Raw genomic sequence first — 144,179 nt, forward strand, 5'->3', positions numbered from 1 at the left:
TTTTATCTACCTCAGAAGTGTTTTTAAGACTATGGAATGTACACAGATTGTAGAATGTTTGTGCAGTTCTGCTTTTTATGTAATACTTCCCATTAGGCTGAATCTAATTGCACTGTGGGTCTATTTTAATATAAATCAGTAATCTAAAAAAATTCATTTTTTTTAGTTTAGCAACCAATTTAGTCCCATCCTAGAAAAGGATACATATAACACATATCCCAGAATGTATGCCGTTGATTTATATAACAGGATTTATCAATTAGCTTTCCTATTTAATGCTTTAAAATAATATAATAATTTGAAAATTGCATAAAGCTAGAAAACAGTCATTGTAGCATCCTATAGCTAATCCAAATTTACAAAATAGTGAATACAAGTTTTTAAAAATATATATACCATGCTACTATACTTGAAGTCTGTACAGCCGTTTTAAAAATAATTACATTAAAGGTTATGAAGCATGCATACTAACAAAATGGAAAAATAACACCTTTGGTACACATTAGCAAAATTATTTTAGCTTATAGGGCCAAAATATTCCTTTATGTTCACATCAACAATTTTATTGGACCAAGAAGCTGACAAGTATGTTCAACAGTGATGATGGACAGATTTTTGAAATAAAATTAATCATAGCAGCTTTTAAAGAAGCATCTCTTTTCCAAAACATCTTAATGTTCAATGTAATGAGAACTTTCTTCCTTTTCTAGTCTTAGAGTGTTTCTTATGGCAAAGTCCATTTTTTCTTGAAATTCTTTATATGTCTTGGTAATTGGAAGAGCTAAACAGTTATTACATTTGTTTCCAACAGGAATATCTATATGAATGCACTCAATTGAAGGAGTGGGCTTAAATCCTGCAGGTGGAATGGAATTGCAACCAGTTGCAAAAACAAGAATGTCTTCCATTGTTGTCGCAGATTTACCATCTGAAAAGTTTACCGACAAGAGAAAAAAAAAGAAAAATAAATTCAGTATATATCACCATCGTACGCTCTTCCCCAACTCAACTGGGAATGTTGAAAGGCAGAGACTACCGCATTTATCTTGGGCAAACTAATTCACTAAGTCAAGTGTAGTAATAGGAAAACAGCACATTCAATAAATGTTTATTTGAATCTCAAAGTAGGACTCACAAAATCACCTAATTGAACTACCCATTTTATATTTGAATGCCTTCTCTAATACAAAATTATCATAGAGTCCAAGAGTTTCAGTGGATAATGAAACTCCATTTTTTTGGAATATGATGCTAAAAACAATTTTAAACTACTTCTAGAGCATCACTATTTGATAAACCAGTTCAGCAACTTTCAAGCTTTTACATCTCATGAAACACATAAACTAATTCATTATTAAAAGTTTGCAGCACACCAAAAATATATACTTTTGCCAATCTGACAAAAAAAAAAAGAGGTATAATTTTGATTCATTCACACCAGACAGCTATTGTTGTCTTGGCTGTTACCATTTTTTATTTGACAATCTAAGGGAAAAGAGGTCAGCGCCCCTGACTACTAAACAGTCAGGTATTGCATGTTTTAAGAACTCTTGGGCATACCACTGGTTGAAAAGTGCTGAATTCAACAAATGCAGAGAAAAACTAAATGGCGTAAAACAAAACAAACAAAAAAAAAACCCCTTAGCTAAAAGAAGATTCAACTAAAAGTTAATTTTTCCCACTCTATCAAAGAAAAGGTTTTCACATGACTAATGCTCAATGATAAATATCACTCACTATCATAGCCCTATCCAATGGATGAAGAATAATTCAATTTAAGTATGACAAAGATGACATAGACAATTAGCTTTTAGACTATTCTATGCAGTAGCAATCATTCATATATTTAAAATTCCTAGGAAGAATGCCTTTTACCTCATCAAATTTTATACAGGGAAACTTTACTCCGTAACCTTTCCTCAGCACTTTCAACTCAGTCATGTAAACTTGTTTTTAAACGTTTTGTAAATATGGAGTTAGCTGATGAAAGTTCTTATTATCAAAAAGAAAAAGTTAAAAGAAACAAACTAGTATCCTGAAACAAACATTCTAAAACAGTTAGATAAAATTTAAATATCCACATACCCTCAACAGCCTGTAAGTAACTGTTCCAAAACCCCAAAGACTGTGCATCCGATAATGTGTGTACAGTAAAAAGATCACTAAGGACTTTTGCTGAAAGATTCTCAGGTTTATGACAAAAGATGCTATAAAATGCTTCTGGATAAGTCTGAATTTTCTCCAAAACACCAAGAGTTTTCAGACCCTGCATAAAACTTAAGGGAAGAAAAGTAATGAGCAAACATTTATTTATACATGTGTTTGGTGTTACAATAAGGAATTAACATTTCTAGCTAATTTACTACCACACATACAGACACGTGAGGACAAAGATTAGTTATGTATATACTATATGTACTATGATACTTTCAAATCAATAACAAGCAAATATTTTAATATAAAATGAAACTTTTATATGTCTACATTATCTGGCTGAACAGTTTTAAACTTAAGCTAACAATATTTAAGAGAAAAGAAGTAGACATCTTTTTCCTCGTGAAGTATTTTACACGTCAAAGCTATTTAGTACAAAAATGCAGCTGCCTAGAGATTGCAGATTACTAACTGTAGCTACATAAAAATTTAAAACTTATGTATTGCTAAAAAGAAATTAACAAAGGAAACAAAGTGGGAAAATATTTATAATATGCATGACAAAACTAATTTCTAAATATACAAAAAAATACAAATCATTTTTCTAAAAGAACAATCCAATAGGAAATGAGCAAAATGCACAATTAACACAATACAAGTAACAAATGACTTTTAAAAAATGTACATTCTCACTGGTAGGAAAAGCATGAAAGTGGTAGCAGACTGACTAGGCTCTATCTGTGGCTTCAGACTCCCTATCACAGGTACCCTGCCACACTAATTCATCTCCCTTTCTATTGGCTTCCTCAAGAGTACGTAAATGTGCTTGTCTTTCCCATCTTTGAATAAGGAAAAAAATTCAGTCAATTCCATCTGTTTTCCTTCCTTATAACCTACTTGAATGACATCTCTATATATTCACTGTCTCCATTTCTTAATTCCCATCCACTTTTGTCTACATCTCAGGAAAAAAACTGCCCTATGTTTATGAATGATCTTCCTCTCTGGCACCAGTCTCCTGGTTTTCTTCTTTTTCTCTGACCAGACCTTTTCAGTTCCTTACAAAAAGCTTTCTTCTTTACTTTGCCTTAAATGTTGTTGTTTGTCCCTCATGGATTTGTAACAAGGCCAATTTCTCTCAAGGCTGCATTTAGCAGGTATAGGCTCATCACTATAAAATCTATTCTCTCCAGTCCAGAAATATATCCAACAGAGTACTGGGTACCACATATTCCAACCACTTCATTATTACATCCAAAAGATAGCTATTCCTTACTACCAAAATCTGTCATGTAAGGGACAGTAGATGCCTCTGTTTCATCTATCAAATTAGTATAGCTAAATCGGAGTCAATCTTAACTGCTCTTTCTTCCACTCCTAATCACCAAGTCCTATGAATTCCCTTTTCTGAAATTCCTTTTATCTGCCCATTTCTCACTACTACCCTATTACAAAGCACTTACAGAGGAACTGTTATACCAGGTATATAAATCTCCAAGTTCATCTTCCATCCTATAGCCACAGGTATGTACCAGAAATAAACCCAATACTGTCATTCATCCTGAGGTGCCCCCCCAAAGATATTTCCACATCCTAGTCCCCGGAACCTGTGAATGTGACATTATTTGGAAAAAACGGTTTAAACAGATATAATTGAGGATCTTGAGATCTCCCTGTCTGGATTTTATGTTCTGGCCCTAAATCCAACAAGTATCTTTAATAAGAGAAACATAGACACGAAAGGCCATGTGATATAGATTCAAAGAACTGGAGGTATGCAGTCACAAGCCCGCAGAAGCTAGGAGTGGCAAAGAATAGAATGTCTTCCTAAATTCCCAGAGAGAGTGTAGCCCTGCGAGCATCTGGATTTGGACTTCAAGTCTCCACAGCTCTGGGAGAATAAATTTGTTGTTTTAAACCACTCAGTTTGCGATAATTTTTTACAGCAGCCACAGGAAACTGATATATACCTGTCCATGAAACGAAGTCCAAACTCCTTACCATGGCTTCCGAGGCTCTCCACAGTCCCACCCTTATGTTTCTTTCTTGTTTTTAACATTCACCTTCCATTTATTTACCTTTGAAGCAAATTTCACCCAAACTTAAGTTCACCCTTAAAATTTTTTTAAATTAGGAAATATTTCAAGCTTACATAAAAATCCAAGGAATAATAGAAAACCAAAAACTGTTACTAGAATTTAAAAGATATTAACATTTTGTTTGCTCGGATTATTTTTATGAAAAATATTCTATTCACTCAACTAAATCCTGTCCCCTTATCACTTTCCCTTCTCTCCCTCTACAAAGGAAACTATTTGAAATTGTTATTTGACTACTATCATAAACTTTTTACTATAGTCTGCATTTCATTTTCATTTTACTATATATGTATCCCCAAATAGCAGTGCTCTGATTGTTTTTGAAACATCTATAAATGGTACATTGTATTAATTTTCCTGCAACTTGCTTTTTGGAGAGTAATTTTCACTTGCAACTATTATTATATTAGGAAGCTATTTTGATAAACTTTATTTTGGGCAATTTTTTTACTTGGTTTCAGAGAGAGAGGAAGAGTAAGAGGGAGGGAGAGAAGAAACATCAATTTGCTGTTCCACTTATTTATGCATTCATTGGTCGGCTGCTTCATGGAATGTGCCCTAACTGGAAATCGAACTTGCAACCTTAAAGTAACAGGAGGACCCTCTAATCAATTGAGCTACTTGGCCAGGGTCAACTGCACTACTTTAAAAAAATGGTTTTTGTGTGGCTCAGTGGATTGAGTATTGGCCTGCGAACCAAAGGGTCGCTGGTTCAATTCCCAGTCAGGGCACATGCCTTGGGTTGCAGGACAGGTCCCCAGTACGGGGTGTGTGAGATACAACCACACATTGATCCTTCTCTCCCTCTCTTTCTCCCTCCCTTCCCCTCTCTCTAAAAATAAATAAAATCTTTAAAAATAAAAAAAGTTTATTTCTTCCTGCCAACTTTTGTATTTATTTTTTAAAATTCCAATTTACCTTCTATTTTAAGTTGCATGAAATCTTTTTTAAAAAGTTACCTCTTAAAGATTTTAATAGGCATATTTAGAAAGTGAATCAATGAACAGCAGTTGCCCCTTATCCATGGGAGATATTTCCCAAGACCCCTAGTAGATGCCTGAAACCGTGGATAGTAATGAACCCTAATATAGTATACTTCCTCCTGTACACACATAACCTTTCTCCTTAGTAATCAACTTCAATTCTGCTGGAAATGTGGCAGCAGTGTCTTCAAGGGAAGACATAGCCTCTCCAGTAATCTCTATATTTTTCAGTCCAAACCTGTTCCTGAATCTGTGTAATCAACCCTTACTTTCAGTAAACAGTGCAGTGTCACTTGTTACAGGGACCCCTTGCTGAAGTCTTCATATAAGCTCAATGTGTCTGGTGCAACGTATTGCCATCATTCAGAATAAATTTTCTGTTCATGTCTTCCACCCACAATTGAATTCCTTTTCCATCTTAACTAAGTACTTTTTACACACTGTGGCTATAACTTTTGCCATTTGAAGTGTGACAGCGAAACTAGCATAAATTTCTTTTCCCTTCACAATTTCACAGAAGATTCGTTCTTACTATAGATGTTAGCAACCTCAGCTGATTTTTTAAAATTCCTTACTAAGGTTGAGAATGCTCAATTTTTCACATAAAGGAAGCCCTTTATGGCTTCTCTTTGCATATCCGAATTGCCACTATCATCATTCTTGCATTTGGGGCCATTATTAAGTGTATCCAAATGGCCTGACTATAAGACTCTTAAGTAGTATAATTTCCTTATGAATAGAATTACCACTTATATTATGACTAATACACAGAATAACCCAATATAGTATAAATTTTGATGTGGTTATTTTAAAATTTAAAGTGCATCTCTTAATGAGATAGCTGTACACAATGTTTATTTCCCCAAATAGTTCATGTATCTACAGATGGATTTTTCTGATTGCTAATTCAGAGAATTCATCATTTATTTCTTCTTTTTTATTTTGTTTTCATAGATATGACTAATCTAGATTTCAGAGAGGGCCTCCCTATCTCTATATCTGGTGTTTAAATTACAACTGAACGATAAATAGGATTTTGGCAGGTCAACATGAAATGGGCAAGAGAAAAGCTGAAGAATAATCTCTCCTGTGTAAAAGATAAAAAATCATATAGCAAAAAATAACCTTTTAAGTATACATCTGAGCTCATAAGAAAAGTCATATGAATGTCAGAAATAACAAGGAAACCAAAATTTTGCCAAATTCCCTAGCTGTCATATGAAATCAGAACCCTCAATTTGCACAAACTTGGCTTTGGCATCCTGAATGGATTCCCGTCTGGAGCAAAGAAATTAACAAAGTAATTGGTTTTAGGATTCAAAGCTCTTGTAAGTAGAGTGCCAGGCAAAAGCAAATACATAGCAGCTGTGTTGAGAAATCTCTACAGCCTGGGTCTAATGGGAATGCTAAAGACACATTGCTAAAGAAGAGGGTTTCCCAATAGAAGACAAAACATGAAAACATCCATTTACATTCAAGCAAGTATTGGGGATAGCACTAAAAAAACCCAAACGGAATGAGATAAAGTATTAGTACAGTGATTTTACTAAAGCGAAAACAAGCAACTGAAAAAAAAAAGAATCAACTAACACTTCTGTGTTGAGAAATGATTACAGACTTCATTTCTGTATAATGGAATAGACACATGTCTATTCTTTCTGCTAAGTACAGTAAAAACCCTGGACATTATATATAAAACAAACAGAAGAAGACTGAAAGGTGGGGAGATGATGGCAGACCAGCTAGCTGGGTATCTCAGAACCCAAGAACACCACAGCAGAACAAAGGAAATCTAGACATTCTTATATGAAGTAAAACTAAGAGAATTTGTCGCCAGCAGACCTAAAATAATGCCTACAGGAATTTTTTGAAACAGAAAGCAAACTATTAAAGGTATACTTTAGAATATTAGGAACAAAGAAATAAATAAAACTGAAAGCATGTTTCCTTCCCCTCTGTTTTCTAAATTATGTTTGATAGTTAAGTCAAAATTATAACATTTTATAATGTGTTTCACAATGCATGTGGAAGAAATATTTAGGAAATTACATTATAAACAGGAAATGGCAAAGAGACTTAAGAGGTGAAGCCTATAAAATGTTGACACCAGTAGACTTATCTTTTTTAAAACACCATACAAAGATATACACTATAGATAAAAATGGAATTCAAAAATTTAACCCACAGGAAGACAAGAAAGTAAAAACCAAAATGCTTGTGGAAATGAAAACTATTAAAGGAGCTATATAACAGTGTTATTTTAAATTGAGGTATTAAGAATATATTGGGAATTACATCCTTTGAAACTGTTTGAGCTTATGATGTCATATTTAATTTGTAAGAGTGCTAGGGAACATCCCAAATGTACCTCTATAGGAAGCTGGTTGAAAACAAAACAAAACAATGATACACCCAAACAACAGAGTTCTGCAGAGCTCTAACACAGAATGAGGATTATGTCTGTTCACTACCATGGAGTGATCTCCAGAATATACTGGCAATTAAAACATGAGCAGAAAAAAAAGGGGTGGATGGCATCTTATCTAATAAGATAAATGAGTACACATATACTCATATATTTATTTGTTATTACTGAAAAAAACAAATAATGAAAGGATACACAATAAAAGCCACTACAATGATTACTTCATAAATGCATGGAAGGTAGATGTGATAAAGATGAAAGCTATACTTCTTTGAATACAATTTGTATCATAGAGCTGAGTTCTTTCAATACACTTTCATTATAGATCTGACTTTGGAACCACCCAAGTATTTTATATAACTTTTTTAAAAAATTAAATTTTAATTGAAACCACTAAAAATAAAAAATAAGTGAAAGAAGTATATCCAGCTAGTAGTATAACAACACAGAAAAGAACTATTACAAGTGACTTTAGAACACAGTAATTTGACAGTAACAGCCTAGAACAAAACAAAAAAGAATAATTTTAACCTATTTTCAATGATCAACAGATAATAATTACCCAGCAGACTATGGCACTGAATATATATTGTAGTTATTACCAGATATTGTAGTAGTAATACCAGATAATAATAATCACCGGTTGGTAATAATTATTACCAACCGGTAATAATGCTGGTAATAATGTTGGTATTGTTATTCTAGGACTATTATTTATAAAATGTGGAATAAGTCAAGTGAGTAATTATTTCATATTCTAATTCTTCGGTGCCTTTGGGAACTGGGATTCTCAACATGGGACAAAGAAAATGTTACACATCTTGTAGTAGTGAATTTGAAGTATCAGTATAAACTCATGAGGTATTTTATCTTTAAAAACAAAACAAAAACACCTGCATTTGCTATTTTTTTGCTATCCACTGAAAAGGCCTAGAAACAATGACCAACCTGGCAAAAATGATCATCCTTAGCATCAAAACTATAGTTTTAATATATCATTTCCCATTCAAAGAAACAAAGGTCCTTTAGGTCAGAATGACAAAATGAGACTGAAACACACTATTGTACAACACAACAAGGTGGCTATCAAAGACCATTAAGGGTCAACAACAAAAAAACCCAAACCAAAAACCTCAAAGAAACAGAAAAAGGCTTACAATGGACAAAAATGAGACAATTTTAACTCGAGTAAAGATAGTAACTCTAACAGTCTCAACACAAGTATATTTAAATCTATGGATTAATGATACTGAAATAAGAAAATACCTGATCAGTTTTGAGATAACATGATGTCTGATAATAGCTTCAGAATAATACTGGAATCAATGACAAGCGTATGGCAGATGAACAAGACTGGCCACAGGATGGTTGGTAATTGTTAAGATAATGGTTGATGATTACATAGTATACCATTCTGCCTACTTTCATATATGTTTTATTTTTTTATTATTTAAAAAAAGTATGAGGACATTTATAAGTTTTGAAGCTTCTTTAAAGTATTATTGGAACAGAAAGTTTGAGGACCAGTGTTCTAAGCTAAAGAGCAAGAATCACATTGACCTTGTTAATCTAAGAACACTCAGTACCTATTACCTAGCAGACTATGGTGCTCAATATATATTGTAGTTATTAAATGAGTAGAGATGAAATAATTGGCTTATGTGGTAAGAATTTTAAAATATTTTTTACTTAGAAAAATAATTATAAATTGAGACAATGATTACTTTTCCTACATAAGCATCATACATTTATGTAAGTTTAAAATGGTCAGAACAGCAATCATCCTTAACAGGTGAATTTTAAAGCATTATTTTAAAATAACATTTAAATTTTTTAATCAAATATATATCACATTATAAGACAGTTAACATGTAATTTAAGAGAATCTTTCACATATAAATAACTTACCTTTCAAAAGGTGCTTGGACTCTCTTAATTACATGGTAAGCAAGTATGTCTTTTACCAGTAAGTATTTATCACTTAATGAAGTTATAAGTCTTAGACATCCAATAAACTCTAGGTAGTTATAGCACTCATTCATAACTGAGTTTAAGTCAGCTATATTTGTTGCAGTATTTATCTGTAATGGAGAAGAAAATATACCCAGTTTCCCCTTTCCCTTGTGAATGGTATTTACATTTCAAATGACACATTATTTTATACTCAATTCTTGAGCACACTGAAGTTGAGTGAAAGTATACCAATTAATTATTTTTTAAAGTAAATATCTGACAATTTATTTCAATAAGCATGGTATATTTCTGCCTTCAAGAAACTTTGAATACAATGCCACTTTAATACAGGCAATCACTTATATAAAAGGCAATAATTGATATTAAACAGTTATATAGCACTAGAAAGGCAAGAGAGATGTCCTAAGATTTCACAAAAGAGAAAGAATTACCAGCTGACTTAGATGAATACAATCAAAAGAGTATTTCAGTGAATAGCATAAACAAATACTTGGCCATTTATGTGCCAGACACTTTCATATAGGTTAGCTCTTGAACAAAGTTACAGAGGGAAGATAAAAGTAGGAGGCAGTCAATATTCTATCGAATGGAAAATTTCCTTACTATTTCTTCTCTCCAAATTACTCTTCTCCCAAGATTTACATGATTCACTCATTCATTTCAGATCTCTGTGGAAGTCTCCAAAGGTTTTCCTGACTACCTGGTTCAAAATAGTACCTTCACACTCTGTGGGTATATATTGCCTCATCCTTTCAAACCCACCATCCCGAGTTTTAGCTGGGCACACAGTCAAACTTTCCTTGCAGCCAGATGCGGCTCTATGTGACTAAGGGTGTCCAATGGGATGCAAGTGAAAAACGTGTCAAACATCACTGTACTCCCACTTTCTCCCTTAAGAGCAAGCCCCAGTCATGTAGATGCAGACACCATCCTAAGTGATTACTTAAGTGAGAGGATAGAATCCAATTCCCTGGATAACTAGGTGTATCATAACTATACCTCTGAAATAGGAGCCATTTCTGTAAAAACCAGGTAGCATTTTATGTTTTATGGGGCATATAACATTTGCCACAACTACTCAACTCTGCCACTGCAGTGTGAAACCAGTCATAGACATATAACAAATGGGTGTGTTGTGTTTCAATACAACTTTATTTACAAAAAGAGGCAACAGGTCTGACTTGACTTATAGCCATAGTTTGCCGACACCTACCCCTAAAGATATGGACAACAGATTTTAGAGAAAAATAAATACCCGTCATTGTTTTTGAGACATTGATTTTCTTTTGGATCTCTTTGTTTTAGCAGTTTAGCCTAAGCTCTTATTATACCCCAGCATTACCTAACTCCTTTTTCACAGTCTATTTCATTTTTATAACATATTTTACTACATAATAGTACAGTTGACCCTCAAACCGCACAGGTTTGAGCTGTAAGGGTTCAGTTATGTGCAGATTTTTTTTCCAGTACCATTGTCTCTCTGCATCCATGGGTTTGCATTAGTAAATGTGGTGGGCTGACTGCATGCATTGTCCTATGCCATTTTATATAAGATTTTGGTATCTGCAGAGGCAGGGAGGGAGGGAGTTCTAGAACCAATCCCCAGTGGATACCGAGGGACAATTACAATTAAATTTTGGGGGAATCGAAAATTATGGGGATTTTTGACTGTGTGGTGTCAGGTGCCCTTAACCCCCGTGTTTTTTAAGGTCAACTATGTATACATATTTGTTTATCTGTTGTCTTCCCTCTAAAAGGTAAAATTTCAAGGAGCCAGGGACTTTGGTTCACTACTCTATATTCACTGATAAAACAGTTCTGGGAACGTATTACTTGTTGACTAAATAAACAAACATTAAATAAGAACAGAAATTAAGAAATCCATAGGAAAGAGGAAGTGAGGATAAGGTCAGGCTTAACAAAATTAAGCCTAACTTCATTGCCCAAGTCACATAGCTTATAGTTTCTAATTATTTCAATCTAAAATCTGACTTGTAAGCATTTGTTTTTAAACATTAAACTATACTGCTTTATTAATTGAGACAATGAATGGATAGAGTAGGCTTAAGTAGGAAGGAGATTAAGGGAAAAAAAGTTGAATGGCTTTCATTACCTCAATTAGCTTCCAAATCAGTAACATGTAACCAATTATACTTATACAGCATTATGATAACTAAATTGAGTTTGTACATGTAACATGTGCAGTACAGGGTTCAAAAAGTATTAACATTTTTAGTTGGGAACAGTGAGTCTCCCCACTTGTTTCCATATTGAAAAAAAATTCATCCTGGTCTTTCTCTCAATGTAGCACCTATATTTCCCTGTAGGAGGAAGTAGAAGTTTTCTGACTGGTAAACTAATTTCTGTATCTCTTCAGATCCATTGCCTGCCTGCACGAAAGCAGACTTTCATTTACTCTACAGCATGGAACAAGGACCCTGCCTTCCATCGTCTCTGACAGGAGATAAATCCACCTCGTTCTGAGAAATGTCAGCAAGCCATTCTGACTACAGATTGAAGCCACATTACCCAATTGTTTTTATCAACATTAAGCCAAGCATTTTAATCCCTAATTGTCTTTACCTTTACATCTATCTTTTAACTGGTTGTGAACTCTGCTGGTAAATAAATATTGACAGCCCTTAACTACTCCAGAGTATCATAATTGTATTGTAGATGCATTACTTATATTCAAATATACTTAGAATGTAGTCTACATTTTATTTATTTTTAAGATTTTATTTATCTATCTTAGAGAGAGGAAGGGAGGAAGAAAGTGAGGGAGAGAAATATCAATGTGAGAGAGAAACATTGATCAGGTGCCTCTTGTACACAGCCCCCATTGGGACCGAACCCGCAAGCTAGGCATGTGCTACCTTTCGCTTTTCAGGATGACACCCAACCAACCAAGCCACACCATTCAGGGCAAATGTAGACTGCATTTTAATAAACATGCATAACTCTTACCCTAATTATAATCTGTGCCACATCAAAGTCCGAAACATCATCGAAAATTGGTAAGGTATTTTCTGGTCCATAAACAAGGCAGTTAAACAAAGTTTTAGAAAGGAAACCAGGTGAAGGACCACCATGAACCAAAGAAATGGCAAGCATTTTGCCAGCTTCATAGTAAAGATTCTCTTTCAGAGCTGTAGATAAATATACATTAAATACACTTCTTTAATTATTATAAAATAACCATCATATATAATGAATACACATATAATAAAAATTTTTAAAAATCTAAGCATTAGATAAATGAAAAGTAATTCACAGAAGCTATTAACATGTATAAAATATAAAGTAACAACCTATACTAGCAAAAATATACAGAAACTCTTTTAAAAAATCACCTAATTCCTACCACTATAATAACCAGTGTATACTTATGCATATTTGTATCCTAATATATACATGAGTAATTTGACTTCTGCTTTTTCTACTTACTTTACTGTAAAATTTTAATATTATTCAAAATTACTGAAATTTACAGTTAAGGAGTACATTAAGACTAAGTTATAAATGTGCAGCAATATAAACCATCCCTTTAATTATTGGTACCCTCACTGAGTACCATTATACAATCAACACCTATTTACATATTCTTGTTTATATATCTTTGATTAATTGATTAGGATAAATTAGGATACAGTATTAGTGGTTCAAAGGGTACGAATATTTTTAAAGTTGTTGCTATACAGTGCTAAATTATGTTCCAAAATGACACAAATTTAATCCCAACACTATATGCTATCTTACCATATCATAGCTTTCAATATTTTTCAATTGTCATTTAAAATGTTTTAGCTACTTTGATTAAGTCAAAAGGATATCAGGTACATTTTCCTTTATTGTTTCTAAAAATTGTTCAAAGCAACTTTTTAGTAATCAATATTAACAATACTTAAAATAATTATAAAATCTCCTCAACAATAACTTTATAAGCTATGTATCAGTAGTCACATTTTACAGTAGAAGAAACTAAGATCCAGAGAGGCTATGTAATTAATCTAAGGATATAAAGCTACTTAAGTGATGTGTATAAAGTGAATTCAGATTTTGTGCCTTAAATTCATGTACTCTCCACTGTACCACAACTGCCTTGACTTAACATTATTGATTACTTAAGGTTTTTTCTTTTTTTAAAGGGAGTTTAGAATTGAACTGTGTGTACTGTATGTATATAGTACAAATGGTCCTTGGTGGTTTCTCAATTATTTCAATGATGCTTCAGGCAACAGTGAAGAAGTTCTAGTGAACATATAGGAAGAAATTCAAATGGAATGAAATAAGTCTTCCCACTTTCAAATTTCCTATTCCAGCAAAAATGGTATAAAAGCTCCTAAAAAAGAGTGTTAGAATTAACAAGTGTTTTGAGATGCCTGTTTTAATCACATTAATTTCTCACTAGATATAAAGACAGAAAAGTATCATATACATAATAAATTGCATAAGGATAATTCTTGAAAGCAAAAGTACATTTAAAAATGTTACATGTGGCCCTGGCTGGTGCGGCTCAGTGGATTAGGTGCCAGCCTGCGAACCAAAGAGCCACCGGTTCAATACCCAGTCAGGGCACATGCCTGGGTTGTGGGCCAGGTTCCCAGTAGGGCCATGTAAGAGGCAACCACAAATTGATGTTCCTCTCGCTCTCTTTCTCCCTCCTTTCCCCTCTCTCTGAAAATAAATAAAATCTTTAAAAAAAATCTGTTACATGTGGATCAGAAAATTATGTTATAAAAATGCTAGGTTGTGAAGAAACATGCCAGCTATAAATTCCAAATATCTAAACAGAAGGGCTCAGATAATCATCCATCCCATTTGGCCACTCTATTCAAATAAAAGTAGAATAAATAGAAAATACATTTTTAAGAAGTTACAGTTAATTATGCAATCACCTCAGATAGGATATTGCTATAAAGAAATTAAGAACATTATAAAAACAATGTTTTACTCCAAAATTTGCTTTTAAAAATATCACTCTCCCCACCCCCCCTTTTCTGTGATTCCATCAGTATTTTATTAACCAAGGAAATTATACATTCCAACCAGCTATCAATTCATGTACTATCAATTCTAACCAGCTCTTTCTTTACACAAGTGTAATCAGTTAAGTTCAATAATAAATAATTACCTTGAGGATTTAGGGACAAGTTCTTTGACAAGGACCCTTCAAACAATGGTGAGTTCTCAAGATGGTGCATTAAAAGACTTAGAAATTCTTGCTTTGATCCAGAATGCTCTATTCCAAAATTATCATTTTCATTAACATATACTATTTCAATTGTGTATAAAGGATTAAACTTTTGATTTCTGAATCCATTTAAGGTACTATTCCAGATGTCGGCTTTGTTGACATAGAATCTTTTAGTTTTTTTAATAATTTGAAACCCTAACTCTGTAATTATTGTTGAAATGTCTCTTCTAAATTTGTTGCCTTGCCTGTAAAACATGAGTTTAAACACAGAGGTAAGGTCTCTAAAATACTTTATGTGATAGTTATACAGCCAATTAAAAAAAAAAAAGATAAAAAGGAAATTCTTTTCCAACTCCCATCCAAAAGCAGACAATGGCTGCCACTGGAACCCAAAACAGTTATTTGATAACCTTAGTTCAGAATTCTTGATTCTGTCTCCCTAATCTTCTACCAAATTAAAATCATCTACTGTCATAAATGGTTTGAAAATGTTGATAGATGATTATTTCAAATTTGATCAGTTTAGTAGAGTCAGAGGCTCAAACTGTCACCTTTATAGCCAATGGCTACAAAATACACTTAAGTGTATCTTAACTAGATACTTTAATAATAGAGCAAATGTAGACTCTTTACTATATGAGATAACTATAGTTTTAAGGAATTACATTTTAATCATAAAATTAACAGAACTAATATTATAAACAGAATTCACAACCTTTTAAGTAGTACTTTTTACTCTACACAGGTAATTCTCAAAGTGTGGTCCCAGACCAGCAGCAGCATCTGCAAAGTTGTTAGAAATGCAAATTCTTAAGCCCCACAGTGGATAAATGGAATCAGAACCTCTGAGCACAAGGTCCCACAACCCGCCTTAATAAGGTTTTCAGGTGACTATACAGACTAATTCACTTGTTCCCTACCTCAGTTGCTCCATCTGTAACTGGAATTAATGTACTTAAACTGATCCTGTTTGGGGCAATTTCATGGATTATCTTTCTATATAAAGTATAAATTTTTTCCATCCTAAGATATTATAATGCCCCAATGTGGGCCAGGATTTATTTTTTCTTTCTTCTAATTCCAGTTTGGTCCCAGGAGGAGGTTAGTGTAGCTTCCACCTAACTGGCCGCCACCTTGGATCCTCCTGTTTTTCTTTCTTCACACAACCCCCTTTTCATTAACCCAGGTTGAGCAAAACCAAAATCTTTTGGTATAATCCTTCAGAAACACACCTTTTTGTAGAAACTTGATTCCTTGCTCCTGCCAGGAATGGGAATACTAACATTATTCTAGAACATGATGGAATACTAGAGCAGGGGCAAGGAATCAAACTTCCCTGCTATAGTATCTTTAGAAAACTAAACATTAAAATTATTTAAAACTAATGTAAACATCTTTTTTGACACTAATATATAAAATATTTATAACAAAATTTCAGTTAATACAGTGGTACCTTAAAACAGCAATTCTTCACTTTTTGAATAATATTCCACTTTTGTCTGCAAATCTAGTTATCAAATATTTTCACAGAAATTCTCTTCTCCTGCCTTGGCCAGTGTGGCTCAGTTGGTTGGAGCATTATCACATAAACCAGGGGTGTCAAACTCATTTTCACTGGGGGCTACATCAGCCTCGCGGTTGCCTTTAAATGGCTGAAATAATTTTAGGACTGTATAAATGTAACTACTCCTTAACTGTTAAGGAGTTGAAATTACATTCTGCCCTTTGAAGGCAATCGCAAGGCTGACGTGGTCCCCAGTGAAAATGAGTTTGACACCCCTGCCATAAACCAAAAGGTCGCAGGTTTGGTTCCAGTCAGGGCACATGCCTAGGTTGTGGGTTCAGTCCTGGTCAGGGTTTGTATGAGGCAACCAATCTATGTTTCTCTCCCTGTCTTTCTCCTTCTTTTCTCCTCTCTCTAGAATCAAAGACCATGTCCTTGGGTCAGGATAAAAAAAAAAAAGTTCTCATGTCCTTCTAAGTTTTAACTTGATACTATTTTTAACAAGAAAGTATTTCTTCATACTTAGCTACTATTGTTACTTTTGTATATTTTTCTCCTTTTGGCTAGAACAAGGCTCTATAAACTTTTTTATAAGCCACATATATTTACAATCCTAATTTTAGCTGAACCGACACCCGACGCAGTATAAAGATGTAACTGTAGTCCTATTTATATGGCTAAAAATGATTCTGGAAGTTATTCATTTTGCTGTCTTATGAAGATAGGCATTCATACAATAATACTTGTAAGTATGCCTTAGACTTCCTACACAGGTGACATTAGACCTGACATTGATAGTAAATATATGAAATAAACAAATGATAACAAAATAAAAAAATTAACCCTCTATATTAAATGATTCCTTCCTTTTTAACAAAGAAACACAATACCGTGTTATTTTAATTTCCTGTATTACTCTGTAACCAAATGACAGTTTGAGCACATTTTCCAGATCCATTTTTCTAAACTATCTTGAAAATCTCTATAATGAAAATATATTTTACATCATGACTCAATATAGAATAAAATCCTAATATCACTTCATATATATGCTTTCTATTTATAATGGAATATGATACTTTATATTCCTGTTTCATTTTCTTTTTTAAATGCTTCTTGCATGATTTCACAATCAAATGTTGGGTCCTGCTGTTTGAAAAACACTCCTCCACAGACTACTGTGAAGACCAGCTAATATTCTAAGTGTATACAGACACTTCCTATTTAATTTTCTCAGAATAGAGTTTTATATTTTTCTCCAATTCAAAATACACACCTCAGCAGATCTTTATGCTGGGCTCCAGGTGACTGTCTGGGTAATTTAGGTGATGATTCTTCCAACAAACAATCATTTATTCCAACATTGTTAGTGTTGGGTAATGTGTGTTTTTTGGCTTTTTGGAAACCCCCTGCAGATTTAAAACCCAATGTGAGCATAACAGAAATATAAGTAGAAACTTTTTGATAATATACATTTGAATAAGAACATCTTTATTCAAAATTACAAAATAATTACCTGAATTGTAGAGAATACCTCTACATTCCAAACATTCCCAATTTTGTTCCCATGATCGTAGTGAGGAACAGGCCAAATGTGTTCCACTGGAACCACAACACTGACAGCGCTTTATTTCCCATTTGCTGAAGAGATACAGAGAAGCAGATGTTGATGTTTTGGTGATAACTTAGTCATATTCCAACCACCCACAGTGCCACAGGCCTCACTGTCTGCCTCACATATACAACCAACCCAAAGGAAGTCAAGTACATTATCTGCTTTGATATATTGCATTATTTTTCCTCAAAGCATTTTTTCTACTTTATTATTTATGTTTAAATCTCCTTCTCTAAATGTTCTCTTAAATATAAATATGTACATCAACAAGCACATACAAAAAGAATATATATGTCAGAAAGAATATGATTAAAGAAAAAAATTTTCTTTTATATTTGGAGAGGACTATGCTCATAAGGGAAATTGCTATGCCAGTGTATCTGATATGGAAGAAGCATTCAGCCAAGTATATTACTTTAGCTAAAATATTATCTTTCCCATCCCAGATGAGGCACTGTTTCCTATAAAAAGCTTGCTCAGACATCTCAGGTACTGTACAGCTCAACAGGACCCAGACTCACTACCCGGCCCATTTTTGTATTCTCTCTCAGCTGCACCCCCCACTATGTTGTGTGATGTGTGCCGGTCCATATTCACATTTTCTGTGGGGGTGGGGGTTGTTGGGCCTTATCTTTGTTTGGTTATAATTACACTCTCTCTACATACAATGGATGCATTCCCTGAATGTGCAGGTGATGAGAGAGGTAACTGGATGCTCTCCCTCTGGTATGTGTGGGCCAAACTCCCTTTGTGTGAATATGGGTACGTAGGCGTGTGTCCTATGTGTCCCAGTGACCCCTTCCCCAAACAGTTCTGCCAAATAAGGGTGAAAAGAAAGAAAGATGACAGCTAACACAAGTGCCTACTATACACCCAGCCCAGTTCTCACTCTTCACACGAAAAGTTTAATCCTCAAATTTTAGAAGGTAGGGAAACCACTGTTATCGCCTTAAAGAAGAAGAAACCAAGGCATAAAGGAGGAAATAACTTGTTCAATCAAGTTTATCCTGCTAGTAAGTCTCAGAGTGAGGCTTCCAACTCAGTTTGCCTGCTGCCAACCCATGCTGCTAACCATTAAACCAAGCTGCCTTCCAGCCACTAGGATGAGGGGGAGAGATTACAAAGAAAGCATTTAGATAGTAGCTATCTGTGTCCCAGGAGAAGAGGCAGGGATAGTAATCTCAAGTAGCTGCCAGAAAAAAACAGAGTTGGTACCTGTTGATGGGCCAGTGGTTTATAAAAAGTGTGTATATGTATATATAATTTATTATTATATATTATATATACATACATATTTATATCTATAAATAAAATCAGTTAAATAAAACAGCCTACAAAGAATTTAGAAAATATCAATATTAATAAATGCATTGCTTCTTAGAACTCTAAAGTGCTTTTATTGTTGGAGTTTTCTCATCTGTGCCTCAGCACAACCCTTGGGAGGGGTATTGTTATTGAACATTCAGAGCCACCATATTAAATTATGTAAATGCACCTTACTCAGTATCTTCAAAGACATCCCTGCCCTTACGGAACTTTTAGTCTAACAAAGACAAATTTAAATAATGCAATTATATTGTAACAAGCATAGTGAAGAGAAAACCCAGCCCAGAATGGGAAATTAGAAGTGCTACCAGCTGCTTAAGGGAAACTTCCAAAGCTACCAAGACCTCAGCTGAGTCTTCGCAGGTAAGTAGTAGCCCACCCAGCCCAATCACTTTCCATGAGGAACAAGGCTGCTAATACCCGGCTCTGTACTTTAAGTTTCACCTTGCCATGTTCAAATACTGTTGTATAAGAGAAAAAAAACTTAATGAAATTTCCTACATAAATTTCTACAAAACTGGCTTTGTCACTTTTTATTCTGCCTCTTAAAAAATAAAGAGACTCTGGATTTCTAGTATCCAACACAGTATAGCACACACAGAAGGCACAAAATCATTGCTGATTAAGATTAGAGCCAATATCTACAGACATTACATTACAAAGGAGTAATCAATAAATTTCAAATGCAAAACCCTTTTTATAATGATCAAAAAGAAATACTGCTAGATTAATCTAGTTAAATTAACCTCTAGAACAGGGCCATCCAATACAAGTACAACGCAAATCATATGTCATTTAAATCTTTCTAGTAACCATATTTAAAAGGGAAAAGAAACAGGTGAAGTGAATCTGTTTCCAAAATATTATCATTTTGCTCAACACATAATCAATATAAAATTATTAAGGTATTTTCAGTTCTTTTTTCTTACTGTTATAGGCTCCCCAAAATTCATATGTTGGAGTCCTAACATCCAGTACCTCACAATACCACTGTATTTGGAGATAGGGCCTTTAAAGAGATAATTAAGACAAAATGAGGTCATATGGGTAGACACTAATCCAATATGACTAGACAGAGAAAGAGGCAAAATCATTGAAGATGTAGCTAAAAGAGAGTCATGTACAAGCAAAGGACAGGTTTCAGAAGAAATCAAATCTGTGGATGCCTTTATCTTGGTCTTCTAGCCTCTAGGATTGTGAGAAAACAAATTTCTATTATTTAAGCCACCGAGTTCATGGCATTTTGTTATGGCAGCCCTAGCAAACAAAGACATACACTAAGTCTTCAGTATTCAATAAAACCACATGTGCCTAGTGGCTCTATATAGGACCAGTGCAGCACTAGAAAATAGAGCCTCATGAAAATGTACCAAGGAAATAAGTTGCAATTATGCATGCAATAATTTTTCTGTAAACAGATGTAAATATACATTTCATCAATATACCTCATCTCGTTAAAACGTCAAACATCCTAAAAGCAAACACATTTTACTAACTATAACTCTGCTTACTAAGCTGAAGGTTTCAATAAGAACACTTAATAATTAAGCACAAGTGAACTTGCCGATATACCTATTAGGCACATTATAGTCTCTCCCTTCCTTGCAACGACATCTTCGTACATCACAATGCTCATAGTGCTGCAGCAGCTCTTGATAAGCATTTTCCTCTAACTCCCAAGATGCATCTCTGTAAGTGAAGCAATATATAAAATATACTTTGACCTAAAGCGTTACATAAAAGGATTATTAATGAACCTAAAAATAAAAACTTTTTGCATACTTAGGAATGAGGATAAAACTTGTTTTTTTTAGAATTAATCATTCTCTTCAAGATATAAATCCATTAGTGTCATTTTATCCTACACTTACTCTCTCAGTGAATTTTCAAATGCTAAATGAAAAATTAAGCAGAAATTTTCCTAAACTTACATTTTTAACATTTCACTGCCATTGTTTAAAGTTCAAGTTTACTAACATTATTTCTGGATTCCATCATCATCTTTAAGTATTAAGAAAATTCTTCTCATACCTTTTATTTATTTATTTTTTATTGTTGACACTATTACAGAAGTCCCCTATTTTCCTCCCTTCTGCCTATCTCCACCCATCCCCCCCCCTCCCCTGGCCCTCACCACATCATTGTCTGTGTCCATGGGCTACGCACATGTGTTCTCTGACTAATCGCTTCACCTTCTTGTATTCAGCCCCCGCCCCACCGCTCTGAGATCTGTCAGTCTATTCTCATAAATTTTAAATCATATCTTAATTCTCTTAACTAATACATACCATTTTGAAGCCTACTATACTTGTGTATAAATCAATTAATACTATATACAAATAAGGTGTTTATTTTAAGATACTATAAATCAACTAACGAGCCATTTAAGTCACAGTCCCTGCTCTTAAGAACTAGAAATCTGGGGAGAAGGAGGCAGTGTCAAGGGTGGCTTTACATTTCCCCATTTGAAATGTCTGCTTGTCTATCATCACATAAGCAGACATAAATGATTATTTCCACTCATTAAATCCTACATTTAAAATACCTTTTGTCAAAGGGCTATGTTACTTACTTTTCAGGAATATGAATTCCCATTTTCAACATCTCTTTCTGAAACACATCACTATTATTGCATATTGTGCACCTGAAGAAAAACACTCCTGCGTTTATTGCTTGAACCTGTAGTAAAAAATAGAAAACCTATCATGAACTTTATAGCTAACAAAACGTGCTATTTTTCACTTAATACATTATGAAATTTTGTGTGTTAATGGTTCTCAAACATTGAGAAACTAAGTTATCCCACTGCTAAAATTTGGAGATCTTTTTTCCCAATGGTCAAAACAATTAAGCTAATAAATTGACTGTTCTTAGCTTTACTATATATTCACCCATATATTCTTCTCAAACCTTTGGTTGTCTAATATCATTTCTGTTCCCAAATACTATGTTGCCCACCTCTATGAATAAAATAGTAAAAATCTTGAGTTACTTCATCTAGAAAAGATGTTTAAGTGTTACATAAAAAGCACCCTTGATTCTTTTTCTAACTCAATCTGTTAAATTTTCTTCCTAAGAGCGGAGAAGGATAAAACCCATTCCCACTCTTTAGCAAATCCCAGGACAGAAACAGCAGGCAGAGGGCATGTGGGAGGAAAGAGAAAACTATGAACCTACCAGAAAGTGTAGCCAATATTTAGTAAAATAAAAAAAAATAGCAGCACACATTCATTTAACAAATATTTAACCCCTCTATGTAGGTGCCAAACACTATGCTATGTACCAAAAATAGAAATATAAAATGTCTTGGATTTTACTTCAAGAAAAAGTTTTTTTAAGTATATACTTGGGAAAGGAAGAAGTATGTCAGTCTATGTAAGAGTGTGATAAAAATGTCACAGGGATGATGAAGTCAAAGATAATTTTGGAAGAAGATACAGGGGTCTGTCAGGAAAACGGGACAGAAGATGTTACAAAACCGGAAAACCACATGTATCAAGTCTTAGTGGTGGTAGGAAGCACATGTGATTAGAAAACTAGTTAACAATATACTTAGGAATTACATGCTGGCCATAGTGAACAAAGGAATGAGGCTAAACAAGTAAATCAAAGCCAGCAGTGTGAAGAAATGATAGGAAATAGGGCATGCAAGAGAAATCTAGTTAAAGAAATAAAAAAAGTGCCTGAAGTTAAACCACATAAAAGGCAGAGAACAGCAACAAAATAGGACGCCCAAAAATATATATTAGGAAGACCTGACAGACTTGGGAATGCTTTGTGCTTGGTGAAGAAAGAAGTGAACAAAGATGAATTCAGGTTCAAACAAGTAGCAAGTATCACACCCACACCCACACACACCATGTGGTAGGAAAGTAACAAGTTACTGAAATCTTTGAACCTAAAGGGTCTGCAAGCAATGGTAATAGATACCAAGGTCTTAGTAAATACAGATATAATTCAAGAAAGTGTCTAGTATGGAGGAAAAGAATATCATACAAGATACTGAAGGTATCACCAAGACCAGAGCAACGATGGAGAAATCCAAACAGAACAAGAATAGTGACAATTCTAAATATACCCAGAGTGAAAAGTTTCCATCATTTTTTTTATATTAACCTATAGTCTCTCCTCAAAAACTCCCAATGTATCATTTGTAGTGGTAAAAACAATGAAGTTTGCTTAACCCCATATAAACTGTACCCTCTGGATCCTTTTACAAACACTTCTTTGTAAGAATTGATAGAATTTCCAATGTTGACCCAACAAAACAGGCTCCATCCTGCCACTTTTCACTGAATAGTCCTAAATATAAATGTTAAGGCACATAAAAATAACTAAAAGTAATCAATTCAACTTTACTACTTTGACTACTGTTAGTACTTTGAAGAGTACTGAAATACATTATGTTATGGATTTACAATATATCCTAACTTTAAACAAAACTTTTATGGATAATCTATAATCGGTAGTAATGTTTTATTTTAGTAAACAATAATAAAAGACAAGCATTAAAAACAGTATTAAACTTAAGTAAATGCTTTATTTGGCATTCTATTAACTGTAACTGTCTGTCCGTTGGTACTTTCATACATGTATACTACATTTGATGTTATTAATAACTAATATCTTTTTAACTTTCAAGTATCTTCTGAATAAAATAATATTAAATTGTTTAATGTCAGGTTTTATGTTACTTCATTTATTTGAAAACTTGTCATCGGGTTTGACGTACAAGAAAAAATGCCTGTAACATTTAAATAGCTTAGCTTACAGTTAAATGATTGTTTCACTTATCTTCATTTTCTAAGCTTAAATATGTAAATAACTTGGGAATTAAAACCTGCTTTTTTATTCATTGTGAAATACAAACAAAATCCTCAGGTAAGCATAAATTAAAAAGTAGTATCTAAAGAATTAAAATATTGTACACTTCTAAAGGATGAATTTTATATGTAAAATATGCTTCAATAAAGCTGTTTTTCCAAGTTACAAGTAGTATTAGCTAAAATACACGTTAATTCTTTCCAATTTTAAATTCAAATCAGCAAGCAACAAATTTGTATCAGAAAACATTTACAAAACATCTTACCTGCAAACAGTCTCTATGAAACCAAGCATTCTTACAACAAGGACTTCGTAATATGTTATAAGTTGGAATGGGCTCAATAAATTCCAAACAAATGGTGCATGGTACAGAGTCTCTATAATTATTAGGTGTAATTATTTGAACAGGTCTATGGTTCCAACAAAATGACCTAAAAATGTAAATTATTTAAAAGCAACATCTAATAAATTACAAAGCACAACTAGGCTAGCATTATAATTCACATTTATAACAGAAAAATTACTCATATCTCTCTAATAACTAACGTACATTAGACTGGAACCTTAGTACTATCAATCAGTTTCACAACCTACGGCCATGGTGAAGTGAACTTTCCAAACATAAGCCTTTCGTGGTAAGACTTACCTCCCAGAATTTCAGTAACTAACATTATGTTAAGGATCCCATGTAATATTGTTAGCAAAAGAACATACAAATCATTTTATTTAATACTATAAAATTAAAGAAACTTAAAAATTAAATATTTAATCATTTAACAAGTAAAATGCAAATAACTTATTCCTAACCCACTAAATTTATTTCCATTGGTATTGTCAAAACTGCAGTTTTTGTACATAGTAAAAATCCATTAACTTGGTCAAGAACACAAAGACTAAAAGAAATATAACACTCATGATACCCAATATCAAAATCCATACAATTCTGATATTTAAAGCTGGATTCAGGAAGCAGTATTTTCAGGAGCATTCCAGGGCATGATATTCATTTTTTGGACTCCACCAGATTTCTACACCTTCAATTTACTCAAAGAGAAATAAATATGGCTCTGTGAAAGAAAACTGTACAATTGAATCTGAAGAATAATATAAAAATCTAGAATTACATAAGGTGAAAATTTTCATTGTCTCCGAATACACATTGATAGTTCCATATTATATTCCAGAGCTGAAAGCTGAAGGTATAAATAATCCCATTTCAGACAAGGCAATTCTCAAGACTCTGAAGATATAAATGACTCCATATATATTCCCTCTCTATGTATTTATACACTACATATATATACATATATATATATATATATAAAGTATATATATTCAGTGCAGCTTTGAAAACAAATTTTAACAAAAAAATTTTACTACTGGAATACCCATATCCCTTATGCACTTTTCTTTAAACATCATCTCTCATATTCAACAGTTAACTTACGCAAAATTGCCAGTGAATTGAAAAATACATTCTCTCTGAAGACCACATGGGAAATGGTAACTTCGTTTACATCGAGGTGCAACACATCCAATTGAAGCACCATTTTTCTTGCAAACACAGCATTTCTAGAAGAAAATAAGAAAATAGGGGTCATAACAGAACATTTGAGCATGATAATATGACTTAGATATAAATGAATATTCCTTTTGTGGAGTCTGAAAATTATTTTCATCATACAACAGCTGTGATGATGGTGTATTAAATAAATTTCCTGAGAAAACTGTTCTACCCAGAAACAACCTGAAGACACTAAAGATTTACTCCTACAACAATTTCTGATATAGGGAACGTTTATAATCTAACATGTGAATGAGAAAGAGAAGCTTCTTTTCCTTTCTACTTGCAAAAACAAACAAAAGGGTTTATAAAAATAACGGCTATACATGAAAGTCTCATTCAAATCTCAATAGAAAATACATAATTAGGAAGTATTCCCCAAGGAGAACAGTAAAAGCATACTAAAAAACCAATCTGTAGAAAAATTGGCTAGGATTACTTTATCCTAACCAAATTAAAAAGTGTTAGATACTTACAGTAAATTAAACAGTGAGTCCCCAAAAGACATGTTCAAGTCTTAATTCCCAGGTACCAGGATGAACGTGACCTTATTTGGAAATAGGGTGTTTGTAAATGTGATCTCGAGATTATCCTGGACTTAAGAGTGGTTCCTAATCAAATGACTGGTGTCTTTGGAAGTGAAAGGAGAGGGAGATTTAAGACAGAGATGCACAGAAGAGAAGGCCATGTGAAGATGGAAGTAGAGACTGAAGTTATGCTGCCACAAACTGAGAAATGCAAAGGCTGCCAGCTGCCACCAAAAGCTTGGAGAGAAGCATGGAATAGATTTTCCCTCAAAGCTTCCAAGAGGAATCAATTCCTCTGACAGTTTGATTTGGAACTTCTGGTCTCCAGAATTGTGAGAATAAATGTCTATTTTAAGCAATCTGGTTTGTGGTAATTTATTATGACAGCTCTAGGAAAAAACCATAATACCACACTGCCACTAACTGAAAATACAAAAGTAGTATACAAACAAAGATTATTAGCTGAATCAATCATTACTAAAATACAGAGCAGTACCTAAAACATCTTGGAATCCTTAAGATGGCCATTACAATGGTCACTGATGAAGAGCTTTTACAGTGTTAATGCTAATCCCTCAAGCACCACCAAGTCATAGGAGAATACTTAGCCAACCTGATGCTCTCCCAGTAAAATGATATACAGAATTCTAGTTTAAGGTCACAAATGGAGATACCTCTTCAGGATCAAGATATTTTCAAAGGTTCACATTACAGTATACTCAAGAGAGAATTCACATGTTTTAAGAAAACAGGTATTTCCAAACTGTAAGGGGACTTTTAGAGGCCATCTTTCACAAGTTCACTATCACCAGGAGGTTGAGGAACTTTGAAACTAACACTCATATGTGGCCATTAGATAAATGCCACTGATAAACTTTCTCAAGGTTTTTCCTTGGGCTCTAGAGCCTCTATTTTACCATCAAGTCCCTGAATCCTCAACATATTAAAAAATAATTGCCTCCATTTCTTTGCCTCAACTAAAATAGGGAACAAACAGAACATTATTTTAACTACCTGTTGCAGATCGCAGGCCCCTACTCTATCTTCACATTTAACCTTCTCATTCTCTTTCATTATTTCTACTCAGATCATGTGGAAACCTACAGTCCTTTCCTTGCACATAATCTAGTAGCTATCACACAGAAGACTCACAGATTATGATTAAATGAATGAGGAGTTAATTAAAAGTTTAGAATACTTACCTTGGAGAACAGGAGAAGGCAATGACCACGAGCACACAATATCACAGAAGGGCCAGAAGAGGTGTGGAGATCATAAATTATTGGTCTACAAAGTTGTGTAATTTTTACCTCAAATAATCATTCCAAACCAGAAACTGAGGTGTAAGAATGAAAAGTGAATGGCTGGATTGACAGCTTGGAAGAACAGCAGGGTGGAAGTCTGTTCATAATTCTGATGGAGAGTGAGTGAAATGGCCTTAGCTGGGGGGCTCAGTTGTTTAGAGTGCCATGCTCATATGCCAAGTTGTGGGTTCAACCCTTGGTCAGGGCACATAAAGAATCAACCAATAAATGCATAATTAAGTGGAACAACAAATTGATCTCTCTCTCCCCCAAATAAATAAATAAAATTTTAAATAAGAGTGGGTAAGATGATGGGTTAGTTGGACTAAGATAAGGAAGTGAAATCAACATTGTCACATATATTACCCAGGGGCAGTTTAACTCCATGTTATTTGTAAGAATACAAATGTTCTAAAATTCACCATATTTGACAGAAGTAAACACTGGAACATAAAATCAAAGTCTTACTAATTTCTAGTGGAGAAACTGATGAAGAAGACTTTCCTAGTATTGATAATATTTATGGTATTTAGTGTAATGAGTAAAATAATTTACTTACCAGTTTGGAAGCTCTATTCACTTCTTTCCTTATGTCTTCTATTAGAAAACCATAAACTCCTTCTTCTTCTTCACCTCTCTGCCAAATTCCACTTGACATCAACTACGAATATATTCTCAGTTAGAAAATAAGCTCTAAAAAAGTAGTTTGGAATAAATATATATCTAATATTTTAATAAACATAAGCATAACTCAAATTTTAAGTACCTCTTAACTTTAATAGTTATTTTTCATGATCAAAGTAAGAAGCTACTCACATTTTTTTTATTTGAAAGACATTGTATATTAATAGTTCATATAACCAAATTGGTTTCTCAAGTATTTCAGAAAATAACAGAAAAAGGAAGGAAGGAAGGAAAATAACAACAACAACAACAACAAGCCCTGCAATTAAGCTTTAGGGGAAAAAGGCAGCAAATACTGAAAGGTGTAAATTTAGGAACAGCAACAGTGTGGAGACAGTAGAGATTATCGGTGATATTTCAGGCTAATTTATAAATCTAACTGGATTCTGGATCATAAAAGGCACATTTACAGGGAAACCTATTGACTTGTAATTAACATAAATGTTCACATTTTTAAAAATCTGATTTTTAACTTTAGCTTAAATATATTAAAAGAGCATGAAACAAGAAAAAGCATGGGACTGTGAATAAGAAACCCTGGCTTGCAAACCAGGCTCTGTGTCCAACTCTCTGGATCCCTAGGCAAGTAATTTAATGTCTGACCTTAAACAGAAAAATAAAAACACTGGCTGGGCTAGATTACATTGTCTCTTCAGTCTCTTTCAGCTCTAACATTTGTTGCTATTTGTAACATTACTTTCCCGTTCACAATGAACTAGAATGTTGCCCAGGGTGGGTATCTTTTTGAATATATTAAATAATTCAAAAATATATTAATTAAAAATACTTCAAGTATGTGATTAAAGAGGCTTACTTCAATCAGTATAATATATGCTAACGAAAACTAAGTGATATACATTACTTAAAAATTAGCTATGAAAAAAACCACCCTAGCAAATAAAGTAGCTCTCCTACTACATAAAAAGTAAAATAGCCCCAGCTGGTGTGGCTCAGTTCTTTGGTCATTGTCTCCAGAACTGAAACGTTACCAGTTTGTTGCCTAGTGGGTTGCAGGTTCGGTCCCCTGGGGTGTGGACAGAAGGCAACCAATTGATATTTCTCTCTCACGGTTGATGTTTCTCACCCTATCTTTCTCCCTCTGCTCCTCTCTCTCTAAAATCAAAAATAAAATAATTTTTAATAAAACAAATAAACTCTTAGAAAAATGAAAAAAGTTTTCTTGTATGATGCAAAATATAATAACCCCAACTTACAAATTAATTTGGAATGCCAACTTCATGTTCCCTGAAGTCTTGGTACAAAGAAATTAGGTTCTTAGGCCATCTACAAGTCTATTTAACTGACACACAAAACTGTAGTCTTAGAGAGCCACCACGGAATACGTTGGATGTTTTCCCAAGGAAGCATCTAAAGAGTTTTAGCATGGACACTCTGTTGGGCATAAAAATATGTCCACAAATTTGTTGATACTCCTTCCTTTAAGATTTGGGACCTGATCCCCTTCCCCTTAAGTGTGGGCTAGACTTAATGACTTCGCTTCTAACAAACAGCATAAAGCAAAAGTGACAGTGGTATGTGACTATAAAGACTAGGTCATATAATTCCATCTTGGTATATCCATCTATCCCTCTCTTTTTCATCACTTGCTCTGGGAGATGCCAGAGTCCATGCTATGGACAACCCTACAGAGGCCCCCAGAAAATAAGAACTTAAGACACAAATTCAGTGAGGGGAGAAGTTGGTAGAGGGAAGGGGAAACAAAATAAAAACTAATTTTCAGTATGAAATCACTTTTTTTTTCTTTTGAGTTAACCATCATAAATTAACCTATTTCCCTTCCTACAAATATGTACTACCTTTAGTCAGAACCCTTCTCTCCAGAGTCTCTGTGAAATAAAATGCTTTTCTTCTACTCCCTCAACCTACAAATCTTTTATGAGATTTATCACTAGCAACAATGAAAACACAAAAAGTGGTAAAAAGAATAACTTCCTTAGAGGCCGAACCATTTTTTTCAGTTAGGCCCTAAAGGGTTAGACAAAAATAAATAGGTAATGATGACAGGTCTTTATATGTGCCAAGTAATTTCAGAATCGTAGAATCTGATAAATGAAAATCTTATTTTTACATATAGGCAAAATGAGATCTAGAGAAGTTAAATGATTATCAGATAACAGTCATCAACATCTAATTCTCTTCTTTAAAAGAATATCAAATTTCTGAGATTTAATTATAAATTATACTCACCAAACAATAGTAATGCACAGAGAGATTCCATTTCTCATTAGTTTTCTTTTCTCCATACTTATTAGGACAGTCATCATTTTTTCGACAGAAAACACAAGCTAACAGTGAAAAAGTAAATAGAAAAATATTTTTTAAATTTTCAAAAAAACATCTATGGAATTAGTGCTTTCCTCAAATGATGTGTTCAATTCTTTCTGTGTGAGCAGATCACATTATATTGTTATCAGTAACTTAAAATTTCCCATGCCTACTCCTAAAACAATAATGTGACTCCACATTTTACTCGTTAATTTATAACGATGAATGTAATGATGAGTGCATAGTTAAAATGGCAACTTGCAGGGTAACATCACTGAAAACAATGGATTAGGAGGTTTAAAATTCCATTAAAGCAACAATTAAACTGACAAAAACCATCAGAATCAATTTTTCAGAAACTTTGAAATCTAATTTGAAAATTTACAACAATCAGGAGGCTGCTTAACAAAGAAACAAGTTGCTAATATGTTGATGAGAGCTTCGAGGCATTTTAACTTACCCACCTATCACTCCCACCCCCAATCTCCAACTGGGCAATGGTCTTAGGTATGATGGCTCATGTTCCTGGTGTGGACTGTCTAAGAGGAAGTAACATGGACTTCGTTCTCAAAGAAATGTGACTGTTTTGACCTGTGTGGTGGTTGAGGTATGCTCTCAGTTGCTTGCCCTTGTTTTGCCTGCCTCAGAACTTCCTCAGGGCTGGAGTCTGACCATCTGTCAAACGCATTTAAGACAAATATACTAGCTGCAGCAGCTTTAAGAAAAGGCTAACAGAGGGCAAGCAGGTGACAGAGTAAAAGCAGACTCGTGGTTCCCAGGGGCTGAGGACAGGGGAAATGAGAAATGACTACCTAACGGGTACAGAATTTCCTTTGATGATGATGAAAATATTTTGGAACTGGTAGTTGTACAACATTGTGAATATGCTAAATGTCACCCAATTATACACTTCAAAATAGATAAAATGGTGAATTTTATATTATGTGCATTTTACCACAATAATTTTAGAAAGAAGTTTGAGAAGTTCAGCTCTAAACCAGAGCGATTTTAACATGAGGCAGTCTGCTCATTAATGCTCTCCTGTGCATTGATTCTGGCTCTTGAGGAAGTCTGGACAGAAATTGGGGGTCCCAGACAGGCCTTACTGAACCTTCTGTATGACTAGTTTATGCCTTACTGGACTTCATCACTATCCAAGCCACATGCAGAAGAGCTTTATACATACAAAGTTTGCTGATGGAAGTATACAAATCATGCTTCACAGTCATGAACTACTATCATACTCAATAACATGCAGGAACTTCATAAACATAATGATGAGCAAGATTTAAGGTCAGATATTACTCTTGGGGAGGAGCAACAATAACAAGGACAACTTCTGGGTGCTGTTTCTATTGTACTTGTTGTTCTGGACGGTAGTTACGCAGGGTGATAATAACTATTACCCTGAGGAGTTTGTAATTTATTTGGGGAGTAAAGAGGAGCCAATGAAGACTTCTGACTTGGCAGTGATGTGATCAAAGATGTGTTCAGAGAACATAATTCTGGAAATAAAAAGCCTAAGCAGTGTGTTAAAGAAAGGAGAAAGCCCACAGGAATCTAGAGCAACTGAAACAAAACAGACCCACAAATGGCCAAAAAGGAAAGGAAGACAGTGTAATTATAAGATGGTGCTGCTGCCAAGCCTTATTATCAACGTGTCTTGGTGTAACAGTCTTTTCCAAATTTCCAAGTACCTCACTGAAATTGTCTCAAAATAAAGCAAAATTGTTCTGTGACACTATTAGAAATAAGAGTGAGCCAAATCTAGCTATGTCCATGGGATGTCCTGTAATCTTTCATATGTATGATTTTGGATAAAATATGAGCTGAAGTTAATAATTTCATCATCATATTACATTTCTCAAATTTTTTTTACTGTAATGAGGTATCACACACCTATCTGCAATGATGGATAGAAAAAATATTGAGGGTTTCATATTCTCAGCAAGCTACATATAGGTCACCAGACTACAAGCAATTCAGAGAAACTCCCAAATCCAACATCTGTATTTCCACCATCACATATATTGAAACCATCGTGATGATGCTGTCATTCTCCTTTGTCAGACCGGCACAAGACGGCACACTCTAAATAAAGCAATAAGCCTCCAACATTCCTGTTCATATCCCTTTAAAACAATGTATCTCTTTTATAGTCACCGGTGAATCTGATAATTGCTTTCAGGAGGAACTCGTGATGAGAGCTGCAGGTTCTTCAGGTCGCCCATGTCAGGAACACAGACTGGCACTGCATACAGATGAGTACAGCATCCAGAGAGCCTCCCAGCTGCATATTTCCCCAAGGCTGAAAGGATCCATACCAGCTTAAAATCCTGCCTCTATCTCTTACTCACCAATTAGCATGTCCCTCAACCACGTCAATTCCTTTCCTATGAAGTCAGATTAATATTTTACACAAGTCAACAGCACTCTGAGAAATGTTCAGCTCTTTCCTTTACCTCTGAATACAGATCCCAGTCAAGCAGACTAAAAACAGAACAGGAAATATAACCAAATATAACCAATATGTAAATTAGCACTAGCCCTCAATTACTGGGCCACATAGACGCACACTGACATTTCTGGTTTCCATAAGAGCAGGACCAGAGAAGAATTAGGGAGGAAGACGGTGTGGTGGGAAGGAATAGGCACTGCCCAAGCATGAGGTGTCCTCCCCTTTCCTCTCTTCTCTTTGTCTGGATCCTCCACAGGCTTTCAACTGTCAAGATGAATTCTCCCAAGATCCCCTTAACCCAAACGTCTCACGCTGCTCCTTGAATTCACAGCAACTCTAAGAGCAAAATCCCCTCCAAGGGATTTCTTAGAGTGTTGCTTCATTTATTGTGTATGCATGACTTTCACGACCATAAGGTCAAGATGTGTAAGATCTCTAGGTTACCATTTACACTCCTTCCAATGCACAGTACTGGGAACATAACAGGTTTTTAATAAATATGAGTGAGAAGAATGGAATCTTAATAATAATAATAATAATAATAATAATAATAATAATGTTAAAAAGGCAATCGTAGAGTCAGGGAGGTGTGACTTGAGACTCAGCTCTACACTCTACTGTATAACCTTGGACAGGTTATATAAACACTTATGGCTCTGTTTCCTCTTAAAAATGAGGACAACACTACCTACCTCTAACTGTGTCTTAATGAGAACGAGATAGTATATAGTAATATAATTAAAAGGGTATGGCACAAAGACAGAACTGAGTAAATGTCAGTATTATAACTATCAATCTTTTCTATCTTGCAATGTTTATGTGCACAGGAAATTTCTAATAACATACTAATAAAACAATGAGAAAATCAGTAGCTGAAGAGAAAAGACTGAGGATCTCAAGGTGGCAGATCAATACAAGATGAAGGAGCCTGAATCTCTAAATGACTGCATGGACCAGAAACTATCTGTCCCATCTCCCCTAACTAATTCACACTGGACTGTAACATGAACACATAATACTTCTATTGTGTTAAACTATTAAGACTTCAGGGTTTACCTATGGCAACGCTTTTCTTATTTACTTTAACTAATCAAGAATAGATGTTATGTGTTAAAAAGGTGCTATATATTTGTTAGCAGGCTAGTCACAAAATAGACTCCAGGACTGGAAACAATCCTCCATGAGCTAAAATTTAATACTGTGAAATATCCCCCCTATTATTTACCCTCCTCACTCCAGTTTAATGAAGTAAGCCATAAATGAAAGCCCCTTCCTCCAACCTTTTGAAAGAGCTCAGCTCCTCTGCCTTCCCCATATAGAGTAACTGGCCACATTAACTCCAGCAAATTGCCATTTGTTTACTGGACATCTTACCCCAGCAGCTCCCACCTTAACGTCTTCATCCCCAGTGCCTATACTTTCATGTAAGTGTGCCTCAAGAGAAAGAGGGATGCAAGGAATTAGTTTAGACTACAGAAGAGAAGTCCTCATGATGTATGCTTGAATGAACCTGAATCTGCTATAGACAGTGAACCTGTGGTTTTCCATGTGTTCCCCTCCGCCCTGCACCCAGTACGAATACCATGAATGCAGGAGAGACTAGGTTTCAGGAACACATTTTATAAGTAGATTACTTTTGTTTTCATTTGTGCTTTGTTTTTTTCCTACATTTTAATGTTAAAAATTGAATAAAATTGTTCTGACTTAATTATACTTAAGATCACCTTCTACACTAGCAAATGATACTGGCTGCATTATAACAATGAAATAAACACATTCACATATATATTTATACATAAAAAACTGAGTCAATCTTAGCAAAAATATTAAGTAAATAACAGAATGGGTAGTATTTGCATTTGACAAAGACATAAAGGTAGTCCATGAATTACTAAGTTTCAGAAGTGTTAGCACAGTTGATAGGAGTCTGAAGATAGTTAGGCAAGCAGTGGGAGGTTTAAGAACACAAATTTCCTTATCCAACATGATGTAGAGTCAACAGATAATCTCTGTAAGTGATATGAAAAGTATAGAGTTTTAAGTGTAATACTTTAATTTGAGAGGGAATAAAAAATAAATAGAATACCATTTTACTCAGATACAAACTACACTGATAAATACATATACACGATACAAATAAAATATGGTAAATTATCTTCTTATAGCAGGTTTTTGTTGAAATGAATACACGCAACATTGTACTTTAGTATACAGATATATGAAGCAAGCATGGATCCGGGAATTCATTTCTTTTGTTTGAGGAGCTAGAAAGAGGTTTAGTGTGATAAAAAAGCAAGAGTAAAATATCTCAATATTTTAAATTATATTTGAAATATTTTAAGTACAGTTACTTACCGAGAGTCTGTGAGTCACTGGGTTTTTTTTCATTCATTTTACTAGGAAACATAAGAACATAGAATATAGTCATCTTAATTTTAAAAGTCTCAAATTATCCACCTTAAATTTAGTCAGTGCACGGTTTTAAATGTTGCGTATCATTTTGTACTCTAGTACATGACTTCCTCACCTTTTTATACAATAAGACCAACAGTTTCTCTTAAGGGTGGTAATGTCTGTGGACACTGTTAAAACTGGACGAAATGAGTCCTAAGCAGGTAGTTTAGTTGGTTAGAGCCAAGGTTGTGGGTTCCATCCCTGGCCAGGGCACGCACAAGAATCAACCAATGAATGCATAAATAAGTGGAACAACAAATCGATGTTTCTCTCTTCCTTCTTCTCTTTCTAAAATTAACACATATTTTTTTTTAATTGGAAGGAATGTTTATTAGTTCTCAAAAGATTAAGATGACTACTTGTATTTAGTGTAAAGAGGCCAGGGTTTTAAGATATCCTGCAATGCACCCAATAGACCTACACAATAAAAAAGAGTCTAGTCAAGGGTGTCAAACTCATTTTCACTGGGGGCCACATCAGCCTTGTGGTTGCCTTCAAAGGGCTGAATGTAATTTTAGGACCGTATAAATCTAACTACTTCTTAAAAGTTAAGCGAGAGCTCAGTGCTGCCGCCAGGTAGAAACAAGGTGCCAGGCAGGATAAAAAAAGGTGGAGGGCTGGATTTGGCCTGCGGGCCTTGTGTTTGCCACCTGAGGTATAGAGCAATTTTCAACCTTTTTCATCTAATGGTACACATAAACCAATTACTAAAATTCTGTGGCACACCCAAAAAATACATTTTTGCCAATCTAAAAAAACAGGATTAATTTTGATTCATTCATACCAGACAGCTATTGTTGTGTCAGCTGTTATTTTTTTATTTGACAATTAAAGGAAGAGGTTAGTGCCCCTGACTAAATAAACAGGTATTACATGTTTTAAAAATGCTTTCAGCACACTAGTGCACCACAGCATGCTAGCTGAAGATCTCTGGTCTAGACTTTTGCATTTCCAGCTGTACATTCAAGTAGATTAAACAAATAAACAAATAAAACACAACTATTTACAATTATATCAACCTAGAACTTAAGCCCATTTCACACAGTCTTTTTCCCCCTGCTATTTTAGGACAAAATGACTATTTCCAAACTACGACTCCTATGTAAAGTCAAGGAAATTTGTATTTTATTTTCGTTCATAACTTTACCAAGACTTGTTCACTGGGGGAAAAACCACCATCATCGATAGTAATGGCATTAATATTTGAGTAGTCTATACAACAATCATTCATCAGACTGTATCTGTGGCTATTTTATTGGCAGGGATTCTATACGGAGTTGCAGCATGACTGCCAGATCACATTCTAATTCTAGTACAGTGTTCAACCATTTACATAGTGAGAGACACTGATCTGCCTATCTCCTCAATCCTCACAAGTTAACAAATAAAATTATTAATATTCATTACTGATATATAGTTATTCACACTATCTCTAGTGCTAAAAGATCTAATAGAGAAAAAACATCTTAATAGTATCAAATTTCACTTTTTGAAGGATATATGAACAGCCTACTTGAAATGTTATGAGATTCAAGTATACATATGTGTTGGCTCTTGGAATTTAAGGCGAAAAGAACAAACGTAATGATGCTACTAGGTAAATAAAATCTCCTTTTACAGCTGCAAAACCAATGCTCAGAGAGATCACAGAGCTTGGAAGTGGCAACAGACTACCCTATAACTGAGTGACTGTGCCACTTCACATGAAAATAGTAAAAGAGCACAGTAAATAGCAATAGTAACATCACAGGAGGGACAAAAAGACCACAAAGATTACTATCAAATTTTGTCAATGCCTTCTTACAATTTAGAATTTATATTTCATACTGATTTTAAAAAATGTTTGAGTTTAAAATTGGTTTCCTCATATATCGCTTTGGTGTTTTCATAAAAAGTCATAATCTAAGTCTTTAGAATCATTCTGACTCCAAGCTTCAATATATTCGGGCTCTTCCTTACAAAATCATTTGTACCATCAAAATTGATATTTAAAAGAATACATAAAACAATGAAAGAATCCTGCATTAGGCAGGTTTTGAAATTGAGTGAGTGTAGCCTACTTTTCCACCCTCACAACCATTATGAAGTGTTAAAGGAATACTCCTTAGTATTTCCTGGATATTATTTCTTCTTTAGAGGCATTTATTATACTCTATACAGGCATATGACAACATTTATGATGTGTATACATATTCATACAATTACCACAGATTGCACTACCTCGCCAAAACTGGTCGAGGATCACAATCTGGTTTTTTTTTTTAAGTTTTATTATTAAATATATTGGGGTAACATCAGTTAATAAGATTGTATGTTTCAAGAACTGAGTTGGCCAAAAAGTTCATTTGCTTTCCCCCCATAATATGGCTCTAGTAGTGCTTCATTATCTTTAACTTCATTTGAAACCATTTTGTTAGATTGTTTTGTAACAGCTGTCATAGAAACGTGCATTTAAGAAAAAAAATAAGAATTGGGTGAATTTTTGTGTAGCAGTTTTATCATTGAAGATGAAAGAAAATGAGCATTGTCTGTTCACCACTCTAAGTCTGTTCACCATATCCTTCTGTCACTATATACAGGGGTGCGGCAAAAATGGGTTTACAATTGTATGTGAAACACACTGTATTCTTGCATTATTATTTATTGTATTATTTTTCATACAAAAACTGTAAACCTACTTTGGCCACATCCTGTAGTTTGCTTTTTCTGCCTCCCCGCAAAGAGCTTGTTTTTAAACATGCTAAAAAGGGTGAAAGGGTGTCAATCTTAAAGATGATGAAATACAATAAATAGGGAGATAAAATGACTTTTTTATAATTCAACATATGATAATAATTCAGCATATCATAAACCCATTCATACCTAAGCATTTACCACAGAAAATTCCACATACACATGATAACAGTACTTTATTAGAGTAAACACAAAAATTTTAACTTATAAATGATGTTTAGTCAGTTCCCAACAATGGACTTATATATGGTATTTAATATCTCCATCTTCTAATTCCTTAACTGCTCATCTCTGTGGGTGAATTACATCTATATATTGTTTAATTTTAGATTTACTATAACTTAGTATAATGATTTGGGTCCACAATAAAGGTAACTTTAATAAAGATATTTAAAAATCTCTCGATGGCATTAATGCAAACATTAATCACATATTACTTTACATTATATTTATTTCAATTTTGTTAATTCCTCAGGTACATTGCTAAATTCCCTGAGGGTAACATCCCCATATAATTCAGTACAGTAATAATAAGTATTTGCTGAATGTGATTGACAATTATAATACAGATATTGGTATGAGTAGGCAAGATTCTAAACTAAATTTTCACGGTAAAGAAATCATTACATTTTCTGCTATTCTTCCCCTTCCCACTGCAAGAACCCAAGGCATCTCTCTTAGAAGACAGTGTGATTAAGCCCTATCTAGATTTTTATAATTGTATAGGCAACTATGTTACTTTCAAAAAGGTTAATGAAGATTCTTGTTAATTACCAACCTTAGAACTCTGTACTAAAAATGTGCTTTCTCGTATTTACAAATATAAAAGAGTAAACCTGAACATCAATCTTACATGACACACAACAAAAGTAGCTCAGGAGGATGTAGAGGACCATGCTGAAAGCCTCCAAATATCACTGGCCACAGTGAATCATAAAAAAGATCTCCAAGGCTGTCTAAACAGGAGTGGAAAAGGTTTTTCTATGTATGCCAATATCTAATAAGCACTTGATATAGTTTTTCTTTTTTTCTTTTTTGAAAATTAATGTAATTTATTCCTAGATTACAAAAATGAGCAAATCCCAGTTTTGTTTTTTTTAATTATTTTTTAATATATTTATTGATTATGCTATTACAGTTGTCCCATTCCCCCCCCCCCACTCCACTCCATCCTGCCCAGCCCTCTCCCTCCCACATTCCCTCCCATAGTTCATGTCCATGGGTCATACTTATAAGTTCTTTGGCTTCTACATTTCCTACACTATTTTTACCCTCCCCCTGTCTATTTTCCACCTATCATCTATGCTACTTATTCTCTGTACCTTTAACCCCTCTCCCCCTCCCACTCCCTTATTGACAACGCTCATGTTCTAGTTGTTTGCCTAGTTTGCTCTCGTTTTTGTTTTATGTGTGGTCGTTAATAACTGTGAGTTTGCTGTCATTTTTACTGTTCCTATTTTTGATCTTCCTTTTCTTAGGTAATTCCCTTCAACATTTCATATAGTAAGGGCTTGGTGATGAGAGCTTCTTTAACTTGACCTTATCTGAGAAGCACTTTATCTTCCCTTCCATTCTAAATGATAGCTTTGCTGGATACAGTAATCTTGGATGTAGGTCCTTGTGTTTAATCTTGGGTAATGTAATTATGATGTGCCTTGGTGTGTTCCTCCTTGGGTCCAGCTTCTTTGGGACTCTCTGAGATTCCTGGACTTCTTGGAAGTCTATTTCCTTTGCCAGATGAGGGAAGTTCTCCATTATTTGTTCAAATAAGTTTTCAAGTTTTTGTTCTTCCTCTTCTCCTTCTGGCACCCCTATAATTCGGATGTTGGAACGTTTCAAGGTGTCCTGGAGGTTCCTAAGCCTCTCCTCATTTTTCCGAATTCTTGTTTCTTCATTCTTTTCTGGTTGGATGTTTCTTTCTTCTTCTGGTCCACACCATTGATTTGAGTCCCAGCTTCCTTCGCATCACTATTGGTTCCCTGTACATCTTCCTTTGTCTCTCTTAACATAGCCTTCATTTTTTCATCTAGTTTTCGACCAAATTCAACCAATTCTGTGAGCACCGTAATTACCAGTGTTTTGAACTGTGCATCTGATAGGTTGGCTATCTCTTCGTTGCTTAGTTGAATTATTTCTGGAGCTTTGAAATGTTCTTTCATTTGGGCCATTTTTTTTGGGGGGGGGTCCTGGGCGAGCCTGTTACTTAAAGGGGCGGAGCCTTAGGTGTTCCCCAGGGCGGGGTAACGCTGGTCTCTGTGCTGTGATGCTGTACGTGGGGGAGGGACTGAGAGGGAGCAATGGCGCCTGCTCCTCTCTCCACCGGATTTCAGTCACTCCCTCCGCTACCCATAATCAAACTGGGCCCCTCTGGTGCTGGTTCCCGAGTGGGTGGGCTTGTGCACACTCTAGGCCCCATGGGTCTCTCCAACGACCTCTCCTGTGAGGCTGGGAGTTTCTCCTGCTGCCTCCCCAACCCCCACGGGTGTTTTCAATCAGAGGTTTGAGGCTTTATTTCCCGGAGCTGGAGCCCTGGGTTATGTGGTCTGCTTTGCTCACCGCCGTTTGTCCCGGTTTATCTATGCGAGAATGTGGGGCTGCGGGGTGCTACCCGCCACTCTGCCTGCCCCGTTCTCCGCCACTCTGAGTCCGGCCCTCTCGGTTTATCTGTGCGCGAATGTGGGGCCGCAGGGGCTGCTAGTGCTCAGACTGCCTGCCCCATTCGACCCACACTCCGCCAGTCTCAGTCCCGCCACAGCCACCCAAGTCCTCTCCGCCCCGGCTGCCCGTCTCCGCCCCTCCTACCGGTCTGGATGAATGTTTATTTTTTATCTCCTTGGTGTCGGACTTCCATGTCGTTCGATTTTCTGTCAGTTCTGGTTGTGTGAGGAGGCGCAGTGTGTCTACCTACACTGCCATCTTGGTTCTCGAGAAATAATTTAAATTGATAATCAAAGGTTGGGAGAGATATCACTACATTCCCAGAGTGTAAACTCAGAAAGAAGAAAAACTGAGGAGATAAGTCCTTAAAAAAAAAAAAAAGATTTTTATTTAATTTTAGAGAGGAGAAGGGAAGCAGAGAGAGAGGGAAACATTGACGTGTGAGAGAAACTGGGAACCTGGCCCACAACCCAAGCATGTGCCCTGAAATGGAATTGAACTGATGACCTTTCCCTTTGCAGGACAACGTCCAAGGAAGCCACATCAGTCAGGGCGGAGGAGATGTCTTTTAAACACTCTGAATCCTCCTCCTGGTGGCACAGAAGCTATGGTGGTTTCAGGAACAATGGCAAAATTAATGCCACCCCCAAATCCTGTGCAAACAGCAGGGGTGGCTGCTCTACCTCAATATGAAGGAAAATGGGCACTTATAAACTCAAGCAGCTAAAACCAACCAATCCTGATATCTCCCCCGCTTGTCTTCCAGTTTCCTTAAAGTTGTCAAGGACAAAAAAAAATCTTGTTTTCTCTATAATTATTAGTAACATTATGTATATGTATGGTAAAAAATAAGATCTCAATTTTTTTTTAGGTTGATGTGGTCTGGAAAAAAATTTGATATTAAACCTAGTTTAAATTTAATTTATATGTTTTAAAATTATTCACATAACATATATAATTTTTGTTTTGCCTGGGTTTATAGGAATAAGTTTGTGTTATCTTTGTTACAGAATTTGTCAAGAAAATGGCTTGGGTAATAACTGACTTTAAAATCTTATAAAGTTATGAAGAACTAATAAGTAAATGTAACTAAAATGAAAAGTTTTTGATAAAGCTTTTTAATAATAATTACATACATAACACACACACAAATATAATTTTCAAAAGCCTTTGGTGACTTGGAAATTTAGAGTTTTGCTGGGTTAAATGATAAAAATTATTAAATATATAGATATTTTGAAATAACAGGATACTAAAATATCAATTGATCTGAGTTTGCCTAATTTACCTTATCACAGAGAAGCTACAGAATGGATTTGGATCTGTCAATGAACACATTTTATACTTAATTAAACACATGTCACTTGAAAATGTGTTTGCTAATGGAAAAAACCTGCTTCTAGAAGTTATGAAATGTATTCATAAAAATATCAATCTAAAGAACACTAATTACTTACTTCTAATTGTCACTAAAAATCAAGATATCTAAGAATTAAGAATTCTAATTAAGTTGGAAACAAATTGTATGGTTTGGTAATAGAAGGCATAAAATATGAAAACACTTGTTAAAACACTTGTTAAAGAAAAAGAAAATAATTTTTTCTGAAGTTGGCTAATTCCGAATGAGTTAAGAAGAAGCAAACTAAAAGGGTTCATGTAAATTGCAGAAAGATTGTTTACATTGCACAGTCTGTGCAAATTGAAGGTTTATGAGGCGAGATCTTGAGAAGAAATTTTATAGGTAAGCTGAATAATAAATTTAATTAGGCAAATGAATCTAAATGTCAAAAGTAAGCTAAAACAGAATTTGTTTGGTTCTTCAGTCTGTTAAAAGGAAAAAATTTTTCCTTTATCTGCCCATACAGCAAAGATTAAATTAAAAAAAAAAAAGTTATGTTATAATGTGTTAATCACATACTTGATTACTTAACCCATATTATTTATTATAAGAACTAAAGTTTTGGTAGCATGTACTTATGTTTGATACCTTTATTGTCACTTTGGGTAAATAATTTAAAATTGTTTCATAATGATACATAATTTAAATTGTTTCATAATGATACACATTCTTTTGGTCAAATAGGTTTGACAGCCTTCCCAGGGTTTATATTTTGAGAGACTTTTTTATGACTTAAAATTGGCTTTGGGTCATTATAATGGGTCCCTGAAATGCTGTGGGGATTTGTATTTTCTTCTTATGAAGAAGAAATTTTGACCCAGTTAGGCCTATTTGAAATGTTGAAAGTACATGGAAGCTTTGTCATATAAAGAAATAAATAATAACTATGTTTTATTTATATACACATATTTTTATTATTAAAGTGGATGTTCTAGATATTATATAGAAATCTCCAAGAGTCTACAAAGTTCTGACATACTCTTATTTATAATTTTAATTGTTATTGTAAAATGTTGTTACAGGAAAACAAATTCCTTTGTCTGTTGCATTATAATCAGATCTATACCATGTCATTTTAAGTTTGGTTTTTTTTTTTGGTCACTTAAGAGACAGTAATTGCTTTACCCTGATGCATTTACAAATATGTCTTTCTTCAGAAAGATCCAGGGAAAGGACTCTTATTCTAAATTACATATTTCTGAGAATAAATTTTCAGGTATTTTTGAACTAGATGAAGATAACTCGAACTCTATGGAATAACTGGATCTACAGGAATACTGACAAATAATCAGCATAAATGAGTATTGATTATGGGACAGAATAAACTGAATATGATTGCAGTTTTTGTAACTTTTTATTGAAAATACTGCTAATTTTTAATCTTTTTGTTTTTCGGACATAAGAAAACCTTTTTCTTAAAGCAATTTGGCAAATTATACTTTCATAAGCAATACTGAGGCATTTATATTTTTTCTCGCTACCTGATCCCTCTGGAATGTGGAAACTCTTAATGAGTGAGAATTATTATTTCCATTACAATGTCTGTTTGCTTAAATACAACAAGATCTGATTTCTTCAAAATAGGACACATAAAGCCAGTTTCCAATTGCGGTTTTATTAATCAAGACTTTGACTGGAATGTCCTGCCTGAGAGAGACATGCCTAGACTGTGGATGTCACCAGAAAATTTTAAGCAATTTTAAGGAATAAAGATTGACTTTGAAGCTGATAAAAGCCCCTTGGAGAAAGGCCCTGTACCTTGCTTATTCATACAGTTCACGGCATTCTTTCAAGGTAAGGAGCCAAGGATGCTTTCCTGGGAGATGGCAATGAAGAACCTCAAGACATTTGGGGGACCTGGAAAACTCGAGAAACTTACCCAAAGTTATAGGTATTACAGGCAAAGCTTGATGGCATCTGGGTGGCTTGGCTTCTTTGCCCTGGGTAGCTAATTAAAGCTCAACCTGGAAATTCCTTATAAGATTCCAGCAAAGCACATTTAAGAAAGCCTATATAATCACCTGCCATCCCTGTTGTGTTTATGCAAATAATCAGTCCAAATTGAAACTGGACTTAATGCAATAAATGAATTGGTCTTGATTTGGCTCTTTGATAAAAATAAGAGTGACTTTAGGGGAAGAAATTATTTCAATAGACTCTATAACACACAGTTATGGACATTAAAGTCTAGTTCAGTTAATTGTCTTTACAATTTTATTTTTCACTTATGCACAGACAAGATTGAAAGGATGACAGACCAGGAGCAGAAGGTCGCCAAGGCAGAAAGTTCCAGTGCCTAGCAATAGGCATGGAAAAAGAAAGAAATAAAAAGAGATACATAGGCAAATGGTGAAAAGGAATGGTGAGTGAGGAGGCCCACAGCTCCTTTAGAGACCTTCCAACCCATGATCATTTTCCCGCAGGAGCCCCAGATACAATTGACAGTGGGGAGCAAGTTGATTAACTTTTATAGACATGAGAGCTACATACTCTGTGTTGAATACCACATTGACTGGGGAAAAAAACAACAGTCTCAGCCATAGAGATAAAGAGACAATGGCAGCAACAAACCTCCCTTCAGCCTTTAGAATGTCAACTCAGAGATCTTAGGTTATCAGATTCCTCAGCTTCCTTTATTTGCCCGAATGCACTGTCTCTCTTTGGGACAGGACTTGCTCTGTAAATTGTTCGCCCAAAAGTAATCTTTTCTCCTGAAAAGCAGCAGCATCACCAGCAAGTCTCACTGGAATATGTACCCCAACTCCAGATGCTTTTAACCTGTTCAGGGGGACCCAGAGGAGAACTGTTCCCTCCTGATCTCCAAGTAAGTAAAATTGTTTGGGGCACATGGGACTCCAGGGTGAGTAATTAATGTTAACCTGAATGGCCTAAGATCCTCCCAGAGAAATCCTAGATGGTGACGAATACTTCTTTAGATGTACTTACTCTATTACCCTGGTGGGGAACAACTGCACTTTAGCATGTACTTTGAAATCTCTCCAAGCTTTTAATCACCACAGCCACTAAAACTGTCTCCTCACTTGCTAATATTCAGAAATCTCTGGACTCTCTAGCTAAAGTTGTCACAGTTAATCAAATTGCCTTAGTCTACATACTAGGAGAACAAGGAGGAGTTCACATGACCATCAACTCCCTCTGTTGTGCTCACACTAACACGTCAGCTCAGCTCAGGAGGAAACAAGAATCACCAAAATCAGGCAACAGCATACCTGGCTTCAACAAACACTGGACCATCATATACCTCCTCCTCTTTGAGGGAAGTGGAGATTGGTTTATGAGTCTATTTTCATGGATACAACAAAGACTCAGGATCATATTAGGAAAAATTTTAATTTAGGTTTAGCCTTTCTTTTCTTTATAATGCTTCTCTTTATTGTTTTAAACCTTCTTATGACTTAGTTTTCCCACACCAGAAAAAACTGTATCTGCTCTGAAGGCACCTCTTAAAAATATATCTGCTTAACTCATACATACGGTTTTGCTTTATAGCAGGCTAAAGTTTCTCATTCCTCCAGAAGACTCAGAAAACATCGATAGCTCCATAAATATAGAAGAAAGATAGACAGTGGAGAATTGTAACAGTGTTATAATCAGGTGTTAATTATAGAATAGCCTGTACCAACAAACTCATAGATGACTCATGTATTAAATGTTTTTATAAGTATTTTATAGACATCAGCAGTTGCAGCTCCTGCTCAACCAAGGGATAACCTGGACCACAAGAAATTGGGTGAGCATCAGTGATTCATATCAGAACCACCAGAAACACTGCCTGCATGTCCTGTTCCCAGATGTCAGCAGTGAAACTGTGCATGGAACAATGAAAGTACATGATGATGCACGCTGGAGATAACATTGAAACCACCCAGGAGCATAGCTGAGAAACTGCACATTGCCAGAAATTCCTGAGTTTCCCTCCTCACACGGTTCCCTATATAAACTAGCTGGGATGCCTAAGATGCTAAGATGAGCTTTGAGACAAGAGTGCTCCATCTTCCAGGCTGCCAGCACCTGAATAAAACCAACTTCCTTTAGAACAGCACCTGCCTCTCAAGTATTGGCTTTGGAAATGGTAGGCAGCTGGAGCTGCATTGTTACATTCTGAGTCTCTTCCACAGAGTACCTCCACTTAGTCAGTTAGTGATATTCACAGTTTGAAATCTCCTCCCTTCAACAGGTGAAGCCTGATTTCCCTTTCCGTGTTTGTGGTTGTGCTTTTCAACTTGTTTCCACCAAAAAGCCTGGCAGAAATGACAATGTATAACTGTCATAAAAGGCACTGTGATGTTCCCTTGGGTCACCTGCACTGGAAGAAGCTATCTGCCATGTAATAAGGACTTATCAGATGCTCTCTAGAAGGTCAGTTAGCAAAGAACTGATATATACACCCATAGTCCTGTGAGGGAGCTAATTTAGAATTGATCCTTTAGCCCCAACCAAGCCTTCATATGATTGCACATGGGCTGACATATAAGAGCAACTTCCCAGAAAAGCCAGAACCACAATGCTAACCTGCTTCCAAATTTTGAACCACAGGAACTGACAGATAATATTTATTCTTTCAAGTCCCCAAGTTTTGGGGTGACTTATTATACAGAAATAGATAATTAATACAATAAAGTAAGCCAAATTCCCTCTCATTGCAGCTGGGTAGCTATTTTTGGTGGGATCTCTAGAATTTTCAAGATGTAAGATTATGTCATCTACAAACAATTTTACTTATTCTTTTGGGTTTGGATACCTTTTATTTGCTTTTCTTGCCTGACTGCTCTAAGACTTCCAGTACTATGTTGAATAGAGTGGTCAGAGTGCACACCCTTGTCTTTCAATCTTTCACCATTGAGTATGATGTCAGCTTGTCATGTATGACCTTTACTATGTTTCTTCTATACCAAATTTGTTGATAATTTTTATCATAAAAGGATGTTGGGTTTTTTGTTCAATGCTTTTTCTGTATCTATTGAGATGACTTTGATTTTTATTTCTCATTCTAATAATGTAATGGATCACTTTTATTGATTTGCATATTTTGAACCATCCTTGCATCCAGGGATGAATCCCACTTGACTGTGATGTATGATCCTTTTAATGTGCTGTTGAATTTGGCTGGTTAGTATTTTGTTGAGAATTTTTGCATCCATACTCATCAGGAATATTGGCCTGTAGTTTCCTGTGGTGTCATTATCTGGTTTCAGGATCAGGGTAATGCTGACCTCATAAAACAAGCCTGGGAGTTGAACATACACTTTAGAAAAAATTTCAAACAGCCAACAAGCAAATGAAAGAAGGAATGCTGAAAGATTCACAAAAATGTGAAGATTAAACAACACAATTTTAACCAAGCAAAAGGTCAAAGAAGACATCACAAGGAAAATTAAAAAATACTTCAGACAAATGAAAATGAAAATATACTGAAATCTATGGTATACAACATAAAGTGATCAAAGAAATATCTACAGCTGTTAATGAAGATATTAAAAAAAAAAAAGAACCTAACTTTATACCTAATAGAACTAGAAAAAGAAGTTCAAACTGAAGCCAAAGCTAGAAGATGGAAGGAGTTTATAAATATTAGAGTGGAGACAAATGTAAAAAGTTGAAATACAACAGAGAAAATAAAGCCAAAAGTTGGCTCTTTAAAAAGATCAAGAAAATTGACAAACCTTTAACTAGACTGACCAAGAAAAAAAAAACCAAAACCTCAAATTACTAAAATTAGAAACAGAAAGAAACATTACTACAGAATTTACAATAATAAAAAGGATTATATGAACAACTATATGCCAACCTGTTAGATAATTAACTGGTTAAACAAGTTAGATAATCTTACAAAAAAGACTCAAACAGAAATAGAAAAGTTCACAGATCTCTATCAAGAGATTGAATAATTAATCAAGAATCTCCCAACAAAGAGGAGTTTAGGCCTAGAAAGCTTCGCTGGTGAATTATATCAAGTATTTAAGAACTGGCACCAATGTTTCTCAAACTGATCTACAAAATAGAAGAGGAGAAATGGTGATTGAATAAAACATAATAAAAAATAGAAGAGGAAATATTTAATTCACTCTATGAAGCCAGAACTACCTTTATACCAAAGCTAAAGACAACACCAAAAAGCTACCAACCAGTATCCTTATTAATATAGATATAAAAATCCTCAACAAAATACAAGCAAACTGAATCTTTTTCAAGAGAATTAATACCAGGACAAAGTGGGATTTATCACAGGAATGACTGGGCGGTTCAACACATGAAAAAAAAAAAATCAGTGTGATACATCACATTAACAAAATAAAAGAACAGGTGACACGTTCATCTTGATTGATGCAGAAAAAACATTGGACAAAACCTAACACTCACAATAAAAAAACTCAACAATCTAGGAATAGAAGGAAATTTCCTCAGTGTGATAAAGAGCACCAGTGAAAAACCCACAGCTAATATCATACTCAGTTGTAAAAGACTGAAAGTTTTCCACATAAAATCTGGAGCAAAACAACAATATCCACTCTCAACCACTTGTATTCAACATTGCACCAGAAGTTCTAGCTAGCACAATTAGGCAAGAAGGAAATAAAAGGCATCCAAATTGAGAGCAAGAATAGCTCTAATTGCAGAACACATGATATTTTGTGTAAAATAGCCTAATGAATTTTCAGTTAAAGAAAAAAAACCTGTTAGAGCTTCTGAGATATCAGCAGCATGGTACACGTTGAGGCTGAGCCCAGGGTCAGGGGCAGAGAAGAGGAGCAAAGGGTGGCAGCATTCTACAACCTGCTATCACTGGACAGAGGAATCTGTAGTCATGGAGAATGACCACCCTATCTTCCTGTGGCTCCTGTCCAGCAGTAAAATCCTCATTTGGAAGATCGTGAAAAGGTGGAAAAAACTTTCCAGCCTAAGTGGTCTGTCTGCATTGCACTTAAACGCACTAGAAATAACAAAGCTGCAGATGTGCAAACCTGCCCCCACCACGGACCCCTCCCCAACCCATCCAGGTGGAGCATGGTAGAGGCAGCTGGGTCAAGTCAGAGCAGCTCTGGGGGCGCTTCTGGCTACAGGAAGGCAGCGAAGGGAAGACTCAGATCAGGAGACTCATAGTTCACCACTTCCACCACGGAGGTGGTGCTTTGTGACTGAGGCAAGCAGGTTATAATGGAGGGGCCCACCTCTTTGAGAAATACGGGGCGTTTCCCAGCAGAGGTGACTGCCCCACAGAGATCATGGAAACCACAGTAGCACAAATAAGAGAAAATAAAAATTTGCACTTCAGCACCACCTACTGGAAAACAAAAGAAAGACCTCTAATTACCCACCTGCTAAAGCTAAACACTGAAGAGACAAATACTTAAAAAAAATATGTATTTCATTCCCACAACTGCCCAGGAAGAAATTAATCCATCAATCACAATTAATAACCAAAGAAAGAAGGGAGTGCAGACAGCAAAGAAAAAAATCTCCAAAAAATAAAGACTTGAGAAACTGTTATTTGAATCAGGGAGTATTCAAGATTGCAGTTCTGAAAAAACTCAGTGAGATAGAAGAAAACTCAAAAAATCAATAAGCTCTGGAAAAGAAATCAGTGAGCAAAAGGAGCATTTCACCAAAGACTTTGAAACTATAAAAAAATAAATAAATTCTGGTGCTGAAGGACTCTAAATAAATGAGATAAATGAACTATCAAGCTTAGAAAGTAGAGCAGACCAGCTAGAGGAAAGAATTAGTGATAAAGAAGAGAGAAACCTAGAAATAACTCAGATGGAAGAAGAAAGAATTGAGACTAAAAAAAGAAATGAAAGAACCTTAAGAGAACTGACTCCATAAGAAAGAGCAGTATTAGAATAATGGGTATATCAGAAGGAGAAGGGAACAGAGAGCCCATTTAAACAAATAATCAATAAGAACTTCCCAAATAAGAACTTCCCAAACCTAGGGAAAAAATAGGATCTTGAATCTAAGAAGCTAACAGAACACAATTATTTCAATCCAAAAAGACCTCCTCCAAGGCACATCATATTAAAACTGGCAAAAATTAACAACAAAAAAAGAATTCTCAAGGCAGCCAAGGAAAAGAAGATGGTAATATATAAAGGAAATTGGGCTGACCAAAAACATTTAGTTTTTTCCTGTAAAATAAAAGACACATTTTTCATTTTCACCAAAAACTTTATTGATTTGGATATTTTGAGTATGTTGGCTATCTCCCGTATGATAGAGTGTTGATTGTTCTCAGTTAATGCCTGGATTTAATTGCTATCGATTTCAATGGCCTGACAGTGGAGCATTGTCCAGTGAGAAAGCTCTAGTACACAGCTTTACAAACCACTTTTGACACATCTGATCAGTCACAGCACCTTCTCCATACACTGCACAAATCTTTTTTGTGTTTCAGTTGCATTTTTACCTTTCTTGAAATAATAAAGACAATATGCTGAAAATGTTGTGTATTTTCTCCAATCTTCATATTAAAGTGGCTACACTAAAATTCACCAATTTTGATACGTTTTTTATTTTTAAAAAGATTTTATTTATCTATTTTTAGACAGAGGAGAAGGGAGAAACAGAGGGAGAGAAACATCAGTGTGTGGTTGCCTCTCACACGCCCCCTACTGGGAACTTGGCCTGCAACACAGGCATGTGCCCTGACTGGGAATAGAACCAGTGACTGTTTGGTTCACAGGATGGTGCTCAATACACTGAGCCACACCAGCTAGGGCTGGTTAAGTTTTTAAAAAATGCACACTAATATGACACCTGTCACAATATAATCTAACAAAATTGTTTCAAATGAAGTTAAAGACAACTAAGCACTATAAGAGCCTTATTATGGGAAAAAACCAAACTAACTTTTTGGCCAATGGAATAAAATAAATACATAATACAAGAATGAACACTCTGGTTCATGTACTCACAACTGTAAACCTACTTTTGCCCACCCTGTATACACACCCAACCTGGGAGCACCAAAATATATAAAGCAACTACTAACAGAACTAAAGGAAGAAACTGACAAAAATACTATGCTAGGGGACCTAAATACCCCATTGACAGCAATGCTAAGATTGTCCAAACAAAAAATCAATAAGGACATATTGGCCTTATATGACAGACTAGACCAAATGGACATAATCAATATTTAGAGTTTTTTTAATTCCAGAACACCAGAATATACTTTCTTCTCTAGTGCCCACAGAATGTTCAAATATAGACCATATGTTGGGGCACAACACAAGCCTCAACAAATTTAAGAAGACTGAAATCATATTCTCTGATCACAATGCTTTGAAACTGGAAATCAAATACAAAAAGAAACCTGTAAAAACCACAAATAAACAGAGTTTAAACAACATGCCACCAAACAACACAAAGAAGAAATAAAAGAGATAAAAAGATACATAAAGATAAATAAGAATGATCATACTATATAACAAATTTGGGGGATGCAGCAAAAGTGGTAATAAAAGGGAAGTTTACAGCATCAAAAGCCTACCTCAAGAAATGAGGAAAACCTTAAATAAACAACCTAACTTTGCATCTTAACTGGAAAAAAATGAGGCCAAGTCAGTAGAAATAAGGAAATAAAAATTACAGCAGAATTAAACAAAAAACAGAACACAGAAACAGAAAAATGCAACAAAGAGCTAATTCTTGGGGAAAAATCAGGAAAATTGACAAACCTCTGGCTAGACTCACTAGGGAAAAAAGAGAAAAGACTCAAAATCAGAAACAAAAAAGAAGTTACAACACCACAGAAACACAAATGACTATATAAGAATACTATGACAGACTATATGCCACCAAACTCAGTAACCTAGAAGAAATGGACCCTTTCCAACAGCATAGATGGACATGGAGAGTATTATTCTCAGTGAAATAAGCCAGTCAGAGAAAGACTAGTACTGTATGATTTCACTCATCTGTGGAGTCTAATGAACAAACTGAACTAATAAGCAATATAGTGACAGAGAGCAGGTTGACAGCTACCGGGGGCAGGGGTGGAGGGACTGAACAAAGAAGAGAAAGAGAACACTCGACACGGACAACAGTGTGGTGACTGCTGGGTGATGTTAAGGGTCAAGGGAAGTGGAGAGGGTATGGGAGTATAAATGGTGATGGACGGAGACTTGACTTGGAGTGGTGAACACACAATACAGTGTATAGATGACATGTTGTGTAATTGTGCACTGGAAACCTGTATAATTTTGTTAACCAGTGTCACCCCAATAAACTCAAAAAAAGGAGGGGGAAGGACAAGTTCTTAAATATATAACCTTCATAGGCTGAATCATGAAGAACTGGAAAATATTTACTGTTGATCAGATATACTGATCAACAGTATGGGATAAACTGGTCAACATTAAGGAAACTGAGTCATCAAAAAACTCCCACAAGTAAAAGTTCAGGACCAGATGGCTTCATTAGTGAATTCTACCAAACATTCAAAGATTTAATACCCATCCTTCTCAAACTCTTCCAAAAAGTTGAAGCAGCGACAATGCTTCCTAACTTATTTTATGAGGCCAATATTATTACCCTGAAACCAAAACCGGGCAAGGAAACACACACACAAAATTACATATCAATAACTGATGAATACAGATGCAAAAAGCCTAAATAAAATACTAACAAATTGAATACAACAACACATTAAAAAGATCAAGTGGGACCCATTCCAGGGGCACAAAAATGGGTCAACATAACACAAATAGATCAATGTAATACACCACATTAACAAAATAAAGGATAGAAATCCTATGACTTTATCAAGAAATACCAAGAAAGCATTTGACAAGATACAACATGCATTTATGATTAAAACACAATAAAATGGGTATAGAAGGAAAGTAACAACATAATAAAGGCCTACTTTGACACACCCTCAGCTAATAAGACTCAGTGGTGAAAAACTGAAAGCTTTTCCTTTAAGATTAGGAACATGACAATGATGCCCACTCTCACCACTGTTATTCAATATAGTATTGGAAGTCCTGGCTAGAATAATCAGGCAAGAAAAAGAAATAAAAGGCATCCATGTTGAGAATTAAGAAGTAAAACTCACTTTCTACAGATGACATGATTCTATATATAGAAAACCCTAAAGACTCCACTAAAAAACTATTAGAAACAATAACATAAAGTTGAAGGAAATCAACATAAAAAATCCATTGCATTCCTGCACACTGACCGTGAAATAACAGAGGAAGAAATGAAGAAAACAATTCCATCTGCAATTACAACAAAAAAAAAAATACCTAGGAATAAACTTAACAGAGAATGTAAACATAGTAGACACTGAAAACTACAAAACATTGTTGAAATAAATTGAAGACACAAAGAAAAGGAAAGATATTCTATGTTTATGGATTGGAAAGATCAACATAATTAAAATAGCCACATTACCTTAAGCAATATATAGGTTTAATGCAATCCCCACCATAATTCCAGAGGCATTGTTCAAAGAAACAGACCCCCCAAAATCATCAAATTTGTATGGAACCACAAAGACTCTGAATAGCCAAAGAAATCCTGGGGGGGCAGGGGGATCTAGAGTTATCATATTCCCTGACTTCAAATTATACTCCAAAGCTACAATAATCTAAATAATATGACATTGGTCAAAAACAGACACAGAACAATGGAACAAAACTGAGAACCTAGAAATACACCCACACGTACACGGGCAAGTAATTTTTAACAAACGAGACAAGAATATACAATGGAGAAAAGAAAGCCTGTACAATTAATAGTGCTGGAAAAATTGGAAAGCCACATACAATAGTATGAATCTAGACTGCTATTTGACACTATACACAAAAATTAACTCAAAATGGATCAAAGATCTAAATATAAGGCCTGAAACAATTACGTATATAGAAGAAAACACACTTACTAAACTTATGTACCTTGGTTTCAGAGAGGATTTTATGAATTTGACCCCAAAGGCAAGGAAAGTAAAAGCCAAAATAAATGAATAGGCCCATTTGAACTAAGAAGTTTCTGCAGAGCAAAAGAATCCATCAACAAAACAAAACAGCAACCAACCAAATGGGAGAAGAATTTGCAAATAGTACCTCCAAGAAGGGGATAATATCCAAAATATAGTATAAAGAACTCATACAACTCAACAACAACAGGTAAAAAACAATCCAATTAAAATACCAGCAGAGGACCTGAGCACCTTCCCCATGAAGACATATAAATGGCCAACAAATATATGAAATATGCTCAACTTTACTAGTTTTAAGGGAAGTGCAAATCAAAACCATAATGAGATACCATCTCATACCTGTAGGAATGGCTATTATCAAGAAAACAAGAAATAATAAATGTTGGCGAGGACATGGAGAAAAAAGAAACCCTTGCACACTACTGGAAGAAATGTAAATTTGTACACTAGTATGGAAAATGGTATGGAGGTTTTTAAAAAAGTTAGGAATAGAGCTACCATATGACCAAGCAACCCCTCTTGTGGGTATCTCCTGAAAATTTTGAAAACACTTATTCATAAATATATGTATCCCTATGCTCATTGCAGCATTATTCACAACAGCCAAGACACGGAAACAACCTAAGTGTTGTTGGAGCGATGAAAGGATAAAGAAGATATGGTACATATATACAATGGATACTACTCAGCCATAAGAAAGGATAAAAGCCCTGGCTGGTGTGGCTCAGTTGGCTGGAGTAACATACCAAAAACTGAAAGGTCGTGGGTTCAATTCCTAGTCAGGGCACATAAACTGATCAATGTTTCTCTCTCTCTGTCTCCCTCCCTTCTTCTCCCTCTAAAAAGCTATGAAAAAATGTCTTCAGGTGAGGATTAAAAGAAAAAAGAAAAAGGATGAAATACTGCCATTTGTGACAACATGGATGGATCTTGAGAGTATCATGCTAAGCGAAATAAGTCAGACAGAAAAGGACCAGAACCATATGATTTCACTGATACATGCTATATAAAACAAAAAGCAACAAGGGTACAAACTCATAGACACAGACAACAAAAGGGTAGTTACCAGAGGGGTAGTGAAGGGGAGGATGAAAAGGGTAAAGGGGGTCAAATACATGGTGTCAGAGAGAGACTAGACTTTGAGTGATGAGCACAATGCAGTACACAGATGATGTATTATAAAAATACTTGAAACATATAATGTTATTAACCAATGTCGCCCCAATAAATTTAATTAAAAAAACTGTTAGATCTAAAAAAACAAACTCAGCAATGTTACAGGATGCAAAATCAACATATGAAAACTATTTTGATTTTTATACAATGGCAAAGAACAATCCATAGAGAAATTAAGAAATCAATTCCATTCATAATAGCACGAAAAAGAACAAACTATTTAGGGACAAAATGTAACCAAAGAGTGGAAGATTTGTGCACTGAAAAACACTAAACATTGCTAAAAGAAACTAAAAAACCCCAATATATGGAAAGATACTCTATTCATGGTTGAAATACTTAATATTGTTAAGAGGGCAATAGTCCCCAAGGCAGTTTACAGATCTGATGCAATGCCTATCAAAATCCAATGGCCATTTTTTATAGAAGTGGAAAACCCAACCCTGAAGTTAGGTTATATGGAATTGCAAAGGATGCTAAATTAGCCAAAATGATACAAAATAGAAAAGTTAAAGTACTCATACTTTCTAATCTGGAAACTTACTACAAAACTATAGTAATCAAAATAGGGTAGAAGTGGCATAAACATAACTATATAGATCCATAGAAAAGAAGAGTTCAAAAATAAACCCACACATCTATGATCAATTAATTTTTCACCAGGATGTCAAGACCACTGAATGGGGAAAGACTAGTCTCCAACATATGGTGCTGGGACAACTGGGTAGCCAAATGCAAAGGAATAAAGTAGGGCCCCTACCTTGTACTATATACAAAAATTAGCTCAGAATGGATAAAACCTTAGTAAGAGCTAAAACTATAAAAAAATTTAGAGGCAAACATAGGGTTATGTGAATCTTCATGACTTTGGGCTTAGCAATGGTTTCTTATACAGGGTCTAACAGAAGTAATGCCTGCTTGAGTGTGGTTGGTAGGGTAATAATGTGGGTGTACCAATTTATAGCTTTAATTTGAACATTTCACCAAAAATGTCATATGGTGTGCTTGAGTGTGATTATGTTACAGAATGACAGGTTTATGATTTTGTAATTAAAAAGGGGCGTCATTTGTGCCAGACCCTGTATATGACACCCGAATCACGATCAAGAGAAAAACAGAAAAAAAAAAAAAACCCAAATAAATTGAACTACACAATCAACGGAGTAAAAATATAATCCACAAAAATGGGAGAAAATATTAGGAAATCATATACCCAATAAGGATCTAGTATTCAGAATATGTAAGAAACTCTTACAACTCAAAAACAGAAAGACAACCCAATTTAGAAACAGGCAAGGGCCTGTGTAGACATTTCTCCAAAAAAAAATTTAAATGGTCAAAGAGCACATACAAAAAATTGCTCAGTGTTATTAGTCATTAAGAATATACAAATGAAAATCACAATGAGTACCACTTGATACCCATTATGATGACTATAAGTTTTGTTAAAAAAAAGGAAAATAACACGTGTTGACAAGGATATGGAAAATTGGAGCCCTCATACATTGTTAACAGAAATGTAAAATGGTGCAGCTACTGTGGAAAACAGTTTGGCAGTTGCTGAATACATCCAACACAGAACTACCATATCACCTAGCAATTACACTAACTACTTAGTCAAAAGAATTAAGGACAGGTATTCAAACAAAAACTTGTACAAAGATGTTCATAACAGACCTATTCGCAACAGCTAAAAAGAACAGAAGCAACTCATTCATCCATCAACTGGTAAGTTCATAAAATGTGGTATATCGATATAATGGAATATTACTCAGCTATAAAAATGAATGAAGTACCGATACATGCCAGAACATAGATGAACCTCAAAAACATGCTAAGTAGTTTCAAAGATGGTGGCGAGGTAGGTGGGAGTGTAGCCCAATTCCCCCTGACCACAGGTGGAACACCTAGCCAATCTTCTGAGAAACAGTGAACAGCTAACAGAGCTGTTTCCCGGCTTATATGAAGTTTGGAGGCCAAAACTGTAGAGGACATTGAAAAACAGGAGGTAAGGGGATTGTGTTGGGAAGGTCTCTGGGACCTGCAGGAGGACCAAGGCTGCGGGGGCCCCTGGCCCATAGCCTGCCATAGGGTCCTTGGAGGAGAGTCAGATCAGCAGCTCTCTTCCCTACCAAATGGGGAAGACAGAGTGGCACCAGGAGAGACCTGGATGCTTGAAGTGGCTGGGGGGAATAAAGATGAAGTGGGAGATGCACACAGGCAGTGTTTACCCATGAGGACTATGGACACCGGCTAGGTCATTACCAGAGAAACTGGGGAGCCAGGTGACACCTGGAGAAGAGAGGAGTGTTGGGCCATGTCAGACCCTAACCCGGATAGTCTCTAGTCTGGTTAGAAAGTTGGGCTGGGTGAAAAGCTGGGTGCCTGTTAGGAACAGCAGGCTTAAACAAGAGGAATTTACTAAAAAAACTGCAAACAAATAAACAAAAAAACCCCTCTCAGTTGCTGTTCAAGGAACTCTTGCACAGCAGCTGGCTCTCGCCATGATTGGCCCTAGGCACGCAAGCTTGCGCCATGGCTGGCTTTCTAAAAGGAAGGAGGAGGTGCCCCGTTCACAGGAGGGCAGCAGGGCTTAGGGAGTTAGCAGTCCCCAGAAAGATTTAACCTGGTGGGGGAGCTGTACTACCCTAAAGAGACTTTGAGAATGCACACTATCTAGGCCAGCAAAGAGGGAAAAGGTGGTGTGGGAGTTACCTCTAATTAGTGCACCTCACAGACCAGGCTGCACAACTGGTGGATTAAAGGCGCCAGTCTGGTGATGATGGACAGTGGGGGCCCTGCAGCGCCAGGAGACTGAGTGGTGAGGTGGAACTACATGCCCAAGCTTGTCTTTCACTTTGCGCCCAGAGGCTGAGTGCCTGAGTGGGACAGCACTCCCAGGGCCTGACTCATGCTGTGCGCCCACAGGCTGAGTGGCTGATTTGAGCCTGGCAGCTCATGAGGAGCAGGGCAACTGTGAATATTGTGGCCCAGACCTGGTCCCCATCCTCTCAAAACCATAGGAAGGGAGAAAAGTGAAGACCAGGCCCCCTCTTCCTGTGGCATCTAGGAAGACCAGCAGAACTTGATGAACAGGTTTAAAGTCAGCAGGAGGCTTATTTTTTTTCCCAGTTCCTTTCTCTTTTTTTAATTCCCCCAAGGGAGTCAATAAGACTTGGAGTTACAAAGTGTCCAGAGACAGATCCAAAGGGGGAGCACAAGGCTAACCAAAAATTGAGAAACTGAGACAAAAGTTACTTTGCTATCCCATAGAGCTGGCATTTTATTGTTTATGTGTAGTATTTTTTTTCATTATTTCTAGCACTTTTATTTTATTAGTATTTTTTACTTTCTCTTCCTTATGTTTAGTTTTCCTTGTTTTACTTCTCTATTTAATTGCATTGTTTGACTGGTTTTCCTTATTCTCTCTGTATTGTATTTTAATTTTCCTTCTTTCACTTCACTCATGTTCCAATAACACTCTACTCTTGATCAGGTACTTTCTATTCTGGTTATCCAAATCATCTATTTCTTGTCATATTATTGCTTTTCTAATACTACTGTAAATAATTGTTGTTCCATACAACTGTACCTACTACACAGCAACCCTGCCTGATCTAAGCCCACTTCACCTCAATCCTGAGCGTTATTATTGTTGTGGTTAACTCTATTCTTTCTCATTCTATGCCTACTTTCTATCCTTTACTCTCACTATATCTCATCATCTCACCTTGCACAAGCGCTCTGTTTCCTGGATTCAGCTCACAATCCTCCTCCCCTCTAGCAAAAGTCTTATCTCTCTTTCACCTTTTATAAAAAGTGGCTAGGTGGGCGAAATATCAGTTAACGCTATACTTAACCCAAGAATCTTATCTCTTCTCTACTTGCTGGTACTTTAAATCCCATAAAACACTCTCCCACTGTCTTAATCCATTGTGCCTACCCCCTGCCACTGATCACATACAAGAATAGGAGGAAGCTGTGAACATCAGTATACCTGCTGAAGGAGAGAAACTACCAACAAAGGAACCACCAAAAGGTAAAAACCCAACTACAAGAGAGCCCACACAAACAGAAGAAAGGGCAAACCTAGAGCATCCAGACAAGGAGATGAAAGAAACCACACCACTGAATCCCATATAATTCCTATCACAGAAGTTCACCCTATAAAGACAGCTAGCACAGCAAAATATCAAGAAGCACAGAAACAAACAAAGAGAGTCCCTAAAATGGGGAGACAAAAAAAGAACACACGTTCAAAAGGAATGGAAGACTCCCCACTAAAAGAGCTAAATGAAATGGAGGTAAGCAAACTATCAGATACAGAATTCAAAATAATGGTTATATGGATGCTCAAGGAACTCACCGACAACTACAAGGAACTGAGTAAGCACTACAACAGTATGGAAAAGGAAATAGAAACTATAAACAGAAAAAAGCAAAATGAACAATAAAACCTCAGAAATAAAAAACATACTAGAAGGAATTACAATCAGGCTGGATGAAACAGAGGATCAAATCACTGAGCTGGAGGACAAGGTAGAGAAAAACACTCAGAAAGAACAAGAAAAGGAAAAGAGACTCAGAAACAATGAACAAGTGGCTCATTGCAAGCGAGCTGCAAGACAACCTGAAATGTAATGATGTCTGTATAATAAGGATACCAGAAGGAGAAGAAGAGCAAGGGATAGAAAACTTGTTTGAAAAAGTAATGATAGAAAATTTCTCTAATTTGATGAGAAAAAAAGTCACAAATCCAGGAAAAATCCCACTCAAGAGGAACACAAAGAGGCCCACTGCAAGACATATCATAATTAAAATGGCAAATTTCCAAGACAAAGAGTGAATCTTAGAGGCAGCAAGGGAGAAACAGGAAGTAATACACAAGGGAGCCCCGATAAGACAAGCAGCTGACTTCTCAATGGAAACGCTCCAACCCAGAAGAGGATGGAAGAAATATTACAAGTAATGAAAACCAGAGGCCTGCAACCAAGACTACTTTATCCAGCAAGACTCTCAATTAAAAGGAAGGCCAAATAAGGAGTTTCCCAGACAAAAGAAGTCTAAAAGAGTACACGTCCACCAAACCAGCTCTGGAAGAGATGCTAAAAGGACTGCTTTAAGAAAAGGAAGAAAAAGAGTGAGAGAGAGGAACACAAGTATGAAAAAATGGCAACGAATAAGTACCTACCAATAATAACTTTAAATGTAAATGTATTAAATGCCCCAATCAAAAGACATAGAATAGCTGAATGGATAAGAAATCATGATCCACACATATGCTGCCTACAAGAGACCCAACTCAGGTCAAAAGACCTACACAGACTGAAAGTGAAGGGTTGGAAAAAAATATTCCAAGTAAATGAACAGGAAATAAAAGCTGGAGTAGCAATACTCATATCAGACAAAATAGACTTCAAATCAAGGGCCATAAAAAGAGACCCAAAATGATACTTCATAATACTCAAGGGAAGAATCCATCAAGAAGACAAAAACATTGTAAATATATATGCACCCAACATAGGAGCATATATAAATCTTGATGTAAATCAAGATATTATATAAAATATATATATAGAAAATATATTAAATATGTAAAGAAAGTATATAAAGAAAACATATAAAGAAAATATTGGAGGACCTCAAGAAAGATATTGACAGCAACATACTTATACTAGGTGATTTTAACACCGCATTGTCAAAAATAGTTAGATCTTCCAAACAAAATTTCAACAAAGATATTGCGGCATTGAACAATGTCCTAGATGAAATGGACTTAACTGATAAATGGAGAACTTTTCATCCCAAAGAAGCAAAATACACATTCTTTTCAAAGGCACATGGAACATTTTCAAAGATAGACCACATGATAGGACACAAAACAAGCCTTGACAAATTCAAGAAAATTGAAATCATATCAAGCATTTGCTCTGACCACAAGAGCCTGAAACTAGAAACCAACAACAAGGAGAAAACTCGAAAACACTCAAACTCATGGAGATTGAACAGCATGCTATTAAACAATGAATGGGTCAAGAAAGAGATCAAGGAAGAAACCAAAGTTTCTAGAAACAAATGAAAATGAACTCACAACCCAAAACTTATGGGACACAGCAAAGGCAGTCCTGAGAGGGAAGTTCATAGTGATACAAGCCTACCTCAAAAAGATAGAACATTTCAAATGAACAACCTAACCCTATACCTACAAGAACTCAAAAAACAACAAAGACAGCCCACAGCAAGTAGAAGGAAGGAGATAACCAAGATTAGAGCAGAATTAAATGACATGGAGACTAAAAGCACAATTCTAAGGATCAATAAATCTAGGAGCTGGTTCTTTGAAAAGATAAAATCGACAAGCCTTTAAGCAGACTCATCAAGAAAGACAGAGGACCTAAATAAACACATTCAGAAATGAAAAAGGAGAGATTACACCTGATACCACAGAAGTATTAAGGATTGTAAGTAATGACTACAAAGAACTATATGCCAAGAAATTTGAACACCAAATTTCTAGAAAAATATAATCATCCAAAACTGAATGAAGAAGAAGCAGAAAGCCTGAACAGACTGATAACAGCTGATGAAATTGAAGCAGTAGTCAAACAAATCCCGGCACACAAAAGCCCTGGACCAGATGGTTTCACAGGAAAATTTTACAAAACACTTAAGGAAGAGCTGACTCCTATCCTTCACAGACTATTCCAAAATATCCAAGAAAAGGGAAGGTTCTTAAACCCTTTTTATGAAGGCAGCACCATCCTAATCCCAAAACCAGATAAAGACATAACAAAAACCTACAAGCCAGTATCACTGATGAACACGGATGCTAAAATCCTCAACAAAATATTGGCAAACTGCATCCAGTAATACATTAAAAGATCATACACCACGATCAAGTGGGATTCATCCCAGGGATGCAAGGATGGTACAATATTCGCAAATCAAGAAACGTAATACATAACATAAACAAAAGGAAAAACAAAAATCACATGATCATATCACTAGATGTGGAAAACGCATTTGATAAGGTACAGCACCCATTTATGATAAAAACACTCAGCAAAGTGGGAATAGAGGGAGCATTCCTCAACCTAATAAAGGCCATAAAGGAGAGACCTAGAGCCAACATCATACTCAATAGACAAAAACTATAAGCTTTCCCACTAAGATCAGAAACAAGACAAGGTTGCCCACTTCCACCACTTCTATTCAACATAGCACTGGAAGTCCCAGCCACAGCAATCAGAAAAGGAAATAAAAGGCACCAAATTGGAAAAGAGAAAGCAAAACTGTCATTGTTTGCAGATGACATGATAGTGTACTACTATCTGACCTAATAAGTGAATTGGCAAAACGGTGGGACACAAAGTCAATACTCAGAAATTGAAGGCATTTTTGTACAACAATGAAACATCAGAAACAGAAATCAGGAAAAAAAATCTCATTTGATATAGCAACGAGAAAAATAAAGTACCTAGGGATAAATCTAACTAAGGAGGTAAAAAACCTATACTCAGAAAACTATACAACATTGAAGAAAGATATTAAGGAAGACAAAAACAAATGGAAGGAGGTACCATATTCATGGATTAGAAGAATTAACATCAAATGGCCATACTACCCAAAACAGCTTATAGATTCAACATAATCCCTATTAAAGTACCAACGGCATATTTCACAGATATAGAACAAACATTTCAAAAATTTACATGGAACCATAAACGACCCCAAATAGACACAGCAATTTTGAGGAAGAACAACAAAGTAGGAGGGATCACAATGCCTGATATCAAACTGTATTACAAGGCCACTATAACCAAATAGCCTGGTACTGACATAAGAACAGACACACAGACCAATGGAACAGAAGAGAGAGTCCAGAGATAAACCCAAGTCTCTAAGGTCAATTAATATTTGACAAAGTGGGCAGAAGCATAAAATAGAGTAAAAATAGCCTCTTCAACAAATGGTGTTGGGAGATCTGGACAGCTATGTGCAAAAAAATGAAACTTGATCACCAACTCATTCCATACATTAAAATAAATTCAAGGTGAATAAAAGACTTAAATATAAGTTGTGATACAATAAAAGTCCTAGAGGAGAACACAGGCAGGGAAATCTCAGATATTCCCTGCAGCAATATTTTCACAGATATGTTCCCTAGAGCAAGGGACGTAAAAGAATAAACAAACGGGACCTCATCAAAATATAAAGCATCATCATGGCTAAAGAAAACAGCATCAAAGTGAAAACGGAATCAATTGTATGGGGAAATATATTTGCCATGGTATCTCTGAGAAGGGTTTGATCTCTAAAATACATAAAGAACTTACATGACTCCACTCCTGGAAGACACACAATCTGATTAAAACATGGGCAAAGGACCTGAACAGACACTTCTTCAAAGAGGACTTACAAAGGGTCCAGAGACAGATGAAAGAATGCTCAGCATCACTAGTCATCAGAGAGATGCAAATTAAAACCACAATGAGATACCACTTCACACTGGTGAGAATGGCCATCATAAACAAATCAACAAACAATAAGTGATCTTGAAGTTGTAGAGAAAAGGCAACCCCAGTACACTGCTGGTGGGAATGCATCTCGTGCAGCCACTGTGGAAAACAGTATGGAATTTCCTCAGAAAACTAAAAATGGAACTGCCTTTTGACCCGCCAATTCCACTGGTGGGATTATTCCCTAAGAATCCCGAAACACCAATTCCAAAGAACCTGTGCACCCCAATGTTCATAGCAGAACAATTTACAATAGCCAAGTGCTGGAAGCAACCTAAATGCCCATCAGCAAATGAGTGGATCAAAAAACTATGGTACATTTACATGATGGAATACTATGCAGCAGAAAGAAAGAAGGAGCTCCTACCCTTTGGGACAGCTAGGATGGATGTGGAGAGCATTATGCTAAAGTGAAATAAGCCAGACTGTGAAAGACAAATACCATATGATCTTACCTGTAAGTGGAACCTAATCAACAAAACAAAGAAGCAAGCAAAATATAACCAGATACAGTGAAATTAAGAACAAACTGACAGTAACCAGAGTGGAGGTAGGACAGGATAAAGGGGGAAAAACGGGGAGGAATTTCAGGAACATGTATAAAGGACACATGGACAACACCAGAAGGGGGTAGGATCAAGGGAGGTGGCATGGCTAGGGTGGAGGAAAATGGAGACAACTGTATTTGAACAATAATAAAAAAAAAGTAAAATAAATATGATTGTTTAAAGCAGAAAAAAAAGTACATGCTAAGTGAAATAGAGTAGATACAAAAGGTTACATATTGTATAAATCCATTCATATGAAATATCCAGAATAGGTAAATCCACCAAGACCAAAAGCATATTTGTGGTTTCTAGGGATGGAAATGGGGAATGTGGAGTGACTGTCTAATTGGTATGAGTTTTCCTTTTCAGGTGATAAAATGTTTTGGAACTAGACAGAAGTAATGGTGGCATAACGCTATAAGTGTAAAATGTCACTGAATTGTACACTTTGGAATAGTTAACTTCATAAATGTGAATTTTTCTTCAATTAAAAAATGTACACATAAAATATGATGTGTACAAGAGAAATAGAGAGAAATAAAGGTATATGTCCACTGTACACAATGACCAAAGTTGCTTTATTGGTAATAGCCAAAAACTATAAACAACCTGAATGTTCATGGACAAATAATAAAACAAAAAATGGGATACTCATAAAATGGAATACATTTTACTAACTCTCTTTGAACTGTTCCCCTAAACTGGGTGAATATTATTCTATACAAATTATATTACCAGACAGGTGTTTAAATTAGTTAACCTTCTTTAACGATGAAGATATTTGTTTAAATTAAAAGGCTAAGCAGCAGGTAAGAAGCTTGTAAGTCGCTTCTCCATCCTAACAAGAGCTGAAAAAGCTGAATGAATAACCCTGGTTGAATCTGTAAGAGAGAGGTGGACAGAGGGCATATCATTGCCCCCAAGACTGAAGAGACAGTGAATACTGGGAGTCAGAGACTACCTCAAGAGAGACTTACCAGCTAAAACACTTCCCCCATACCTTACCACTACATTACTAACAGCCTATTTACAGCAATTCCTTTTACTCAGTACATCATGTTGGCTATCATGTAAGAAAAACTTACAAGGCACACCTAATGGCAAAAAACACAATTTAAAAAGACAGAGCAAACATCAGAACCAGACATGGCAGGGATGGTGGAATTTTATAAAACAAGGAATATGAAACTATGATTACTATGCTAAAGGCTCTAATGGAAAAAGTGGCAAGTATACAAGATGGGCAATATAAGCAGAGTTGGAAATCCTACAAAAGCACCAAAAGTAAATACTAGAGAGACCAAAAACACTGTAACAGAAATGAAGAATGCATTTGATGGAACTACTAGTAAAGTGGGCAAAGTGCTGCTGAGTTTGAAGATATCTTAATAGAAACTTTAAAAAACTGAAAAGTAAAGACTGAAAAAGTAAAATCAGAACACCAAGCACTGTGGGAGAACTACAGAAGGTGGAACATATATTTTGGGAATGCCAGAAAGAAATGAACAGAAGAAATATTTCAAGCAATAACAAGTTGATTTCAGACACCAAACCCTGCATCCAGGAAGTTCAGAGAACAGCAAGCAAGATAAAGGTCCCCAAATTACACCTAGGCATATCATTTCAAATTATGGAAAATCAAAGATAAAAAATAAAAATCTACAAGAAGTTGGGGGAGGAAGGGCTGGGGGAAACACTTACTTATAGAAGAACAAAGGTAGAAATTACATATGACTTTGCAGAAACCATGCAACAAGAGAGGAGTGAAATATTTAGTGTGGAGAGAGAAAAAGAATACCAACCTAGAACTCTGTATCTTGTGAAATTATCCTTCGAAAGTGAAGGAGAAATACTTTCTCAGACGAAAATTGAGGAAACTTGTTGCCAGTAGACCTGCGTTACAACAAATGTTAAAAGAAGTTCTTGAAAGAGAAGGAAAATAATATAGGTCAGAAATTCAGATCCACATAAAGGAAGAAAGACCATCATATAAGAAATTAGTGAAGATAAAATAAAAACTTTTATTTTTCATATTCAAACTGATCTAACAGAAAACAATTTATTCAAAATAACAATAGCAAAAATAAATTTTATTATTTACTAGTTGTAAAGGTATACTGCATTCTAGGGCAACCACTAAAAAAAGTTTTCTTAAAAAAAATGTATAACTGATACCCTAAGAGAAAAAATAAAATCATATCAATTGGTCAATTAAAATCACAAAAGGCAGCCCTGAACAGTGTGGCTCAGTTGGTTGGGCGTCCACCCGCAAAGCAAAAGGTTGCTAGCTCAATTCCCAGTCAGGGCACAAGCCTAGGTTGGGGGTTCAGTTCCCAGTTGGGGCATGTACAAGAGGCAACTGGTAGATGTTTCTCTTTCACATCGATGTTGGTCTCCCTCTCTTTCTGACTTTCTACCCCCCCTCTAAAAAAATTTAAATTTAAATTTTAAAAAAATCTGGAAAGGCAGACAAAAGTACAACAAAAGAACAGGGCAACAAGTAGAAAACAGTAGCAAATATGGTAGATATAATTCCAACTATATCAATTGTCACTTTGATGTCAATGGTCTAATGTAGCAATTAAAAGACTGATTTATCAGAGTAGATAAAAAAATCAGAAGCAACTGTATGTTACCTATGAGAAACCACTTTAAATATAGATTTATATTTAAAAGTAAATGGGTAGAGAAAAACATACCATGCTAATACTAATCTAAAGAAAGCAGGAAAAGCTGTATTAATTTCAGACAGAACAGACTTCAAAGTAAGAAAACTTATCTGAAATAAGGGCATTATGTAATGATAACGGGGTCAATGCTCCAAGAAGGCATAACAATACTTAAGGTGTATGTGCCTAACAAGAGAGTGTTAAGTTATGTGAAGTTAAAACAGGAACAAATAAATCATGGTTGGAAACTTCAACACTTCTCCATCGGAAATGGAAAAATTCATTGCACTGAAGGCCACGCAAGGTGAAACAAAGGAAAATGTACAGGGAACCAACAGTGACAGGAAGGAAACCAGGGCTGAAATCAACAGTTTGGAGCAGATGGAAGAAACAAAAATTCAACCAGAACAGAATGAAGAAACAAGAATTCAAAGAAAATGAGGAGAGGCTGAGGAACCTCTGGGACAACTTTAAATGTTCCAACATCCCAATCATAGGGGTGCCAGAAGGAGAAGAGGAAGAGCAAGACATTGAAAACTTATTTGAACAAATAATGAAGGAGAACTTCTCTAATCTGGCAAAGGAAATAGACTTCCAGGAAGTCCAGGAAGCCCAGAGAGTCCCAAAGAAGTTGGACCCAAGGAAGAATACACCAAGGCACACCATAATTACATTACCCAAGATTAAAGATAAGGAGAGAATCTTAGAAGCAGCAAGAGAAAAGGACACAGTTACCTACAAAAGAGTTCCCATAAGACTGTCAGCTGATTTCTCAAAAGAAACCCTGCAGGCAAGAAGGGACTGGAAAGAAGTATTCCAAGTCTGAAAGACAAGGACCTACATCCAAGATTACTGTATCCAGCAAAGCTATCATTTAGAATGGAAGGGCAGATAAAGTGCTTGTCACATAAGGTCAAGTTAAAGGAGTTCATCATCACCAAGGCCTTATTATAGGAAATGTTAAAAGGACCTATCTGAGAAAAAGGAGATCAAAAATATGAAGAGTAAAATGACAACAAACTCACAACTATCAACAACTGAACCTAAAAAAACAAAAACAAAAACGAACTAAGCAAACAACTAGAACAGGAACAGAATCACGGAAATGGAGATCACATGGAGGATTATCAGCAGGGCCCAGGAGGGGGAAGAATGGGGGAAAAGGTACAGGGAATACGAATAATAAATGGTAGGTACAAAATAAGCAGGGGGAGGGTAAGAATTGTATGGGAAATGGAGAAGCCAAAGAACTTACATGAACAACCCATGGACTTGAACTAAAGTGGGGAAATGCTGGTGGGAGTGGGGTTACAGGGCAGAGGGGAATAAAGGGGAGAAAAAAATGGGGCAACTGTAATAGCATAATCAATAAAATATACTTTAAAAAAAGATGTAAAACAAGAAATGGATAAATCCAACAGGCAAATAATCAGTAAGGACACAGCTGAATTCATCATCAATTAACTGGATATAATAGACTACTTCATCCAACAACAGGAGAATATACATTTTTCTCAAACTTACATGTAATATTCACCAAGACCACATTCTGGGCCATAAAACAGACCTTATCAAATTTAAAAGAACAGAAATCATATAATGTCTCTTCTCAGTCTACAAGGGAATTAAACTAGAAATCGATAACAGAAAGATAACTATAAAATCCCCAAATGCATGGATATTAAACAACACACTTTTAAATAACACAATGGCCAAAGAAGAAATCTCAAGAGAAAATACACGGTATTTTGAACTAAATGAAAATTAAAACACAGCATATCAAAATTTGGGGGATGCTGTGAAAGCAGTGCTCAGAGGAAAACGCAGAGCACTGAATGCATATATTTATAAAGATCCCACTATACCATATTCTGGAAAAGGCAAAACAATGGAGACAGTACAAAGATCAGTGCTTGCAGGAGAGGCATGAATAGGTGGAGCACAGAGAAATTTAGACCAGTAAAAATACTCTGTATGATACCTTAATGATGGATACAAATCATTACCAGTACATATTTGTTCAAACCCAATGAATGCACAACACCGAGCGAAGCATAATTTAAACTACTGATTGATTATCATTTGTCAATGTCTGTTCATCAAGTGGGAGGGAGTGCATGCGTGGGGGTAGTGTACATGGGAAATCTCTATTATCTTCTTAATTTTGCTGTAACCTAACATTACTCTTAAAAATAGTCTTAACAACAGAAAAGGAAAAGTAGTAAAGTTTAAGTTTATATTGACTTACTTGATAACTAGTCCTCAGGAAACATGTTCCCCACCCTCTTCTTCTGTATATTGGCTCCCTATGCTCATTGTTCATGTGTCTTCATGATTCCATTGTCGTCTTAGCACATGAAAAGTTTTCTAGCTTGGTTCCCAAAAGTCTTTTTGAATCCCAGCTCCAAATTCAAGAGAAATAATGTGAATGACCTGGCCCACATCAGATATACAGCTCTGATGTAAATACTTGGTACTACTTAGGCTGAAGGTGGTATGTGAAACGGAAGCATCCTTAGACCAATCCCTACCCACTGGTCTTTAGAAAGATTTCCGTACATTGTTGGACAGGTTTTTAAAGAAGTTTGTGGGCAAGGTCAGGTAACAGTCTTAACTATTAAAACTAAAAAGAAAGGCAAACCTGTTTTTCAATTCCTCAATATTTTCTTAACTTAGAATTGATGCAAAAATGAACATTCATCTACAAATGAGGCTAACTTTTAAATTATAAAGTTAATTTTTAAATTATGTTTAAAACATATATTATTCCTGTAATTAAAAGAAAACTGCACTAGGAGGAAATTAAACACAAAAAATGTATTTTTTAACTTACTAAATTCTTTGGTGGCCTCAGTTTCTTCATCTTAATATGGGGATAGAATATGTGTAAGGGGTAGTGTGAACATATGTATAAAGGATTTGGACTTACGTGAATGTTTGCAAATATTGCTCTTAATTTTTCCCCACTTGAAATGGCTTTTGAGCCAATGATTTAAATATTTTTCCATATTTGTGAAATTTATAAACCATACGATATGACTAAAATCTCTCTACTAAACTACACAGAATTATATTCTCTAGGCATTAACAGGACACAATGTTTACTTGTTAAAATAACAAGCACTCATTGAACATAAACAGTGTCAGAGTATAAGGCCCCACTGTTCCGCATCAAGAATTTGCAGATATTAGGACAAAGAGGACAAGAGCTCTCAGTTTAGAGTTATAATGTTTACCACTAAATGGCACAGCAGAAGAAGCACTCTGGGGAAATCTAGGAAGCTATTTGAAATTCACTGGGTAAAATATTAAGAGGAAACAAAAATGGTCAGTGGCCAAATATGCATAAAGATGATGGAGAATAGATTTGAGGAATTGAAGTATGGATAAAACATCACAGGTTGGAAAAGGGTGGTGAAATATTATGAAGATGATGTTTGGAAAGAGAAGTTGGAACCAAATTGAGAAGGGCTTCATAAAAAACAGCCAATAAATTTGAATTTTATATGGTAGGCAATGGGAAGTCATCGGAAATTTTTATGGAGCAACATTTGGAAGGAGAGACTGCAGAAAGGGGCAGGGAGCATTACTTTAAAAAAAAAAAAAGCATAAACTTTCTAATTAAATCTAGTTTCTGACTCCAGTTCAAATACTTTATTAGTTGTGTGAAAACAAATTCCTGAACCTCTCTTAGCTTCAGTTTTATCTGAAAGTAGGACATATCAAGCTTATTTGTGAAGACTGAGAGAAAGTATGTAATGTGGTTTGTACAATGCTTAGTAACTCAACAGGAATATGTATCATTTGCTATGTGCCACACACTATGCTAAGATGTGTGTATGTACTGACTCATTGGATTCTCACAATTATCCTATAAGGCAGGTATTATTTCTCCCCATTATACACTTGAGGGAATTGAAGCACAAAAACGTTAGTTTTCTTAGGGTCACACAGGTACCAAGTGGTAGAGATGGAACTGGCTAGAGTTTCATGCCTTTAGCTAATACATTATAATATTTCTTTAGGAAAGATCAAGTCAGTGTTTTTGAACACTGGCCAAATCTTCTCATTTTCTAGTTAAATTTAGAATTAATAAACACAGATTCCTCAACCCCATCCTCTAGACCTACTCTGAGATTTGAAGTGCAGAAATCAGCACTTAACAAACCCTTCATGGTAATGTATACAAAATAAAACATGAAACTCACTGATTTAGGTAGATAGAGCAAAAACTCAATGAAAAGAGTCCAAGTAAGGAAAAGTAACATTAAATTGTGACACTAATCTTTAAAAAATTTACCATTTGCTGGTGGCTTACACAAAGTGAACAGAACAGCTAGCTGCCTGTAGTCTTAGGGAAGTATAGCTAATGTGTTTCTACAGCCTTACACAAAATGTTTAAATTTCAGTGATCACAAATACTGAATCTATTTTTAAATCTATTTTTTCCCGGTTAATAATGAACAAAAATTCATCAGCAGGGATGGGAGAGTGGGAGTAGCCAGCATTGGATGAAGGAATGTCTTCTGAATATTACTCCTACTTTTAAAGAGCTACTTATACACTTACATGGTGTGATTTCCTAGTGTTAAAATCTTTAAAAAACCAAAAATGTGTGTTTCTATAAAGCAAGACAAAATTAGTCTGACAGTTTTCAATAAGGCAAGATATAAAATTTCTATGCATTTAAAGTTCTCATTTATAATTTAGATTTAGGGTACACATTTAAACTATTCCAAAAGGTGTGACTTTTCTACGGGGTTAGATAGATTTTGATATTTTAGACAGTTCATCATTAAAAACAAAAACACAAAAAAACCCAAACAAAGAAATCCCATACTGTTAATATGAGGAGAGTATTTCCAAAACGACTCCACAATAACTTAGCCAATGAATAAAGGGAGTGAGAAGCAGATCTGTGGAACCTCATCACTATTGTTAGCAAACTGAGACCCTTCTGAATCACCGCTACCACAATAGTAAGTTTAAAGGAGCAGGAGTCTCGGATTTTTGTGGCACATGAAAAATGTCAGGAGTGAAAAAAAAATATACGGGTTTTAAATGCAAAGGATACTCAGATTTCAGTTTAAATCCCTACCAGGCATTTCAAAGACTGTCACTTCCCTGAGGTCCAGAAAAATAAAGGCTACTGAGGGCACTCCTCTTAGGAGGAACTTGGCGCTACATAGAACACCTCTTCATTTCAAACCTGTCCCCAACCTTCCATTTTAAATAAAGGCAGATTCTCTGACCTGTGGTAACGCTTTCGCAATTGGATATAACCACTGTCGAAGCTTCAGGATTCGAACCGAATGGCGGAAATGCTAAACTGCGATTGCCAGAAAGTCAGAAACCTTAAACAAGGCTTAATCTGGGAGCTGTGGGGTCTCTGGATCCTCAACACCAACAGAATTGACTTGCATACGCCAACCGTCAGGAGTGCTGGCCCGGGAAACGCTCCCCAGCGCCCCGAATTCTTAAAAGTCCCCATACCTGGTCCCGCCACCCTCCAGACCTCAAGGCTGTCCGAGGCCTCCTACACTTTTCTACCTCCCGAACCCCTACCCCACCAGACGGTTCGGCTTCTCTCCCTGGAATACTCCGTTTCTTCTCGCTCCCCTGCCACTCACCAAAGCGCGGGGAAGAAGTTCCAGAATGGCCGTGTCACTTTTCAGTTCTCGCGCGGCAACAACTGCGACATCCCCAACCAACGGCCTGCGAGATTTAAAATCTCCACTTCCCGTCGGCAACCCGGAAGAAGAGCTCAGTCCCGCCCCTGAGAGGTGGAACCTGGAGCGACGCGGGAACTGGGGAGGTCTGGGCGCCCTGCAGGTTTCAGGATTCGCAGTGCTATGCGGGCTGTGTCCACCTCGCGTTAGTTTCCTTTGTCTCGCTCCCTACTTCGGTCCACTGCGAAGCAGAGGCTTGGGGTTGGTGTTTCTGTCTGGTGACTCCTGAGAGGACGCTATTGTTTCTGAAAAGGACAGAGATGTACTAAAGTTTCAGTAATTCAAGGAATGGAGAGAATGAAAGCAGTAACGGAGCCCAGACGTTTTCATTCCTCCCCTTCCCCTCGCTAAACAACAGCGACAGCAAGGAGTAAAAACCAAACCCTCCCCAAATTTAGTAATGGGTTTCCCTGGGCCTCCCTAGTCCTATCCCAGCAGAGACAGGACTTTTACCCCTTTCCATTCCCGTTTGAGGAAGACAAAAAAAATCAAGTGCAGTTCCGCCAAAAATTGAAAATAAGTTGTAGGAGTAGTAATGGTCTCCAACAAAATATTTGAGGATGGGTGTTAAAAAGCGAAAAATCTTGTTTTTTTTCTTCTGATGAGAGATCATTTTACGAGTTGTCCTGTGAGATTCTTGGGAAACAGCGTTATTTTCTTTTACCAAGGACTGCGCAATATATTCTTTATCCAAACGTCTCAAGCTTCTGCAGGAATACGTGTAAGAACTTAAAGGAATGACTGAACATGTTCATAGGTTAAAGAAAGAACAAAAACTGAACAACTGATCTTGACGTTGCTGCCAGTTCACCCTCGTATCTAATGAGCATTGATTTACCTAAACTGACCAGTTCAAACCAAGTCATGATAGAACACTTTCTACCTCCATCAAAAGTGCAATTTGAAGGATTAATTAGATACCTGGGAATTTATTTTGCAGATAATCTGACACCAAGACTTACGATGCTATTAACTGATGTACTATTTTTAACAGTGGAAAATAGGATAACCTGAATGTCTATCAATAAAGAAATGATTAAATAAGTTTTGACTTTAGGATCTGATATACTGACACTGCAGACACTAAAAATGATGAAAAATAGTATAGGTAGTCAAATGAAAAAAGATCAGCTTTAGGAAGGCTATATACAGTATAATTCTTTTCATGTCTGTGTCTGTGTATGGCACACAAGTTTCTGGATGGATACAAAAACTGTAAGAAGTTATCTCTGGGAGTCAGATTGATAAATGATAATGGGAAGAGACTTTGTACCTTTAGCATTATAACCAGTTGAATTTTTCAAATAATAAGAATATTTACTCTTGTAATTTTAATTGTTTTTAAAAGAAGATTGTTAAAAATTCAGTATATTCTAGATACAGAATTGGATTTAATAAATGTATAATGTTTGAATAGTGTATGTCCACTCATTCCTTCATGGACTCATTCAACAATTATAAAGTGATGATATGGCCACACATTTTGTTATTCATGGTGTTATTTACATCATTTAATGCCCCACATTTAAAATATATTGTTCTTCAAGTTCCCTGAAGGCAGAAACTGTCATGTATTTTTCTATGTCTTTCATAATTCTTGGCATCTGCCCACCATTAAGTTTCATTCTTCACAGAAATTAAATTTTCAAGTTAATCTACATGCAAAAGTTAAATATACTCAGACTGCCCTTGAAAAGTCACCAAAACAATAATAAAATATGATATGTATAGTATATATTTAATTTATAATCCTAGAATTTATTTTGGCATATGGTGTGCAAGGTAGAGACCTAACTTTGTATCTTCCATATAGATATCCAGTTATTGCCATTTCTTATTAATTTATAAATGGATTACCTTTTTCCTATTAAACTAAAATGCCACCTTTATAATATGCTAATATACAGGGTCTGGCACAAATAATGCCCCCTTTTATTACAAAATCATAAGCATGTAATTTTGTAACATAACAATAGCACACTCAGGCACACCATATGACATTTTAGGTGACATGTTCAAGTTAAAACTACAAATTATTACACCCATATTATTACCCTACCAGCCACACTCAAGCAGGCCTTACTTCTGCCAGGTACTGTATTACTATATAAGTATAAATATATATATATATATGTCTGTATATATCTATGGTGGGGCAAAGTTAGTTTTTTTGTTGTTTGTATGGAAAATAGGACAATAATAAATAATAATACAAGAATAAACTCTGATCTGTATACTCACAACTGTAAATCTACTTTTGCCTCAACCAATATAATGATTTTTTTAACTACAACTATATAGGCAAAAAACAAAATATTTGTTCTGTGAGTTTTCCTTAGTCAGGACTTCTTTGGTACCCTTAATGAATTCTTTGATCTCTTCCACCAAAATGTTGACACAGTTATCAGCCAGCAGCCCTGGCGTCAGTCAGACCAATAGATTAATGTCTCAATAGCAGTGGAGAATCCCTTAATGTCACTGACATATTTTTTCCCATAGGACTAGCTGGGTTTGACTGTATAAATTGCCCAGGGCTGGTGTTTATTAAGTGGGATATCAAGTTATTTACACTACTTACACTGCCATTCCTTTTTTTCCCAGTGAGTATAGGTGAATCTGAATACAACCAGTATTCAATTAATGCTACATTTCATGAACAAAGGAGATAAATAACCGCTGATTAAATCAAGGAGCCTGTGTAAATACAGACTTAAGAACTTTTGAAAAAAATATTCACTAGAGGACATATTTGTGGGGAACTGTTCCAAGCGTGGGAAATGTGGCTCAGCCCCCACTCAGAAAAGCAAGTGGGGAGCGAGGTTGGCGGGCAGGACCCATGTCCATGGATAGGTTCTCCTGTGGGAAATCAGGCCTGCATTGTACCTAGACTGCTATGAGACTTGCTCTTGCTAAAACTCCCTCACCTTGAATTGAGGCAGCAAATGTTTACTGAGTATCTTCATCTTCCTAAAATCTGTGCTAAACCACCCAAGTATGGAGTGTAAGCAGTCTCCCTCTTGAGCTGTAACATCCTTCTCTTTGAAGTAATTAGCAGTATTCTGTCCTTTGTTGTCCTTAAAAGGTAATCACCTGTGGTGAACCTGTGCATAGTAAATGAGGACCATCCTCGATGTAATATGCCCAGAAAAGCAATAAAAGCCTGTCCAGGGTGGGGTGGGCTCTCTCTAGCCCTTTCACCCTCTGTCTAACTTGGAGAGCGGCCACACAGCCCCTTTTTCTCCACAGGATTTCTGTAGTCCGTGTGTATTTGTATATTGCAACCACAACACTGGATCCTGCAGGCCGGGATCTGCATCACATATTTAAATCTAACAAATCTAGTCATGAGATTGGACTTTCTGATAGCTAATACATTTTTTAATTAAGTGAAATACATTGAAGAGTGTCACACTCAATAAAAGCTGGAAAAACTGAAGAAAAAAGACAAAGAATGCTATTTAGTTTCTGATAACCCCTAGTAATCTGAACTAGCTGAGAACTAAATCCATAGAAAATTTGAATCATAGCTAATGTAACCTCTCACCCCTGCTTTCCTCTTCCTATTCAGTCCATATACAGGAGAGAACAAATTGAAACCACTCTCAGAAACAATGGTCATCAACTCACACAGAAGAGCCAATACAAAGTGTTTTGGTGGAAAAGTTCCTAGAATCTACTTTGAAAGGTCCTATCACAACTCATATGATTGACAATAACAATAAAATGCCTAGAAATAAAATTTAAAGAAAATACAGGACCATATATTTTTTAAAAGCGTAATTGGAGAACATAAGTGATTTCAATATTTTTCAATATAACTGTTAAGATGTTTTAGAAAAAGAAGATTATCAGAGGCTGGGAGGAGATAATTTGCCTTATCAGATAGCAAGATTTACCACAAAGCTACTGTGATCAAAGAGTAGTAGTGAAAAAAATTTTAGCATAAAAGACAAATATATAGAGAATCCAGAAAAATTCAACTATATATGGAATATTAATATATTATAAAGGTGATATTTCAGTTTAATAGGAAAAGATGTTTCATTTATAAATTAATAAGAGATGTTAATAATTGGCTATCTATATGGAATATACAAAGTTAGGTCTCTGTCTTGCACCATATGCCAAAATAAATTCTAGAAGGATTACAGATTAAATATAAATGTATATAACAAAAATGTACCAGGAGAAATATTAGAAAAATAGCTCTGACTTTAGTTTTGAAAGGCTTCTTAAAAAAGGAAGAAAATTTAGAACCCATAAAATAAAAGATGAATATGCCACCCCAAAATAGGCCACTTTGGCATAAACATTATTTTGAGTTGAATGCAACTGAAAAAAAAGTAGACACAGGAAGAACTTTCTGCCCTTCCCCTACCTAACTAAAAGCAAGGCATATATTACTCTTTGTGGTGCCCTCCTCTTCTCTCCTACATCAGGAGGTAGATAGCTTCCCTTATCACCAGAGATAGATAGACAAGGCACTATGGAGTCTGCATAAAAAGTCTTACTAAATAACTTTATCTACCCTTAATTGCCCCCATATATGTATTTACCTTCCCACAAGTTACTGCTCCTAAAAGCCCAAACCTCTCTTCCTTTGTTTAGTCACTTCACAATTTATTGCCCTTTGTTAAAACAGTATGTGAGCTCTTAATCCTGTTTCTTTGGGTTTTCACTTCTTTTCTGTGGACCCCTGCTTATGTAAAATTAAAAAGAAATTTTTATGCCTTTTTTCCTGTTAATCTGTCTTTTGTTAGTTTAATTTGCAGGATTCCAAGTACTAAACATAAGAGACTAGAGGAAAATCTTTTCCTCTCCTACAAATACATATGACTACACTAAATTTTAAAGTATTTATTTGGCAAGTTTCACCATAAAACATTGAAATATAAATGAGAGACTGTGAAGAAATATTCATAGTACATAGGATACAGGGTTAACAACTCTACTGTAAAAAATTTTTATATTTTGATTTCTTTATCCTCACCTGAGGACATGCTTATTGATTTTAGAAAGAGTGGAAGGGAGGGACAGAGAGAGAGAAAAACATTGATGAAAGAGAGAAACATCATATGCACCCTGACTGGGATGGAACCTGCAATCTACCCATATGCCCTGACCAAGAGTCAGGACGAGGCTCCAACAAACTGAGCCACACTGTCCAGGGCTATAATTTGATTTTTTCAAAAAATTTTAAAAGTGGACAATAGAAATAAGTAAGTAATTCATTAAATAGGAAATGTGAAAGGACAAATAAAAATATTCATCTCAGTATCACACTACCAAAAACTAATTTTCCTTTCTTGGATTGGCAAATATTAAAACAGTTAATCACATTCAATACTGGCAGAGTTTTGTGGTAAAATACACATTGTCATCTATGGGAGCATGCAGTGCTACAACTCTTTTGGAAAGTAACTTTTTGATGAAATCTCAACTTTGGAATTCTCCTATAGAAATACAGGTCAGTGGACTTTTGGCCAACATGGAGGCATAAGTAGATACACTGTGCCTCCTCACACAACCAAAAGAAGTACAACAACAAATTTAAAAACAAAAAACAACCATAACTAACAGAAAATCAAAATGTATGGAAGTCTAACAACCAAGGAGTTAAAGAAGAAACATTCATCCAGACTGGTTGGAGGGGCAGAGATGGGCAGCAGGACACAGAGGACTCACAGCAAGGCGGTGGCTAGAGGACTGGAGCAGGCAAGGCAGTGGCTGGCGAACTGGGTGGTCCCACACTTGTGTGTGGATAAACCGGGAGGAGCAACTGGGGACTGAGACAGACTGCGCAACTCAGGGTTCCAGTGCGGGGAAATAAAGCCTCAAAACCTCTGACTGAAAAAACCTGTGGGCATTGAGGAGGCGGGAGAAACTCCCAGCCTCACAGGAGAGTTCATTGGAGAGACCCACAGGGTCCTAGAACATACACAAAACCACCCACCTGGGAATCAGCCCCAGAAGGACCCAATTTGCTTGCAGGTAGCAGAGGAAGTGGCTGAAACCTGGCTGACAGCTGAGAAAGTGGCACTGTTTCCTCTTGGACCCCTCCTCCACATACAGCACCAAAATGCAGCAATGTGGGTTGCCCTACCCTGTCAAATACCTAAGGCTCCACCCCTTACTACATAACAGGTGCATGGAGACAAATATGGCCGAGAAAAACTACAACTAAGGGATGAAGAGATAGCCAACCTATCAGATGCAGAATTCAAAACCCTGGAAATCAGGATGCTCACAGAAATGGTTGAGTATGGTTGCAAAATAGGGGAAAAAGTAAAGGCTCTGAAAAGTGAAATAAAGAAAAATGTACAGGGAACCAACAGCGAAGGGAAGGAAACCAGGACTCAAATCAACAGTTTGGACCAAGAAGAAGAAATAAACATTGAACCAGAGCAGAATGAAGAAACAAGAATTCAAAAAAATGAGAGGCACCACTCCTCATTTTTTCCCTGTGTTTCCCTGAGGAACCTCTGGGACAACTTTAAATGTTCCAACATCTGAATCATAGGGGTGCCAGAAGAAGAAAAGAAAGAACAAGACATTGAAAACTTATTTGAAAAATTAGTGGAAACCTTCCCTAATCTGGCAACGGAAATAGACTTCCAGGAAGTCCAGGAAGCTCAGAGAGTCCCAAAGAAGTTGGATCCAAGGAAGAATACACCAAGGCACGTCATAATTACATTACCCAATATTAAAGATAAGGAGAGAATCTTAAAAGCAGCAAGACACTTACCTACAAAGGAGTCCTGTAAGACTATCAGCTGATTTCTCAAAAGCAACCTTTCAGGCAAAAAGGGCTGGAAAGAAGTGTTTGAAGTCATGAAAGACAAGGACCTACATCCAAGATTATTCTATCCAGCAAAACTATCATTTAGAATGGAAGGGCAGATAAAGTGCTTGTCACATAAGGTCAAGTTAAAGGGTTTATCATCACGAAGGCCTTATTATATGAAATGTTAAAAAGACTTATCTGAGAAAAAGGAGATCAAAAATATGAAGAGTAAAATGACAACAAACTCACAACTATCAACAACGAACCTAAAAAATACAAAACAAAAACGAACTAAGCAAACAACTAGAACAGGAAGAGAATCACAGAAATGGAGATCACATGGAGGGTTATCAGTGGGGAGTGTGAGGGGGGAGAATGGGGGAAAAGGTACAGGGAAGAAGAAGCATAATTGGTAGGTACAAAACAGATGGGGAGGTTAAGAATAGTATAAGAAATGGAGAAGCCAAAGAACTTACATATATGACCCATGGACATGAATTAATTTAGGAGAATGCGGGTGGGGGGGTGTGTGCAGGGCAGAGGGGAATAAAGGGGTAAAATGGGACAGCTGTAATAGCATAATCAATAAAATATATTAAAAAGAAATAAGCATGTTGATGCATTTTGAAGCACTCCTAATTAGAAACAGCTGTCTATCAAGAGGGAGAGGATTGATCAAGTTGGGGTACTTCTGTACTATTAGACTTCAAAAACCTGTGTTGCTTTGCCCCCTAAACTGCTGCCTCCAAAGTTAGAGCGATTGAACCGCCCAAAAGGTACAAATGTAAATTATTTACAGAAAACAATATTCTGTTATAGAGTAATGCTGATAAACCTAGCCCCACAGCATGGCATTCATTATTACATTGGCATTTTCCTAGAACGAGTGAGTACACACTGTTGAACTAAATTGTCATTTACAAAAACTCATTCCTCTTCTGGGTTAGCTGTATTGAATTTCTGGTAACTCATTCTACCTCTCATGAGTCAGATTTCTTGAGCCTCATCTCCTATCCACACCTGAAGCAAACACTTGACCCATACTTTTGGCAGATCCTAGTCTGTTCTTCTTATAACCGGATAGGTCCCTGAATATCTATTCACCCTGAGGATAAATTTGTTTTTGTTTGTTTAATTTTTTTGGCTTTAAAACACTCCTTATCAATCCTTATCAATATTCTGACTGGTATCCAAGTTCACCTCATCCATCTGCTCCCCTGACTAGAGACCATCCCTGAGATCTTGGAATGAAACCTCTTTTTAAAAATTTTTTAAAATTTTTATTGTTATTCAATTACAGTTGTCTGCATTTTCTCCCCATCCCTCCACCCCACCCCAGCCAAACCCACCTCCCTCCCCCACCTGCACCCTTCCCCTTGATTTTGTCCATGTGTCCTTTATAGTAGCTCCTGTAAACTCCTCTCCCCACTATCCCCTGCCCACTCCCCTCTGGCTATTGTTAGATTATTCTTAACTTCAATGTCTCTGGTTATATTTTGTTTGCTTTTTTCTTTTGTTGATTATGTCTCAGTTAAAGGTGAGATCATATGGTGTTTGTCCCTCACCACCTGGCTTATTTCACTTAGCATAATGCTCTCCAGTTCCATCCATGCTGTTGCAAAGGGTATAAGCTCCTTCTTTCTCTCTGCTGCATTATAGTGTTTCCAGCTACTTAGAAACCTAGCAGCCATACAATGAAAAGTGTACTTCTAGAAGGGACCATTCAAAAAGTCTAATCGGTGGTCAACTCAGATTCTTCTAATAGGATACCTAGCCTAGAAACAGAACATGAGTGTGTGTGTGTGTTGCGGGGAGGAGCAGGGAGGAGGGTGGTCCTGCTGGTAGACGGAGAAGTGTCACTTTTATGATTCTCAGTATTGCTTTCATATTTCTTTCTTCAACATCTTTTAATATCATTATAGGTGTAACTCTAATGTCAACTTACTGACTTACAAAAAAGGTAGTTCTTTTGGAGATTATGCTAGAGAAGCAGCAAATGGCTCCCCTACTACGTTTTGTCCTATCCTTTCTGTGCCACTTTTCCTCTGTTCCACTCACTAGTCTACTATGTGCAATGAGGCCAAAACAACTAAGAGATGGGGAAAAACAACAAGTAAGTAAGGTATATGCTTCTCCCCTCAGCAATTCTTTGATCAGCACTGCCAGTACAAATGTTAGTCCCATATATAGCTTTCAATTTTCTAATAGCCACATTAAAAAAAATAAAAAGAAAAGGTGAAATTAATTGGCATAATATATTTTATTTAATTCAATATATCTAAGATATTATCATTTTAACATGTAATCCATAAATAAATTTTTAATGACATATTTTTTGGTACTAAGTCTGCAAAATGTGTATATATTTTATACTTAAAGCACATTCGATTTGTCCCAGCCACATTTCAATTGTTCTTTAGCCACATGTGGTTAGTCGCTGCCATATTGGCCAGCACAGTTTAAAGTATGTCACAATTACTTACCTCTTAAGAATACAGGCTACCATGGGATTCTATTTTCTAAACACTATTTCACTAACTTAAAACAAACATTTAAAATCATAAAATAGAATTATCTTTTTCCCAACTAACTTTATATCTTAACTCCTTCTTTATGTTCTTATTGCTGCTACCATATTTACCTCAGGTTTGTTCTTTTCACTTCCTCCTTTAATGGAATTTTTTTTTTTCTTATCCTCTCCTTGTCTCTTCCTTAGGTTTTCTTCTGTGTTCCTTAGCAATTTTTAAATACTTTGGAATATACTTAATACCTCTAATCATGGCACCAATGATACAAAGTTTTCATCCCATGGTTGTAAAGCAAATTACCCATTTAGCTGATCACCTCATGTGTACAAATCATAATGAGAACATTGTACAAAATAAATATATTTAAGGTATGATGTCATAATCAATAAATATTTGTTAAGAATCTACTATGCTATCAGTAGTGCTAATAATTAAAACAAATTTTAATTTATAGCTCTGGCTGGTGTGGCTCAGTGGATTGAGTGCTGGCCTGCAAACCAAATGGTCGCCGGTTCGATTCCCAGTCAGGATATATGTGTGGGTTGTGGACCTGGTCTCCAGTTTGAGAGGTGACAAGTCAATGTTTTTCTCACACATTGAAGTTTTTCTCCCTCTCTTTCTCTCCCCCTTCCCCTCTCTCTAAAAATAAATAAATAAAATCTAAAAAATTAAAATTTTTATTTATAGATTTAGAGAGAGAGAGAGAGAGAGAGAGAGAGATCAATTTGTTGTTTCACTTATTTATGCATTCATTGGTTGATACTTCTATGTGCCCTGCCTGGGGATTGAACCACAACCTTGGCTTGGTATATTGGGACAATGCTGTAACCAACTGAGCAACTCGGCCAGGGACATTAATAAATTTATAAATGGAGTTTTCATTGTGTACACTAAAATGTTCCTTACGTTCATTTGCCTGACTAGTCCTTTTACATCAATTTTTGAACTTAAATCAAAATACATTTTAGGAGAAATGGTTGTTGTTTGGTACCAAAGAGAGTTCTTTTTCTCAATGTCTCATTTGCATGAATTTTTTAACCTAAATTATTAATCTAACTGTGGATCAGTGCTATTTTTTTACTGTTTTTTTTCCAACTCAAATACATTACCATTACCTCCTGGCAGCAGGAAACATCACCCAAAACAGTAATTTCAGGTTTCTTGTTTCAGGGTTGTTTGTAAAATTAGTAGGTTTAATAACAGAAGTGATTTGGAATGATACCATTCCTGCTGGGTAACAGCATGATTTTAGCAAGAAGTACTCAAAGTTTGCTTGTAGCCAGTATGAGACGTGATGTTCTAATATAGGTCAAAGTTATGATATGTTTATGTTAACATTCCTCTTCTCCAGGTTGGTGTTTCAAACAAATGGTTGTCTTGTTTGCTTTTCTTAATTACTATCTTTTGGCCTGAAGTGTTTGCATAGAAATCAGAGCCTCTTTCTAGTTAAGAGTAACTCCAAATGCAGGGACACACATTGGTGATGCCACAATAATAAGTCAGGTAATCAACAACATGATTGAACTGAATCTTAAACATTTTTGGATATAATTGCTGGCAATCAAAACTGTTTTCAGTTTATTTTGTGTACTTTGATTTTTTAAAATGCCTCCCAGAATACTCAAGGAAAATGACTCCTCAAATGAGTTGATAAACAATTTAGTTATAATAAGCCAATTTTCACCTGCATGCCTTTATGGGGGTGAAATAAAACTTCAAATTCTCACAAATGTCCACAACACAGAATTACCATTTAGGAAGCAGGCACCTGCTTAAAGCTTAGCTTAGACCTTTATGGCTTCTTTTAAGGGGAAATTATTCAAGGAGACAAAATAGTATAATATTAAGGGTCTGGACTTTAAAAACATCATGGTACTGGCATAAGAGCAGATACATAGATCAGTGTCACAGAAAAGAGAACCTGGAAGTAAATCCTCACTTATATGGTAAGTTAATCTATGACAAAGGAGACGAGGATATACAAGGGGATAAAGACAGTCTTTTCAATAAGTGATATTGGGAAAACTGGACAGATACATGCAAAAAATTAAACTAGACCACCTTCTTTATTTCAAGAGTACACTTACTAAAGCTGAGGACAGTGAAACAAGGAAGGGCTTAGGATAAGAGAAGCAACAGGAGAGAGCCTATGTGGGTCTGCTTTGGCTCACTGGAAAGTCAGAGAAAAGGGGGCCTTGGAGATAGGCTCAGGGGGTTAGCCCAGGATGAGCTGGCATGTTGTTCCCCTGGTTGCAAGTCTTGTAGGAATCCTTAGAGTTTTGCAGATGCATGCCTGAGAAGAAAGAAAGGCATGCTCCCAGGAGGAAGAGCACTAAACTAGATCACCTTCTTACATCATATGCAAAAATAAATTCAAAATGAATTAAATAATTAAATGTAAGACTTGAAACCATAAAACTCCTAGAAGAAAACACAGGCAATAAACTCTTTGACATTGGTCTTAGCCCTTTTTTATGTTGGGCAATGGCAATGGAAGAAAAAAATAAAGAAAGGGGACTACATTAAAATAAACAGTTTTTATACAGAGACTGTCACCAACAACAAAAAGACAAACTACTGAATGGGAGACGATATTCACATCCAATAAAAAGTTAATATCCAAAAATATGTGAGGAACTCATACAACTTAACACCAAAACACAATCCAATTAAGATAGTGATGGAGTAGGTGGATCTTGTAGTTACCTTCTCCTAGGACCAAACTGGAAATGCAACTAAATCGGGGAACAATCACTCTGAATAACCAACTAAAGACTAGCTGAAGAGGAGTCCATAATCAAGGACATGCAGAAGAAGTCATGTTGAGACTGGTAGGAAGTTCAGAGACCCAAAAGGGGCTGACCCTGCTCCCATGGGTAGTGGCTGAGGTGAAGGAGAGATATTTCAACTGCGGGAAGTTTCCTCTGAGAGGTGCAGGGCCTAAGCTGTAGGCTGGGTTCCCTAGTCCAGAACATGAGATCCAGGAAGAGGTGCCCACATAGCATCCAGCTGTGAAAAGCAGCAGGGTTTCTCTACCAAGGAGAGGTGGAGTTCACTGGAGACACAGACACCCTCTTAAAGGGCAATAAAATGGCAATAAATCCATACCTATCAACAATCACTTTAAATGTAAATGGTTTAAACGCTCCAATCAAAAGGCACTAGGTAGCTAAATGTATTTTAAAAACCAAGACCTATATATGTTGTCTATGAGAGACCCACCTCAGAATGAAAGAGACACACAGACTAAAATAAAGGGATGGGAAAAGATATTTCATGCAAATGGAAATGAAAAAAAAGCTGGGTTATCAATACTTATAATTTATAAAATAGACTTTAAAACAAATGCTTATAGCAAGAGACAAAGAAGGACACACCATAATGATAAAAGGAGCAATCCAGCAAGAGGATGTAACTCTGGTAAATATTTATGCACTTAACATAGGCGCACCTATGTAACAAAAATCTTTTTGTTAGTATGTAATAAAACAAAAATCTTTATGGACATAAAGGAAGAGATTGACAGTAATACAGTCATAGTAGGAGATTATAACACCCCATTGACATCAAAGGATAGATCTTCCAGACAAAAAATCAACAAGGAAACTATGCCCTTAAATGACACACTAGAACAGATAGATTTAATTGATATCTTCAGAGCAATTCATCTCAAAACAACAGACTATACATTCTTTTGGGGCACACATGGAACATTTTTCTAGGATGGACCACATGTTAGGACACAAAACAAGTCTTAATAAAATTAAGAAGATTGAAATCATATCAAGCATCTTCTCTGACCATAATGGTATGAAACTAGAAATTAACCACAGGTAAAAAAGGCTGAAAAACACCCAAAGCCATTGGAGGCTAAATAACATGTTACTAAACAATAAGTGGGTTAACAACCCCAAAACTATGGGACACAGTGAAGGCAGTCCTAAGAGGGAAACTCAACATTATAGGCCTACTTCAGGAAATAATTCCAATAAACAATCTACCTTTATACTTTAAAAAGAACTGAAAAAACAACAAAGCCCAAAAGGAGTAGAAGGAAGGAAATAAGATCAGAGCAGAAATAAATGAAATAGAGTCTAAGAAAAAATAAAACAAAAGATGAACGAAGCCAAGAACAGGTTCTTTGAAAAGATAAACAAGATTGACAAACCTTTAACCAGATGAGAAAGAGAGAGAGAGAGAACCCCAATAAATACAATGAGAATTCAAAGAGAAGTAACAACTGACTCCCCCAAATACAAAGGATTCTAAGAAAATATTATGAACAACTATATGCCAACAAACTGAACAATCTGGAAGAAATGGATAAATTCCTAGAAACATACAATCTTCCAAAACTGAATTTGGAAGTCAGAGAATTTGAATAGACAGATACAACTAGTAAAATTGAAGCAGTAATTAAAAACTCCCAACAAATAAAAGTCCTAGACTGGATGGCTTCACAGGTGAATTTTACCAAACATTCCAAGAAGAACTAACATCATTCTTCTTAAACTATTCCAAAAAATTCGATAGGAGAGAAAACTTCCAAGCTCGTGTTACAAGGCCAGCATTATCCTAATTCCAAAACCAGATAAAGACACTACAAAGAAAGAAAATCATAAGCCAGGATCACTGATGAACATAGATGTTAAAATCATCAACAAAATATTTGCAAACTGTATCCAGCAGCACATTAAAAAGATCATACAACGTGATCAAATGGGATTTATTCTGGGGGTGCAAAGGTTGGTAAAAGACCTGCAAATAAATAAATGTGATGCACCACATAAACAAAGTGAGGGATAAAAACCACATGATTATATTAACAGATGAAGAAAAAGCATTTGATAAAATCCAGCACCATTTATGATAAAAACTCTTAGCAAAGTGGTAATAGAGGGAACATACCTCAATGTAATAAAGACCATATATGACAAACCCACAGCCAACATCACCCTCAATGGGCCAAACTAAAGTCATTTCCATTAAGATTGGGGACAAGACAGGGATGTTTGCTTCCACCACTCTTATTCAGCATAGTACTAGAAGTTCTAGCCACAGCAATTAGATAAGAAAAAGAAGAAGAAGTAAAAAAGCATCCAAATTGGAAAGGAGGAAGTAAAACTGTAATTATTCACAAACAACATGATATTGTACATAGAAAGCCCTGGAGACTCCACCAAAAAGCTACTAGATCTAATAAATAAATTCAGCAAAATATCAGGACACAAAATTAATATTCAGAATTCAGTGGCATTTCTATACACCAATAACAAACAAACAGAAATAAAAATTAAGAAAACAATCCCATTTACTATTGCAACAACAACAAAAATAGGTACCTAGGAATAAATTCAACCAAGTAGGTAACAGAATGGTAATTGGAAAACTATAGGACATTAAAGAAAGAAATACCAATAATACCGATAAGTGGGAGCATATACTATGTTCATGGATTGGAAGAACTAACATCATTAAAATGTACATACTACCCAAAGCAATCTATACATTTAACACAATTCCTATTAAAATACAAATGACATATCTCACAGATCTTGAACAAATATTCCAAAAATTTATATGGAGCCCAAAAGGACCGTGAGTAGCCTCAGTGATCTTGAGAAAGGAGAACAAAGTTAGAGGGATCACAATACCTGATATTAAACTATACTACAAGGTCATTGTAATCAAAACAGCATAAGATATTAAACTATATTACAAGGTCACTGTAATCAAAACAGCATTGTAATCAAAACAGCATATAGATCAATGGAACAGAACAGAGAGGCCAGAAATCAATCCACACCTACATGGTCAATTAATATTTGACAAAAGATGCAAGAGCATACAATGGAGTAAAGACAATATCTTCAATAAGTGGTGTTGGGAAAATTGGACAGATACCTACCAAAAAAAATTAAACTAGACCACCAATTTACACCATACACAAGAGAAGAGTAAATTCAAAATGGATAAAAGACATAATTGTAAGTCACAAAACCAAAGCATTCTAGAAGAAAACATTGACAATAAAATCTCAGACATCTCTCATTGCAATATTTTTGCTGATATGTCTCCTAGGATAAGGGAAATAAATAAAACAATAAACAAATGGGACTACATCAGACTGAAAAGCTCCTGCACAGCAAAAGAAACCATAAAAAAAAAAAAAAGAAAAGGGAACCCACTGTATGGGAGAATATATTCAGCAATGATACATCCGATAAGGGGTGAATTTCCAAACTATATCAAGAACTTATACAACTCAACACCAGAAAGACAAACAATCCAATTAAAAAATGGGCAAAGGACCTGAAGAGAGATTTCTCCAAAAAGGACATACAGCTGGCCAATAGACTTATGAAAAAATGTTCAAAGTTACTAATCATCAGAGAGATGCAAATTAAAACCACAATGAGGTATCACCTCACTCCTGCCAGAATGGCTACCATCAGTAAATCAACAAACAACAAGTGCAGGAGAGGATGTGGAGGAAAGGGAACCCTAGTGCACTGTTGGTGAGAATGCAGACTGGTGCAGCCACTATGAAGATTCCATATAAAATTAAAAATAGAACTATCATACAACCCAGTAATTCCACTTCAGGGTGTTTATCCAAATAAAATGAAAACACTAATTTGAAAATATATATGCACCCCCATGTTCATTGTAGCATTACTAGTAATAGCCAAGATATGTAAGCAACTTAGATGTCCATCAATAGATGAATGGATATATTCACCACATCTTCTTTATGTTTGTCTTTTGGTGAGTAATATACATACACATTTACACAGTGGAATATTATTCAGCATAAAAAATACAAAATCTTGCCATTTACAATAGCATGCATAGACCTAGAGGTTATTCTGCTAAGTGAATTAAGTCAGACAGAGAAAGACAACTACTGTATGATTTCACTTACATGTGGAATGTAAACAAATAAAACTAATGAGTAAACAAAACAGAAACAGACTCATAGATATAGAGAGCCAGCTAACGGTTGCCAAAAGGGAAGGAGATGGAGGGATGGGTGAGAAATAAAAAACCTCTTTCAACTTGTTAATTTATGTAAATGATTTATTTTTTAGAAAGTCTGAAATTTAAGAATGTTGAAGATGGCTGCGAGGTAGGTAGGAGCAGAGGCCAGTTCTCCCAGTGTCCAGATGGAACACATAGCTGATCTTTCGAGGAACAGAGTGAACAGCCAATTGAATCCCAGCTTATATGAAGTTTGGAGGACAAACACTGTATAGGACATTGAAAAACAGACAGTGAGGAGATGGCACTGGAACAGTAAGGTCCCTGGGACAGGAGCAGGGTCCTATGCCACTGTGCACCCCCTCCCGCCCAGTGACTGCCGCTGGATACTGGGACGAGAATTAGATCATCAGCTCCCTCCCTTACCACAGAAGGGAGGGCAACCTAGCACCAGAAGGGACCTGGATGCTGGAAGTCACTAGGGGAATAGAGATGAAGTGGGAGACACACAGAAGCAGTACATATCTGCTGGGACTGTGGACACTGGCACCAGAGAAATTGAGGGTGACATCTGGAGAAGGGAGGATTTGGGAGGAGTTGGGACGAGTCTGACACTGACTTGGATAATCTCTGGACTGGTTGGAAAGTTGGGCTGTGTGAAACACTGTGTGTTTGTTAAATACCACAGGCAGCTAGAGCAGCAGCTGGATCACCCCGAGGGTGATTTGAGCCCCACCCAGAGACTGAGTGGTGACCCACAATGCCTCTGAGCTTGTCTCTCACTACGTGCCCAGAGGCTAAGTGCCCAGAGGCTGAGTGCCTGAGTGGGACAGCACACCCAGGGCCTGACTCATGCTGTGTGCCCAGAGGCTGAGTGGCTGATTTGAGCCTGGCATCTCATTGAGGACCTGGGACAGAGGCTGGGGAACTGTGAATGTTGTGACCCAGACCTGGTCCCCATCCTCTCAAAACCATAGGAAGGGAGAAAAGGGAAGACCAGGCCCCCTCTTCCTGTGGCATCTAGGAAGACCAGCAGAACTTGATGAACAGGTTTCAAGTCAGCAGGAGGCTTATTTTTTTTTCAGTTCCTTTCTCTTTTTTTCCCTTTGTGAATATTGTACCATTCTTGCATCCCTGGGATGAATCCCATTTGGTCATGGTGTATGATCTTCTTAATGTATTGCTGGATGCAATTCACCAATATTTCATTGAAGGTTTTAGTGTCTATGTTCATCAGCAACATTGGCCTGAAGTTTTCTTTCTTCATTTTGTCTTTATCTGGTTTTGGAATTAGGAATTAGGATAAAAAGAGTTTAGGAGTCTCCCTTTTTCTTGGATTTTTTGGAATAGTCTGTGAAGGATAGGGGTTGGCTCTTCCTTAAATACTTTGTAGAATTCTCCTGTGAAACTGTCCAGTCCAGGACTTTTGTGTGTTGGAGGGGTTTTTTGGTTTTGTTTTTTTTTTTTTTTTTACTGCGTCGATTTCATCAGGCATTATCGGTCTGTTCAGGCCTTCTACTTCTTCTTCATTCAGTTTTGGAAGATTATATTTTTCTAGAAATTTGTCCATTTCACCTAGGTTTACATATTTCTTGGCATATAATTTCTTACCGTCCTTTGTATTTCTGTGGTATCAGTTGTGATCTCTCCTCTTTCATTGCTGATTGTGTTCATTTGGGTCCTCTCTCTCTTTTTCTTCATGAGTCTGCTTAAAGGCTTGTCGATTTTGTTTATCTTTTCAAAGAACCAACTCCTGGATTTATTGATCCTTAGAATTGTGCTTTTAGTCACTATGTCATTTAATTCTGCTCTGATCTTGGTTATTTCCTTCCCTCTACTTGCTCTGGGCTGTCTTTGTTGTTGTTCTTTGGGTTCTTGTACGTGAGGGGTTAGGTTGTTGATTTGAAATGTTTCTATCTTTTTTAGGTAGGCCTGTGTTGCTAAGAACTTCTCTCTCAGGACTGCCTTTGCTGTGTTCCATAAGTTTTGGGTTGTGAGTTCATTTCCATTTGTTTCCAGAAACTGTGATTTCTTCCTTGATCTCTTTCTTGACCCATTCATTGTTTAATAGCATGCTGTTCAATCTCCATGAGTTTGAGTGTTTTCGAGTTTTCTCCTTGTTGTTGGTTTCTAGTTTCAGGCTCTTGTGGTCAGAGCAAATGCTTGATATGATTTCAATTTTCTTGAATTTGTCAAGGCTTGTTTTGTGTCCTATCATGTGGTCTATCTTTGAAAATGTTCCATGTGCCTTTGAAAAGAATGTGTATTTTGCTTCTTTGGGATGAAAAGTTCTCCATTTATCAGTTAAGTCCATTTCATCTAGGACATTGTTCAATGCCGCAATATCTTTGTTGATATTTTGTTTGGAAGATCTACCTATTTTTGACAATGCGGTGTTAAAATCACCTAGTATAAGTGTGTTGCTGTCAATATCTTTCTTGAGGTCCTCCAAGATTTTCTTTATAAATTTATAATATATATATTTCTATATATATTTTCTTTATATGTTTTCTTTATATACTTTCTTTACATATTTAATATATTTTTATTTATATATTTTCTTTATATATGCTCCTATGTTGGGTGCATATATATTTACAATGTTTTTGTCTTCTTGATGGATTCTTCCCTTGAGTATTATGAAGTATCATTTTGGGTCTCTTTTTATGGCCCTTGATTTGAAGTCTATTTTGTCTGATATGAGTATTGCTACTCCAGCTTTTATTTCCTGTTCATTTACTTGGAATATTTTTTTCCAACCCTTCACTTTCAGTCTGTGTAGGTCTTTTGACCTGAGTTGGGTCTCTTGTAGGCAGCATATGTGTGGATCATGATTTCTTATCCATTCAGCTATTCTATGTCTTTTGATTGGGGCATTTAATACATTTACATTTAAAGTTATTATTGGTAGGTACTTATTCGTTGCCATTTTTTCATACTTGTGTTCCTCTCTCTCACTCTTTTTCTTCCTTTTCTTAAAGCAGTCCTTTTAGCATCTCTTCCAGAGCTGGTTTGGTGGACGTGTACTCTTTTAGACTTCTTTTGTCTGGGAAACTCCTTATTTGGCCTTCCTTTTAATTGAGAGTCTTGCTGGATAAAGTAGTCTTGGTTGCAGGCCTCTGGTTTTCATTACTTGTAATATTTCTTCCATCCTCTTCTGGGTTGGAGCATTTCCATTGAGAAGTCAGCTGCTTGTCTTATCGGGGCTCCCTTGTGTATTACTTCCTGTTTCTCCCTTGCTGCCTCTAAGATTCACTCTTTGTCTTGGAAATTTGCCATTTTAATTATGATGTGTCTTGCAGTGGGCCTCTTTGTGTTCCTCTTGAGTGGGATTTTTCCTGGATTTGTGTGACTTTTTTTCTCATCAAATTAGAGAAATTTTCTATCATTACTTTTTCAAACAAGTTTTCTATCCCTTGCTCTTCTTCTCCTTCTGGTATCCTTATTATACAGACATTATTACATTTCAGGTTGTCTTGCAGCTCGCTTGCAATGAGCCACTTGTTCATTGTTTCTGAGTCTCTTTTCCTTTTCTTGTTCTTTCTGAGTGTTTTTCTCTACCTTGTCCTCCAGCTCAGTGATTTGATCCTCTGTTTCATCCAGCCTGATTGTAATTCCTTCTAGTATGTTTTTTTATTTCTGAGGTTTTATTGTTCATTTTGCTTTTTTCTGTTTATAGTTTCTATTTCCTTTTCCATACTGTTGTAGTGCTTACTCAGTTCCTTGTAGTTGTCTGTGAGTTCCTTGAGCATCCATATAACCATTATTTTGAATTCTATATCTGATAGTTTTCTTACCTCCATTCATTTAGCTTAGTGGGGAGTCTTCCGTTCCTTTTGATTGTGTGGAACAGCAATTATTTACAATAGTATTAGAAAAGCAATAATATGACAAGAAATAGATGATTTGGGTAACCTGAATAGAAAGTACCTGATCAGGAGTAGTGTGTTATTGGAACAAGAGTGAAGTGAAAGAAGGAAAATTAAAATACAATACAGAGAGAATAAGGAAAACCAGCCAAACAATGCAATTAAACAGAGAAGGAAAACTAAACATAAGGAAGAGAAATTTTAAAATGCTAATAAAATAAAAGTGCTAAAAATAATGAAATAATAATAATAATACACACAAACAATAAAATTCCAGCTCTATGGGATAGCAAAGTGACTTTTGTCTCAGTTTCTCAATTTTTGGTTAGCCTTGTGCTCCCCCTTTGGATCTGTCTCTGGACACTTTGTAACTCCAAGTCTTATTGACTCCCTTGGGGGAATGAAGAAAAACCCCAAAGAACAATAACAAAGACAGCCCAGAGCAAGTAGAGGGAAGGAAATAACCAAGATCAGAGCAGAATTAAATGACATAGTGACTAAAAGCACAATTCTAAGGATCAATAAATCCAGGAGTTGGTTCTTTGAAAAGATAAACAAAATCGACAAGCCTTTAAGCAGACTCATGAAGAAAAAGAGAGAGAGGACCCAAATGAACACAATCAATCAGCAATGAAAGAGGAGAGATCACAACTGATACCACAGAAATACAAAGGACGGTAAGAAATTATATGCCAAGAAATATGTAAACCTAGGTGAAATGGACAAATTTCTAGAAAAATATAATCTTCCAAAACTGAATGAAGAAGAAGTAGAAGGCCTGAACAGACCGATAATGCCTGATGAAATCGACGCAGTAAAAAAAAAAAAAAAACAAAACCAAAAAACCCCTCCAACACACAAAAGTCCTGGACTGGACAGTTTCACAGGAGAATTCTACAAAGTATTTAAGGAAGAGCCAACCCCTATCCTTCACAGACTATTCCAAAAAATCCAAGAAAAAGGGAGACTCCTAAACTCTTTTTATCCTAATTCCTAATTCCAAAACCAGATAAAGACAAAATGAAGAAAGAAAACTTCAGGCCAATGTTGCTGATGAACATAGACACTAAAACCTTCAACGAAATATTGGTGAATTGCATCCAGCAATACATTAAGAAGATCATACACCATGACCAAATGGGATTCATCCCAGGGATGCAAGGATGATACAATATTCGCAAATCAATAAACTTAATACATCACATAAACAAAAGCAAAGACAAAAATCACATGATCATATTAATAGTGGAAAAAGCATTTGATAAGGTGCAGCACCCACTTATGATAAAAACACTCAGAAAAGTGGGAATAGAGGGAGCATTCCTCAACCTAATAAAGGCCATAAAGGAGAGACCTCATACTCACACTCAATGGGCAAAAACTAAAATATTTCCCACTAAGATCAGGAATAAGATAAGGTTGCCCACTTTCACCACTTCTATTCAACATTGTATTGGAAGTCCTAGCCACAGCAATCGAAAAGGAAATAAAAGGCATCCTAACTGGAAAGGAGAAAACAAAACTGTCATTGTTTGCAGATGATATGATAGTGTACATAGAAAATCCTATAGACTCCACAAAAAAACTACTCGACCTAATAAATGAATTTGGCAAAACAGTGGGATACAAAGTCAATATTCAGAAATTGAAGGCATTTTTGTATACAAACAATGAAATATCAGAAACAGAAATCAGGAAAAAAATCTCATGTGATATAGCAATAAGAAAAATAAAGTAACTAGAAATAAACCTAACCAAGGACGTAAAAGACCCATACTCAGAAATCTACACAACACTGAAGAAAGAAAGTAAGGAAGACAGAAACAAATAGAAACATATACTGTGTTCATGGATGGGAAGAATTAACATCATCAAAATGTCCATATTACCCAACATAATTTATAGATTCAATGCTGATGTGGACTCCTTCCTGTGGAATCTGTATGTTGTGGATGTGAAGAACAAAGTCACATGGACTACAGAAGTCCTCTGGAGAAAAAGGAATGGCACAGCCACTCTCTAAGAGAGAGAACACCTCGACCCTTGCCTTGACGGGCTTTTATTGGCTTTCTAATAGCATACATCAAAAAAGGTTCTAATTCATTATGCTCAAGTTTGCTGTAGGTAATTACTTTTTACAGAAAACAAAGGAAAAGGTGTCACTGATTACTTCTTAAAGATTAACAAGGAAAAAATGTTGCAAATGCAAGGGAACGATAAGAGTGATTGGTCTGGTTACACTCCGTCCTTGGGAGAAATAGCACAGACTTCAGGAAGTTGCTTTAAAGATATGCAGTAAGTATTTGCTGCTTCAACTCTGGGTGAGGGAGTTTTAGCAAAAGCAAGCCTCAAAGCAACCTAGGTATAATGCAGGCTTGGTTTCCCACAAGAAAGCCGATGCATTTATTTGGCTTCCTGTGTGCTGACTTGTGCCTACTGGTTTTCTGATAGGGCTGGGCTACATTTGCCATTCCACTTGGAGAGGTTCCCTATACAATGCAATACCTATTAAAATACCAATGGCATATTTCACAGTTATAAAACATACACTTCAAAAATTTATATGGAACCATAAATGAGCCCAAATGGCTGCAGTAATTTTGAGAAAGAAGAACAAAGTAGGAAGGATCACAATACTTGGTATCAAATTGTGTTATAAGGCCACTGTAATCAAAACAGCCTGGTATTGGCCTAAGAACAGACACATGGACCAATGGAACAGAATAGAGAGCCCAGGAATAAACTCAAGTCTCTATGGTCAATTAATATTTGACAAAGGGGCAGCAGCATAAAATGAAGCAAAAATAGCCTCTTCAGGAAATGGTGTTGGGAAATCTGGACAGCTACATGCAAAAAAATGAAACTTGATCACCAACTTACACCATACACAAAAATAAATTCTGGGTGGATAAAAGAGTTAAATAAAAATCATGACACCATAAAGTTCCTTCAGGAGAACTATGCAGGAAATTCTCAGATATTCCATGTAGTAATATTTTCACTGATATGTCTCCTAGAGCAAGGGACATAAAAGAAAGAATAAATAAATAGGACCTCATCAAAATAAAAAGCTTCTACATGGCTAAAGAAAACACCAGCAAAATGAAAAGGGAACCAACCGTATGGGAAAATATATTTGTCAATGATACCTCAGACGAGGGTTTGATCTCCAAATATATAAAGAACTCACACAACTCCACTCTAAGAAGACAAACAACCCAATTAAAAAATGTGCAAAGGACTTGAACAGACACTTCTCCAAGGAAGACATACAGAGGGTCCAGAGACATATGAAAAGATGCTCAGTATTGCTAGCCATCAGAGAGATGCAAATTAAAACCACAATGAGATACCATGTCACACCAGTGAGAATGGCCATCAAAATAAAGCAACAAACAAGTGTTGGAGAGGTTGTGGAGAAAAGGGAACCCTAGTGGACTGTTGGTGGGATTGCAGACTGGTGCAACCACTATGGAAAACACTATGGATTTTCCTCAAAAAACTAAAAAAGGAACTGTCTTTTAACCCAGCAATTCCACTGCTGGGACTATATCCTTTGAGCCCTGAAACACCAATCCAAAAGAACCTATGCACCCCAAAGTTCATAGCAATACAATTTACAATAGCCAAGTGCTAGAAGCAACCTAAGTGTCCATCAGCAAATGAGTGACTCAAAAAACTATGGTACATTTAAGCCATACTACCCAAAGCAATGTATAGATTCAATGCAATCTTTATTAAGGTACAAATGACATATTTCACAGATATAGAACGAACATTTCAGAAATTTATATGGAACCATAAATGACTCCAAATAGCTACAGCAATTTTGAGAAAGAAGAACAAAGCAGGAGGGATCACAATACCTGATATCAAACTGTATTACAAGGCCACTGTCATCAAAACAGCCTGGTACTGGCATAAAAACAGGCACATAGACCAATGGAACAGAACAGAGAGCCCAGAAATAAACCCAAGTCTTTACAGTCAATTAATATTTGACAAAGGAGGCAGGAGCATAAAATGGAGCAAAAATAACCTCTTCAACAAATGGTGTTGAGATCTGGACAGCTACATGCAAAAAAATGAAACTTGATCACCAACTTACACCATACACAAAAATAAATTCAAGGTGAATAAAAGACTTAAATATAAGTCATAACACCATAAAAGTCCTCGAGGAAAACATTGGCAGGAAAATCTCAGACATTCCATGCAACAACATCCTCACAGACACATCCCCTAAAGCAAGGGACATAAAGGAAAGAACAAACAAATGGGACCTCATCAAAATAAAAAGCTTCTGCAAGGCTAAAGAAAACAGCATTGAAATAAAAAGAGAACCAACAGTATGGGAAAACATATTTGCCAGTGATACCTCAGACAAGGGCCTGATCTCCAAAATATATGAAGAGCTCACACAACTCCACTCTAAGAAGACAAACAACCCAATTAAAAAATGGGCAAAGGACTTGAACAGACACTTCTCCAAGGAAGACATACAGAGGGCCCAGAGACATATAAAAAGATGCTCAGCATCACTAGCCATCAGAGAGATACAATTAAAACCACAATGAGGTACCATCTCACATTGGTCAGCATCGCCAACATAAACAAATCCACAAACAAATGTTGGAGAGAACGCAGAGAAAAGGGAACCCTAGTGCACTGTTGGTGGGAATGCAGACTGGTGAGGCCACTGTGGAAAACAATATGGAATTTCCTCAGAAAACTAAAAATGGAAGTGCCCTTTGACCCAGCAATTCCGCTGCTGGGATTATACCCTAAGAACCCTGAAACACCAATCCGAAAGAACCTGTGCACCCCAATGTTCATAGCAGCACAATTTACAATAGCCAAGTACTGGAAGCAACCTAAGTGCCCATCAGCAACTGAGTGGATCCAAAGCTATGGTACATTTACACAATGGAATTCTATGCAGCAGAGAGAAAGAAGGAGCTTATACCCTTTGCAACAGCATGGGTGGAACTGGAGAGCATTATGCTAAGTGAAATAAGCCAGACGGTGAGGGACAAATACCACATGATGTCACCTTTAACTGGAACATAATCAATAAAACAAACAAGCAAGCAAAATATAACCAAAGACATTGAAATTAGGAACAAGCTGACAGTAACCAGAAGGGAGAGAGGAGGGGATAATAGGGAAGAAGGATGAAGGGTTTGCAGGAACAATTATAAAGGACAGATGGACAATAACAAGGAGGGGAGGAAACAGGGGAGGAAGGTGGGAAAGTCTGGTGTGGTGGGGAGGGGTGGGGGGGGAAGGTAGAAAACTGTACTTGAACAACAATGAAAATCAAATGTATTTAAAAAAAATCCTGGAATTTAGACTTAGACCAGCTGAAATTTAAGTACTAGCAATATTACTTACAAGCTGTATATAAAGAACCCAACCCTCTGAGCATCACTATTGGTTTATAAAATGTAAATCATAATAACGGTCTCTCAGATTTCCTGTGGACTTTAAATGAGAGGACATTTGTAATGGTAAGTATGATTAGGCAAAATGAGGAAAACATACAGTCCACATCTTCTTCCTTCTCTCAGTGGCATATGACATTCCATGTCCAGTTCCTTTTCCTTTTTTACTATTTTTATTTATTTACTTTTAAGTTGATTTTAGAGAGAGTGGAAGGGAGGGATAGAGGGAGAGAAACATCTATGTGAAAGAGAAACATTGATCATCAGTTGGTTGCCTCTTTCACAAGCCTTTACTGGGGACTGAACTCGAAACCCAGGCATGTGCCCTGATCCGGAATCGAACTGGTGACCTTTCAGTTTGCAGGTTGATTGATGCCCAACCAACTGAGCCACACCAATCAGGACCATGTCCAGTTCCTTTAGGTTGGTGGCTCCCTTAGAGTGACCTGGGACTCTTGTCCCAAGTGGATCATAGCCTCTTGCTCTTTTCCTCTTTCCCTCAAAGCCTATGATAAATTCCTTAGTGACTTTCTCTCTACTCTCTATGTTAGCAGTTAATGAAAAATTTATCAGAAATAGCTCACATCTTTTTTGGTACTTGTACACAAATTGATATTAATCTCCAGTGGGAGGACAGGGATTGTAATAGGTAATCAGACTTCCTATAAATGATATTAACTAACAAAAGACATATAACTGGGAAAGAGAAAAGAAGCTATAATTTATTCAATACTTTCTATAGTCCAAACACCATTCTAAAAAACTATACAAAAGTTGATTTACTTAATTCTGACTAATGAAATAGGTAATGAAAGTAGGATTGAATGAGATTAAGTAATTTGCCCAAACCCACAGTGGGCAGACCTTGTATTTTAACTATAGCTCATTTGCATACAAAATCTATTCTTTTTTCATCACAATATTTTAATTCACACACCCTGTGAGAGATGTGAAACCCAACATTAACCTAAAGAAGTTATCTGACAGTTTAGTTTGTCTTTTATGGGAAATCTGTTTAGAATGTTAATTTGATATCATGTAGTTTTAGGTAGAGTTTTCATTAATATTAGTACAGAGATTTTAGTAGTAGGCTTGATGTTGAATTAGATCAGCAGTTTTAAAAATGTGATTCATGAGGTCAAACTATTTACAAATAATACTAAGATTCTTTGCTTTTGTTCACTTGCATTCTCTCACAAGTGTATAATGGAATTTTCTGGAGGCTACGTGAGGAGTGATAATGCAACAGACTGAATGCAGAAACTGACACAAGGACCTACTTGTTTTTTTAAAGTCATACATTAAAGAGATTTGCATAAATGTAAAACAATGCCATGCTACTCACTAAAATATTTTTGTTTTGGGAAATAAAAATGTTTATATTAACACATAATTGGTTTATTATTATTTTTAAATGAATTAATTATCCATTTTTTAATTTTCTTAGTTTTAATTTGCAATAAAGTAAATGTCAATAAATGTAAATCACATAAGGAAAAAGTTTTAGGGCCCCCAGCTTTAAAAAAAATCCTCACTCAAAGATATGTTTTTAAATTTATTTTTAGAGAGAGAGGAAAGGAGGCAGGGATGGGAGAGAGATGAAACCCACAATCTTTTGGTGTATGGGATGATGCTCTAACCAACTAAGCCACCTGGCCAGGGTGGTGGCCCCAGCTTGTAAAAGCATAAAGAAATCCAAAATGTTTGAAAGCTGCAGAATTAGATAATATCTAAAGAGTGATTTCTAGGCTTTTGATTTTTAAGGGCCATTAAACCCAAGAAAAAAAGAAAAAAAAGCAGAGTCCTCCCTAAATTTTGAAGACCAACTACTCTTTATTTTGCCAAGTGTATTGGTTTCCTAGGACTGTGTTTCATGAAGTAACTCATAAGCACAGTAGCTTTAAAACAGAAATTTATTGTCTCACAGTTCTGGTGGCAAGAAGTCTGAGATCAAGATGCTGGCAAGGCTGGCTTCTCATGAGGGCTGTGAGGAAGAATCTCTTCTATGATTCTCTCCTGTGTCTGGTGGCAATATTTGGTGTTCCTTCATCTTCAAATGGCATTTTCCCTGTGTGTGTGTTTGAGTCCAAATGCCCCATTTTTATAGGGACACCTGCTATGTTGAATTTGGCCCAATCTAATGACCTGACCTTATTTTGATTACCTTCGTAAAAATCCTTGTTCCAAAGAAGGTCACATTCTGAGATAAGGAAAGTCAAAGCTCCAATATATCTTTTTGGGGGGGCACAGCATTCAACACAATACCAAGTAAGAAGATTTCATAATAATAAAAAACTTCTTCCATCATTATCAGATGAATCCATTCACAAAAGATGAGATATTTCGCCACAAAATAAGAAAGAAAGAAACTGATTAAAAAGAAGATACTTTGATATGCATATCACATTTTAGGAAATGTGATATGGTAAAATCACATTTTGCAAGGGAATTAGTTTCTAAATTTATTACAGAGGGCTAAGCATAGTAAACATTATCCTAAAAATTTCCATTGACTCCCATGTATAGCAATTTATGTGTATAAATGAATAATGTATAGAGTAGTGAGCTCCCTACATTCCTGAACCTCTTGTAGGCACCAGAGATTCAGTGATGGAAAGACAAGGAAAGGCCTCTGCCCTCATGGAATGTACATAATAGTGGAAGAGAGAGTTTATAATCAAACTGTTGAAAGGCTCCCCCCGCCACCAAATATTGCCAAACAACTTGTTCATAAGACAGAATTGCATCTATTCTTACTGTGGTAAGAAAGAGCACAACCTTGACTAAATCTTCATTTTATCTCCAAATGGAAAGATAAAGAAGTTCTGGAGTTTGGGTTAAGGGCAGTTGTTCAGTGAAGGTGGTACGAATTGGTTAGGATTAGGTAGGAATTGTAATATAACAGTTTAAGATTGGTGGAAAAAGCAAGGTAAAGATTTTGGAGCAAGAATTTCAAAGAGATTTGAAGAGTTAGTAGTTATTTGAGGTTATCTATTGAAATTTTGAAGAGTGTGACTTCATTTTAATGGATATTTCTTGTCCTGGAACAAAAATGAAGTCATCTGCAATATTTACCTTTCTGAACTAGAAACTCCTGAAATTGTAAAATCAAGTTGAAGAAGACAGTGGAAAAGTTATTAGTGAAGACAGCAGAATAATAACTCATATTAAAGAGGACAGTAAGCTGGGCACATTATTTCCTGTTCTCAATATCCCCCCCTGAGGTCATTTTCAGTCCAAACTGAAGGATAGGCTGTTCACATCTGAAGACATATCAGTTCACACCTTCTGCTCTATTTGCATCGTCATGGTTGCGAATCAGGTTTGCAGGTGTGGTTTTGATTTTTCAGTCTTCATAAATATATGGGTTCATTGTTGATGTTGTTCTTTTTGCTTGTTTAATACTGTTATTCACTGAATCATTTAATGGTATACTGACTATGCAGCATCATTTAACACCCTGGAGACTGCACATAGGAACACTACATCAAAGATAAAAGCCAAGAGAAGTATCATGATTAGAGTTTGAGGTCTATTTCTCATGAGAAATCGAGAATTGAAGACTTTTGCTCAAAATGGCAGAATAGAAAGCTTTTAGAACAGTGTAAACAAAATGTAACACCAAAATTCATCCAAGAGAATAGATTTCATTCCCAATGTGAAGATACCACAGATTTGTTTGTTTGCTTCCTTGATTATTTTAGTAATATTAGAGCTTCCAGAGGTAGCTGCAGGCATGTAAGCACAATGTTCTTCCAGTAAACCAGCACATGTTTCTCCTTGAGAGGCCAATAGCATATCTATGCGGCTCTACTCTGAAGCACTGCCTGTCCAATTTTATGAACCTTCCAGGCAAGGAGTTCAATAGCCCAAATGGCATTATCTAACCGAAACTTCTGCTATTTTCTAACCCATAGCATGTAAAATTCTCCTAACTTTCTGTGACTTTTGTAAAGCATATATTCAAGACAATTGAGTAGAAGAGCAAGCAGTTCAGATTTCCCTTTGAGTAGATAGGGTTTGGATCTCAAATCAAGCTCCAGTTTTTCTGCTCTTTTAATTAAGTTACCTGCAAATTTCTTTTTCCAAGAGGGGACACTGATGTCTAAAACAAATCCCAATTGATGTCTAGCATTATTTTACCAAGGTACGATCCCTGCCCAAATCATAGGTAGTAACCAGTAGGCTTTTATATCACAAACTCAGTACCAGTCATTGAAGGACACTTGATCTGTTTTCTTCTAAAATATCCCGCAGGAGTTGTCAAATAGTGTGGTAACATTTTGGCATTACTCATGGTCTGGCATCAGGCAATGCTGTTTGAAGTACTGAGATGCTTAGACAGATCTAAAGCAAAAGAGAGGTAGTGTGTCTTATTTGTAATATCCATGGCAGTGAGACAGCCTCCGAGTAAACACAATCTGCTCTTAGAACTCTTTGAAGTGCTTTGTGAAAATAATTGGTTACCAAAGCTAGTTTTCATGAAGGCACCTCAATTATTGTTTCAGCAAAGATAGAAAGCACCATGTCTATCATAGGCGCTATGCAATAGGGGATTTTAGTTTAATAGCTTTCTGGCCTGCCATCTAAATATTCACCTAATGATTGAGTCCAGTTACCCAAGAAACCAACTAATTCATTACAAGAAACTGGTGCCAGGAAAAGCTGAGTGTTCCCCAAAGAAAAATGTATACAAACCCAAAAATCAGTCAGATTGTATGTTTTAGTCAACTCATGAGTAGGTTGCAGTTGGGTGCTGGATTTATACCAAGTGACTAAAAGCACAAAAACTAATGTTAAGAACAGGGCTTTAAAAAAAAATAAAAAGCATTTAGATAGGAAAGGAAAAAATAAAACTTTGCAGATGACATGACTGCCTGTGTAAAATTCCTGAAAGAACATACAAATAAGCAACTTGAGGTAATATGTACATTTAACATGGTTTTGGGATATAAGATCAATATACAAGAATAAACTGTATTTTTATATACTAGAAACAAAAAAATTAGTCATTGTAATTTTTTAAAAAGACTTTATTTACTTTTAGAGAGAGGGTAAGGGAGGGAGGAGGAGAAGGAAAGAAACATCAATGTGTGAGAGATACATTGATCAGTTCCCTCTTGCACACCCACAACTGGAGACCTGGTCCACAACCCAGACACGCGCCCTCACTGGGAATCAAACCGGCAACCTTCCGGCTCGCCAGCCAGCACTCAGTCCACTGAGCCACATCAGGCAGGGCTAGTCTTTGCAATTTATAAAATCAGTAATGATTTCTTAGATTCAACACCAAAGCACAAGTGATAAGAGAAAAATTTGATAAATTGAACCTCATCATTAATAAAAAATTTGCACTTCAAAGAATACCACTAACAAGTATAAATGACATACCCATAGGCTAGAAGAAAATATTTGCAAATCATAAATTTGATAAGGGACTTGTGTCCAGAACATGTTAATAATTTATAACAACGATAAAAACCAGCCCAATTAAAAGATGGATAAAAGATTTGAATGGACAATTCTCCGAAGAAGATACACAAGTGGTCAATAAGTGCACGAAAGCATGCTGTACATCACAGGTGGCAAACACAAGGCCCGCAGGCCAAGTCTGGCCCTCCACCTTGTTTCATCCTGCCTGGCACCTTGTTTCTATCCGGCAGCAGCACCGAGCTCCTTGCCTCTAGTTAAGGAGTAGTTACAGTTATATAGTCTTAAAATTACTTTCGGCCCTTGGAAGGCAACTGCAAGGCTGATGTGGCCCCCAGTGAAAATGAGTTTGACACCCCTGCTCTACCTCATTAGGCAATAGGAAAATCTCAATGAAAACCACAGAATAAATATACCACTAGAATAGTAATAATCAAAATAAAAAAAAACAACAAAAAAGCAAATGGTAAAGATGTGGAAAAATCAGAACACTCATGCCTTGCTAGTGCAGCCTCTTGGAAAACAGTGTGGCAGTTTCTTACAGTGTAACCATAAGACCCAACAATTCTGCTCCTAGGAGTTTCCATAAAAGAAATGAGATTATATTCTCGCAGAGACCTGTATACAAATGTTCATAGTGGTATTATTCATAATAGCCAAAAAGTGCAATCAAGTGTCTATCAACTGGTAAGTGGATAAACAAAATTTAGTATATCCACACAAAAAATGCTGTTTCGCAATTAAAAGGAGTGAAATGCTAATATGTGTTACAACATGAATGAGTCTCAGAAACAAGAAAGAAATAATACAAAAGGTCACGTATTGTATGATTCCACTTACATGAAACGTTAAGACTAGGCCAATGTGTCGAGACAGAGAGTGGTTAGTGGTTGTCTAGGGCTGTCAGGACGAAATAAGAATTTACTGCTAATGGGCACAAGGTTTCTTTTTTGGAGTAATCAAAATATCCTAAAATTAGATTATAGTGATTTTTTGTACAAATCTATAAATATAATTGCCATTTGCATTGTAAATTTAACATGGGTGAATTTTATGGTATGTGAATTATATTTTAATAAAGCTATTTAAAAGTGTTTATAACTTTTATCTTTTTGGATAAGAGTTTCCTGGAAAAATAAATCATTTCAATGAAGATGGAGGAATGATAAAGTTTTATTAGTGGAAACAGAAGAACAGTGAAGTCATTTACATAGACAGTAACTTATGGTGGTGTATGTGGTTTCAGTTTTCAAAACCAATAGATATTTTTTAAACCATAAACACATCAGATCAATGAAAGAATTAAAATATAGTATGTCATGGAGTGTGAATAGGTGGCTCTTCTACAATGGATTAAGCATTACTTTTATGGAGTGATATTAAACCAGAGATATGAATGATAAAGAGGAGCCAGCCATGGGACTATGACAATGGGGATGGATGGAAGAATGGGAAGAGCATTTCGGCAAAGGAAATAGTTCAAGTTGTGGAGGAATGCTCTTTGTTAGTATTTTTCTAAGACCCTGAATTAACTCTTCAATATCCACCCATCTCTGTTCTCAGACATCAGAACAATGCATTTCTCTACTATGTCAGTGCTCAGCAAAATCTTGAATTTATCAGTCTTTCTTTTTTAAAATATTAAAAAGGCATCCATATTAAGCTATATTCACATATCGTAAAACTCACCCATGTTACGTGTACAGTGTAATGGTAGTTAATATATTTACAGATTTGCTTAAGAGTCACCACAACTCATCTGCAAAAAGTGACCATTTTACTTCCTCATTTCCAATATGGGTGCCTTTTATTTCTTTCTCTTGCCTGATTGTTTTTTCTGGAACTTCCAATACCATGCTGAATAACAGAGATAAGAATGAGAATCCTTGTCTATTAGAATGGCTATTATCAACAATAAAAAAATAAGTGTTGGAGAGGGTGTGGAGAAAAAGGAATCCTCATACGCTGCTGGTGGGAATGGAAAGCAGTATAGCCACTATGGAAAACAGTATGGAGGTTTCAAGAATAAAGCCACCATATGACTCAGCAATCCCTCTTCTGGGTGTCTACTTGAAACATTTGAAAACATTTATTTATAAGGATATAAATTATATGTACCCCCATGCTTATTGCAGTATTATGAGTGAGCCAAGACATGAAAACCCAAGTGTCCTTTGGAGGCATGATTGGATAAAGAAGATGTGGTACATATATACAATGGGATATTACTCAGCAATGAAAAAAGATGGAATACTCTGACAACATAGATGGATCTTGAGAGTATCATGCCAAATGAAATAAGTCAGATGGAAAAGGAGAAAAATTGTATGATTTCAGTCATATGTGGGATATAAAACAGGAAGCAACAAAAATGAATCAAGCAAACAAGCAAAAACCAAAAAACTTATTGATACACACAATAGTATGACCGTTACTAGAAGGGAAAAAAGGGTGGGGGGAGGTTGAAGAAGGTAAGGGGAGTTAAATATGTAGTGATGGAAGGAGAATAAACTGTGGGTGATGAGCACACAATACAATATATAGATGATGTATTGATATGGTATACTTGAAGATTATATAATCTTATTAACCAATGTCACCCCAATAAATTTAATTTAAAAAGCAATAAAATATTAGGGTTCTGAAAAGATGGAAAGCACATAATGAGTGCCAAAACAAAGAAAAGAGACTAAAATAGTTGCAGGTATACTTGGTCCCTTCCAAGACCCCTTGCTACCATCTCAAATCTACTTCGGTCCTAAGACTTTATTGAGGATCCAATTGAATGCACTGTGTGAACACTCTCCTCTTATTAACAGAACACTAGAAGCTCTTTCTTCTATTGGAGGATGGGGTCCATCATCTCCTAGAGTACCTCGGGGTGTAGCAGAATAGAAGGAAAAACCCTGGTGGTGTCAGAGGGAGTCAGAATACTGGGAAAACTCCTTCTGATTCTAATTCATTTAGTAAATATTTGTACCAGACCCTCTAGACTCTGACTGTGCTGTGACTTTATGACAGTGAAATTTTAGGTGAAAAATGCACTGTAAGAAATTATAATTTGGTAGATTTTGCAATAAATATTAATGAAACTTATTGTTTATAATATTCTGGAATAAAAGTTTCACTATATTTCCTTCTATTCAAGTCAATTAATGTCAATAGCCCTTGTCAGTGTTTTTTACACTGAAATTAAGCTTTTTAAAAACTATTAAAAATTGCAGTAAGTGAATTCCATACTTCCTCATTTGCCTTTTGAAAATAGTGAAGTCAGCAGGAGGGGAGTCCTTGCCAGCCATTATCCAGGTTTCCTCCTGCTATCCTTCTCTTGCCTCCAATCAACCCTTGCTAACTCTTGCTGTAATATTTTGTTTGCAGAGAGGAAGTATAAATAAAAATTTTCATTGTAGAAGAAATAATAGGCTCATTCCTATAAAAATTCTGATTAGAAGCCAAGTACTACACAGGTTGTTTTTCCAGGCTCTTAATTTTAAATGAATTTTGAAAAGCCTTTTTCCTCCTAGACAGCTAATACATTAAGACTTTCATAAGAATGTAGAGTCAAATATAGGTCAGTAAAAGATTTCTTTATTTTTACCATACTGTTTCCATATATTTGTTTATGAACATTATTAAATAACTACATTCAGCGAAATATTAGAGGGATACAAAGGTGTATAAAATGCTGGCATAGCCTACAGAGAATGCCCGACTCCTGTCCCTCATCTTCATTCCTTGTTTGTTTTTCTTGAGCTTTAATTTCTATGAGATTTTTTTCTCTCTGCATCATGAAGCAAGTGAGATAAGAATTTGCATTAGAATCACCTGCTGGAGAGACAGAAGAGGAGATTATTTGTTCTCAAACTCCTGTCCTCCCATTTATCACAATTTCTTTTAAATGTACCAGAATGGCTGAGCAGGCTCCCAAGAACATCCCACGTGGTGACAGAAGTCTGGCAGAAAGCAGAGAGTGTTGCTGCAGCTCAAATGAGGTGCTGAAGGCTATACCTTCCTATAGTTTGTTGTGGTGGTTGCTCTGGAACCAAAAAGTGAGCCAAGGGGATGTAAGAGGAGACTTAAAGGATGTCCAACATGGCCTAAAGGTTCTGGACCCAGTTCGAAGATGTGTGTATGTGGAAGGTTCCCCAACTATCAGGCAACTCTCAGACACCAGCTGTGTGTCCTACATTTCAACTCAATTTGACACTATCTGCTTAAAGTATCAGATTCCAGAGGTTAAGGGTTCAGTTCCATAAGACTGCCTTCCCCTCTCCAACTTCAGATGCCAGTTTAAAGTCCAGGTTATCTATCATTGGTGCTTCTGACTTACTGGTTATAGATTGAGACTTCTGACAACTCCCTCCTTGAACTTCAGATGTCAGTTGCAAGTCCAGGTTGTTACCTGTGCATAATTCTGACTGACCGTCTATAAATCAGAGGTTCAGAACTCAGAAAACCCATTTACTCACAGGATTATCAGTTTATTATAAAAACATATAACCCAGGAATAGCCAGATGAAAAATCAGCATAGGACAAAGTATAGGAAAAGGGCTCGGGGCTTTCATGCCCATTCTAGGTGCACCATTCTTCCTGAATGTCCATGTGTTTATAAACCTGGAAACTCTCTTTGCCCTGAGTGGTGTGGTTCAGTTGGTTGGCTGTTGTCTTGCAAAGTAAAGCATTGCCAGTTCGATTCGATTCATGTCCAGGTGGTTCGTTTGATCTGGTTGGGGAGCTAATGAGAGGCCACTGCTCAATGTCTCTTTCCCTATCTTTCTCTTTTCCCCTCTCTAAAAATAAATAAATAAAATCTTTAAACAACAAACAAACAAACCAGGAAGCTCTCTGAAGCCCATCCTTTTTGGTGTTTACAGAGGCTTCACTATATAGGCTTGATCAATGTATTCATTGTCCAGCCCCTTTCCCCTTCTTGGAGGTCAGGGCATGGGACTAACTTTCCAATCCTCTAACCGAAGGTTGGTTTTCCTGGAGACAAGTTCTCATTCTTAAGTGAGGTCCAAAAGTCACTTAATTGACATAACAAAGGATGTCATTATAGCTCTTATCACTTAGGAAATTCCAAGGGTTTTAGGAGCTCTGCGCCAGAAATGTATGAACACTAAATATACACTTCTTGTTATAAATATCACACAGTCTTCATCTAGCCTAGACAAAAGAAGACCTTAGTGCCAGGGTGTCAAACTCATTTTCATTGGGGGCCACATCAGCCTTGCAGTTGCCTTCAAGGGGCTGAATGTAATTTTAAGACTGTATAAATGTAACTACTCCTTAACTAGGGACAAGGAGCTCTACATTCAGCCCTTTGAAGGCAACCTCAAGGCTGATGTGGCCTCCAGTGAAAAGTTTGACACCCTTGCCTTAGTGGGTCATGCCCATCTCAACTGAGAACTTCGAGTTTGGAGCAAAAGCTTCATGTTAACAAAAGGTGTACATTTGTCTGGCATTGTCCTCTCTACATGTACATCCCTGGGGAGTCTGGCAAGGAGGTATAACTATGGCATAATGGGAGTGGGGTGTTTGGGGGCATGGATTCTTACCATCAATCCCATTCAGCCTTGCAGGGGTGACTACATGAGACCATGGCCCTTGACATCATACAGCACAGTGTTTTTAGCATATTGTCCACTGAAATGTTTAATAATTGTGTGATAACTGTTAAATAAAATGTTACAACCTCCTACCTTGAAAAGTCTACCTGCATCACAATAACATTTTTTAACTGTGTAAACGTATGATTTTGGTATGATTGAAAAGAAACATCAAAGATGGAAACTGAATTATTAATGTTCATGACTGGGTTTTCTGTAAATTGGTTGGCAATATAATGAAAAATACATGAATTATACATTCTATAATAAATAAAAAGTAAAATATAATAGATAGTAAACATTTATATTTTTATCATTTTATAAAATGAATTTCATTACCTTAATTTCAGAAATTCTATCTTCAATCACTTTAAAATACTCTGAAAGAATATTTCTTTAAATAATATCTAAACATTAAATATCAATTATTGTTCAATAAAGCTGGAAAAAAGATTTTAGTTATTTAAAAATATATATTATTTAACAGCCTTATTGAGTTTAATTGACATACAATAAACTGTACATACTATATGTACTTGTGATACCATCACCACAATCAAGAAATTAACAAAGCAGGAGCATATTCATCATCCCCAAAAGTTTCCTCTGATACATTTTATTTTATTTTATCATTTTAATTTTTAAATTACAGCTGGCATACATTATCATATTAGTTTCATGTGTATACCCCAGTGATTAGACATTATATAACTTACTAAGTGTACATCCTCATAAATTTTGCACACATCTAATACCACGCATAGTTATCAGAATATTCAGAATATTATTGACTATATTCCCTGTGCTATACTGCACATCCCCATGACTCTTCTGTAACAACAAATTTGTACTTTTTAATCCCTTCATCTTTTTCACCCATCCGTTCAACCCCCTTTCTCGCTGACAAAATGTTCTAAATGTTCTCTGTGCCCTGGCTTGTGTGGCTCAGTTGGTTGGAGCATCATCCTGTACACTAAAAGGTCATGGGCTTGATTCTTGGTCCGGGCACATGCCTAGGTTTCAGGTTCAATCCCTGATTGGGTCATGTACAAGAGGCCAATGATCAATGCTTCTGTCTCTCTCCCTTCCTCTGGTGTGTGTGTGTGTGTGTATGAAAAAGCTGAAGGAGTTTATCTCACCAAATTAGTATTATATGAATCTAAAAAGCAAAATAAATGAACAAGCCGAACAGAAACAGACTCATAGGTAAAGAGAACATCATGATTTGGTGGTGATGAACTTCTTCAGCTTTTTCTTGTCTGGGAAACCCTTTATCCGTCCTTTGAATCTGAATGATAGCTTGGCTGGTTAGAGTAATCTTGGTTGTAGGTCCTTGCTTTTCATCACTTTGGATATTTCTTGCCACTCCCTTCTGGTCTGGAGAGTTTCTTTTGGGATATCAGTCAAGATCTTATGGGAGCTTCATGGTAGGTAACGAACTGCTTTTCTCTTGCTGCTTTTAAGATTCTTTCTTTGTCTTTAACCTTTTATATTTTAATTATGATGTGTCTTGGTGTGGGCCTTCTTGGGTTCATCTAATTTGGGACTCTTTGTGCTTCTTGGACTTGTATGTCTATTTTCTTCACCAGGTTAGGAAAGTTTCTGTCATTATTTTTCAAATAGGTTTTCAATTCCTTGCTCTCTCTCTTTTTCTTCTGGCACTCCCATGATGCAAATGTGGGTACTCTTGAAGTTGCCCCAGAGGCTACTTACACAATTCTCGTTCTTTTGGATTCTTTTTTCTTTTTGCTGTCCTGATAGGGTGTTTTTTGATTCCTTATATTTCAAATCACTGATTTGATTCTTGGAGTCGTCTACTCTGTCGTTGATTCCCTGTAAATCATTCTGCATTTCAGTTAATGTATCCTTTATTTTTGGCTGGTCCTTTTTTATGCTGTTGATGTTCTTACTAAGTTCCTTGAGCATCCTTATAACCAGTGTTTTAAATTCTACATATAGTAGATTGATTATTTCCATTTTGTTTCATTTTTTTCCTGGACTTTTGTTCTGTTATTTCATTTGGGACATTTTTCTTTGTCTCCTTATATGGCCGTCTCCCTGTGTTTGTTTCCATGTATTAGGTAGAGCTGTTGTATTTCCCAGGTGTGACAGAGTGTCCTAATGTAGTAGGTGTCCTGTAGGGTCCAGAGGCACAGCCTCCTTTATCTCCCAAGCTGGACACTCAAGGTACGTCTCTTGTGTGGGCTGTGTACACCCTCCTGTTGTAGTTGAGCTTTAATTGCTGTTGGCACTTCAATGGGAGGGATTTACCCCAAGCCAATCAGTTGCAAGGACTCATTGTGACAATGGAACACCAACATCCAGTGACTGTGGAGGATCAGCTATGCAGGGGCCCACCCCACAGTGTAGGACTTACTTCAGTGAGACTCTGGTTTCCAATGACTCTGCCCCTTGACTGTGTTGCTTGTGGAGGTGGTTGGGTGATGATTCTTCCACATGGTCTGAAGTTATCCACTGATTACACTGGGTCTGGGGCCTCCTGGGAGGTGCAGGCCAAGTTCAGCCACCACCTGTGTTCTGCCTGAGGCCACCTATCGAGAGCTATAAAGTGATCTGCAGATGGCTGCTATTTGTGCTGTTCTTGGAGGTGCCCAGGTAAGGCCAGGATGTGAACCAAGACTGGTTGCTGCTGGCACCAGGCCTGAGGTCACTTAGCAAGAGGTACGGGGCATGCCATGGCTAGATGCTGCTTATTTGAGAGATTTTTGGAAAATATGAAGCATAAGCCATAATAGGCCATTTATTTGGAAAAGCCTCTAGTCACAGCTTGGGTAAGCCTAAATGTTGGGTGGGTCAGGGTTTTAGGGAATCACCAGGGTGGAGCAAACAGTGTGAGCCAGGTCGATGGAATCTTGGTATGGTGCTCACATGCTGGCTCTGTAGGGTGGGGGTGGGGCTCATCAAAGGAGCAATGTCCTCTGCCAACACTTTTGTCTAGGAGAAAGCTGCTCCAATCCAGCTCTCATCCTGATGCTGGACAATTCAGCTCCTCCCAGTATGTCTCTGGTGCCTTTCCAGCTGCTGCCCCCATGCTGGAGCTCAGAGGGAGTGAGTCCAAGTAAATCCATGCATAGGTCACTTAAGAGGAACTGCCTGAGACTCCTGAAGACCTCTACCTCCCTTAGCCTCATTCCTTGTAGGTTTTTACAGGCAGAAGTTAGGGGGAATTCTCTTAGAATTGGAACCTGGGGATGAGGGCCTGGTGTGGGGCTGGGATCTCCTCACTCCTCAGGGGGGCCCTCTGCAGCTGAGATGTCCTTCTCAATTTTTATCTACTACACATGAGTGTGGGACCAACTTGTTCTGTGTCTCCACCCTTCCTACAAATATTGATGTGACTTTTTCTTTCATTCCCTTGTTGTAGGACTTCCATTCAGCCAGATTTCAGGCACCTCTGAATGATTGTTGTTCTGCAGTTTAGCTTTAATTTTAATGTGGTTGTGAGAGGACGTGAGTTCCACATTTACCTACGCTGCCATCTTAACTGGAAGTCTCCTCTGATATTCTTTTGTAATCCCTCTCTTATGTTCCTCCCTGTTCCACTGCCCTACCCTATCTCAAAGCAACCACTGATATGCTTCTTATCACTGCAGATTTATTTACATTTTTGATAATTATATATGAGTGAAATTAGAGCATGTATTCTTTATATGTGTAGTTCCTTTCACTCAGCATAATTATATGGAGATACATTTATTTTTATTTGTTTGCATATTCTGCTATATGGATATACAATTTGCTTATCCTATTAATAGGCATTTGAATTGTCTTTAGCTTTGGAGTATTACAAATACAGCTGCTATACGTTTATGTGCAAGTCCCAAGTATGGACATAAGATTTCATTTCTCTAGGATACATACACAGGATGTTGTTGGTGTATTAACTTTTACAAAATTGTTGTATCCTTTCACACCTTCTACATTCTATCAGCAATATATGAGGGTTCTAGTTCACCCATATTCTTACCAACATTTAGTATGATCAATTTTTAAATATTAGCTATTTTAATATATAGGTAGTAATAAAAGTTCCAGATACTTCAGTCTTATAAAATTTTAGTCGTTCTAAGAGGTGTATAGTGGCATCTCGTTTTGGTTTTAAATTGTACTTTTCTATTAATCAATAATATTGAGCATCTTTCCATGTATGTACTCTTTTTGATGAAGTGTGCGCTCAAATTTTTCACCCATTTTTACTGAGTTGTTTATTTTCTTATTACTGAGTTTTGAGAGTTCTTTATCTGTTCTGGACTTAAGATGTTTATCAGATGTACACTTTTAATATATTTTACTCCAGTCTATAGTTTGCCTTTAAATTCTCCTGGCAGTGTCTTCTGAAAAGCAGAATTTTAAATTCTGATGATGTCCACTTCATCATTTTTTAAAAATAAAATTTGATGTTATATCAATGTAATCTTTGTTTAACCCAAGTTTGTTAACATTTTTTATAGAAATTTAATACTTTTAGGTTTTACATTTTTCCCAAAATCCATACTTAGTTTTACTCATGGTGAAAATATGAACTAAAGTTTTTTTTGCATATGGATATCCAATTGTTCCACTATTTGTTGAAAAGACTATCCTTTCTCCACAGAACTGCCTTTGCATCTTTGTAAGAAATCAGTTTTTTATACATATATGGGTCTAATTCTGGACTATCTATTCTCTTTACTAATCTATTTATTTATCTTGATGGCAATACTATACTCTCTTGATTATCGTAGCTTTATAACAACTTTTGAAATCATGTAGCATTGGTCCTCCAACTTTGTTCTTCTTTCACAAAGTTGTTTTGGCTATTCTTGATATTCTCATTTCTATGCAATTTTTAGACTAAGCTCTTAATATGTATAAAAAAGTCTGTTAGAATTTTGTTTGGGATTGCATTGAATCTATAAACCAAATTGGGAGAGGAGACATACTAAAAATATTGGGTCTTCTGTTGATGAGCACAGACACAGTATATATCTCTATATATTTAGGTTTCTGTTACTATATGTCATATAGTTTTATAGCTTTCAGGGTACAAGTTTTGAATATCTTTTGTCAGATTTTCACCTTAATATTTTATTTTCTTGGTTTACTATAAATGATATTGTTTTCATTTTAATTTCCATTTGTTTATTTCTAGTGTATAGAGATATAACTATTTTGTGTATCATTTTGTATATTGCAAAATTTACTAAATTCATTTATTAGTTATAGTAGCTTTTTGTATACACTTCATTAATTTCCTTATTTAAATGATCACATTGTATGTGAATAAGTACAGTTTCTATTCCTTTTTTTCCAATGAAATTCCTTTTATTTCTATTTATTGTCTAAGACACTATATCAAACTTCCAGTACCATATTGAACAGATTTGATGAGTGTGCTATTCCTGAATTTAGAGGGAAAGCATTTATTATTTTACCATTAAATATAATGTTAGATGACTTTTTTTGTAGTTGCTTTTTACTCAGAGTTTTGTTTTTTTTAAAAAAAATCAGGAATGGATGTTCCAAATGCCTTTTCATAATCTCTTCAGGTAATGAAATGGTTTTAAAAAAATATATTAATATACTGAAATTGATTGATTTTTTAATGTCAAACCCACTGTGAATTCCTAGAAAAACCTTACTTGGTAATGATGTATAATTCTTTTTATTTATTGTCTAATTTGGTTGGCTAAAATTTTTAAAAGAGTTTTTCCATCTATGTTAATGAGGGATAGTGTTCTATAGTTTTTGCTCTTGCAATGTCTTTATTAGGTTTTGGTGTCAGGGTAGTGTTGGCCTCTTATAGAATGATTTTGGAATATTCCCTTCTTTTGAATTTTGTGGAAGAGTTTTGAAAAATTGGTACTAATTCTCCTATACATTTACCATAGAATTTACGATTGATGCTAACAGGCTTTGAATTTTATTTCTGGGGAGATTTTCATATTCAGATTCAATTTCTTTAATAAATATAGGACTATTTTGGGCTATCCACCTCTTCTGGAATAAATTTTGGTAGTTTGTATTTTTTAAAGGAATTTGTCCATTTTGTCTAAATTGTCAAATGTATTTGTGTCATTTATAATATTTCTTTACATATCTATACTATCTTTAGTGCTGTTATCTAAAGATAACCCTGATATTGATATTATGTGTCTTCTTTCTTTGTCAGTCCTGAGGGAGATCTATCAGTTTTATTAATCTTCTTTAAAAGCTATTTTTTGTTTTATTGATTTTCACTATTGTTTTTCTGGTTATGATTTCATTAATTTTAACTCTTGTTATTTTCTTTCTTCTGCTTAATTTGTGTTCCTTTAACCTCCTTTTCTAGTTTCTTAAGGTAGAAACTAAGGCCATTCATGAGACATATCTTCCTTTCTAATATAGTTGTTTAGTTTTATAAACTTTTCCCTATTTAGTGCTTTACTGACTTCCCACAGAATTTCATATGTTACATTTTAATTCAATTGAAAATATTTTTCAATTGAAAATATAAAAAGAATTTTTTATAATTTAGAAAAATGCTACTTAATTTCCACGGGTTATTTAGAATTAGGTATTGAATTTCCAAGTATTTGGGGATTTTCTATAAATATTTCTATTATTAATTTCCAATTAAATTCCATTGTGGCCAGAGGATATACGCTGATGGACTTGCATCATTTAAAATTCATTGAGACTTGTACTATGGCCCAGGATGTGATCTATCTTGGTAATTGTGTCATGTGTACATGTTAAGAGTATGTATTCTGCAGTTTTTCTGGTAGTGTCTTAAATATTCAGCTAGTTGATTTTATTGTTCAAGTCTTCCATAGCTTTACTAACTTTCTGTCTACATTTTCTGTAAATATTAAAACTAGAGTATGAAATCTCTGAATGTTATTGTGAATTTATTTCTCCTGCTGTTCTATCAGTTTTTGCTTAATTTATTTTGAAGTTCTATGAATAGTAGCACATGTTTATGATTGCCATGTCATCTTTGTGATTGACCCCTTTATATTTATGAAATGGCCTTCTGCATCTCTGATAACCCTTGCTTTGAATTCTACTCTATATGTCATTGATAAAGCCTGTATAGCTTATGTTTGTTTATTGTAAGCATGGTATGTCTATTTCTTTCATTTTACTTCTTTATAGAGACCACACAAGCCCAAAGTTAGTGGAGCAACATCTTCAAAGTATTCAAAGAAAAACAACTGTCAAACCAGAGTTCTATACCACATGAAAATTTAAAAAAGAAAAGCAAAATAAAAGTATTTCAAAACTTCTTCAGACCTTCATTGCTAACAGACCTGCACTATAAGAAATATTAAAGAAACTTCTTCAGACAGAAAGAACATATGCACGATACCAGATGGTGATTTCGATCTATGCAAAGAGATGAAGAGTTCTGGAAATGGATCAAAGCGTGTCAGTTATGATCACAGCATTATAAGTTATCTCCAGGAATTGTCCATTACTTGTGCCTCCTCAACCTTTAACTATAGTATAAACTTTTAAATATCATTGAACAAATTTATGATAGATGAAATAAATGAAAAAAATTTCCTATTATAACCTCTGAAATATTGCCAATTGGTATTTCTATGCCTCAGCTTTTTCAAGGTGTACCTTTTAAGCCTATGAAATTTTCATCTCATTTATTCATTTCTAGTCAATGTTTCCTATTAAAATCATACTATAAATCCTGTGTTTCTGTAAACAGAAACATAAGTTGTATGGTCAACATCATTTTCTAATATCCTGTTAATAATCAGAATGAGTATATGGAATCTTGACTGAATGAAATCCAATAATATATGGTTTAAAATGTTTATGTTTTGGCTGTCCTTTTTACAAATATTCATTGATTCATCAACAATAATTACTGACTGCCAGGTACTGTTCTAAGCCCTGAGGACAGAACAATAAATGAAGTTCCTATTCTCATGGAGCCCACATTCTAGTGAAGAAGACACAAAATAAGCAAGTAAACAAATACATATGTAGTGTCAGATGATGGCAGTGCTGTGAAGGAAAACACAACTGAGCAAAGTGACAGAGGAGGAGGTTTTATTTTAAACTGAGAGATCATCAAAGTCTTCTCTGATAAAGTGATATTTAAGCAGATATGAATAAATTAAAGGAATGAGATCTTGAGACAGAAATGTGCTTGGCATGTTCTAAGTGTAGGAAAGGTGTCAAGTGGGTGAAAAGAGTAAATGAGACAGAGTTGGAGGAGATGAGGTAGCTGGGGGCCAGATTATGTAGACGTTTAGACAATAATGATTTGAACTACATTCTTTGTGGGATGGGAAGCTACTGAAGAGCTCAGGGGCAGGAGAGGGACATTATCTGACTGAGGTTTTAAACTTAGAACTTTGGCTGCTGTGTTGAGAATAGAGTACATGTGGGTCAAGAGAAGCAGCAAGAAGACTTGTTATAAAAGTAAATAATGTGGCATAGAAAAGCATTAGATCAGCTCTATGCTGATAATGATTCAAGTGTAAGTTTAAGGGGCAAGTGAACCAACACTACATTGGAGCTTTCTGCATTTGCAACTCTGTAAAATGGCCTTTATGTCCATGTGACAGCTTCTCTGGGGAGCTTCAGTTAACATCTAGGTTACAGTTTATTCCAGTGTTGTTTCAGTTATCTATTGTTACTTAATAAATACCCCTAAAATTTAGTGGTTTAAAATCGGTCATTTTTTCAGGGCTCATCAGTTGAGCTCTCTGATCCACTTGGCATCAACTGAGAGGACTGGGATCATCTGACCACTGGGTCACTCCCGTCTGATGGCAGTTGATGCTGGCTGTCAGCTGGGTCTTTGCCTGTGGTTGTGGTCAGACCTTTCCATGCTGCTCCATGGCTTCCCTACCATGTGGTGGCTTACCGCTAAGAGTCATCATCCCAACAGTGGCTGGGATGAGTGAACCAGGTGGAAGCAATATGACCATTTCTAATCTATCCTTGGAAGTTAGGCTGCATCCCTTCTGCTGCCTATTCTTCATTAGAAGCAAGTCTGTAAGGCCGGCCCATATTTAAGAAGAGGAGAATTAGGTGCCACCTTTTGATAGAAAGAATGTCAAACCCCACTATGAGGCAAAGTGAGTTGGCAGACTGGGTGGCCTTAGTAATATGTTTAGCCCTTCAAAGGACAACCTTTCTTTGTCTGACTTCAACAGGACAGAGTTTTGGGGGAAAAGCATGGGAAACACAACACTTAAGAAAATGCTTTTGACGCAGGAAAATCTTGTAGTTAGAAGTGTGCTGAAGAGAGAGACCTCTTGGCACAAGAAGAATTGATTGAGATGGGGAAATACTGAACCTGGTAGGTCAGACCAGTTTGGAAGTTCCTGCAAGAGTAAAGTAAGAAAGGAAAGATAGGGAAGAGAGAGCAGACCAAAAGAGAGACTTTTGATGGTGGAATTGAAAAGAGTGGATAACCTGACTAAACTATGGGGAGTATAAGTGAAGGAGAGAAGAATACTTTTTCATTCCCTAGCTGGGTGACTAAGATGATGACTGTGCCTCCAAATAAGGCAGAAAATACAGGAGTCAGGATACATTTTGTATGGTTTTGTGTGTGTGATATTCTGTGTTCAGTTCTATGTGTTGTATACTGGGTCCATCAAGTGGAAATTGAAGGAAACATGGCTGGTTGACAATTAGAGCTATGTGTGTGGCCCCAGTTTTCTAGGGCCCACAGCCTGGGTCATAAGAATAATATTCAAATAAAATATTTAAAGTGGGATCTCATTTAACTAGTTGGACCTCTAGCCTCACATCATTTAAACTGCATCCTAGCAAGTGGTATTAATTAACTACTTTTTCTGTCTTCTTGCATTTTCTCTGTCTTCCTCTGTTACTACCAATATCATGAACTGGTGCCCTGGTTGAGCACTGACTCCTGAAAACAGCTCCTCTTTCTGTTTTATCTCTTATGGGGACCTCAGAGTCCCATGACAATGACGAGATGATAATCCTGAAGTTTCTGGAGGTGGTCTGGCCTTCCATTCTCACAGGAGATACCACCGTGCCAAAGTAAGAAAAATACTCTCCCTGGCACTTGTGTGTGGCCATGGAGATGAGCCTCTCAGATCTTTCTTTGAGAGAACCTGTTGTTGGATGCATGTGTGGGCATATTTGGGAATGAGGACATCCCTTCAAGGCCAGAAATGACAAGAAAATATAAATCCAAAAATTAACCCTAGGTGTTAATCCTCTGGGGCCATATGTCAATCCTTGGTAGCCTAAAGGGTTTGTTTTACTTGTCACCATATGCGGGGAATGGCAGGCAAAGCTCAGGGCCTGAGGAAGATAAGATGTTGGAGACCGACTTCTGCGTAAAGCTTGGACCCTTAAAGACAATGCCTTCAAGAAAAGGGTAAATTAGGTAAAACCCCTCAGCAGCAGAATAAGACAATAAGAACATTAATATGTTTCAGTCTTGGGCTGTAGGTGAAGGGATTTTTAAAAACCTCCCTGGGTATTACTAACCACAAATTAGCCCTTATGTAGGTTTGGAGAAGGAATTCCTGCTATCGGTGTCCCCATTTCCCCAAAATCCAAGGTGAGAGTTATTTTTAAAGGTAGTTCCTGGTTGATAGTTCCCATAGGCCCTTTTTAGATATGAAGTCAAATCTTTGTGAAGAAACTCACCTTAGATTCAGTCCTCAAATAAATTTTATATGTAAAGTTCCAATGAGCATGAGTTTGCAATTAAAAAAAAAGTCACAAAGCACATAAACCATATGCCTTTCAAGAATAAAAGTCATGTCCCTAAATGGGTACAAATGGAGGCAATACATTCCTATGTAAAGATTTACCACCATTGATAGTTTGACAACACATATAAATGAAAGAAAAGGAAGAATTATAGCCAATTTTTATCATAAAATAAGGTAAACTTCCTTAAATATTTTAGTTCATAACAACTGAACACAAAGATAAGACCCTTACACTCTGATTTTGTCAAAAGAAAGAACGTGGGATGATAATGAGAAGCAATATAAATAATAAAATTAGTAAGTCCTTCAATGCTTAGAAATGTTTGGAAAATATACCCCTTAGAAGTACTTATGCTCCCCAAATGATATTTTTAAATCATTTAATAAAACTTCATTTAAAAAATTAGTTATTTTTACATCTGCAAGAGTTTTGATAAGGATGTCTCTAAAAAAATCTAATACCGCTGAGACTGGTATAACTAATTAATAAAATACTCTTTGCAAACAAAATAATTTCAGAAGAATTTATGCCACAATATCAAGATAAACATTTGCATCAAAGCAATCTGATTTCAGATGTTGTATCAAATAACAAGCTGAACACTTCACGCTGTATTTATAGACCTTCCAAGAGACTAAATTATGCATAATTTATTGGAACTTTGAGCTTGCCACTCATTATGTAGTGTTAGTAGCAAATACTGTGGGACACATAAAATATCAAAATAAATTATGGAAGGTGAGAGACTGTCTTTTAAAGCTAAGGTCATCATTAGCTCTTTTTGTATTTTCTACCAAACAAGAATGAAAGCACTGTCCACTAAATTACTAAGTATTTTTAAATAAAAATACTCTCATGATAAATTCTTCCTAGCTTCCCTACTACAAAAATGTTTGTTTCTCCAGGTGAAATAAGCTTGAAATCATGAAGCTTTTGTTTATGTTTCTCTCTTTCATTTTGTGGGATGTATCTCTTTTTCCAGGTGACTTCTGCTATGGACTTCAGCTGAAAACAGCAATGCAGGTCTAGATTGCCTTAGGAGCATGTGGGTATTGTATAACATTAGGCCTTTTAAGCCACATCACCATCAGCAGTTCTGGTTCAGAAAATCACGGAGTCATTGTTTTCAGCTGGGGCAAATGTGGGACCAAGGGGCTTCCTCTCCTAAGAAGATAGAAGGACACCACCAAGAGTTTTAGAGGAGAAAACAACCTTTGGGCAGCCCTAGGCCATAGATATCCTGAGCTCTTGTTGGGGATGAAGAATAAGAGAGAGGAGTGTAAGAGATAAGGACTTGGTGAACTGGCTGATGTAAATGTAGGTGTCCTTAGCCCATGAGAAGGCACGGAAGCTGTTTCCTGGAGGAAGACCATTATCATTCAGACTTTGGTGTCAGGAATGCAGGGACCAAAGGGAGGTGGACAGAGGACATTTGAGGTTTTAATATTTGGAATAAATCGTAGGCAGAGAATGAGGGCTTCAGAAAAGACTTTGTAGGTGGAGGTACCCCAAAGGCAATTTCTAAAATTTGAAAGAAAACAGGAGTGTTTCAAATACTCTCTGAGAGAGCCAGCATATATAAATAATAGACTTCCCATCTGCTCTCTCCTTCCCCTTAGGATATGGAATTCTAGGGTCACAGTTAAGCCCTAGAATTCTGTATCTTAGGGTCACAGTTAAGCCCATTTCTCATGGGATCCTTCTCCCAAGTGAAATTTAAGTTCACAGACAAGGGACTCAGGATAATTGGCATGGATTGACTAGCACCCCATTGAAGCTGAAGCCAAGAAGCTTTTCTTCTTTTCCTCTCTTCTGTTTTCTTCACTATAGGTTATGGCTGGTAAGAATCATGTGGGCCTAGGTTTTATTATTTTCTGATTTGATTGCACTGAGTTTTCTTCTTCTTCTTTTTTAAATATTTAACAAGTGATTGATGTCTACATTGTAAATTGTTGAAGTAGTGGTCGCATGTAGTCTGGAATTTAATCACCTTGTAATTTCTTGTGGAGTGTGAGGTTTGCAGTCATATTCTCTGTGTACAGTGCTGCATTTAGCAAAGTGAACAAGAGAAATGTTTGGGGTCAGAAAAACTCAACTTTGTAGTTGCTGAAGGAGGTGCATTATTCTGATGGAAGACTGGTGGGAGTCTAAGCACTGAAGCCTGTTTTCAGCCTGTCATTGGGCTAGCCAGTGTTTCACAAACATAGGATGCTGTTCAGCGGTGTATCAGTGGGATTTTTATGTAAGAGTTCTTGGTGAAACAAGTTTGAGAACCCCCCCCCCCTTTTTTTAAAATGTAAGTTTGGAAGCCTCTCATTCCAATTCTGCAGTTTTTTTTTGTTTTTAAAGACTTTATTTATTTTTAGACAGAGGGGAAGGGAGGGAGAAAGAGAAGGAGAGAAACATCAACGTGTGGTTGCCTCTTGCGTGTCCCCTGTTGGGGACCTGGCCTGCAACCCAGGCATGTGCCCGAGACTGGGAATCGAACCAGTGACCCTCTGGTTTGCAGGCCAGCACTCAATCCATTGAGCCACACCAGCCAGGGTGAGAAAAACCATCTTAAGCATTCTTGCCCATGCCTTCTTTTCCTACAGGAATTCTCAGTTTTTAATCTGTTAATGTGCATTGGTAAATGCCAAGAGGGAATACCATGCAATACGAGTATATCCATGATATCTTTGGTCATGGAATACTTTAATATTACATCCCAATTTTAAACAGTTTCTTAGTAAAATAATTTGAGAAACATCAAGCTGTGAAAAGGGACTTGGGTACTGGTTCCCACTTAGTTCATACTTTGGGGTGTTGGTCAAACGCTTCATAATATAAAGAAGGCACATTTATCTGGCTTTGGGCTCTGTGCCTATCCCTTGGGCTTCTTGCAAGAGGGGGCTAGGGAGGGTAAGGGTAGTTTGAACAAAGGAAGGGAAGGGAAAGGAAAAGTACGGCTATGGCAGGACCAGACACATGCATTCAGAAATCTTACATCCTGGCCAAATGCTTTTTGATTTCCACCTCTGACACATCTTATTGAATCAGAGAGATCTGGGTTGAAATCAAAGCTCTACTAGCTATCAACAAGGTGACTGTGGGAATGTTACTAAACTTCTTTACACTTCAGTTTCCTCTTTATAAAATTGGGGAAATATAATTAAATCATTGTATTATCATAAGAATTGCTAATAACCTACCTGGCAAATAATAAGTACTTAATTCATTGAACAAATGTACCTAATTTTGTGCCTGGCATATATAGTCCTCAACAAGTAGAAAAATTTTTAAGTATACTTGGTATATGATATTATTTTAGTTTCAATATAATAATTCCACATTTATTTACCTTACAATGTGATCACCACGCAGACTCTAGTACACATCTGCCGCCGTGCAAACCAATCACACGATCATTGAGCTTATTCCCCTTCACATTTCTTACCCAAGTCTCCTCACCCCACTGTCCTTTGGCAACCATCAGTTTGATGTCTGTTTCTCTGAGTCTGTTTTTGCTTTTTTTTTTTAGATTAACAAATGGAAATTTTTATGATTACTACTATCTTTATGAGGTCTGATTCTGAAAAATAAATGTAGTCAGGATGGACATCGGTGTTGAGAAAGGCAGTCACTAAGCTTAAATTTTGCTCATGTTTATGGATATTTTTTGAAGGTATCACTTATGTGGGTCTGTAAATTATCAGAGAAGTAATTCTAGATTTAGAACATCTCATAAAGAAGTATTAAGTGCCCAGGAAGGGAGGAACACAGTACCACACAACCGGGGCAGCAGGTGTTGCAGTATTACTGGTGCTGGGGGAAAGACATCGACCCAAATATGGGCAGTGAGTTATCTGCCCGTATCCAACGATCCCACACACCAGTGCCAGAGGAGTCTTCGCAAAGTTCGATATGTCCATTTGCTGTTCAAAATCTTTACTATTTGCCTGTTAGAAGAGCAACAAACCCCACTGACAACCTGATAATAATTATGGATATTTTCCCTAGAGAATTGCATTTATGCTCATACACAAAACAACTACCCTATTTTAGGAAATTCTGGAACACCACAAGCCCATTATGAACCATACATGGTCCATGGATGCCTCCATCGTAGCATTTTAATCTTGACATCAAGACCCTCTACAATAAATCTGTAACAACTTGTTCCCGCTCTCATCCCATTTGACCACACACATAGACTCATTTTTGCAGGGAAAGGATTTATCCATTGTCTTCCAAAAATGCCAGAGCCATGTGAATTCTTGTTTTCCCATTTGTTTGTTAACTGCAGCTCGTGGAATACTTTCTTCTGTCATCTCTGGTTATGTCATCCCTACCATGTCTTTAAAGACCATTTCAATTCCACGTGTCCCTGGAAGCTGTTTTCGATCAGTGGTGACCAGCCAAGACTACACCTCCTTTGGGGTTCTTGTAGTGTTGCCCTTTATTACTCACTTGATAATTAAAACATGCTCTCCTTTATTCACCTTTTTTTTCATAAGAGCACTATGCAAGTTTATTTTTTCTTTTTTAAAAAAAATTTTTATTGTTATTCAATTACAGTTGTCTGCATTTTCTCCCCATCCCTCCACCCCACCCCAGCCAAACCCACCTCCCTCCCCCCACCTCCACCATCCACCCCGATTTTGTCCATGTGTCCTTTATAATAGTTCCTGCAATCCCCTCTTCCCACTGTCCCCACCCCACTCCCCCGTGGCCACTGCTAGACTGTTCCCAACCTCAATGTCTCTGGTTATATTTTGTTTGCTTTTTTTCTTCTGTTGATTATGTTCCAGTTAAAGGTGAGATCACATGGTATTTATCCCTCACTGCCTGGCTTATTTCACTTAGCATAATGCTCTCCAGTTCCATCCATGCTGTTGCAAAGGGTATAAGCTCCTTCTTTCTCTCTGCTGTGTACAATTCCATTGTGTAAATGTACCATAGTTTTTGGATCCACTCGTTTGCTGATGGACACTTAGGTTGCTTCCAGTACTTGGCTATTGTAAATTGTGCTGCTATGAACATCGGGGTTCTTAGGGTATAATCCCAGCAGTGGAATTGCCTGGTCAAAGGGCAGTTCCATTTTTAGTTTTCTGAGGAAATTCCACACTGTTTTCCACAGTGGCCTCACCAGTCTGCATTCCCACCAACAGTGCACTTCGGTTCCCTTTTCTCCGCATCCTCTCCAACATTTGTTTGTTGGTTTGTTTATGTTGGCCACTCTGACTGGTGTGAGATGGTACCTCATTGTGGTTTTAATTTGCATCTCTCTGATGGCTAGTGATGCTGAGCATCTTTTCATATGTCTCTGGGCCCTCTGTATGTCTTCCTTGGAGAAGTGTCTGTTCAAGTCCTTTGCCCATTTTTTAATTGGGTTGTTTGTCTTCCTGGAGTGGAGTCGTGTGAGCTCTTCATATACTTTGGAGATCAGGCCCTTGTCTGAGGTTTCATTGGCAAATATGTTTTCCCATACTGTTGGTTCTCTTTTTATTTTAATGCTGTTTTCTTTAGCCTTGAAGAAGCTTTTTATTTTGATGAGGTCCCATTTGTTTGTTCTTTCCTTTATGTCACTTGCTTCAGGGGATGTGTCTGTGAGGATGTTGCTGCGTGGAATGTCTATGACTTTCCTGCCAATGTTTTCCTCTAGGACTTTTATGGTGTTACGACTTGTATTTAAGTCTTTTATCCACCTTGAATTTATTTTTGTGTATGGTGTAAGTTGGTGATCGAGTTTCATTTTTTTGCACGTAGCTGTCCAGATCTCAGCACCATTTGTTGAAGAGGCTGTTTTTGCTCCATTTTATGCTCCTGCCTCCTTTGTCAAATATTAATTGACTGTAAAGACTAGGGTTTATTTCTGGGCTCTCTGTTCTGTTCCATTGGTCTATGTGCCTGTTTTTATGCCAGTACCAGGCTGTTTTGATTACAGTGGCCTTGTAATACAGTTTGATATCAGGTATTGTGATCCCTCCTGCTTTGTTCTTCTTTCTCAAAATTGCTGCAGCTATTCGGGGTCATTTATGGTTCCATATAAATTTCTGAAATGTTCATTCTATATCTGTGAAATATGTCATTGGTACTTTAATAAGGATTTCATTGAATCTATAAATTGCTTTGGGTAGTATGGCCATTTTGATGATGCTAATTCTTCCAATCCATGAGCATGGTACATGCTTCCATTTGTTTGTGTCTTCCTTAATTTCTTTCTTCAATGTTGTGTAGTTTTCTGAGTACAGGTGTTTTACCTCCTTGGTTAGGTTTATTCCTAGGTACTTTATTTTTCTTGTTGCTATATCAAATGGGATTTTTTTTCCTGATTTCTGTTTCTGCTGTTTCATTGTTGGCATACAGGAATGCCTTTGATTTCTGAGTATTGACTTTGTATCCAGCTGTTTTGCCAAATTTATTTATTAGGTCAAGTAGTTTTTTGGTGGAGTCTGTATCTCCTTTATTCACCTTTGATACACATACGTCAATCCTCCCTGACTAGGCTGTAAACAAAAATGGTTTTACTCCTTTTGGCACAAGGAGGAAGTGTTATAGACAGTATTGCCGCATTTCTTTAGACTGTAGTAAAATCTTTCAGAAACCTTACAAAATTTAGCTTAATTTCTTACATACATAAACATTTAAAAAATACATTATAAACAAATTGAAATGTTATTTCAGGATTTGGGAGAATTACAATAAATTACCACTAGATGGAGGAAGTGATTTTCTTAGTCTGTGAGTGAATTTGAAGCTTTTCGTATGAGGAATTACAAATGCTCGCTTAGGCCTTAGATTGTTTTCCTTGGCAATCCATCAGATTATTAATATCTTTTAGAAGACTAGTCTTCTTCACAATTTTATGAAAAGCATTATCTATCTTCCTCACACCCAGACCCCACATAAAGGCAAAACAAAAATAAAGCAAGCAGATATAACTCTTATGAAATGAAACCAACTAAATAAGTGATTGAAAATTTACCTTTAGGCTCTGGAAGAAATTTCATGTGATTTCATGACACATTAGCATAATTAATGTCTTTATAATGAGATGAATGTGTTGATGTTTACAAACCATTATAGACTTCAGCGTCTTTCAGAGTAACCTGCTGTTTGACTGTATTTATTGCTATTGTTGCATGTTTATAACATGATAGCGTTTTAAACATCTAACATGACAACTTGTGCTTTAATTGACTTTTGTTTTGAAAAGCCCTTTGTGCTCCTTCAAAAGGGTAAACTTGCAACTTAGAAAAAAGTGAAATCTATAGAACTGTGAAAATCACTTTCATTGCAGATATCATTGCAATTGGGTACAAAGTGAAACCCTTCACCTTCTTTGTTTCTTCCTTTTTTTTGGTAAATGTTGTTACTTTTCTATAACTCCAGCAGAAATGTTAAAATTATCATAAATGAGCTTTTGCGCATGCTGTTATTTCATCTTCTGTAAAGAATTTCAATCATATTCTTAATGTTTCTGTTTCCAGGCCAACTGTTTAATGTTCAGGGCTTTATTTCAGACTGCGGCTCAGACTATTCATTTATGCTAACAGTAGAGCCTGAACAATACTGTAAATTAAAGAAAATGTAATTTTAGGATTTGTCTTATAATTTACCATTTTCAAAAAGCGCTCTCTGGAGAAATTAATAGCTTTAATATTACTGGAATAATGAGGATCAAGTTTGAGGAAAATATAGCTTGAAAGTCTATTACTGAAAATGATGGAAATAGGCATTTTTGCATTGCTATCTGAGCAAATATAATACCATACCATTTATCTCAAATTATCCCGAAGAAAAAGAACAAGAAGCACTGAAAAAACAAAGAGTAAAGATTTAAATGGATCTGTTATTCTCTTGCTTTCCCTCACCTACTATTTTTGTTATTGTAAACATTAACAAAAATCAGCAAATAAAATTAGAGAGTAAAAACAGAAGGTTGATATGGCCTTTGGGTCAACAAAGAGCTTCTAGTTAGCACATTGAAATGTCTTAGGCCTATTATTTTGGGAAGGTATCCACACATACAATTCAAAAGTTCATTTTCAAATTTATTTATGTTCAGTGAAGTGTGTGATTTTTTTCTAGTCAAGTTAAAGAAAGCAGATTGAGAATTTATCTAAATTCAGCTACTTACATATGGTGAAGCATTGTCCTTGGCATAATTATTCTCCAGATGTAAATTTTTTTACTTTTAATAAGCTATGGCTGCCGGTGCCATTGGCTGCAAAAATAGAAATTTTAATGACCTCAGGTTACAGTGCTACCACTAGACTTTGTATTTGATGTTGCTTGTCCCTGCCCAAATAAATGGTTGAGTTTATGCAACAGATATCCAGAAGAGATAAAACAGAAACAAACAACATGGAACAGTTTCGTAAGATTAATTTGTATCTTACTTCAGCTTGGTAAACCATTCATTTCTGAAAGGTAGATAGCTTCGTACAGCCCTTTGCACGTACTGCTTATGGCACAACTGTCATTAGTACAGGGTAGTTTCACCACCACACAATCAATTTTAAAATTGTATCACTAGAATTGAAACATCATCTTGATGCGTTTATGATCTTGGAGCTCTGATGCCACACTTACCACCTCTCCCTCTGCAACTTTTTTTTTATTGTTTATGCTACTACAGTTTTCCCATTTCTTCCCTCTTCACCTCCTCGCTGATCCCCGCCATCTACGCAGTCCACCCCCTACTTGCTGTGAGCAAGATTTCTCTTCTTTTGTAGAGGCAGGGATCTGAAACAGAAAAGAAGCAGGCAGAGTTGGTACACCTCCTCTCGTCAGTCTGGATGATTCACTAAGGTCGGTAGGCTGCATGCCCTGTATCAATACAATTACATAATCATTACCTGTAAGTTAAATCGCTTCTCACACCCACTGCCAAAAATATAACAATAAAACTATTCTTATGACTTTTCCTCTTCAAAGTAATTATATATAGTTGAGAAACTAAACTACATTCAAATTAATGTAACTTCAAACATTACCTTTCCCCTTATAAAAGTTTCTGCTCCTCTTACCTTGCATTTTGCTGAATTAAATAGAAGAACTAGTAATGATGAAGAAATAAAATAAATTTCTTAGTATTCAGCAAATATATTTAGGGAAAAAAAAGGACACTGGTAGCATTTTCCATTGCCTAACAGGTAGTAGGTACTCAGGAAGCACTCACTGAGTCAATGTTAAATATATAAATTTCTTTCACAATGACTTGAAAAGTGCCAAGTTTTCCAAGAATAAAAATGTGCTTAGTGGATCATTTTTCTATAATAAAACCAAGCATGAGTAAAGTTTCCACGAATTAAGGTAAGTGGGGATGACTTTCTGATTTTATAATGAGTTTGTTTTGAAGATCAGTATGCCTAAGTTCTGGGCATTTAAAGGATTTAGTGATAGGAGAGGAAGCCATGTCACCTCTAGGGGCATGAGTTTGAATCCAACACAGGTTGTCACAGAAAGCTGATACCATTTGACAACTGCTTTGTGAAATGAGCTGGTCTCAGTCCAGTGGACAGATGTCCATATCACAAAATACCCTAATTAGCAGTCTCAGCAGAAGAGCCAAGAATCCAATGGGCCTGCAATCTGAACCCTCTTCTCACTCTGTAGAGGGGCAGACAGAGGTTCACTCATAAAGGAAGCTTAGAATTGGTGGTGGTAATCACATATATGTTCTATGGATAAACAGGGGACTCTGTGTTTCTAAGCTGTCAGTCTAATTTTTTAATACACTCAAGTCCTTCTTATAAGGCCTTCCCAAGTTGGTGGAAGTGTTTATTACTTTCTGCTGCAAATTAATGATTGCAAACTTCTCTATTGTTAAAAAAATGGAGGTAGACACTATTTAGAGCAGTAAAAACAGATTTTATTCAGGAACTGTTGCACAGGAAAAAAATAAACCTCAGTATAGAGCTGGACTCAGTTCTAAATACAGTCTGGGCAAGTGTGGATTTATAGCCAAGGAGCAGGTTGGAGGTCAGTGGATAGAAAATTGCTAAGAGGCAACATCAAGGGTAAGAGGAGATTCTGGCCAAACTAACTTGATAGATTCCTTGATTAAGGAAGGCCAGGGTGATCATCTCTCACCCAGGGGACTGTGGGGATTAAGGAATTTGATCAGAGATCAAAGGTGGAGGTCTTGTTAGACTGATTTAACAGGATTTTTGCTAAAATTGGGTGATATAAAGATAAACAAAATCCAGAGGTCGAGGCCTAGGTGAGCAGAGTTCAGAGGAGACTGACTAAGGTCCGGTGAGAGTCTGTTTCAATACACTGGTACATTTCTCTCATAAAAAGTCTACTATTGTTAGATTTAATGACTATCACTATTTAGCTAATAATATTATATATGCCATGAAAACTGCCAAATAAAATTCAATAGGTGCTTGAACTTAGAAAGCAAATATTCTCGAGGCCTGGAAAATCAGATGGACTGAATTACTGGACATATTCTTTTAGAATTCATGACAGAGCAATAGGCTCGGTCAGGGTCTTTATCCTAATAATGAAAAATGACTGCCCACTGATAGGATTTTAGCAGCTATGAGAATACCTACTGTCTCCACGTGCCTAAAATTTCAGGCCTGACATGTCGTTCTTTTAGCTTTGGTTTTGATTTTTGGGGGAGAGGTCATTTCTCCCAACCATGATCTGCAGAACATGGCTAGCTCTATAGCTGTTTCCCTACCCCTCCACCTCCAGCATACCAACCCCCCTCCCAAGCTCCTGTCAGTCATTTAGAGTTCAGTGTACATTAATTGTTATCTGATAGTGTGATTTTCAAAGGAAGGGGAAAAATTGGGCAGTTTGTTACCTGGATTTACTGGAGAGTCATTGTTTTTCCACAACTTTGCTGACATCAAAAAACCATTACAAAAATAAAACCTTCCTCAGAATGAAAATGGTTTGCTCACGATAAAGCATTCTCAGTAAATAATCGGGGCAGTACAATCTCTGGCTATCAGTTTTCTTTGAAGTGTCAATGAGATGAGTAAGTACTGTTCAGAGTGCTTCCTTGCCCTTTCTTTTCAAGCCTGCATGTTCCTCCTCTGTTGGGACAGTAAGGGCAGGTGACCACCAGTGGTATGTGGGTAGTGGAGCAGAAATATGCTGGAAATGTACCAGCTAGAACTAGTCTGTGGAAAATTCTTCCAAACATCATACATGGCAAATTGTATGTCCTGGCTGTTACTGACTCCAGTCAAAATTTTTCTCCTGTCAGGAATATATTTGATAATGGAGCAGAGACCATTGTAAATGTAGGACTCATTTTTCTTTAGCAATAGAAATTGCATGGCATAGGACTTATTTTATGTTCCTGTTTGTAGGGCACAAACTTGTAGCACTACCATTATTTTTTTCTATAGAGAATACTGTGAATCATTGCCATATGAGGAAAAATTCAAAGAACATGAAGTCAAAAGATGTGGAAGGGAAAGCATCATAGAGATATACCAGGTAGTTAACTCACAAAAGTATTATATTGTACTTCTGGCATTTGGGATATATCTCAGCCTTTAATTTTTTTCAATTTGTTTTGATTGCTCTCATTAAAAATAAACATTTTCTTTCATATTTAATTTTGTACTATTTAACATTAGGCATCACAAAACCTGGATCTATCTCTGATATACTGATCCTAAAATGAATTAAAATGGTATTCTTTATATGTTCCCATGATACTGATCTAATATGCTTTAGGTTTAAATATCAGAAAACAATTTATATCTCTCTGTCTCTCTCCAATTTGAAAGGAAACTCTTAATTGACGAAAGTTAACTTTAAAAAATTGTGATAATTCTTCAAAAAGACATGTGTTTGGGGAGGAAGGGAACCTAAAAATAGGACGAATAATAAGGAAGATGAGGAAAAGATGAAAAGCAGAAGAAAAATCAGAAAATAAAGGCAATCAGAGAACAGAAAAAAAGGCAAGAGAATAAGAAAGGGTGGATAAAATACCAATTGGCTTTATAAATTGTTATTGACAACCGACTTCCATAAATTACAATCACTATAATTAGGATACATAGTGCAATGATTAATTTTTCTGGGCTCTTGTTTCTTTCTGAGTTTCATCTTCTGTTTTTACACCATACACTCCCCTTTCACACAATCCGATCCTCTTTCATACTAAAGTGTTAGAGGTCAAGTGTGTTATTTAGGAATGTGGAATTACCATATTGGGTGAGATTTATGGTCCATCGACTCAGCATATTGTTTAAACAGGGCCTCCAAGGTGTGGGAGGGAGTGTTTTTACACTGTGTTTAGTAGATTTGAAGCTGCTAGAAGTGTGCTTTATTTCAGTCTGCAGGGAAAGCTAGACTGAGAGTCTAAAGTTATCAAGGGAACCTAAGTAATATGGGACTGGTGAGTTAGTTCATTTACAGCTTATGTGAGCATATTGAATTTCCTATAAGAAAAATTCCACCAAATTAAGTGGGAAAATACAATTTTTGTTAAAAATGTCACATACTCTGTGATTGAAAATACTTAATGTATAGCAATATTTCAAAGAAACTGTAATTCATGACCTGGTGAAATCTTAACATCAAGGACCTCCTGATACCTTATGTTCTCCCATTTTTATTGGTGGCAAAATGATCTCACCAGTCCCTTAAACTATAAACTTTGGAGTCCTCTCAAATTCTTTCCCCAAGATCCAATTGGTCACCAAGTCCTGCTATTTTTATTTCCTTCTTTTTCTGGAACTGTCTCCTCTGCAATTTCACATTGACTCTTCCAATTCAAGTTCTCATTTCCATTCAACCTGGACTTTGCTGTCACTTCCTAACGGATCTTGTTGCTTTGGGACAAATCATCTAATCCAGCAGTTGGAAAACTGTATGGATCATGGGCCAAAAACAGCCCATTGGCTGTTTTAATGAGAATAAAATGTTATAGGAACACAGCCATGCCTATTCATTTACCTATTGTCTAAGGTTGAGTAGTTGTGACAGAGCATGCATGGCTCACAAAGCTCAAAGCATTTACTATCTCACCATTCATGAATAAAGTTTGCCAACTGCTGGTATAAATCCTTCATTCACTCAGCAGCCAGAGTGATATTCCTCAAAAACTCAAGTCTGACCAGTACTCCTGCTTAAAATCGTTCAACAGCTTCCCAATATCCACAGGATAAAATTCAGATACTTGTATACCAAATATAATTCACATGGTCATTCTTTTTTTGGTCCCTGTAATAATTTTCTAGCTCATCTTCTGTCTTTTCTCTACTTGCTTACTGTAATCTGATATGATAAAGTACTTGCAGTGCCCTGAATTTATGATATTTTCCCCCAAGTTATTGCTCCTAGCAAACATAGTCATCTTTCAAGGTCATGTACAACTGTTGATCCTTAAGTAGACTTTCTAGATGTCTTCAATCAAAATTATATCTTTCCTGAGAATTTATCATTTTTTATGTTTATCACCAGTAGCACTCGTTTTAATTTGTTATCATTTTTAATCACCTGTCTGTCTTGCCTGATAGACTGAGCCTTTGGAAGACCTGGATGGTGTTCTTATTCTCCTATCCCTCATGTCTCGCACAGTTACCTTATACATAACAAACACTCAGGAGCCATTTGCTGAATAATTCAATTAAGAAACTTTAGGTGAATCATCCTTGAATAAACTTTAATGTGATTTATGAAAAAATGAACCTTTTTCCACAAAGACTGTAAAATACAACTGAATGCTTTTATGCCAAAATTTGTTGAGGACAATAAAATAAAAAACATTTATTGTAAATTTCATTCTAGAAGAACAAAAATCAATTTTTTTGGTGAAAAACAGTATCCATCAATATTTAATAACATTGTCTTATATTTATCTTAGTTTCATTGTTATGTATAAAGTGACACACATTTTCCACTTAAGCGATATGCAAGTTCCCCCTTTAACTATATTTACTGACATTTTAAAAGATGTCCTTAAAAAAGTCACCAGACTGTCTGTAGAACAATTTTATTAAGTAATAATGGTTCAGCGAGCTGAGGGGAAGATCCGAGAGCGGCAGGAGAATGAAAAGTGGAAGGTGGCAGGCCTCCACCTGGCTCAGAAGCTGGTCTGGGAAGCCAGGTTCCAGGCCTGGCTCTGGCTTGGCTTGAAGCCAGTCTCTGGGGAATTCATTCTTCCCTCTGCCAGTCTCTGCAACTGGTGACAGCGGAGAGTGGGCGGAGTCAGTCTTTCTCTTGGGTCCAGTGTCTATGTGGCCTGGGCGCTGAACAGGACTCCCTCCTTCCTATCCCCACCAGGTGACCCTCAGGTCTGGGACAGGATGCAGACCTGTAGTTCGGAGAGTTGCTGCAAGGGGGCAGAAGTGGTCATCAACTGAGAAGCTGCGAGGAGTCCCTGGGAAGAACCACAACTCCTGGCGCTTCGCTGACTTGGGTTCCAACGCTCATTTCTCAACTTCCTAGACTGTTCCTTTAAAAAAAATTATATATTTTTGAATATGCTATTATAGTTGACCCAATTTTTCCCCCTTTTCCCCCTCCACCCAGCATCCCCCACTCCCTCAGTCAATCCCCACACCTTTGTTCATGTGCATGGGTCATGTTTATAAGTTCTTTGTCTACTCCATCTTCTATACTGTACTTTAAATCCCCGTGGCTATTATGTAACTACCTATTTATACTTCTTAATACCCTTACCTCTTTACCCATTCCCCTACATCCCTCTCCCATCCCCCTCACATCTGGCAACCATCAAAAAGCTCTCCATATCCATGATTCTGTTTCTGTTCTTCTTTGCTTAGTTTGTTTTTTAGATTCAATTGTTGATAGATACATATTGTCATTTTTTTGTTCATAGTTTTGATCTTTTTTTCTTAAATCCCTTTAACATTTCATATGATAATGGTTTGGTGATGAACTCTTTAGTTTTTCTTTTCTGGGAAGCTCTTTATCTGCCCTTCAATTCTAAATGATAGCTTTGCTGGGTAGAACAATCTTGGCTGTAGGTCCCTGCTTTTCATGACTTTGAATATTTCTTGACAATCCCTTCTAGCCTGAAAGGAAATGAGCTGAAAGTCTTATGGGATCTCTCCTGTAGATAACTAATTGCTTTTCTCTTGATGCTTTTAAGATTCTTTATCTTTAACCTTTGGCATTTTAATTATAAAGTGTCTTGGAGTGGGCCTCTTGGCATCCCTTGTTTGTGACTCTCTGTGCTTCCTGGACTTCTATAACTATTTCCTTCACCAAATTAGGAAGTTTTCTTTCATTGTTTTGTAACATAGATTTCCAATTTCTTGTTTTTTCGCTTCTCCTTCTGGCACCTATGATGTAAATGTTGGAATGCTTGAAGTTGTCCTGTAGGCACCTTACACTATCCTTGTTTTCCTTTTTTTGGATTCTTTTTTCTACTTTTTCTGATTGGTTGTTTTTTGCTTTCTTATGTTCCAAATCATTGATTTGATTATTGGCTTCATCCACTCTATTTGCTTCCTTGTAAGTTGTCTTTTATTTCAATTAGTATATCCTTCATTTCTGAATAGTCCTTTTTTATGCTGTTGAGGTTCTCATGAAGTTCTCTGAGCATCCTTATGACCAGTGTTTTGAACTCTGCATCTAATGGAGTCCCTTATCTCCATTTTGTTTAGTACTTTTTCTGGAGTTTTGATCTGTTGTTTCATTTGGGCCATGTTTCTTTGTATCCTCATTTTACAAGTCTCCCTGTATTTGTTTCTATGTATTAGGTAGAGCTGCTATGACTCCCTATATTGGTAGTATGGCCTAATGTAGTAGGTGTCCTTTATGTAGTAGGTGTAGTAGGTCTCCAGTGGAGAGCCTCCTCTATTGCCCAAGTTGGGTACTGCAGGTGCACCTTTTCTGTGGGCTGAGTATACCCTCTTCTTGTAGTTGAGCCTTGATTGCTGCTGGCAGGTCAATGGGAGGGATTTATGCAGGCCAGTCACTGAAAGGACTGGCTATGACCACTGACCACTGACCTCCAACCTCTGCCCTCCATGGAGGATCAGCTGTGCAGGGGAAGGGTGGTGGTGTTCCAATGTGATCTGTAGCTGTCCACTGGGTGCACAGGCTCTGGGGGTTCCCGCGTGATGCAGGTCAAGGTCTGCCCCTACCTGTGTTCTGCCTACAGCCACCCTGCATGAGCTACAAAGCAATCTGCTGATGGCTACTACTTGTGCTGGGCTTCGAGGTTCCCAGGTGAAGCCAAGCTCTGAACCTAGGCTAGCTGCTGCTAGTACCAGGCCTGGGGCCACTTAGCAAAAGGTATGGAGGCTAGGGGCTTGTTGAGGCTGACTATTGCTTGTTTGAAAGAATTTAGGAAGTTGTGAAACATGAGCCAAGACCAGCCATTCATATGGAAAACCATCTGTTAAAAGCTTGGGAGGGTCCATAAGTTGGGTGGGGCAGAGCCTCAGGGAATCTCCAGGGTGGGGAAAACAGTGTTAGCCAGGTCAATGGAGTCTCTTATATGGCACCAGCCTGCCAACTCTGGGGCTCTGTAGGGGGAGGGTTCAGAAAAGGAACAATGGCCTTTTCCACCCTTCTTGTCTAGGAGAAAGCTGTCCTCCAGTTCTCACCTTAAAGCCAGACACTTCAGTTCCTCCCTGTATGCCACTGCAGGCTTAAGCTGTTACTTTGGTGCTGGAGCTCAGAGGGAGTGAGTCTGAGTGAGTCCATGTGTGAGTTCTTGAAGAACTGCTTGGGACTCCATCAGTTTCTTTCATTAACTCAGTCCCTGCTGGTTTTTACAGCCAGAAGTTATGGGGACTTATCTTCCTGGCACTGGAACCCTGGGCTGGGGGACCTTGTGTGGGGCTTGGATTCCTCACTCATGAGATATTCCTCCTGAATTTGTATCCACCACACGTGTGTGTGGAACCTGCTTGTTCAGTGACTCTATGTTTGAATAGATGTAGTTTCTTTAACTTCATATTTGTCAGACTTCCATTTAACTCGATTTATGATGGTCCTGAGTGATGGTTGTTCTATAATTTAGTTGTAATTTTGATGTGGTTGTGCGAGGATGCAAGCCATGTTTACTTACACTTCCTTCTTCAACAATCAATTTTTTACTTTAGAGAAATGAAAATAATTTTAATGATAAAAACAAGGAAATGGTTTTCATATGGACTGTGACTATAAATATACTATTGTGTATATTAAATTATATTGTCAAAATTTGAATTCATCAAAAGACTCAATATGGCTTCATAACATGAAATGACTGATTTTTTTTTCTTCTTTACCTTCTAATAATGCTTTACCAGGCTTTATAGACTGCGATGACTGCACAGAATAATGTTAGGAATTGAGAGGCTGGATATGTGACCTTCACAAGAGAAATGTGATTGTCAAATTAAAGGCCCTGAATTCAGAAAATAAGCATATGTAATGAATATACCTACCAGAGCACATAAAGCACGTCACACAGTTCGTGTGCATGCAAAAAAGCCAGATGATATCACATTAACTGGAAAAAACAAAATATGAAAATATGTATTAGATACAGACTTTTAAAAAATAGCAGGGCAACTTAGCCAGAATAACCTCTTGCAAATAACAACAAATATATATATATATATATATATATATATATATATATATATATATATGAGCAAAATACATTTAAAACACCAAAATGTTTGATAGTTTGAAGTGTTTGAAAGTACTGGAGAACAACAAAGCACTCAGATACTGGAGGGCATCTACCCTTGAAAGTTAGAACTGCAACTAATGAGGTTTGTGAACATGCACCTTTTTTATCTGAGGGTAGATAGCAATGTGCACCAGCTCTGGGTAACCAAAAGTTGCAATTTTACTGGCTTGAGTTCTAGCCTGGCATAGAAGACAGATACAAGGGGAAAATCCTGGAAGAAAGGTAGCTACAGAGAGAGTGAACCTCAACATTCCATCCTGACCCTTGATGACCATTAAACTGTTTGCCCCAGAGCGACTCCAGTGGGCCTGGTGAAAAAGCAGCTGGGAGATGAAAGAATTCGTTGGAAATTAGCTGCTGCCCACTATAGGAGAGATAGAATTTGGATTTCAAGTCTACCCAATTTAACTACTTTCCAGGACAAAATCAATACCCTTTAGAGAAATGTAACTGAATCTGACTCTCCACAATATTGCTTCCATTTTGTCCAGTGTACATATGATAAAAACAGGAGATATGCATAAATATAGGAAAATGTGATCTATAGTTACAAGAGAAAAAGCAGTTGTTAAAATCTAGTCCAATAATGATTCAGATGCTGCAATTAAAAAAAGATTTTAAAGCTACTATTATAAACACACCCAAATTTAAAGGTAATATAATGAATTAACAGATAGGAAGTGTTAGCAGTGACCTAAAAGGTAAAAAAAAAAAAAAAAAGTAAATAAAATGATAGAACTGAAAAATACATAAACAGTAAAAAATTCACTGAATGAGATTAAAATCAGATTAGAGATGACAGAAAAAAGAATTGGTAAACTGGAGGATAGAGCAATAGAAATTATTAATTTGGAGGGCAGGGGGAAAAAGATTGAAAGAGAAGGAATAGCGTATCAGATACAAGAGGTCTAATGTATGTATAATTGACATTCCAGAGGTGAGGCACAAAACACTTGGAAGAGAGAATGGTTGAAAACCTACAAACTTTAGAAAAACATAAACTTGCAGATCAAGAACAACATCCCTTCCACTCACATTATTACAAAGAAAACCACAGTAAGGGGCATCATAAAATCTAAAGGTAAAGAGAAACTGATAAAATCCAAGCTGTTAAAATCCAAACGTAAAATCCAAAGGTAAAGAGAAAATCTTGAAAGTAACCAGAGGAAAACCATATTTTGTACAGATGGAAACAACAATAAGCATTCTTATTCCATCACCTCTGATCTGTAACAAATGAAGTCATTTGACAATGGAACATCTTAAAATCACTAAAAGATTAAAAAAAAAAAACTCAGCCAAGAATTCTAAGACTAAAGAAGCTCCATCACAAATGAAGGTAAAGACTTTTCAAGATAAGCAAAAACTGAGAGAATTTGCTACTACAAGAAATGCTAAAAAGAGTTCTTTAGTTGAAGGAAATGACAATAGTAACTTGTATATACAGAAACAGATGAAGAGCATCAGAAATAATAAATATTTGAGTAAATATAAAAGACTATATATATTCTCCTTTTTAAAATAAAGACATCATTAAAAGCAAAAGATATAACATTGTTTTCTGTATTGATGCCTTCTGTAACACCAATAGCACAAAGGATGATGGGTAAATGGAACTATACTGTTGCAAGATTCCCACATTTTACATTAAATAGTGCAACACTGGTTCTAAGTAGACTGTGATAGGTTAAAGATGCATATCCCTAGATCACTTGAAATAAAGAGTCATAGCTGGAAAACAAGTAGTGAGATGGTAGTTCTAAATCCAAGCAATAATAATTATATTACATATGGTTGTATTTAGGTCAATTAGTAAACATTAATATTGGGCTAAATGCTCCAATTAAAAAGCAGAGATTGTCAGAGTGGTTAAAAGAAGCAAGACCCAGTTACAGTCAGCTTACAAGAGCACTCTTTTAAAGTAAATAAGACAGAAATAAATTATGAGGAATGGATAAAAGAATATGTAACATGCAAACAGTAAGCATAAAATGTATATTGGATAAAAATAGTGATAGAAATACTGTTTAGTGGAATCTGATACAACAATGAAATTTAAAATTACTATTATGTGCAACATTATGAGGGAAAACATTGAATGAAAAAATATTTTTAAAGTAAAATTTTTATTGTGGTATAACATACATTTATTTAAGCACAGAATACGTGACAGCTCAATCAGTTTTTACCAAGTGAGCTCATGAGTGAAAAATATTGAGTGAAAAGCCAGTTACACACAAAAATGCACAATTGAAGAATGGTTTCATTTCATTAAAGTTCAAACAGGCAAGACTAATCTATGGGGTTTGTTGTCAGCAGGTGACTAGCTTTGGGGAGGAGTGTGGGAGTAGGGGCTGGATAAGGGCACAGGGGAACCTCTGAAATGTTGAATAGTATTCTTATTTCTTGATCGGTTTATATGAACATGTTTGTTTTGTGATAATTCATGGCACTGGACAGTTATGATTTGCATATTCTTCTATATGCATATTACACTTGAATAAAAATGTTTACTTACAAAAATGGGCTAGGATCAGGCTATGTAAATCCAGAAAGGTATTACACAGTTAATGAGTCATCTCTCTAATAAAAGCATATCAGTGCAAAGTGTTAGAGATGTGCGAGAGATAGAGGCGCGAGGAACCGGGTGATCCGATCCAAGTGCCTTTATTTGGTGCTGCGCTGAGAGGCGGGCTGAGCTGGGTCGACTTCAGCACCCGGGGAAGGCAAAAGTGGGGTTTTTAAAAGAAAAAGCGTGGGGTTTGTGAGGGGCTAGAGGAGGGGTTAGTCCCTTGTTCTTCCAGGCGGGTGCCTCAGGGTTCCAGGATGGGAGCCGGGACTCGGTTAGGTAAAGGGCGGGCCGTTCCCAGGTGCCGGAAGGTTAGTCTGGCCAGCGCCCATCCAACGTGGCTGGCGCCAGGTGCCTGTTGTGCGCGGTGGGAGAGGGTTTCGCTTAGGCCGCGGGCTACCCAGCGAGCTGAGACAACTGAGTCATAGACAGTCCAGAGGGCTGGAAACTGGCCTGACTGGGTCGTTAGCAGTCTGGCGGGCTGGGGAACTGGCTTGACCCTTTCACAGAGAAAGAATATATTTTAAGGCAAATATATAAAAACAATATTCAACTAACAAAAAATATGTATTTGAAAATCTCCATAGCTGGGAGCTTTGGATAGTGAACTTCAGTTATGGGTGACTGTATAGAATCTTATAAATGTCTCTGAAGTTCATTAAAAAAAGAAAGAACCATAAATAGGGGATTATCAATGCTATTTTATATATCTTGAATTTGTATTAATATTTTTATCACCATCTTTGCTCTTCAAGTTCTCCTTCCTTCTGCATTGTTTTACAAAATACTTGTAACTTTGTCTTGTTCTATTGCAGATACTATACACGTTAGAAAGCAAAAGGAAATCTTATCTTTTGCGACATCATGGATGGTGCTGGGGACCATTATGCAAAGTGAAGTTAAGCCAGTCTGAGAAAGACAAGTGCCATATGATTTCACTTACATGTGGACTCTAATGAACAAAATAAACTAAAAAGGAAAAAAAAGAAAGAAACAGACTCATAGGGACAGTGAACAGACTGACAGCTGTCAGAGGGGAGGGTGTTGGGTGCAGGGTGAAAAAGTGAAGGAATTAAGCAAAAACAAACAAACAAAAACCCAAACAAACTCATAGACACAGTTAACAGTGTGGTGATTCCCAGAAGGAGAGGGGGTGGGGGAGGTAGAAGACATCAAGGGGGGCATGAATGGGGACGGAAGGAGTCTTGACTTGGGGTGGTGAACTCACAATACAATATACAAACACTGTATTATTGAATTTTACACCTGAAACCTATATAATTTTATTAGCCAATGTCACCCCAATACATTTTTTAAAAAGCATTACATTTTTCTGTGCTTACTGCCTCTGTGACTCAGAACTGTTAACTCCCACTTCTAAGGTTATGTTTTTGTTGTCAGAGACATGCAGGGATTTGGATGTTTGAGATGGAAAAATCTTTGGGTGCTCATTATTTAATTAACTCAACCTAGCTGGACTCATATTCTTCAAACCTCCTCCCCAATATACAAAGTTACCTGATGTTTGGTTTACTGATATCTTGCCAAACACATGGCTTCAGCTCCTCCTTCATCCTCAGTTTCCTGGAGCTAACAGATATAGGAATAAAATTTTAATTTCTGGGCTTATTTTCTTCCAGCTTTAGCTATCTAAGATTCATTGCTAAATCATCTATTTACTTGGCCAACTTCTTTATTTTCCTTTTAAGTTTCAAATCCTTTTTTTCCTGTTACTTTCATTAGGAGTAACTCCAGATTGAACACACATTGAAACATCTATGGTTTCCAGAAAGGTATACTAAAACAAACCCAGATATTCTAAAATTCCACATAAGGGTTACTTGTGGTAAGCACTAGAACTATATGTCATATTAAAAATGCCTATCTCTGACTTTTAGAATTCCAATCTGTTTTCTCACTTCTTACTAGTGATTGTTTCCAATTTGTATGTCAATTACCTTTATAATCAGAAAAAAAAATCCCTAAAACATAGTCAGCAACCAGTTGTGTGGTGGAACTGGCTCTTATGGACTCAGGGGAGCAGATCATGTGCATCTCTTCCCGGCTTCCTGCTCATGTTGGTAGCTTGAAATCGGCTGTGGTGGGATCATTTACACCATGAAAATTGGCATTTTACAAATCAGGGCTTTAGTTTTAGAATCTGCTTACTACTACGAATAGGCAGCCAGTATCTCTATACGAGCTAAAAGAGTAGTCGGTTGACTCTGTGAACAACTAGGAAGTCCACAAATACAAGAGCTGGGACAGGGCAGCCTATACATTACTCATTTTGGTAAAACCCAACCACAAGTGACCTTGGTCAATGGCACTCCGGAAACGAAAATATTAAACTACTGGCTGTCTGGGCAGCAGATTCTCCCATGGGAAGAGCAAGTTAGCTCTCAATTATTTGGCTCACCAAAAAAAGGGCCTAAGAATTATTTTATTCTTTACATACTAAATGTTATAAGCTTTATTGAAGGTTAAACCAGAAAAGGTAAATTTATGGTTTAGGTGTGTATTTGTGATTTGGGTTATACTATATAAGTATTGTGAATCACTAGAACAGGTGACAAAATGAATCACCTAAAATCTCCATCTTTGGTGACTTTTCAGATAATAAAATGCTGATTTTGGGGGTTTTGGTGTTATTTTTCTGGAAGGCACAAAGAAAATTACATGGTGTCTTCATGGTTTCCTTTAGACACCTGTGCCTATAAAAACTTATTTTGGTGGACATATTTTTATAAGAATTATTTCACTTAAAACTAATGGGAGAAATGCTATTTCCTTCTCAATCAGAGTTACTGGGTCTTACTATTGTGCTTTTCTCACCACGATAGTGTCAGGAAAAAAAACTGTTGCAGAGAATGCATTATCACTGTTTATGGCAATATTTAAAGACAAAAATGGAAATGTTGATACTTAGCTTTAATGGACTAATCAAAGCATTTAAAAATTGCTTAAGTGGACCAATTTTAAATCTTCAGAATGCAAAAGACTTCTAACTCAATACTAAGCAAGAAATGTGCTAGAACTTAGTGGTTAGAATGTTGTGTTTGAAAGTGATTTTACTTGGAGTTTAACTTGGTTAGAGTAAGCAAACATGTGCAAGGTAGTTTTTAATGTGGTGGCCACTGTTTGGAAATCAGAGAATATTAGGGAGACACACAGGGCTGGCTGTCAAGGAGATCAAAGACTGGTTGGAGAGGCTGTAAACAAGAAAGCCAATGTGTTAAAAACCTACCAAACCCCCAAACACTAGATTCATATTTTATAAAGTATACTTATTTTTGCCTAAGCTCCCAGAACCCTGAAAAAAAAGACAGGTTGTCTGACATTGTCATGTAATAATTGCTACAACTTGAAAGTATTTTAAATGCCATAATAACCAGTCAATTCAAGAAAAGCATCCAGTTATACTCTACAATAAAAATGTTACTGAAATTGGTTATTTTGTAAAATTCAAAGGAAACAATTTATAATAGGGAATATAGTCAGTCATATTGTAATAACTATGTATGGGGTCAGATGGGTACTAGACTTATTGGGGTGATCACTTTGTAAGTTATATAAATGTCTAATCGCTATGTTGTACACCTGAAACTAATATAATATTGTATGTCAAAAGTAATTCAAAAATAAAAAAAATTATAAGAACAATGAATTGATGTATTTTAATAAAATGTTTATGAGAGAATCTGCAAATTTCTTTTCTGATTTTGTATTGGCTGTTTGACAAAATGAGTAGAGTGAACCTCAGGATCCTGACAGTACTGCCGTTGTGGTAGAGAAGGACGCAAAACAGACACACCGTCCTGTGCAGGTAAAGGGAGGAGGAGTGGCCT

General features: G+C 36.3%; 1 protein-coding gene across 3 annotated transcripts; it reads right to left on the reverse strand.

Annotated features, from left to right (window-relative positions):
* Nucleotides 1-375: 375 nt before the first annotated feature.
* Nucleotides 376-72,796, reverse strand: G2E3 (G2/M-phase specific E3 ubiquitin protein ligase). 3 transcript variants are annotated; one of them, XM_045188311.2, is made up of 15 exons: nt 72,679-72,796; nt 35,280-35,320; nt 30,389-30,486; nt 28,056-28,157; nt 25,549-25,673; nt 24,367-24,532; nt 21,850-21,956; nt 20,850-20,966; nt 17,853-17,977; nt 17,613-17,745; nt 14,770-15,077; nt 12,603-12,784; nt 9,570-9,742; nt 2,086-2,276; nt 376-928 (listed from the first exon to the last, which is right to left on the reverse strand). In XM_045188311.2, the coding sequence occupies exons 2-15, from the start codon at nt 35,314-35,316 to the stop codon at nt 672-674; spliced, it is 2,121 nt and encodes a 706-aa protein (XP_045044246.1). In that variant the 5' UTR covers nt 35,317-35,320; nt 72,679-72,796; the 3' UTR covers nt 376-671. The 3 variants fall into 3 exon arrangements, with proteins under 3 accessions (XP_045044246.1, XP_024407137.1, XP_053784526.1); XM_024551369.3 differs by lacking the exon at nt 35,280-35,320 and having other exon boundaries at nt 72,679-72,762; XM_053928551.1 differs by lacking the exon at nt 72,679-72,796 and having other exon boundaries at nt 35,280-35,326.
* Nucleotides 72,797-144,179: the final 71,383 nt, after the last annotated feature.

Source organism: Desmodus rotundus, chromosome 7, assembly GCF_022682495.2.
Source record: "Desmodus rotundus isolate HL8 chromosome 7, HLdesRot8A.1, whole genome shotgun sequence".
NCBI lineage: Eukaryota > Metazoa > Chordata > Mammalia > Chiroptera > Phyllostomidae > Desmodus > Desmodus rotundus.

Bases quoted from the DNA above. Each gene is read 5' to 3' on its own strand.
- G2E3 (XM_045188311.2), bottom strand. From the start codon at position 35,316: ATGAATGAAAAAAAACCCAGTGACTCACAGACTCTCG. The intron at 17,978-20,849 runs GTATATCGGCAA...GTATCTCTTCAG, and splicing joins GACTATAATGTGCCTAATAG to CAAATGGGAAATAAAGCGCT. The intron at 15,078-17,612 runs GTGTGTATTTTG...CATGTTTTACAG, and splicing joins CAGCATAAAGATCTGCTGAG to GCAAGGCAACAAATTTAGAA.